The sequence below is a fragment of the Prunus mume genome, linkage group LG2 (assembly GCF_029339155.1).
Source record: "Prunus mume cultivar Tortuosa linkage group LG2, ASM2933915v1, whole genome shotgun sequence".
Lineage (NCBI taxonomy): Eukaryota > Viridiplantae > Streptophyta > Magnoliopsida > Rosales > Rosaceae > Prunus > Prunus mume.
In genome coordinates, this window is record NC_142699.1 from 15,671,449 (window position 1) to 15,793,344 (window position 121,896).

At 37.2% G+C, this 121,896-nt stretch overlaps 15 protein-coding genes, 1 non-coding gene and 2 pseudogenes across 23 annotated transcripts in view; 12 read left to right on the top strand and 6 right to left on the bottom strand.

Annotated features, from left to right (window-relative positions):
- LOC103321118 (polygalacturonase inhibitor (DUF639)) overlaps nucleotides 1–5,052 on the top strand; it is a 9,566-nt gene extending 4,514 nt beyond the window's left edge. For 2 of the 3 annotated variants that reach the window (XM_008222880.3, XM_089046480.1), the window contains exons 6-10: nucleotides 371–548; nucleotides 650–1,244; nucleotides 1,867–1,979; nucleotides 3,763–4,006; nucleotides 4,647–5,052. In XM_008222880.3, coding sequence (XP_008221102.2) covers nucleotides 371–548; nucleotides 650–1,244; nucleotides 1,867–1,979; nucleotides 3,763–4,006; nucleotides 4,647–4,877 — 1,361 coding nt within the window. In that variant the 3' untranslated portion in view covers nucleotides 4,878–5,052. The remainder of the gene's footprint in view (nucleotides 1–370; nucleotides 549–649; nucleotides 1,245–1,866; nucleotides 1,980–3,762; nucleotides 4,007–4,646) is intronic. The other variant, XR_016124286.1, reaches the window with a different exon arrangement.
- A 211-nt stretch (nucleotides 5,053–5,263) lies between these two features.
- Nucleotides 5,264–8,708, bottom strand: LOC103321117 (D111/G-patch domain-containing protein). Its single transcript, XM_008222878.3, is given in 8 exon segments — nucleotides 5,264–5,623; nucleotides 5,626–5,671; nucleotides 6,795–6,914; nucleotides 7,196–7,249; nucleotides 7,375–7,482; nucleotides 7,943–8,065; nucleotides 8,291–8,344; nucleotides 8,454–8,708. Coding segments are annotated over 8 exon segments (657 nt in total). The 5' UTR covers nucleotides 8,526–8,708; the 3' UTR covers nucleotides 5,264–5,543.
- Nucleotides 8,709–9,930: 1,222 nt separating this feature from the next.
- LOC103321116 (phytochrome-associated serine/threonine-protein phosphatase) lies at nucleotides 9,931–15,493 on the top strand. The gene is made up of 10 exons (XM_008222877.2): nucleotides 9,931–10,193; nucleotides 11,096–11,242; nucleotides 11,352–11,419; nucleotides 12,527–12,584; nucleotides 13,527–13,637; nucleotides 13,757–13,807; nucleotides 14,224–14,367; nucleotides 14,464–14,559; nucleotides 14,648–14,719; nucleotides 15,018–15,493. The coding sequence occupies exons 1-10, from the start codon at nucleotides 10,113–10,115 to the stop codon at nucleotides 15,099–15,101; spliced, it is 912 nt and encodes a 303-aa protein (XP_008221099.1). The 5' UTR covers nucleotides 9,931–10,112; the 3' UTR covers nucleotides 15,102–15,493.
- Nucleotides 15,494–18,392: 2,899 nt separating this feature from the next.
- On the top strand, nucleotides 18,393–25,463 carry LOC103321115 (uncharacterized). Its single transcript, XM_089044418.1, has 12 exons — nucleotides 18,393–18,724; nucleotides 18,978–19,264; nucleotides 19,363–19,557; nucleotides 20,150–20,496; nucleotides 20,979–21,270; nucleotides 22,258–22,416; nucleotides 23,448–23,813; nucleotides 23,914–23,939; nucleotides 24,129–24,149; nucleotides 24,578–24,624; nucleotides 24,714–24,837; nucleotides 25,086–25,463. The coding sequence occupies exons 1-12, from the start codon at nucleotides 18,544–18,546 to the stop codon at nucleotides 25,174–25,176; spliced, it is 2,136 nt and encodes a 711-aa protein (XP_088900544.1). The 5' UTR covers nucleotides 18,393–18,543; the 3' UTR covers nucleotides 25,177–25,463.
- Nucleotides 25,464–26,067: 604 nt separating this feature from the next.
- LOC103321113 (E3 ubiquitin-protein ligase) lies at nucleotides 26,068–28,124 on the top strand. The gene has a single exon (XM_008222875.3). The coding sequence runs from the start codon at nucleotides 26,351–26,353 to the stop codon at nucleotides 27,728–27,730; it is 1,380 nt and encodes a 459-aa protein (XP_008221097.2). The 5' UTR covers nucleotides 26,068–26,350; the 3' UTR covers nucleotides 27,731–28,124.
- Nucleotides 28,125–35,819: 7,695 nt separating this feature from the next.
- LOC148919719 (uncharacterized) lies at nucleotides 35,820–41,159 on the bottom strand (annotated as a pseudogene).
- Nucleotides 40,581–40,689, top strand: LOC148919720 (small nucleolar RNA R71). The gene has a single exon (XR_016124822.1). It is a non-coding gene; the product is annotated as a small nucleolar RNA R71 (small nucleolar RNA).
- Nucleotides 41,160–52,698: 11,539 nt separating the features above from the next.
- LOC103321112 (uncharacterized) lies at nucleotides 52,699–61,221 on the top strand. The gene is given in 12 exon segments (XM_008222874.3): nucleotides 52,699–53,275; nucleotides 53,550–53,839; nucleotides 53,938–54,132; nucleotides 54,713–54,799; nucleotides 54,801–55,060; nucleotides 55,541–55,832; nucleotides 56,652–56,810; nucleotides 57,840–58,205; nucleotides 59,379–59,444; nucleotides 59,687–59,735; nucleotides 60,366–60,489; nucleotides 60,738–61,221. Coding segments are annotated over 12 exon segments (2,337 nt in total). The 5' UTR covers nucleotides 52,699–52,917; the 3' UTR covers nucleotides 60,829–61,221.
- An 830-nt stretch (nucleotides 61,222–62,051) lies between these two features.
- On the top strand, nucleotides 62,052–64,174 carry LOC103321363 (uncharacterized; annotated as a pseudogene).
- A 2,562-nt stretch (nucleotides 64,175–66,736) lies between these two features.
- On the top strand, nucleotides 66,737–69,313 carry LOC103321111 (Leucine-rich repeat (LRR) family protein). The gene has a single exon (XM_008222873.2). It carries the CDS (start codon nucleotides 67,196–67,198, stop codon nucleotides 69,080–69,082), a length of 1,887 nt encoding a protein of 628 aa, XP_008221095.2. The 5' UTR covers nucleotides 66,737–67,195; the 3' UTR covers nucleotides 69,083–69,313.
- An 84-nt stretch (nucleotides 69,314–69,397) lies between these two features.
- On the bottom strand, nucleotides 69,398–71,128 carry LOC103321110 (high mobility group B protein 7-like). Its single transcript, XM_008222872.2, has 8 exons — nucleotides 70,963–71,128; nucleotides 70,673–70,755; nucleotides 70,527–70,581; nucleotides 70,328–70,426; nucleotides 70,130–70,187; nucleotides 69,986–70,030; nucleotides 69,756–69,872; nucleotides 69,398–69,661 (listed from the first exon to the last, which is right to left on the bottom strand). The coding sequence occupies exons 1-8, from the start codon at nucleotides 71,079–71,081 to the stop codon at nucleotides 69,611–69,613; spliced, it is 627 nt and encodes a 208-aa protein (XP_008221094.2). The 5' UTR covers nucleotides 71,082–71,128; the 3' UTR covers nucleotides 69,398–69,610.
- A 751-nt stretch (nucleotides 71,129–71,879) lies between these two features.
- Nucleotides 71,880–81,543, top strand: LOC103321108 (SNF2 domain-containing protein / helicase domain-containing protein / zinc finger protein-like protein). 4 transcript variants are annotated; one of them, XM_089046507.1, is made up of 12 exons: nucleotides 71,880–72,169; nucleotides 73,835–73,968; nucleotides 74,092–74,244; nucleotides 74,336–74,886; nucleotides 75,648–75,719; nucleotides 75,801–75,878; nucleotides 75,988–76,894; nucleotides 77,173–77,303; nucleotides 77,527–77,748; nucleotides 79,269–79,856; nucleotides 80,173–80,382; nucleotides 81,084–81,543. In XM_089046507.1, the coding sequence occupies exons 3-12, from the start codon at nucleotides 74,118–74,120 to the stop codon at nucleotides 81,186–81,188; spliced, it is 2,991 nt and encodes a 996-aa protein (XP_088902633.1). In that variant the 5' UTR covers nucleotides 71,880–72,169; nucleotides 73,835–73,968; nucleotides 74,092–74,117; the 3' UTR covers nucleotides 81,189–81,543. The 4 variants fall into 4 exon arrangements, with proteins under 4 accessions (XP_088902633.1, XP_008221091.2, XP_008221092.2 ...); XM_008222869.3 differs by having other exon boundaries at nucleotides 71,895–72,169; nucleotides 74,049–74,244; XM_008222870.3 differs by having other exon boundaries at nucleotides 72,028–72,169; nucleotides 73,839–73,968.
- Nucleotides 81,544–83,035: 1,492 nt separating this feature from the next.
- Nucleotides 83,036–85,072, bottom strand: LOC103321107 (Eukaryotic aspartyl protease family protein). The gene has a single exon (XM_008222868.3). It carries the CDS (start codon nucleotides 84,950–84,952, stop codon nucleotides 83,324–83,326), a length of 1,629 nt encoding a protein of 542 aa, XP_008221090.1. The 5' UTR covers nucleotides 84,953–85,072; the 3' UTR covers nucleotides 83,036–83,323.
- A 5,367-nt stretch (nucleotides 85,073–90,439) lies between these two features.
- PRMT6 (protein arginine methyltransferase 6) lies at nucleotides 90,440–96,806 on the bottom strand. Of its 2 annotated transcripts, XM_089045157.1 has the most exons (14): nucleotides 96,423–96,806; nucleotides 95,917–95,982; nucleotides 95,643–95,711; nucleotides 95,154–95,189; nucleotides 94,910–94,975; nucleotides 94,452–94,520; nucleotides 94,219–94,296; nucleotides 93,654–93,732; nucleotides 93,175–93,269; nucleotides 92,417–92,501; nucleotides 91,440–91,636; nucleotides 91,075–91,193; nucleotides 90,937–90,975; nucleotides 90,440–90,832 (listed from the first exon to the last, which is right to left on the bottom strand). In XM_089045157.1, the coding sequence occupies exons 1-14, from the start codon at nucleotides 96,690–96,692 to the stop codon at nucleotides 90,802–90,804; spliced, it is 1,299 nt and encodes a 432-aa protein (XP_088901283.1). In that variant the 5' UTR covers nucleotides 96,693–96,806; the 3' UTR covers nucleotides 90,440–90,801. The 2 variants fall into 2 exon arrangements, with proteins under 2 accessions (XP_088901283.1, XP_008221089.1); XM_008222867.3 differs by having other exon boundaries at nucleotides 90,793–90,975.
- Nucleotides 96,807–101,025: 4,219 nt separating this feature from the next.
- Nucleotides 101,026–106,080, top strand: TOM40 (translocase of the outer mitochondrial membrane 40). 2 transcript variants are annotated; one of them, XM_008222866.3, is made up of 12 exons: nucleotides 101,026–101,159; nucleotides 101,290–101,400; nucleotides 102,288–102,369; nucleotides 102,464–102,566; nucleotides 102,680–102,775; nucleotides 102,885–102,935; nucleotides 103,296–103,361; nucleotides 103,805–103,906; nucleotides 104,584–104,652; nucleotides 104,731–104,814; nucleotides 105,010–105,105; nucleotides 105,754–106,080. In XM_008222866.3, the coding sequence occupies exons 1-12, from the start codon at nucleotides 101,135–101,137 to the stop codon at nucleotides 105,808–105,810; spliced, it is 942 nt and encodes a 313-aa protein (XP_008221088.2). In that variant the 5' UTR covers nucleotides 101,026–101,134; the 3' UTR covers nucleotides 105,811–106,080. The 2 variants fall into 2 exon arrangements, with proteins under 2 accessions (XP_008221088.2, XP_016647788.2); XM_016792302.2 differs by lacking the exon at nucleotides 101,026–101,159 and having other exon boundaries at nucleotides 101,166–101,400.
- Nucleotides 106,081–106,223: 143 nt separating this feature from the next.
- On the top strand, nucleotides 106,224–107,049 carry LOC103321103 (uncharacterized). The gene is given in 3 exon segments (XM_089045473.1): nucleotides 106,224–106,544; nucleotides 106,579–106,623; nucleotides 106,625–107,049. Coding segments are annotated over 3 exon segments (609 nt in total). The 5' UTR covers nucleotides 106,224–106,304; the 3' UTR covers nucleotides 106,949–107,049.
- Nucleotides 107,050–107,141: 92 nt separating this feature from the next.
- LOC103321104 (Calcium-binding EF hand family protein) lies at nucleotides 107,142–110,811 on the bottom strand. Its single transcript, XM_008222865.2, is given in 7 exon segments — nucleotides 107,142–107,585; nucleotides 107,588–107,633; nucleotides 108,631–108,727; nucleotides 108,832–109,005; nucleotides 109,281–109,346; nucleotides 109,446–109,548; nucleotides 110,018–110,811. Coding segments are annotated over 7 exon segments (1,107 nt in total). The 5' UTR covers nucleotides 110,562–110,811; the 3' UTR covers nucleotides 107,142–107,508.
- Nucleotides 110,812–111,102: 291 nt separating this feature from the next.
- CTEXP (kinase family with ARM repeat domain-containing protein) lies at nucleotides 111,103–121,493 on the top strand. The gene is made up of 21 exons (XM_089045472.1): nucleotides 111,103–111,418; nucleotides 111,689–111,787; nucleotides 111,909–112,060; nucleotides 112,463–112,535; nucleotides 112,649–112,771; nucleotides 113,027–113,135; nucleotides 113,991–114,070; nucleotides 114,216–114,297; nucleotides 115,121–115,260; nucleotides 115,355–115,465; nucleotides 115,569–115,685; nucleotides 115,822–115,911; nucleotides 116,800–116,853; nucleotides 117,062–117,136; nucleotides 117,307–117,382; nucleotides 117,543–117,642; nucleotides 118,508–118,577; nucleotides 119,010–119,083; nucleotides 119,465–119,574; nucleotides 120,169–120,429; nucleotides 120,826–121,493. The coding sequence occupies exons 1-21, from the start codon at nucleotides 111,293–111,295 to the stop codon at nucleotides 121,104–121,106; spliced, it is 2,403 nt and encodes an 800-aa protein (XP_088901598.1). The 5' UTR covers nucleotides 111,103–111,292; the 3' UTR covers nucleotides 121,107–121,493.
- The last annotated feature ends 403 nt before the right edge of the window (nucleotides 121,494–121,896 follow it).

Here is a 121,896-nt window from a genome sequence, read left to right on the forward strand (position 1 = left end):
GTTAAGTTCACCCCCCTCCCTCCTTCCTCCCCCTCTTTTTTAATTCAGAAAGAACCAGTTTATTTGGTGATATTGTTTGTCTTTATAACATGATTTCACTAGGTGGTCTTCAAAATATCTCTTGTACTGGGTTGGCTGGTTAAAACTTAAAACCAGATCTGCATCATATAGATTATGATACCTTTCCCGCTTTTTAAATTTTTAATATTTTTAACAGATTCTTTATGTTCTTTTTCCTGAAAACATTTTCAAAGCAGGCCTGACTATTTCAGGTCATATTGTCAATTATAGCAGGCTCTAATAACTTCTTTTTTTTTTTCGCATTATATAAACTTGGAATGTGTTATTCATCCGATCTCTTTTTATCTAGGGCGGTTGACACTGACCAATTCTGCACTGTACTTTGAATCATTGGGAGTTGGTTTGTATGAAAAAGCTGTTAGGTACGATCTGGCAACAGATATGAAGCAGGTCATAAAACCTGAATTGACTGGACCATTGGGTGCTCGTCTTTTCGACAAAGCCATTATGTACAAATCAACATCTATGTATGCTATATAACCCATGTAGCCTGTATGGAACTTATTTACTTAATATGATCATGAGCTCACCCATTTTTTGATTTAACTCTTTTATAATTTATTTACAGGGCAGAGCCAGTTTATTTGGAATTTCCTGAGTTCAAAGGCAATTCTCGCCGGGACTATTGGTTGGATATTTGTCTTGAGGTCTTGCGTGCACACAGGTTTATTCGGAAAAACAATTTTAAAGAGACTAAGAAATCAGAAGTAATGGCAAGAGCTATTCTAGGCATTTGTCGATATCGTGCAGTTAGAGAAGCCTTCCACTTCTTTTCATCCCATTATAAAACCTTACTTGCTTTTAACCTTGCTGAAAGTCTTCCAGGGGGAGACTTGATTTTGAAAACTTTGTCAAGTCGGTTGGTTCTTTTGAATTCCAGTGCTGCCCAACATGATGTTTCTGGGAGTCCTTATGCAAAACGGCAGCCAAAACTTTCTCCAGTTTCACTTATAGCACTTACTCAACTTGGCTTTATATTAGAAAAAGAAGGAAACCTTGAGGGAGAAGCAATAATAGTAGGAGATGTTTGTGTTGGTGAGATTAATCCCTTGGAAATGGCAGTAAAACAGTCACTACTGGACACAGGGAGGGCTGAAGCTGCACAGGCAACTGTGGAACAGGTGAAGGTGGATGGAATTGATACAAATGTTGCTATAATGAAGGTAGGTTTTCAGTTTCACATGTTAAATTTGGTTTTCCAAGCCAATGTAACTCTTACCATTCTTTAAATTAGTAATAATAATATTAGGGAGAAACAAAAAGAGCATAGAAATCTATAAAAGTGCCTTTTAAGGATGAATCTGTTTATATTGCTTCTAGTTTGTGAGACAGATTATATTTATTTTTCTCTTAATAGATAGGGAAGGATGAAGGGATTTTTCCTTCTTCAGGCTCGGAGCTGCTAAATCTGATCTTGAACAGGTGATAAGTGTATTGTGCTCAACCAAAGAATAGAAAAGTCCATTGAACCAGTGCAGTACTTCGAGCAAGCTGTATTGATGCGAAAACAGCTTCTTATGGCTAAATTCTCTGATATCTTTTCGTTATACTTGGTTGTTTGTTTCTGCTTTAATAGAACCCCATATTATAATGCGGATAGAGACAAGATGGACTTGAACAGATTATGTGCAGTCACTAAGTTTTTGTTTCCCCTGGGAGTTTTTATTTCTTTAAAAGTGCATGGCTTCATGATTTTGTTATTTTTTGAAGATATAAGGTTTGTAGAACTTACACGTTTAGTTCTCTACATTTTTATGTATAAAAATGATTGGCTTTTACTTGTAGGAACTATTGTTTCCAGTTATTGAAGTAGCTACTCGTGTTCAACTTTTGGCATCATGGGAACACCCTTATAAATCAACGGCATTTCTGATGTTGACATGCTACTCTATACTAAGGTAACTTGTTGAGTGGAGTTTTCCATGCCTGGCCCCAAGAGTATTAATAATTTTCCACTGTCCTTCACTGGGAAAATACTCCTCTCCATTTGCAACAGAGAGCTGGCTGTTAAACCTGGACTGCCAGAGCTTTGGTCCCCACGTGGACTTTGCAGTCTGGGCTTAAGTTGCCCTCTCAGTTTAGTGCTGGAAATATAGAGGATTTGGGTTCCCCTATTAATTGCTTGAGAACAATTCTACTTTATAACTGCATGGTCCTCTCAATTTGGTGCTGCAAATGGAGAGGAGCTGAGATTACCCTATTGATGGTGTTTGGTGTTAATCTGCTACTCTATGTTGAGGTAACTTAGTCTGTGACTGGAGTTTTCATGCCTGGTGCCAAGAGTATTAGTAATTTCTTCACTTACCCTACTGGGCTGGCTGTCAATCTGGACTTGTAGAGCATGGGGCCCCTTATATTGAGTTTATGCTCCATGTGGACTTTATAGTTCACTGGCCCTGTCAATTTGGTGGTGCAAATTGAGAGCCTATTGAAGGCTTCTGATCAAATCTTTTCTATTAATGCTATAATTTATGAGTAGAGTGTGCCTAATGCCCCAATCTAATCAAGACAATTGTTATGTCTGACTTACATATTCAGTTTGAAATTTTTTGTTTTCTTTCAAATTTTATTATGATGTTCCAGTGCCAGGACCAGGAAAAATTTCTCACAGGTCTTTAGTCCTTTTTCTGAATGGCTGTAATTAGCTGAGTAACAATGAAGTTATCCTTGTAATTGGATTTACTGTAATTAGTATGGCAGAGATTGAAGGTCTGCCTTTTCGTGTAAGTATGATTTCAACAAATCTTCCCTCATTTTAGCAGACTAATTTAAGATATTTCACCAGTGGATTATGATTATAGACCATCAGCTGAAAGAAGTCTTTCAGAGGGTTTAAATTGGAAACAGAAAATGCCCGGGCCATTTGAAATTATAAGAACATGCAACTCAATATGATATGTGCCCTCTCTGGTATTAATTCCTGTTTTCTCTTAAACAAACTCTATTCCTCTGCCTGAGAATGAAGGTTTTGTGGCCAAAGTTTCTTTTTCATGCCGCAAAAGCAACATAATTATGACATTTGGCATCACCAGTCACAATGTCAAAGACAGCTGGTTTTAGGGCATTATCGATAAGCAAGCTAAAGTGTCCATGGTAATCATGAATAGTGTGACTTAAGTGTCTGGTCACCTATGTTCAGGACTATGATATTCTTGCCTCCTTTGAAGGTCAGAGAAGCCCTACTGTTGGATAACTGGGTACCCGGCCACTGGACCATGATCCTTGGTGCCATTCCAACAGTCAGCAATAACTTTTGCTGTCTTCCCCCATTGACGGGAAAGATGCCTTCCTGTCCCCAAAGAAATGATCAAATGATCTTCTCTTTGGTGGAAACTTACTGAAACATTACTTGGGTCCGAAGTAGGGGACACACATCATATGAGGGTCAAGTAGGTGTGACCCAAGCATTACACTTTCCCTTTGATTTTGACACTTGGGATGTCTCTTTTGTCAAGTGTTTTTTTTTTTGCATTCTAGTTAAGATGGGTTTCTTTGTTTTTTCTTTCTGGTATATATCATCATCCCATCATGATTGACCTGTCAACTTTGAGTACTTGTCTTGCTATGTCTTCCACATTTCTCAAGCCAAAATATTAGCATTATTTCCCTTTTTTTTCTTTTTTAAATATTAGCTTTAGCTTGGATGGACAGAAGTAATTTTATGTTGATTTTGGTGTACAGGGGTTGGATCAGATATATATTGCCATCAATTTTTGTATTCGTTGCAGTTCTTATGCTCTGGTGCAGGCATTTTAACAAAGGGAGACCATTAGAACCATTCAAAATAACACCTCCCCATAACCGAAATGCAGTAGAGCAGCTGCTGACATTGCAAGAAGCCATCACTCAAGTTGAAGCATTACTTCGAGCTGGGAATATTGTTCTCCTGAAGCTAAGAGCTCTCCTGTTTGCGGTTCTTCCACAGGTATGTTTCAAAGCGATGCCAATTTGCCATTAGGCAAAACTTGTAACAATAGGATACAAATAATTCTAAGTGCATTTAGTGGGAGAATTTGGAGCCAGTTTAACTTTTTTCCCCTGGCCATAAGAAGCAACATCACAGGTATTGGGGGTGCGATAAGTTTATAATAGTTTTCTAGTTTCCTCATTACAAGTGTCTTTACTAGGTAGTTCTCTTGAAACTTCAGTTCTGGGAGGCCCTTGAAAGGCCTTTCCCTCTGCAGGCAAGTCGTGAGGTAAAAAAGACAACTTGTCCTTAGTTTGACAGAACTGATAGTTGGATGTTTGTTTCGGACCTTAAAATAACTCCACATGGTTTTAGTGAAATTCATGAAAAAAGATATATTAAGAAAACTGCATCTTAAGTTCTCTGTGTTATTAAAATCTTGAAAATATCCAGTTAAACTTGTTAAAGTCCTGTATTCTTCTTTATTCTTCAGCTCTCATAATTTTGTAGTATAGATTGAATTGTCGGTATTTACAATAGGTTGCACCAACAGATTGAACTTGAAATAAGATCGGTCATTTGAATTTAAATTTCTATTAGGAGTTGCTTTATGCTCTCCCACCAATGTGTTACATATTCAAAATTGATCTTTCTGCAGGCAACGGACAGAATTGTTTTACTGCTGGTTTTCATGGCAGCAGTGTTTGCATTTGTGCCTCTGAGATATATAATCCTGGTAGTATTTGTAGAGGCTTTTACAAGGGAAATGCCATATAGAAAAGAAAGCAGTGACAGGTGGGTGAGGCGAATTAGAGAATGGTGGGTCAGGATACCAGCAGCTCCCGTTCAACTCATTAAATCTGATGATACCAAGAAAAAGAAATCATAAACACTGTGTACCATGCTATCAAATTGTAAATGGCCAAGTGAATCTATTTCCATTCCAGTTAAATTTGTGCTGGCTCCCTTTTGTATATATACGAGTTGTGGTTTTCCAGAACTTTTTTATTTTTGGGAAAATATTTTCATATATCCAGCAGGGAGATAAATTTACTTGTTTTTAATTCCTTTTCATTAATTAATTTATTAATATAATAGAATTGATGTAAACGTCAACGTATATGATATCAAACCATTGGAATTTCATTGCTTAAAAGCGATGTGTCCCCTATCTATCATAAAGTATTTAACCAACTATGACAAATAACTGTGCTGCTCGAAGTTCGATACTATTAAGAGAAGGGACAGAAAAAGAGTTGAGACATGAACTCCAGCTTAATCAACGTTGCTTGCATGGAATTGGAATATATTTGATTGTAACGAAATATATTTGATTGCTTTTATCAGCAATGGCTCAACCTTAAAGTTGTATTCATGCTGTTGAATACAACTCTATGAACTCCGAAATAATCTTGGATTGGAACTGTACTTCAGATTTTCAGGGTTAACACTCAAGAATCAAAAAGAAAAAGGTAAATCCCTGTACAAAACCTAAAATATGAAAAGCAGGGGGTGGGCAAAAGACAGTGTGAATAGTAATTATGCCATTCCTAAATCAAACGTTATCTGGCCAAAACTCCCTATGAAAGGCACGCTCAAATTCCCTCTCCTGCAATCTTTTCTCTAACTCCTGCTCTTCTTCAACTTCTTTGAGAGTCCCTTGCCTTTTTTTGAATGCAGCTCCTAAAAACCAACAGCACGGTTATATACAACTGATATATGCAGGTTAGTCATATCATAGGTATCAACAGTTAATATTTATTAAAATATTGGTAGAAATGTCAATATTGAGGACAATAATGGTAAAATTCAACAGCGGAAGTTAATATTAAAGCATAATCTTGTATGAAATTCGGCTACTTCTAAACCAATCAATAATACATCAATTAAACATGTAAACTTCTTAAAGTAGTATATCCATGATAAGTATGATACGCAGGATCAAATCAAAATGGTGCAGGTCACTGCCAGCATCCAAAAACTTCTTAGTACATTAAGCATGATCCCGTATAAGCAGTAAAATGGTTAAATTTATTTTCTTATACAACACAAACACATTATGAAAATTTATATTAACTTGTGTAAATGTTCATAGCTAGCCTTCTTACCACCAAATTCGTTAATTAGATTAAATTAACATGAACAATAACCACCACACACACACACACACACACACACACACCAATCTTAACAGTTCACACTAGCGCTAAAACCATCAGTAATATATCGCCATGATGTAGGTGATATCGTTCCATGGCACATTGAAAATGGTACTTGATTTCCCTTTTTACCACAAAAAGAAAGAAAAAAAGGAACGAACCTAATTTATTTATTTTTTTGTATTTAGAAAAAGCAAATAATTAGCAGTCCGATAGTGTAGCCAGTTAAATGGTCAACTTAATTTCTCTCTTCCTTCTATGTATGTATTGTCTAAATCATTGATCCAACAACATGGCATAAGCAAAAAACCAAAGACCTCACTTTTCTCTTTCACTAATTCTATAAAGAGCTCTTCTTATTGATCAAATTCCATTGCCTCAGACTTCTAATGTGCTCAGCAGAAGATGAGTTCATAAACAACATCCAACAATATTTATAGCCCCTTACATGGTCAAACATATATTTTCCAAAAGAAGCTCCATCATCTAAGTCCCATGCTCAGACTAATAACATGATTATCAATTTATTCATAGCTTCAATATCACTTCATATTTTTCTAATTATCTTCATTGATAGGAAAAGAGGAAAAACCAAACAAGAAAGAATTGGGTTTTTGAATTATTACTATACATGCAAATGAACTCACCTGGTCATTTTTTCGATTCAAGACAGTAGAATCAGGGGGATTTAGTGCCTTTTGTAATTTATCTGCTCCCAGGCCCCGTTTATTATTCTTCAAGTATGCTTGTACAGGCTCTATCCTTCCCTGTTACATAAACATCTCTCAACAGAATTGACATATTTAATTATTAACAAACAGTCATTTTCAGCCAACTTGAGAAAGAAATCCACACAAATAAAGAGATTATGTGTCAATTTTATAACTGCTCAGAACACTCTACATTCATGGTCAGGAATCCAGGAAAAAGTGAGTCAACAGAAAACAAAGCTCACACAAACAAAAGAAGATGAACTGATTCAAAGTTTATGATTATATTGTTTTTTGGCAAAGAAAAATAAGAGTGAGAAAGATAGTAATATAATAACCTGCTCAGAAATCCCAAGACCAGTTCCTTCTTTCCAACCATGTTTCTTCAAAAGCTGCATAAGACCAATCAAAGGACAATGAACACAGGACCAAAGCAAAAGGAAGAAATAACACCGAAAACATTTTTTTTTCAAATAAAAACAATGGGGTTTCTAAATATAAAACAATGGGGGAATACCTGAAAGCCTATATTGGACGGATTGATGACTATTGATGAACAACTTGAAGTCACCATGCCTTTTCCCATACCTTCTTCCTCCTGAACCAAATGCACAAAGCTATTGTTCTGAAGATAAAAGAAAACAAAAAAATATATATTATAATACTCTGTCAGCTTTCCAAAGGGCTTTATATGAGTTATGTTCCCTTCTTACCCCTTTCCTTAAAATCCTTATTTTTTATATTTCTTCTGCTTAGACATACAAACAACTTCTAACGATTAGAGGAATGAAATATTGTTACTGGGTCTGGGTTATGCTTTTCCTCAAAATTCTCTTCCACTTAGATCTACAAAGAAAGTATCACTTAGATCATTGATGCACATTTCAATATAGAATACACCTCGTTCAGTTTACTTCTCCTACAATGGATTCAAAAACCAGACTTTTAAATTCCTTTAGCTCATGCCCTTGTTTAGGATTTTCTTGTGCATAATTTGTTTATCAGCATAAAAATCAGGCTCTCATTTGCTAAAAAGGAAAAAGGATTAAGTTTAGGAACAAACAAGCCAAGGCAGTGAGGCTAACCTTTTCATAGTTTCCACTAGAATCTGAATTCTCAGAAACCGGAAAGAATTTATTTCTTGATGTATCTGCTCCTAAGCCTCGTTTGTTGTCCTTCAAGTAAGCTTTAACAGGCTCTAGCCTACCCTGTTCACAAGAATGATGATAAACTTAAGACATGCATTCCAAGCGGCTTGTGGAATCAAATCTGGTTTAAACACTCGGGCAGAGAAATCTGAAAACCGATCAATCAATCAGTATTAATTAATTGTTGATTGTTGAGAGGTGGTATTGGCAATAATAATACAGCAATATTTCTATATTCTACTTCCAAGAAACAATAATAAAGCAAGTAGCAAATACAGACGGTACCTGCTGGGAAGCACCAAGACCCGTTCCTTGTGTCCAGCCCTGCTTCTTCAAAAGCTGCATTCAAATTCTAACATATCACTTTCTTTATCAAATTAAACACAACAAAACAACTCGAATTCGAATTTCGCATAAACCCTACAGCTAGAAGCCTATAAGTGAGGACCTGAAACCCAGTATTGGAGGAGTCTATGCCTGAAGAAGATGAGCCTACCGTCACCGGTTCGTCCTCTCCCATGATGGCTTTTTCCCCAATTTTTCTTTCTTTTTTGTTAGTGATACGAGTACGGGTTCAGAATTCATAAATTGTTATTTATCTTCTTTGATCATAAACTGAATGAATCGATGCAAATAATAATAATCGAACATTTGAAGAAAAAAAATAAAAACAGAGAATAGTTTGCTTTTAAGGTGCTTTTGTTAACCCATTTTGATAATTTATAGGTTTCTTTCTAATTTTCTTTTAATGAAAAAAGAAAAACAATAATAAATAAAGAATAGTGATTATTTTTCTAAACAATTTTGGAAGGCTTCTTTTTTCATTTTTTTGTTTTTTTTTTCTTTTCCCTCGTTTGCCAAATTTAAATCGCTATACATTTATCGCATATATTTACATAATAAGAGGGGAAAATCAGGAATTGGGAAACTTAAGATTTTTTTTTTGGTCCCCAAAACACATGACCCGCCTCCCCCCCTCTTCTCTCTCTGTCTCTCTCTATCTCTTCTTTGAGCATGTATACATTTATTTATGGTGTTCATTGAGCGTGTCTACAATTTTCAACAAGAAAAAAGAAGAAGAATATGGTGGACTCGATTTGGGTGGGGCGAGGAATTTGTGTGTAGAGGTGTTCCATGGTGTAGAGAGAGAAAGAGGAAGGGGAAGAGGGAAGGGAGAATGGATTTCAAGATAGGCGGGATTGATTCGAGCTGTCTGTGGCGCACAGGGATGGGGGAAGGTATTTTTTTTCTTTCTATTTTAATTGTTTAAAAGATATACAATCTTTTATATAACCTTTGAAAACGGAAGACTAAAATACTCTTAAAGTGAGATGACAAATCATGGATTTTGAAAAATTAAAGTGACATTTCTCTTAAAAAAAAAAATTTAAGGTGACAAATGAAAACTAAAGTATAAGTCCAAGTGACATTTCTACAAAAATCCCTAAGTAAACATTCGTAATACATTCAAAACATATGGAATCCTGAAATTGAATTACAACCCCATAACATTCTAGACCCTATATAATTCACCCAATATTTATCTGAACTTATAATTTTCATCAATGAATCTTACGGACTCCTTGTAATATGCACTTTAATTTTATGACTTTAAATTTACAAATTGATATAAATAAATAATTTATTTATAAGTTTCTTTTAAGTAGGTGTTACATCAACATGTTATTTCTAAGTTTTATTATAACTGAGCTCAGTAATTGTTATGAAATGACCACATTAACGGTCACATAAAATGATCGTGGTCAAGAGCTCATTATTACCATGAAATGACCAAATCAACGGTCACATAAAATGATCGCGGTCAATTTTGTCTATCTAAAAACATTTCTGTTGTTTAAATAATTAGTATTGATAATCGGGGCGATAGCTAAAAAAAAAATAAAATTCCGGGTTATTGGCCTTTTGGCGAAGCCATTCGAAAATAAATAAATAAATTAAAACGAGGGCAGATCCCATCCGTCTGTTTGGTAATTGCGTAATTGGCATCACACTCACACGCTGCTTCTGTAATTTCGTAATTGTCGTCTCTCGCTTGGGTTTGTTGCTGAAAACCCTAAACAGAGAGAAGGAGAGAAGGGAGAGAGAGATGGATTTGGACCAGTGGATCTCAAAGGTGAAGGAAGGACAGCATCTATTGGAGGACGAGCTTCAACTCCTATGCGAATACGTCCGTATCTTTATTTGTTTCTTTCCTTTATATCTAGCGTTTGTGTTAAATTCAAATTGGTTTTTATGATCTTTCTCCCCACTACTAATCGCCTTGTATGATAACTTTGGTTCCTCGAACAAATCGAAAATCCGATTTCCATATTGTTTTCTTAAAATTCTGCGCTATAAGATCAGCAAATGAAACTTCCGAACTCAATTTTTGTCCACAAATGATTTTTGACTGCCCTTTGGTTGAGCTTGAGTAGCTAATAGACGGATATGCTTCAAGATTCAATACCCTTTTGTTTAAAGTAGAAAGAAATAACCTTGTTCCCTACTTACTGCCTACATATGTTTAGGTTGTCTTTGTTTATCACAGAGAGCATGCTACATTACATGACACAGTATTGAACGTTGTAAACTCTCTTAGGCTTGCTCACCATGGTTTAAACAATCTTTGTTTCATTACATGTCCGTGACCTAAGTGGCAAAAAGTTTTATGATGTTGTGATTTTATGCTCAATTGTTATCGTTATTTTTCAAAAATTAGCACATTGATTTAATGATATGGAATGTCTCATGCATAAGTATTAGTTATGGCTGCATCTGAGCACCCCAGGAATTTTAATTCGAGCCCATGACCTCCCTCACACAGCACGCGAGTCTTGGTGGGCCCTGCGTAAATGTTATGAGAGGGAGGTAACTTATGATGGTCTCATGCAATAATTTTTGCACGCACACATTAAAGGTAGTTATTGAAAATTGTTTGGATCAGTATTATTCTTCAGAGTGTCGTATGGAATTCCTCTGGTGCTCTGTTTGCAGGGAAATATGAACATTCCCATGAATAATTTCAGGTTTTCCTTGTCAAGAGGAGGTTTATTTTTTTATTGACCTTATTTATCATTGTAACTATTACAGGTAAAAGAGATTCTTATTGAGGAGTCCAATGTGCAACCTGTAAACAGTCCGGTCACCGTTTGTGGTGATATTCATGGCCAGTTCCACGACCTAATGAAACTTTTCCAGACTGGAGGCCATGTACCAGAGACGAATTACATATTCATGGTATGCTTTTATTTTTCATTATAAAGTTGTGATTACATCTCTACCCACCATCATTAAATACCATTCGCCTGTTTTCTTGGGTTGCTTAATATTCCTGAATTCTTGGCAGGGAGATTTTGTTGATCGAGGTTACAATAGCCTTGAAGTTTTCACTATCCTTTTGCTTCTTAAAGCGAGGTACATATACCATAGATTTTTTGTTGGAAGATTGTGCATAATTATATGGTCAATGGTTAACTGCAGTCATGCACATACTTTTCAAAACAGTACTTCAGTCACACCCACTTCTTTACTGTTTTGGTTCTTATGATTATACACCATGTTAGTATGCCCTTAACATGCATTGCAGCCCTCTGATATGCGGTGTATGGTTCAGTTGTCATTTGGGTCAGTACTAAATTATCCTTTTCAGTAAGGTAGAGTCCTTGCTCTTGGCATTTATGTTAGAAATTTAACTTGTGAAGGACTATTGTATATAACTATAGATAGATGCACACAAATATGTTGGTTCTTTTAGTTGGTAGAACAAGTACAATGTGGAGTTGATAGTTGAGTGCATTAGCTGAGGAGGGAAGCTCTGTATATCATATAGACTAAGTTGTAGACATACAAAAATTGTGCCCATGTTGTAGACATACAAAAATTGTTGTATTTCTACCCTTTCTCTCTTTCTTTCTCTTTCTCACCCTCTCTCGCTCTCTGGTTATCATCGTTGCTTAATGTGCTTATATCTGTTTTTTTCTTTCTTTTTTCCGATAACAACTTTCTTACTGGTTTAGTGGAGACAAAGTTTTGTAATGTGAATTTCCCGGTAAAAAAGAACGCTGATGAGAAATTTTGCACGATATAGGAGATATAAACTCTTACCTGGCATCTCCATGGGCTTTGATATCTTCAGAGTTTAAGGATTGTTATTATTATTATTGTTATTTTAAAATTGGAAGCAGTTGTTTATTGCTGGCTTCTGTTTCTTTTCTGGCTCATGTTTTTTTGGGTGCTGCTTTAGAGCTCTCTAGATCTTTGATTTAGTGGACATTTTGTCCATTGTTTTGTACTATTTATTTCTCTTTAATGTTAGTTTGTTTCTAAAAGTTATGTTTTTAGGGCATCTTTTCTATTGTTTTCTACTATTTCTGTCTATAAAGTTATTTTGTGTACTACGAAAGAAAGCTTTAATTAATATCTGCATCCGGCTATGGTGAAGTGAATGTGTGATTGCTGTTGTTCTTTTCTTCTCATCCTTCAAGAAGCTAATATTCCTTTTTTCTTGATGGTGGCCTATAGGTATCCAGCTCATATTACCCTTTTGCGTGGTAATCATGAAAGCAGGCAACTTACCCAGGTAGATATTGTATAGTGTTTTGGAACAGACAATTATTAACGACTGCCTTGAATTGTATGTTAAATACTCAAATTCAAGCTGAGAGTTTCCATGCTATTTTCCTTTGCTCAAAGCCAGAAAGTACATCTCGTTCATGTGAGCATTATTTGGCTAAAGCTGTTGGTGGCTGAAATGAAGTCATAATTTTTTGTATTCAGAAGTACTTTAGGGCACTGTAACGGAATTGTTAGTTTAGCATGTGATGGAGGCCTAATATAATGGAGTCAATTGCAAGAGTTGTTGCGTGCAAAAAATTGAGTTGATAAATGAATTACATCTGAATATATAACTCCCTGAGCTTATTTCAAGAAAGCCTTTTGAAAATATATATTGAATTGGATAGCGGTAAGATATTGTGGTGTTTATGGGAAGGGAGCAATGATAGGAACTTTAAGGATTAGGAGGATATGACCCAGCAGTAAAAAGTCCATTGTCCTTAGAACTTTTATATAGTGGCCTTAAATTTGGCTTTCTATTGAAGAGTTTTGGTTTCTACTTTTTACCTGCTAGTTCTTTCTACTGCTCCTCATTGCATAATGCATACCCCCTTTCCACGGTGAACTGGGAACACTTGTTTTTTCTTAGTAAAATTCTTTTTTTTTTGGGGTCAATATTTGTAAAAAATGTATTTAAAAAAAACAAGTATAAAGAAAAGGAATTAATACTTTTTGTGAAACCTTTCATATTCAGACATTCGGTTGGACATTATTTTCATCACTCTATTCTGGAAGGCAGGAGCACTTCCCTCTTGGTTTTGGCACCCCATGGTCTGAGTAGTGATGCTCACAACATTGATGATCATTAACCATAGTATCTCTTCTCAGACCAGAGGCTTTAATAAGGCTGGGGTTGTTGGCATTGATGGTGTGATGGGTCTTAATCAATAGTTTTCATTCCTGTTAGGTATATGGCTTTTATGATGAATGCCAGAGGAAGTATGGAAATGCTAATGCATGGCGGTACTGTACAGATGTTTTCGACTATCTGACGCTTTCAGCAATTATAGATGGAACTGTAAACCTCCTCTCTCCCTCTCTCTATGTATATATGTCTGTGTGTTTGTGTTAGTATGTATCTCTTATCTGTGGTGTACTTTTTGATAGTAAATATGTTTATTTTGTTTGTCATCCCAGGTGCTATGTGTCCATGGTGGACTTTCTCCTGACATCCGAACAATTGATCAAGTAACCCCTTCTTGATATGCATTTTAACTTGTTGGTATATGTATGTATTTATGTTTTTCATGCATGTAGCTACAGCTGCAATTTTGCATTAGCCACTTTGCTTGGAGGCTTCTTGCATGGATATGATTAACAGTTTCTTAGATTCTGTAATTTTGCGTGTTAATCAATTGAAAGAAGCACTTATCCCGTGAATGTTAGTTTAGCTTTTCAAAGAAGCACTTATGCAATGACCATGTTCTCAAACGAGTTTAGCTTTTATTTTTTTAACTCAGTTCCCTCTATTTGAAGCACCTATACCCATGATATGATAATGCTACCATTTGTATGAATTATCTTATTTTTTTGGGTTACAATTTGCCATTATAATTTGCCATTTCCAGCATAATCATCACTGCACATGCTTTTTCCTGTAACAGATAAGGGTTATTGAGAGAAACTGTGAAATTCCACACGAGGGGCCATTTTGTGATCTGATGTGGAGTGATCCTGAAGATATTGAAACATGGGCAGTAAGTCCACGTGGAGCAGGTTGGCTTTTTGGATCCAGAGTCACTTCTGAGGTAACTCGATCTGATTTCAAATTAAGTAGGATACATACCTGCTTGTTTTCTCTCTGTCTCTCTCTTACAAAAGCTTAAGAATTTTCTTTTCTCCAGTTCAACCACATAAATAATCTTGATCTGGTTTGTCGGGCACACCAACTTGTTCAAGAAGGTCTTAAGTACATGTTTCAAGATAAAGGCCTTGTAACTGTGAGATTCTGAACTTTTTATATTATATTTTTTTTTGGGCAAACATTGTAAAAGTTGGATTGAGTAGTTGGGTTCTTGAATTTTGCAGGTCTGGTCGGCACCAAATTACTGTTATCGGTGTGGGAATGTAGCTTCTATTTTGAGTTTTAACGACAATATGGTAAACATTACGAGCTCACCTATGCCTTGTGTTTTTTTCTAAATGGTGCTTCCACATTTTTGGTAATGGTGGTGGCAACGGCATTGGTGTTGCTGCTGTTTTCTTTGTTCTTTTTGCTGCGTTTTATTGAGATTATTATCTTGAATGCTGTCTTCACATGGAAATGATGCTTTTAGTAATTTTGATGTCAAACGATTAGCCAGAATTTAAGGCTTAACCAAGGATCCCTCAGCTGGTAATTTTTATGAGTGTAAAACCATGCCGTTGATGAGGCTTCATCTTCTTTCATTTGAAACAGGAGAGAGAGGTGAAGTTCTTCACTGAAACAGAGGAGAACAACCAGATGAGAGGACCCAGGACAGGAGTACCTTATTTCTTATGATCAGTTGGAGTGATTTGGCTGCGTCATTTGTATAATCATTTAAGTCTTGGTATAGGTGTTGAGAGTACTGTAACAGAGAAGAGCCTTGAATAGGTCGCGGTCTGGTGGATCTCCTTTAATACTTGGCTGGAGATCCTGCCTTGAGATTGAGGTTTTCCATCTGGTCTGGCTGCTAGACAATTTGACATTCATGGGTTGTGTGTATTACTTACTAGGTTGCTAATTGTTTTTCAATTCTTAATCCATGCCCGTTACATTTTGTTATGTTTCTTCGTGTCTGCTCCCTTTTGGAATACATGTATACTGCATCATGCAGCAATGCCCAAATTACAACTAGCATTTTGTTATTTAATATTTATGCATGTGTCTTATGGCACGCATTTCATTCAGAACCCAGTTTTATTCGTGACCTGAATTTCTGAGGTTGTAAGGCCCCGTTCGTTTATGTTTCGAGAGCCCATTTTCATTTTGGGAGCACAAAAACAAACAAAAAATCTGTTCGGTGGGCAAAAACAGAAAACACAGAGAACGTTTTATGAAGAAAATAACAATTTCACGTCTACTCGTAGAAAACAGAAAAAAACTGTTTTCATTCTCACAGGAAACAACACTGAAAACATGCTGCTTCTCTCCCCATCAGACCAAAACCACCATCAAATGCTGCCAACAGAGAATCACACGCAGAGCTTGAACCATCAATATCACCCTATCAAAATCACCACCGCCCCATTGAACCAAATTGTCACCGCCACTCAATCGAACCCAACAAAATATCTACGCAATTGAATTGAACCAGCATCGTTGAACAACTAATTGCCGAATCAATTTTCAGTCCAAGAAAAGGAAAGGGAGCTAGGAAGCTATTGGAAGGTGAGGTTGCAGAGAGAGAGACAGAGAGAGGGTGCAGCAGTATGAAGAGAAAGTGGAAAAGAGGGGGGTTGGTTTGATTCTTCAATTTTGGAGAGGGGGAGAATGAGAGAGGTATCTGGAGGGGGAGGGAGGGAGGGAGAGAGAGAGGGGGAATGGTAGAATTGGGGTGGGTTTGCAGAGAGTGAAAGCGAAGGTTGGGTTGAGGTTTCAATTTTTTATATAAAGATAATTCTAGTTTTATACTATAGAATTTTATTCTATTTTTTTAAAATGATATTCTTTAAGATGCTTAAAAAATATTTGTTTAAAATAATATACGTACTATATTTTTTTTTTTGAAACTCACATATTGATTACATAATGTTGTATTAAAAAAAACATTATGCATTTTAATTAAAGTTACATACATTTTCACTGTTTTTGTCATTTTCACATATTACTACTTTTTCATTTTTTTTCTTGTTTTCATTCTATGAAAACATTCTCTGAAAATGCTCTCTGAAAACATTACCAGACGGGCTCTAAGTAATTGTCATTTTTAATTTTTTGGAGCAGCAAATTATAGCTCGTTGAAAAACAAATGAGTAATTTAATTACAAGTTTGTATTAAGTTACAAAATTTCAAGGACAAATGAGCGATATGAATAACTAATAGAATGTCAAAATTGTTTAGCCATCTTTTTTTCGAAAATTGGTCAGGGGATATTTGATTAGCCATCTAACTATACATAAATGTACTACGTGTTCGATGAAAACCCGAGCATAATGTTATAAATTTTACTTAAAATAAAGGCTTATTTACTGTAGTACCTTTTGAAACTTGAAATCTCACTTTACCTCACAAAAGTTAAAGTGGGCCACTTAACCCCACTGACCATGATTTTGTATTCCATTTTACTCCCAACCATTATCTCCATTAATAACTCTGTCAGTTTGATGACGTGACAGTGGTGTTTTAGTCTTTTTATCACAAGCAATGATGTGTCATATGAATAGCCCACTTTTTTTTGTTTAAATTGAATTAAATATAAAATAATGTAATTAACTATTTTATTAAAAAAATTAATAAATAAAAATCTTTCTTCACTATGCTTTAAAAATAAATTAAAATAAATTAAAATAATCGTACCCAAATAAAAATTTGTAATAAATTAACAAAAGAAAATGAAAACAAAAGAATAATAAAGGATTAAGAAAAAAACAAAACAACATATTTAAAAAAATAAATAAAAACATTAAGCAAACAGCGCAGCTCCACCCTTTGTCCAGTAACCACCATCTTCCTTATTGCACCACCCACACCTGCACACCCCCACACCCCAGCCACAACCCACCAAACCATCACCAAGCCAACCACACTCAGGCCCCCAAAAAATCATCTAAGCCCCGAGCCACAACCTACCAACCCATCCACCAAACAATCACCCAAGCCATCCACACTCCCCCGACCCCCAATCATCTGAAACCAACACCGTATACCCAGCTGCCCCCTGAACTTCCTCGACCTCAATAGCCACCCCACCCCAACGGAGAGAGAAACTCTGCCATTAAAAAAGTTTTTAATTTTTTAGTTAGTCAATTCCTCCTAATTCCTCTGTAGGGGAATGACACCAATTGCAATGGATGCCAAATTCAGGCTCATAATCTTTGGGGATTGGGTGTGTATGGCCGGTGGGGGGTGTGGGTGGGTTTGGGGAGGATATGGATTTTTAGCCAGAGTTGGATCTGGGTAGTTTTTATCTTTTTATTTTTAATATATAACTTCTTTAATTATTAATTTTCTCTTTTTTTTTAAAAAAATTAAACAAGTAATTACATTTGATAAAAAGACTAAAATAGCCATGGCAGAACATCAAAACTAACAAAGTTATTAATGGAGATAATGGTGGGAGCAAAGTGAAATACGAAATCACGGTCAAAGAGATTAAGTGGGTTATCTTAACTTTAGGAGAGTGAAATAAAATTTGACCGAAGTTTTAGGAGCACTACAATAAATAAGCCTTAAAATAAATACATGTCAAAATGGATGTTATCGAAGGGTGCAAAACGACAATACCATTTTTCGCTTTTCTAGTTGAGTTGAGAGTTGGCCCTTCCCTCCCTCCGAACATTCAAATGTTGAGGTCTCATTCACTACAAAATAAATTCTGAACTCATCCTCATATCATGCAAACACAAGATAAGGCAAATCAAAAGGGCTTGCATTGCACCCACCCAATCCCAATGTATCATTCATAATTTGTACAGTACAGATGCCATTTTTGAGAATTGATGAGAGTTTGTGAAATCCTGGGTTGCATTGCAATAAATGGATTATAAAAATAAGCAATTAAATTAGTTCACTGACAAAAGGTTTAATTACTAGCCTATTATTAATTATTATATATAGCAAAGATGAGAATGGTGATGAGAATCCCGAGCCATAAGGGCCAGCAGGGGTGTGAGCTTTCTTAACCTGGTTCAGCAGCTTGTGTACCTTCCAGCAGTTTTATTGTCGTCAATTGGTGCCTCTGCATCCATCACTGTCCTAGCGTCATCGTCATCATCAGAAGCAGCAGCAGCATCAGTGAGGATGAGCCAGAGTGAGCCTCCCCTTCCCCCTCCGATGGCGAAGAAGGTGGAGCATAAGATGGAGATGTTCGGAGACGTGAGAGTGGACAACTACTATTGGCTTCGAGACGACTCTCGCTCCAACCCCGACGTCCTCTCTTACCTTCAACAAGAGAACGCTTACACCCAATTCCTCATGTCCGGTAGGTATCTACCTATCTATTCTTTCCATCCTATCCCTTCGTTTCCCGTCTCATTTGTCTTTGTTACTTGTATTCAACTATTAATTGTCTGTATTTCGACTTTGATTTGATCTTCATTCAACAGCCTTTAACCAACACACACATGTTCTTATAAATAAAATGCAATTATTTTGTTTTTTGATTTTGTTTGCTTGTTTCTAACTTCAGTAGCAAAGCAATGTAATTTTATTTTTAATTTATTTATTTACATTAGGAACTAAGAAATTTGAAGATGAACTGTACGCTGAGATGAGGGGGAGGATCAAGGAGGATGATATATCTGCACCTGAACGACAAGGCCCCTACTATTACTATCAAAGGACTTTGAAGGGTAAGGAATATGTTCAGCATTGTCGCCGCTTAATACCCAACTTTGAGGCTGAGGCCCCACTAAATGTATACGATACAATGCCCACCGGACCTGATGCTCCCGAGCATGTAATCTTGGATGAGAATATTAAGGCTCAAAATCATGACTATTATAGCATTGGTGCTTTTAAGGTAACCACAACAATGGTGTATATGATTATAACAGATATTGCAGTGGTTTCTTGTTTGATTATACAAAGTTCTCCACTTTGTTGTAATTGCTTCTTCAGGTTAGTCCAAATAATAAATTGGTGGCATATACAGAAGACACCAAAGGAAATGAAATTTATACAATTCATGTCATTGATGCTGAGACAGGTGCTCCTGTGGGACTGCCTCTAGTTAATGCAACATCCTATCTTGCATGGGCTGGTGATGAGGCTTTAGTTTATATTACAATGGATGAAACTCTCCGGCCTGACAAGGTTTGATTCTACTGCTTCAAGCCCTCTGCTTCTCATGTCATGGCATGTTTCACACACCCACTTCGCCTGCATGTTCAATTCTTTGTGCCATTAATTTTTGAGTTGTCATTATTCAAGGACTGGAGAGCATTATATGATATTTAGCTATTGTATTGGTGTTGAAGATCTTCATGTTTAGGTAAATATTAGAATTTAGCAACTTACCAGTTGTTCTGTTACCATGCTTCCCCCCATTTGTTTACATCCTATGTATGAGGCTCTCCTGTGTTTATTTTCGTTGACTATTAGATATTGTGCTCAATGACCACAGTCCCATGCTTTTACGTGAGAATACAAATGATTACATAATTTTTCATGAGAACTGGTGACAATGCCTCGTTAGGATGCATCCTCCTATATTTCTGTACAAGTCCCTTCTGTTTTCTTGCTGGTTTGTCTTGTTGCAGTGAGCCAGGAGGTCATGCTTTACCCCTGTCTGGCTCACTCACACAGAAGAGAACTTTTACATGCTTCTGTTCGATCGTTTACTTTTATGAGTGAAGTGCTGCTTAATCCTTTTTGTTTAGCTTATAGCGTGTTTTCTTTTTAATAGGCATGGTTACATAAGTTGGAAACAGAACAGTCATGTGACTCGTGCCTCTATCATGAAAAGGATGATATGTTTTCTCTTGACCTTCAAGCTTCTGAGAGCAAAAAATTCTTATTTGTTGGATCTAAAAGTAAAATTACAAGATTCAGCTTTTACCTTGACATTGCAAAGCTTGAAGATGGGCTTGTGGTTCTGACACCTCGTGTAAATGGCATTAATACATTTGTTAGTCATCGAGGAAATCATTTTTTTATAATGAGGAGAAGTGACAAATATTTTAATTCTGAAGTAATTGCTTGTCCACTGGAAAATACATCTGAAACTACTGTTCTTCTTCCACACAGGGAAAGGTAATCATCAAATTTGGTAGTCGCATCCTCATTCATGACCTTAAAATGTTCATGAATTGACTTGTCATTTAAAAAAATTTTAAGAACTATGGAATATTATGTCTTATGTCCTAGTTGTGGCATTATCAGCTTAAGTGTAAATTGAATGTGATATGCATGATTGAAAACATTTTATATCTAAATGTGATTTGCAATACATTTTCTAGAAATGAAACTGAACTTTTTTCTGGAGCCTTTCTCTAGCTATGTTCCTTTGATGTGCTCTTTTAACTGTAAATAAGAGAGATATAACAATGGACGGAGTTAGATGTGTTATTCAGTCCTCCATGCCATATTGTCCAATTGCTGCTTATGCATTTGCATATTCATTCTAGAATTTTTCTCAGGGCGTGAAATATCTTTGGCAATTTTTTGACCTTCACTATTTTTAGCAAGCACATTTTCTTTCTTATTTTAAGCATACTAATTAGAATTTTCTTCAGTGTAAAAATTCAGGATATACAACTTTTTAGTGATCACCTTGTTGTATATGAGCGTGAAGAGGGTCTACCAAAAGTCACTATCCATCACCTTCCAGATGTTGGACAACCGCTTAAAAGCCTTCACAGTGGTCAAGCTGTTAATTTTTTGGATCCCACATACTCTGTGGGTCGATCAGAATCAGAATTTTCTTCCAGAATTTTAAGATTTTCTTATAGCTCAATGAAAACGCCTCCATCTGTATATGATTATGATATGAAGACGGGCATTTCTGTTTTGAAGAAGATCGAAACAGTAAGTCGTTTTTATTGGCATTTCAAAGCTTGCTATTGTGTGTTATTTAACTCTCCTTATAGGAATGTTATTGGTTCAACTTGCAACAGTTGAATTTATACTTTATTTTATTTTGGAAATTAAGATTTCGTTTATTACCTTTAATATATATACCTGGCCTCAGGGTTCCTTTGTGTGTGTATGTGTGTGTAAATGTGTTTTTGCGTGTGCATGAGTGTATGTGTGTGTGTGTTGTGTGAAAATGTTACCTTCTTTAATGGTCATATCTGTTTACTAATGTGAAGTTTATTGTAGGTCTAGGGAGAATGCTGGTTTTGCATGACATGATCATAATATTCACTCATATTATCTCGTTCTTATATTTTTGTTCTCTTTCATTTTCGAATACTCCATATACTATACCAACCAAGAAATTGTAGTTTGTATAAGGAAGCTAAAAGAAAGAACATAAGTTGGTTCAGTACGGTCATTGTTCAAAATTGTATGAACTTTACACAACATAGTTTTTTTTTTTTTTTCTGAAAAAAGATGGGTATGCAATTGGGTTTCTTATTAGTATGATGATGTGAGATTTTGTGGGGGAAATAGCAATGAAGTTCCAACCGCAGGAAGTTTATTTACTGTGTAGAAGGACTATTTTGGTTTTCAAAGTTAAATATTTAAAGTGGAGCTTTTACACATTTTCATTTCCATTTCATATACAGTAGTCACTTCTGTATTGATTACATTATTGGAAAATGCTTTACCCTTGACTTTTTCCCCAATTTTGTCTGCTTTGTTTTCTGTCCCCCCAATTGTCTTGCATGGAATGAGATCCATGATATCACAGAACCTCGTGCATGAGAGAGTTGGCAAAAAAGTTGGGTTGTATGGCATCTTCCTTAGTTATTTGACGCCTGGTCAAGTGTTGCCTTTTTCTTACTGTCAAATTAGACACAAATTTCAATATTGTAATTCAGAAGCATTGTTGTCAATTTTGTTTCTCAGGTTTTGGGAGGTTTTGAAGCATCAAATTATGTTACTGAAAGGAAATGGGCTAGTGCTTCAGATGGTACTCAGATTCCAATATCAATTGTTTACAGGAAGGATCTCATAAAACTTGATGGATCAGATCCATTGCTACTCTATGGCTATGGCTCCTATGAGGTAACAAAAGGATTCATAGATTAAACTAGGCACGAGTGATATATTTATATTTTTTTGTTTTTACTGCAATCATTATATTCCAAATGTGATTACATTGAGAAGCATGTCTTACAGAAAATTTGCGAGATGTTTCAAAATACCCCTTGAGAACTTCTAATTGGTCAATTTTTCAAAGTACAGCCCTGAAATCTGAAGCCCTTAAAGATATGTAACCAGAGCCATTGTTGTGATTGCAGTCATTCCCTGCGTTATTAGTACTAGAGATTGGCAGAAAGATATGTTTCTGAATTTTATATGTAACTGCTCTAATCTTCCTTTTCGACAACATTAAAGCCATACACCTCGAAAGAATCAGGAGTCAAGAGATGAGTCCTGATTCCCATGGCTTTTTGTCTGCCTTTTTTAATATATGAACATCAGATGTCTTCTTAAGAAGCTTACAAGTTTTCTTGTTATAGCCTTATAGCATCCGTTTGGATTAGTAATTAGCATGTAAAATTTTGTCTCTGGCCTAGGATGCCTAATTCTGATCACAGCTCAGTAATTCTTGTGCAAATACGTTGAAGTTTGTCAGTGGTCCTTTTGGCGTCTTTCTTCTACAGGTTTGTGAAAATCTTTAGAATCCTAATTTCTTGGTGAGAAAAAGCGTTAAAGTCCTACTTAAAGCCAACATCTTGGGAGAAGGTGCTTTTTAAGGTTTTTGTTTCTGCGTTTCTGATGGATTTCTTGTCTACCCTGTTTTATAACTTATTTTTTCAGTAAGATTATTGTTTCCTACAAAAACAAAATGAAGATCCTAAATAAAGCCACATATTATGCTTTTCAGAACCTTGAACTTCTTAATGTCGGATTACTCTTCTGGCTTTGCTCTAATCACTCTGGTGTAACAACTTGCTGACTTTTGTCAAGATAGACTTTAGTCTAGCTCATGTAAAATGCTGCAGGAGGCAATATCAAGCCATTGGGATTTTTTTCTTCTTCACTTGTATTCATTTCTCTCTCAATGACTCAGAGCCTTATCTTGTCAACAGGCCTGCATGGATCCCAGTTTTAAAGCTTCCAGGCTGTCTTTGCTGGATCATGGTTTTATTTATGCTACAGCTCACATTCGTGGGGGTGGTGAAATGGGGAGGCAGTGGTATGAGAATGGAAAGTTACTAAAGAAGAAAAATACTTTTACCGATTTTATTGCTTGTGCTGAGTATTTGATAGAAAAGAAGTACTGTTCAAAAGCAAGATTATGCATTGATGGAGGGAGTGCAGGTGGATTGCTTATTGGTGCTGTTCTTAATATGAGGCCTGATTTGTTCAAGGCTGCTGTTGCTGTAGTGCCCTTTGTTGATGTTCTGACGACAATGCTTGATCCAACTATCCCTCTCACAACTTCAGAGTGGGAGGTATTTTTCTTTTCCTCACGAGATTCTTATGTTGAAGCATTAACAAGATGAAAGAAATGAAGAAGAAATTCCCTAGTAAAATTGTTTGTGATGAATGCAGAAATACTCTTGCTATGTGTATGATTGGTGAATTTTCTTGGATGCCGTAGCTTGCATGTGATTCTAAGGGCATCAACTAATTATATCCATTTGATCTTTATGATCCAAGTCCATTTCTTGTATACTGATATGGTCTAAATGGTAGTTGCACAAGTAATCACAAGTACTTTTGCTTTACTGCAATTTGCAATTTCATTCATATATCTTGAAATGCAGGTTAAGGCTCATTGCCAAATGGTAGGCACAGAATTGCAGGGATTGCTGCTCCACAATATAGTTCGTTATTATCTTGACATAGGAAATTGTCAGATAATTGCATTGTGTATATAATTAAAATCTATCGGAAGTCTTGCGGTCTGGAAAAAAGGAACCCTGTTTAAAAAGATTAAGTCATATTGTACCATGTTGAAAAAGTAGGGTGAGAATGTAATACTTTGATCTTAACTTTAACCGTAGAAGGTTTTAAATAGAGTCTAAGCCTAATCACAGAAAGAAAGTAAATCAAATGAAATCACTTACACGAGGAAGTTACTTTACACTGCTAAACAAATACTCGCGTAGAATCCTAGTTAGAAATACTTTTATTCTCCAACAGCAACTGAGCACTGTTCAACACATTTGTATGTTTAAGTCAAATCATTATGTTTAGAGGACTTCATGGGTAGGGCTTATTGGATGTTGGTGGCTGATCCCATGGATGAGACTCAGCTGTGTAATGGAAAGAGGAGAATTACAATTTCATATCTGATAATGCTTTTTTTCTCCTGGCATTCCATTTGAGACACTGGTTTATTGCAACAGATCCACGGGTGATGTATTCAGAACCTGCTAAATTTGTTGCAAAACTAAGGGATATGAAGACTGATAAAAACATCATTATGTTTAAATGTGAATTTGGTGCTGGCCATTCTTCAAAGTCGGGGAGGTAAATTTCTTTTGGCTGTTATTTCTGAAACAGAGTGGATTATTCATTTTAAATAAAATTTTATTATCCGTTCATTTTAGACGTAAATGCAAGTCACAATTTTACAAAGGTGAGAAGAACAATTGCTTATAATTAAAAACAGCTAGAACTCTATGGCCCTAAAGATCGTTGAAGTCTGAAGTATTTCCATGCATTCTCTGTAAGGAACTAATTTGTGTTTCTTCCTCATTCTTGTTTGTTTGGTGCAGATTTGAGAAGCTTCAAGAAGATGCCTTCATATATACCTTCATTATGAAGGCTCTGGATGTGGTTCCTGCCCAAGGATCTGGGCTGAATTAATTAGACTGCTCCTAGGAGGATGTGGTGCAAATAATATAGGATTCACGTCACAAAAACACTTTTCTTTTTTCTTTTTTGGGTCCGGTATGGTGACGTTGGAATCTAATTGGATTTCGAATCAGATCGGGTCAAAAAAAATTTATACTCGGGCTGAGTGGAATTTCAAGTGCTCCGCTCCATCTCCTCCGACCTATTTACAGGCCTACATTGGAGAATCTTTGCATTTCTCTGTTGAATGTGACTTTTTTTTATGGGTAAAAGTTGAATGTGACATTATTAGACGGAAATAACGACCAACTATAGGGAAATGTTTCTGCGTGTGCCAATCCAACTACACAAGCAAAGCAACCATTTTCAAAAACTAGCAAGGTTGGATCAGGTCAGTTAATCATACATACTTATAGGAGGAGAGAGAGCCATAAGAAATTAAACGTTCAACTGAACAGAAGAAGGTGAAATGAGCTTTATATTCTAAGTGCAAACATTTCATTTCCAGTTCAACCCTCCCTCGGTGTATGTTTCGGTTGCATGGAATAATCTTCTCTTTCTGACCCAAAAAAATGAAAAAAATAATCCTCTTACCTACCAGTCCCCTTAATCCTCAACAAACCCGAGTTGTGAGGGTGAGTTATCCTTGCAACCTCTCTAAAGTTTAAATTTATATATAATTGGCTTTTTTTATATTTTATATTTATTTTGAGTGAGGATTGAATGAGGGTTGAAGGTGTTTGGAATATCACTTCTTGCTATTTCGGTCAATGACGCAATGGCACGTGAGATAATTATTTCACGCGTCGTCATATTATTAGCAGATAACAGCAAAACAGTGATATCCCGATTACAAGTAAGTGTTTGTAATTTATGTCACCAACACCATATGTGAAGTAGCACGAATAGCAAAACAACATTATCCCCTTTCCCAAACTACATAGTCATCTACAAAAGCTAAGGCGTAAATCCCGACAAGCAAAGTAACAAAACAGAACAGAACTACCATAAAACAAAACAAAACCTTATCTCTTATCTCTTCCCAACAACAGAGCTTTCACAAGAACCGAATCTTTTTACGTCTCTCTCTCTTGCTGTATTGTAGCTTTTCCCTTGGCTTGATTGCTGATTAGAAAGAATTTAGATTATCCAATCAAATTTATAGAATTGAGGAGCAGCAGCAATAATGCCATCTTCATCGCTTCGATCTTCTTCGGAGTCGGAGAGCAGCAGCCGGGAGTACCTGCAAAGGCTCTTAGACTCGGCCCGCCCCTTCCTCCGTGGCGAGCTGGAGGCGATCGACGAGAATTTGCCTTCACTTGTGGGTGTGCTGCGCTCAGTTGGAGCAGGTGAGTGCTGGCACAAGCATGGCACCTTTCTTGAACACCTGGTTGACATATACCGCATTCTCAAGATATGGAAAGCCCAAGATTCTGTCTGCCTTTGCGGCCTCTTTCACTCTGCTTATTCCAATTCCTATGTCAACCTCGCCATATTTGATCCCTCAACAGGCCGTGAAGTGGTCCGCAGCCATGTTGGGGATGCTGCAGAACGCTTGATTCACTTGTTCTGTATCGTCCCAAGACAGTCTCTAATTCACGATGACCTTTTGTTCCACTACACAGACTCGGAGCTCGTTGAACATCTCAAACAATCTGAGGTATCGCTTGCTGCCCCTGCCACTAATTCTAATTCTAATAATCAGGATCAGATTCAGGAGGATCACTCAGCAGCGCCTTGGAGTTGGAGGAAGAAAGTGCAAACTCTTGTTCCTGCTAATGGGATTACAGTGAAGCACATAAAGACCGGGGAAGATGTCTTGGTCTCAAGGAGGGTAGTTGCAGTGTTTCTTATGATGACAATAGCAGATTTCAGTGACCAACTTTTTGGTTTCCAGGACGAGCTGTTTGATAACATAGATGGCCGCCTTGAGTTTAAGGGCAACAACTACGCAGCTCTGTGGCCTGGCGATGGCAAGCCAGGGCTTTGGATGAATTCCATGTCAAGAATGGCTGCAATATACACTCTGATCGTGAGAGAGGAAGCGATTTTTGTTCAAGAGAGGAAAATTACTAGTGCTACTGCAACTGGAGACAAGTTGGACAAATCTAGAGATGAAGATATTGAGCTGGTGGTGCCACCAGTTTTCGACAAGTGCACAAGGGTTCTGGATGACAAGGAGCAATTAGCTGCAAGGGATTTGTACTGGGAAGCTGTTTGTGGTATGTCGTCGTCGTCTAAGAGAGAGATTGTTGATGATGGTAGAGGAGCTGATGATGAGGAAGCGACGGTGGTTCTGTTGAGGTCGTGTGTTGAGAGAAACCCTTTTATTGGGGAGCCACACGTGGTGTTGGCTCAGGTTTATTTGACAAAAGCAAAGTTTGAGGAGGCAGAGAGAGAGGCAGAGAGAGGGCTGACTCTGATGTTGGAATGGGGGAGTGCTTGGGACAAGAGGATGTCTTGGGAAGGATGGATTGCTTGGGCAAGAGTGCTGCTCATGAAGGCAAGAGACAGATCATGGCCACAAACTTCCTGGGGCATCCTCAACTTGGGCCTTGTCAAGTAGACACTCACTCACTCTATACACACATCCACCCATCCATCCGTCCGTCCGTCCGTCATCATCTCATATATAAATAAACAATTAAATAAAAGCTCTCATGAGTCATGAATCAGTCCTCGTACGGTACCTTGAATCAACAAAGGGCATGCACCTCCTCGAGCTCCAGCTCCAGCTCCAGGTATGCTGTGTATCAGTTGTGTGTGTGTGTAGGAATGAATGTTTTCCAGGACAGGACATATGTGGATGTTTTCTGGACATATGTGGATGTTTACAAATAATGTTTAGTGTCATATATATGAAGGAAAGAGTGATGTTTTTGTGTTGTTCATCAAGCAACATAAAAGTGATGTTTTTCTTCTCTCTTGCCAATACATAAGCATCAGTGTTTGCAACATAATTTAACCTTGCAAGACAAAATTACCATATACATATATGGCCAGCCAAGCGGTAATTGGAGGAATGAGAATTCGAACACAATACCTCAAGTGTAAGGGTAATTACTCTTAATCATTTCAATTACGAGGCCCTGCTAATAAAGTTTCCTTTTTTAACATGTCCTGTTCAACCATATAAACTTCGAACGTGAAACAAGAATCATGTGGTAGGACCCTCTAGGTTTTTTAGGTTTACAAGATTAGGTACCATGTCTGCCTAAAATATCTTCTTCAACTTAAAAAGACTCCGAAATCTAGTTTTCCAATTCCGCATAGATTCAACATCCTAGTCAACATTGTCGATCCATATACATGCATTGGGGGCCAATTTCCCTTTAAGCGCAATCAACGCAACCTAATCTGATTCAGGTTTGATAACTCATTTACGAGGAAACCCAAATTATTGAATTTATGTTCTTTGACAAATAAAACATATCATTTGATTTGAGACACAGATTTGGTCCATAGATGAATTTGGTGTCCACGATATTACTTACACATATAATTTGATTTGTAATAATGCGTCAATTAAATTTCGTTCTCTCTCAAAAAAAAAAAAAAAAAAAACTCTTCGAAACACGTCTTTATTAATTAGAAATAAATACGAAAATTTTATTTTAGAATTCCTCATTTTCAATCACCATCAAACTATAAATGTTTGTTAGGCTTATTGCTTTTTTTACTTTTCTTTTCTTTTCTTCCTATAGGACAGGACAATGGAAGAGCTATCACCTGCCCGTTCCAGCCATGCCCTCCAGTAGAGAAGACATAAAATTTGAATTCTATTTGGGAAAAGTTAGGAGAGAAACACAAGTTAAAAGACCAAATAAGTCAAAACTGAAGGACGATAGTTTGACAAACATCCCCTTAATAAGTCAAAGCTTCTCCACTGCCGGCATGTGCATGTCAATTGGAAATTTGGCATAGCGGACAAGCGTTACTAGAAAACCCTAGATCCTTCTTTTACTCAATCACTTACTGTATGCAAAATGCAAATGATCACTACAGCGGAGAACATGGTACATAGGCTAGCCTATGTGAATTAGGGTAGTCGATTAGTGCAGTGTGTTCATTCTCTTGTGTTGGGATTTGAATATCTTATCTCTGATTAATTAAAGTAGTTTAGAACATGACACAATAAAAAAATCAAAACAAAAATAGAACAAACTTAATTAATTAAAATTAAAGATGTATGGTGGGAATAACAATAACATTCAATTTAAGACAGATTAAAGCACTTTTGCTAGTTAGAATCTATTTAAGACAGATTAAAGCACTTTTACTAGTTATAATCATTGAAGCTATCTGTTGAGGCCCAAAAAAGTTTATGGTTGGGCCCAAAAAAGTTTTCGATCCAATACAATACTGTATTAGGAAAAATCACATATTGGAGTACACGAAGGCTCATCATATACAAGTCATAGTCTACGTGTCATAGTAAATAAATAATTTGTCATGCTAAGGACTGAAATAATATTATAAAATACAAGTCCATGCTAAACTAAGCACTGTGTCCCTCTTCAAGGACGATAAAATTAAAGCACGCCAAGCGACATGCCACGCCAAGCAAGGAATTATTATTCCGCACCCAATCACGCCACAAGCTTAAGTGGGCCCCAAGCCACTCAAATACCCGGGGCTTGCTTGAGTGGGTTGTGGTATGGATGGTAATAAATTGTCATGAGGCAGTTGAGAGACGAGAAATGGAAGTCCATGGTTGCTTAGGAGCTTGGACTCAAGCCCATTTCATAGGCCCAAACATGTGGGTGAGCACAGAAGAGAAAAGAATAGCCTATCACTCCAAACAAAAAATAGCCAAACACTTGATAAAGTTAGCCAATTTATTTGATAGATCAACATTTTGTCATACAATTAGGACAAAGAGACAGCAAAACCCTAACAACTTGATAGAAAACAAAGCCACGAGTGAAAATTCAAAGGTCATGTGTGCAGAGCTGCTGGGAGGCTCCAGCACGTGGGAAGGAACAAGTTTCAAGCAAGAAACACCCAACGAACCAAAAGATATGGGCATGCAAGGAGCCACAATTTGAACCAGCATGTATACCAATTTCTTTCCTTCATCATATCTGACTATGAAGGAGGAAAGGAAAGAGAGGAAAGGGAATATCTGAAAATAGGAATTCTTCACTAGGACAGCTGCGGGAAAGGGACCTTTAGCTCCCCAAATCCCTAATTTTGTGCAAAGGAGCAGAATAGATTTCACCAAAATAGGATGATTGAAGGGATGAGGGGAGAAAGGAAGTGAAAGACTTGAAAAAATGGGATAGAAGCCATTAGGATTTCTTGGGAAAGAATGACTCCCAACGGCTATAAATATGGCCTCTTCTATCCAACAAACATCATCCACAACCAGAGAGCAAGCTTCCTCTCTTACTTTCAAAACCAGCAATTTTCATGCTTAGCTCATCTTCTTTTTCCTTAGTTTTCCTTTTTGGCAGGCTGTTCTAACACTTGACAGAACCTTTGTCAAGCTATCGGAAAAGAACTCAAGCTACTCTTTTTTCTCTTTCCCTCATTCTTAACCAAATCTTTCTGTAAAACCCTTTTCTCTCCTACCATAATGCTCCATCTTTCCCCTATGAACACTTAATTTTCTCTTTAGTGCTAAACTCATGGCAACTTTGCTCCCATGCCATAAGCCTCTCATGCCAAGCTAAGATTTTACCTGTAAGCACTAAGAATTTATCTGTAAGCAGCCATTATTTTTGTTGGTAAAGGTAACCAAGGTGATTCCTAAGACTTTACTATCCTTTTGAAACATTTTGGGGTCTGATCTTTGAACTCAGACACATGAAATATTTTCTTCAGTTTGCTCCTTACGGCAGCCCAGTCCATTTGTAGCTGCAAGAAAAAGTCCCTATATAAATTGAAGACTCTGATAGGGATTAGGCCATTATCTTCCCAAGACAGGCCAGACCATGGTGATTCAGAATCAAGGCAAAATGACACATCTAAAGAAGAAGAACATGCAAGTGAGGGAGCTTTTACCCTCTCAGACCTTGTTGCAGCCATCCATGCCATGGGGGAAACCCAGAGGAGATGGCAGACACGATCAAAGAGCTGAAAAGTTCAGTTGCTAAGTCAAGCAAAGAGAACGAGAGACTTCCACAAGAGGAGTCTCATCACATCGGAAAGGGTCCGAACAAAAGGGACCATCTTTTGTCACCTAAGAAGATGTCATTGCTATGCTGGAAAAAGAACTAAGTCGAAGCTAAGAGGATTGAAAGTACCTTCCTCAGCCGCTGTATCCATCAAGCTTACTCTAGCAGTCATATCCTAAAGGCTACGAAGCACCAAGCTTTGTCCTTTTCAACGGAAGGAAAGAGAGCCCGAAGGAGCACGTCAACCGTTTCATTGATACCTTGGAACCACATGCTGGTGATTATAATCTCCGGCTTTGAGAATTTTCAAAAAACCTTATCGACCGTGCTTATACATGGTATACAACTTTGGCACCAAGCTCTGTCCGCTCTCAGGAGGATTTGGCAAGTAGGTTCTATAAAAAATATTTCCAGCATGAGGAAAGAGTTACTACCACTCAGCTCATCAACACTCGCCAAAAACATGAAGAGGATCCCGTGGACTTTGTGCGCAGATTCCGAGACCTAGCGTTGGATTGCTATGATGAGAAAGATGAAGAAGCGCTTGTTGAAATTTGCATCAGCAACATTGTGGCAGATTACAGAGTTTATTTGAAGAATATTGGCATTAGCCAATTTTCTCTGTTGTTGGAAGTAGTGAGGAAAACAAGCTTGTCAGTCAAACTAACCGGGCATGAAGCTTGAAGAGTGATGAGGAAAAGCGCCACTTGGGGGCTTCATTTAGGTCAACAAGATTATCGAGAGATAGCTGCCGTAACCTCTCATAAGAGTCGTAAATCTCTCTCTGATTAATTGGGTTATGAGCCGCATGAAAGTAAAGCAGCAGATGTAGCTCTGTTAAATATTTCTACAGAGCATGGCAGCCTAGTGCAACACATGCCAAATACATGCCAACCTAAGCCACAAGCTTTCATGCTATTGCAAGTCATGCATACTCTTTGGATTTTTCATACTTGGGGGCTTGATTTGATTGGAGTATGCATCAATGCAAAGTAGCTCAAAGCCTTACTACTGTTGAGTTGCTTTTGCACTTATCCTTTTGTTTTTAGCTTTTGCACATATTCTTTCCTTGCTTTTATCTTCTTCTGTTTTGCAAACCATGTTCTTTGAAAAAAAAAATAGACAAGCAAGTTTCTCTTTACAAAACTAAGCCTCTCAGCAGTAACTATACCAAGCAAAGCCACTTAGATGAGACCCTAAGCTGTTGACAAGCATCATGCACAAGCAATATCATGTGTCAATCTTGAAAAGAAAATAGGGAGATCATGCTATCAAGGAAAATCTTTCCAGTCCCTGCAATATTTGAAGAGAGTGTATGTGTTGGGGTGCTGTGAAAAGAAAAAAAACATAGATCACATAAAGAGGGCTTTGTGGAGAAAAAAAATGCATAGGCACTAGGGCAAACACTTTTGTGATCCTGTAAAAATTGGCAGCATGTACCTTGCATCTACTACAAACCAGCCCGTTAAAATCTCCAATAATTCATGCATTTCAACCAAGCAAAGTGTACATAACAAGTTGGAAATTGTTATCTGAATGCATTCCAAACCCCAACAATTCATCCATTCCATTATTTCCAACCAAGCAAAGTGTACAAAACAAGCCGAAACTTAATATTTCAAGCATTCTAAATCAAAAGTTCTGGCAGAAAGTATGCAACAATGCTGTGTTTCAAGGTTCCAACAACATTGTTGCGTCTACCCAAGTGCAAGTAGTCACATGTAGTAATAATCTTGGAAGTCCAAGTATCGTATCCTCAAGGAGCAGGTAGGCAAATATCTGCACACAAAGAAATAATTAAACGTACCACAATAAAAGTGACAAGCAAAATGGAAAAGTAATTTGATTTGATTGTTGTGGAAAATTGAGTTTAAAAATGAAATATCAATAATGGAAATGCTGAGGCATCAAGGTTCAATTCTTTAAACAAAATATGTTTCATGCTCTTTAATCCAAATTATAACTCGATTAAAATCATCATTGAGAAACTTTAACAGGAAGATAAAGAAATTAAAACCAATTTAATTTTTCAATGTAATCTTTTATTAATGATTGTTCAGAAAATGGAGTTGCTTAATATCTACTCTTTTAATTTAAAAGCATGCCAAGTCAGTTCTTAACAATGAGAAAAATATAATTGAACTCATGAAAAGATAATAGCACTTAACATCAATCAAAATAAAAGGATATGAAAATATTGAACAACCAAAAATAAAAGAATTTAGCAATTCATACCGTATATTGGATTAAAGAACAATTCACAAACTTACTCAAAGAACATTCCATTTAGCCTTAGCTAGAGTTCTAGCAACTCATTACAAAAGAAAACATAAACTAAATGGATAAAGAAATCTGTTGTAAGGGTGCCCTTGCCAAATAAGTTGATGGGTGATTTATAGTAGTCAATGAGGTGAGTGGGACGTTAATACATTCATGGTGGGTGATGAAGGGTTTAATTGAGGGATTAATTGGATTAAACATGTGTTGATGGTGAAGAGTTAGTGGAAAAGAAATAATGGTGAGGTAAGTGGGCGTTAAATGGCTATGAATGACATAAAATAGGCTCTTTAGCTTCAACGGTTTTGTCTTCTCTTCTCCCTCTTTACTTCTCTTTATAATCACAATAATCCCACAATCAATTCTTCAATTAAATCTGCCAGCAATTCTCTTCACACCTAGCTTGAACTTGGACAAATGTATGTCTTCATCTTTTGGCTTTCCAACTTCCTACATAAGATAAATTCACCTAATAAGTTCACCAAATTAATATAGAAAATTCATAAATCCAGTTGGTGAGAATAAAATGTAACAACAAGTGAAATTATATTCATTAAGCCAAAATTATATCATAAAGTCTCCAAAATAATAGTAAAAAGATGTAATTTGAGACTCTCATCACAACCCCCAACCAGCTTATTGCTAGTCCCTAGCTATTCAAGCGACTAAAAGAAACTCAAATTTAAGTAAAAATGACAAAAAAAACAAATAAAACAAATAAAACAGCTAAACCACTTTCGCGGGATACGATTGCATTTAGCGTATGCAACAAGCCTTTAAACCCTTAGGTTACCCCTAAAGGACGAGTTGTAGTCTCGTGAGGGTTTCCAGGGATGATACCCACAAACATCAAGTATGAGGCTAGCACAATTATTCAGAAACATGAAATAAAATAAAATTTGGAAAATAATTTCAACATCTGTCACCAACAAAAAGGACAAAGCACAAAGTCCAAATTTTCAATTCATGAACAACGTTAAAAGAGAGAACACTTATTTAACATTTCAAGTTAATCCCACCTCGAAGTCCCAAATCATTTATAATTAGCTAGCAAAATTTTCACATGTTTCCTTTGGTGTAAAGTGAACCAACACAATTGAGTGGCATTAGCTAAATTCCAATCACACCAACCTTTTGATCTCAAGAGTTGTTGAACTCCCTTGCGAGAAACAAACCAAGGTTTTTATTTTTATTTTTATTTATTTTTAATATACTATTTTTTTCTTTATGTGGGCTGTGCAATGCTTAGCTCCATTAAGCTTTCTAATTAACCCATATAGCGAGTGTTAGGCTAGCGACTCTCAAACCAAAAAGGCTTTAAGGCACTAGGTGTAGAGACACCCCTAAGAGCTTACTAACTCGAGTTAAAAAGGCTACGAAACTAAACTAGCCACACAAAATTATTCACACCCAGAACTTCACCGTTTGACGCAAACACTCACTGCTGATTAGGCAAGAGGCCCGGTTACTAAGTAGAAGCTTGAGTAGAACACTATTATTTCATGAACCTTTTTTTTTTTTTTTATAATAAACCAAGATGAGTCAAAAGCAAGGTCGTCCAAGTTTACCAAAGACAAAAGATTAAGCACAATTGGTTTTTAACTTTATACCCCACAAAAGGTGTTAGTGTGCTTGTGTAAATTGTCAAAGTATAACTCATGAATCATCCACTAACTAGAAATAAATGAAAAAGACACATAAGTGGGATAATTATCATATAATTCATATGTTCTCAATCTTAAAATCATTCATGAATATCAAATAAATCTAAGTGCAATGTAATCTTGTCACAGACAGACTGTGAAAAACAAACAACACAGTGCACTAACCTCATAAACAATTTTTTTTCTTCACACTTTTCAGTTTTTTTTAATATTTTTCTTTTTTACAATTTAAATAAATGACGAAAATAAACAAAAATAAACAAAAACAAAATACAAAAACAAAACCAAACCAAAAAATAAAAACAAAAACAAAAATGAAAGGAAAACTAACATGTTGCAACAAGAAAATAATACAATAAACACATCTTCTCCACCCCCAACCAAAGATTGACATTGTCCTCAATGTTTAAACATATAAGCATAATAAAAAGAAGAGGGTAGCGTTACCTGAGAATTGACATCCAAAGTGAAAGCCTGCAACGTGTTAGTGTAAAACGAAACAAAAACAGAAATGTCGAATTTTTTTTTTTCAAGTGAACAAAAATTTCTAAACTAATTATATACAACAGATGGAATAAGGGAAGTCCAATCAATCCTAGTAAACAGGTTTGTTCAAAGAAACTGTCTCATCTTCTGGAACACATCTCCCCAAGTAAGGTTTAAGTCGTTGGCCATTAACCTTAAAAATATTTCCATTCTTGGGATCCTCAACTTCAACAGTCCCATATGGGAAAACTTTTTTAACAATGAAAGGCCCTGTCCATTTAGTTCTTAATTTTCCAGGAAACAAATGAAGTCTAGAATTATACAAAAGAACAAGTTGAGAAGGCTCAAAATTTTTCCTCAAAATATTTTTATCATGAAAAACTTTAGTACGTTCTTTGTAAATTCGTGAGTTCTCATATGCATCATTCCTGACTTCCTCAAGTTCATTCAATTGGAGTTTTCTCAAGGTACCTGCATCTCCAAGACTAAAGTTAAACAATTTGATAGCCCAATATGCTTTATGTTCTAATTCAACAGGTAAATGACAAGGTTTACCATAAACTAGCCTATATGGAGACATACCAAGAGGTGATTTGTATGCAGTACGATATGCCCACAAGGCATCAGTTAGTCTCAATGACCAATCCTTCCGGGTTGGATTCAACGTCTTTTCCAAAATTTGCTTGATTTCCCTGTTTGCAAAGTTCTGCTTGGCCATTTGTCTATGGATGGTATGGAGTGGAAATCTTATGGGTTATCCCATATTTTTTCATCAAAGCTTCAAATGGTCGGTTGCAAAAATGTGATCCTCCATCACTGATGACCGCTCTAGGAATACCAAACCTGGACAATACATTTTCTTTCAAAAATTTCAAAACAGTTTTATGATCATTCTTCCGACATGGTATGGCCTCAACCCATTTTGAAACATAATCCACATCAACAAGGATATATAAGTAACCAAAAGATGGAGGAAAAGGACCCATAAAATCAATGCCCCAATAGTCAAAAATTTCAATAATTAAAATTGGGTTAAGAGACATCATATTACGTCGAGTAATTTTTCCCAACTTTTGACAACTTGGACAAGTTTTGCAAAATTCATACACATCTTTAAAAAGTCTAGGCCAATAAAAACCACATTGAAGAATTTTGGCCGAAGTCTTTTTGGAAGAAAAGTGACCTCCACAAGCCTCAGAATGACAAAAAGATATGACACTAAATATTTCATCATCAGGAACACATCTACGGATTACCTGGTCGGGACAATATTTGAAGAGATACGGGTCATCCCAAAAGAATTTTCTCACCTCAACCATAAATTCTTTTTATCTTGTGAGGTCCAATGAGGTGGAAAAAGACCTGTAGCAAGAAAATTCACAATGTTAGCAAACCATGGTAATGTAGAAACATTAAACAATTGTTCATCAGGAAATGAATCTTTTATAGGCAAATATTCATAAGGCTCCTCAAAAGATATCCTAGAAAGATGGTCTGCAACAACATTCTCCACTCCTTTCTTGTCCTTGATTGTAAGATCAAATTCTTGGAGAAGCAAAATCCATCTAATCAATCGTGATTTGGCTTCCTTCTTTGTCAATAAATACTTCAAGGCCGAATAATCTGTAAAAACAACAATTTGTGAGCCCAAAATATATGACCTAAACTTTTCCAATGCAAAAACTACAGCAAGCAATTCTTTTTCAGTTGTAGTGTAATTTTTCTGTGCACTATTCAAAGTTCTTCTTGTCTTTTCTTTGGCCTAGCACTGCACCAATAGCACCATCACTAGCATCACACATTATTTCAAACGGCATGGACCAATCTGGGGGCTGCATTACAGGAGTTGATGTTAGCATTTTAATCAATTTCTCAAATGCTTCTTGACATGCATAATTCAATCAAATTAGCATCTTTCTCCAAGAGATTATTCAATGGCCTTGCAATTGCACTAAAATTTTGTATGAATCTCCGATAAAAACCTGCATGTCCTAAAAAAGATCTAATATCTTTAACAGTTTTAGGAATAGGCAGATTAGCAATTAAATCAATTTTTGACTTATCTACTTCAATTCCTTTGTGAGAAACAATGTGTCCAAGTACTATGCCAGATGTGACCATGAATTGGCATTTCTCCCAGTTAAGCACCAAATTTTTCTCCTTACACCTGATAAGAACATTCTCCAAGTTAGATAAACAATCAGAAAATGAATCACCAAACACAGTAATATCATCCATGAAAACTTCTAAATATTTTTCTACCATGTCACTAAATATGCTTATCATGCAACGTTGGAATGTAGCTGGTGCATTGCAAAGACCAAAAGGCATTTTTCTAAAAGCGAAAGTTCCAAATGGGCAAGTAAAAGTTGTTTTTTCTTGATCTTCTAATGAAATCTCAATTTGATAATATCCTGAATAACCATCTAAAAAACAATAATACATATGCCCTGCAACTCTTTCCAAAATTTGGTCAAGAAATGGTAAAGGAAAATGATCCTTTTTTGTGACTGAGTTCAATTTACGATAATCAATACACATTCTCCATCCAGTAGTGACCCTAGTTGGTACCATTTCTCCATTATCATTTTCAACTACTGTGACTCCTGATTTTTTGGGAACAACCTGTGTAGGACTTACCCATTTGCTATCAGAAATTGGATATATGATACCTGCATCCCAAAGTTTAAGTACTTCTTTTTGCACAACTTCTTTCATTGTTGGGTTAAGTCTACGTTGAGCCTGCCTAATTGGTTTAGCATCTTCTTCAAGAAAAATTTTATGTGTGCAAACCAAAGGACTAATACCTTTAATATCAGATAAAGTCCATCCAATAGCAGTCCTATGATCTTTCAAAACGTTAAGTAACATACCTTCATGCAAAAGCTCTAGTTTAGACGATATTACCACAGGATAGGTCTCATCTTCTCCCAGAAAAGCATATTTAAGTCCAGTAGGAAGAGGCTTCAATTCACACTTTTGGGCTTCTTCTCTTGATGATTTTGTCTCATCACTCATAGTTGGCAGCTCATCATATTTTGGTATCCAACCATTATGTTCTTGTACCTGCGTAGAATCCAACAAAGAACAAAGATATTGTACTTCAAAATCTTGTGCAAAATTACAATCCCCATTTACTAAACAAATTTGCAATGGATCAGAAGGAAAAGAAGAATTAAAGCAATTTTTAACAATCGTCTCGATCATATAAACTTCTTTGTCATCTTCATTGTTTGCTGGCTGCTTGCATATGTTGAATATGTTGAGCTCCAATGTCATGTTCCCAAATGATAGTTGCATAAGTCCATTCCTGCAATTTATATGAGCATTAGATGTAGCAAGAAATGGTCTTCTAAGAATAACAGGAATTTGAGAATTAGAATACACAACTGGTTCAGTATCCAAAACTATAAAATCAACTGGAAAATAAAATTTGTCTACCTGAACCAGCACATCTTCCACCATACCTCTTGGGATTTTGACTGAACGGTCAGCCAATTGCAATGTTATTGAGGTGGGTTTTAATTCACCAAGACCCAATTGCTTATAAACCGAGTAAGGCAACAAATTAACACTAGCACCCAAATCCAATAAAGCTTGTTCAATGATAAAATTTCCAATAATACAAGAAATTGTGGGACAACCTGGATCTTTGTACTTGGGTGGAGTATTAGTTTGAAGAATTGCACTTACATTTTCAGTTAAAAATGCGGTCTTATCAACATTGTGCTTTCTTTTGATAGTGCATAAATCCTTTAAAAATTTTGAATATGAAGGAATTTGTTTTATAGTATCCAAAAGAGGTATATTGATTTTCACTTGTTTAAAAACCTCCAAAATTTTAGGATTTTGATTTTTCTTTCCAACCTTAAGTGCTTGTGGGAATGGAGCAGGAAAAGGGCACTTACCAATTTCAGAATCATTATTTTCTTTTTCATTATTTTTGGATTTTTCTGAATTCTTTTTATTTTCAATTGTTACTAAATCATATTTCCCAATTATTTTTCCACTACGAAGAGTAGTGATAGCCTTCACATATTCATGCTTATTTTCATTCAAAGAAGAAGAAGAAGAAGGGGTATTTACCTCTAACTGTGCATGTGGATTAGGTTGGACTTGAGAAGGAAATTTACCCTTTTCTTGAATTGACAGTGAAGAAGTGAGTTTGGAAAGAGTGCTCTTAATCTCACCAATGTCTTGTGCATTCTTTTGATTTGTGGCAGTTTGGCTTTGTATGAATTGCTTCATAACATCTTCCAAATTTGATGACGATGATTGTCCTTCCACCTGTGGAGAATAATAAAAAGAATTAGATTTTTGTTGAGGCACATTATTATTAGTATTATTTCTCCAACTGAAATTTGGGTGGTTTCTCCATCCTGGATTATAAGTTTCAGAAAAAGTGGATGGTTTTTTAAATTGATTCACAAAGTTTGCTTGATCATGCAACATTTCTCTGAAAGCTGGAAGTGTTGGACACTCTTTTGTTACATGTCCCATGACCCCGCAAACTTCACAAATCTCAAAAATTTCTTGACTTGCAATTGAATTAACTTTTTGAGGCAATTTTGATTTTAGAGTTTCAACTTCCCTAGCCATTGTTGCCAATTGAGCTTTGAGACTATCTTCCTCCTTAAGGTGATAAATACCGCCGCTAGAAGGATTAATGGAAGATTTTGCCTTTTGGGAATTAGGCTCAAATGTGTTGGGAGTGCTCCAAATCTGAGATTTCTCTGCAATTTCATCAAGAAAATCAAAAGCATCTTCAGGATCTTTATACATAAAATTTCCATTGCACATCATCTCAATAAATTGTCGATCTTTAGGTGTTAAACCATCATAAAAATGACTTACCACCCTCCATCTTTCAAAACCATGGTGAGGACATAACATTAACAAATCTTTAAATCTTTCCCAAGCTTGAGGTAAAGACTCAGTATCTTTTTGAGAAAATGTGGTCATCTGTCTTTTCAAAGAATTTGTCTTTTGAATTGGGAAAAATTTCTTGAAAAATTCAGTTTGCATTTCAAGCCATGTTCCAATTGTTCTTGGCCTTAGAGAATAAAGCCAAGTTTTCGCTTTATCTTTCAAGTGAAAATGGAAAAAGTTTTAGCAAAACTGTATCAAGCCTACACCCTTGTGTTGGAAAAGTTTCACAAACTTCCTCAAACTCACGCACATGTGAATATGGATTTTCAAATTCCATTCCATGAAAAGTTGGTAAAAGTTGTATCATGCCCGGTTTAAAATCAAAAGTTTGACCATTCAACGGAAAAATGATGCAAGATGGCACACTTGTACGAGCAGGATGCAAATAATCATGTAATGTCCTAACAAGTGGATTCTCATCATTATGAACACTATGATTCTCATCATTATGAACACTATGATTATCTTCATCATTTTGGGGGCCTTCCAATGCATTATTATTATTATTATTCTCAGCCATTTGTGATGAAATTTGGTCAAATTGAGGTTTCTTTGCAAATCTACCAAACCGATCACGATATCTCATAAACAAAATAAAGAAGTAACAAATAAATAAATAAAATCTAAACTAATTTTTTTAATTTTTTTAATATTAAAAAAAACTAAGACAAAAACAAACAAAAAACAACAAAAATAAAAACAGAAATGAAAAATTGAGTTTGATAAGCCTTACCGAATTAGCTTTGGAAACTACAACCGCAAACCTTAACAATGAATTTCCTTGTGCTACTTTTCGCTTCACCGCTCCCGGCAACGGCGCCAAAAACTTGTTGCATCTACCCAAGTGCAAGTAGTCACACGTAGTAATAATCTTGGAAGTCCAAGTATCGTATCCTCAAGGAGCAGGTAGGCAAATATCTGCACACAAAGAAATAATTAAACGTACCACAATAAAAGTGACAAGCAAAATGGAAAAGTAATTTGATTTGATTGTTGTGGAAAATTGAGTTTAAAAATGAAATATCAATAATGGAAATGTTGAGGCATCAAGGTTCAATTCTTTAAACAAAATATGTTTCATGCTCTTTAATCCAAATTATAACTCGATTAAAATCATCATTGAGAAACTTTAACCGGAAGATAAAGAAATTAAAACCAATTTAATTTTTCAATGTAATCTTTTATTAATGATTGTTCAGAAAATGGAGTTGCTTAATATCTACTCTTTTAATTTAAAAGCATGCCAAGTCAGTTCTTAACAATGAGAAAAATATAATTGAACTCATGAAAAGATAATAGCACTTAACATCAATCAAAATAAAAGGATATGAAAATATTGAACAACCAAAAATAAAAGAATTTAGCAATTCATACCGTATATTGGATTAAATAACAATTCACAAACTTACTCAAAGAACATTCCTTTAGCCTTAGCTAGAGTTCTAGCAACTCATTACAAAAGAAAACATAAACTAAATGGATAAAGAAATCTGTCGTAAGGGTGCCCTTGCCAAATAAGTTGATGGGTGATTTATAGTAGTCAATGAGGTGAGTGGGAAGTTAATACATTCATGGTGGGTGATGAAGGATTTAATTGAGGGATTAATTGGATTAAACATGTGTTGATGGTGAAGAGTTAGTGGAAAAGAAATAACGGTGAGGTAAGTGGGCGTTAAATGGCTATGAATGACATAAAATAGGCTCTTTAGCTTCAACGGTTTTGTCTTCTCTTCTCCCTCTTTACTTCTCTTTATAATCACAATAATCCCACAATCAATTCTTCAATTAAATCTGCAGCATTCTCTTCACACCTAGCTTGAACTTGGACAAATGTATGTCTTCATCTTTTGGCTTTCCAACTTCCTACAGAAAATAAATTCACCTAATAAGTTCGCCAAATTAATATAGAAAATTCATAAATCCAGTTGGTGAGAATAAAATATAACAACAAGTGAAATTATATTCATTAAGCCAAAATTATATCATAAAGTCTCCAAAATAATAGTAAAAAGATGTAATTTGAGACTCTCATCAAACATGAGCTTTATGCTTTTCAAAAAAAAGAAAAAAGAAGAAGGGGAATTGGGTACTTAAACTTGATGACGGTGCATGACTAAAACAGAATAGAAGAAGTGCGGAGAGATGATCATTTCGATGTTTCCACCACGCGCTAAGCGCCATTCTCAGTCGCTCATTTGTCAAGGAGAAGGTCTCGTAGCTTACGACACTGGCTTTCCAATTTGTGTTCCTTAAGACTCAACGCATTTACAGCAACTCTTGCTTAAGGGGATCGGGCATGCATCTTTATGCTACAAGCAGCTCGTGCTCTGAAAACAATGTGTCATATAACTTCTTCTAAGTATTAAGTGGGAAGTCTACGCGAGGTCCTAATAAGACGCTTGCTCAAACCCTTTCAGCACACTACCCCATTCGTGATGCTGCAGGGGTATTGAAAAAATCAAGAAGCCGCCGGAAACATGTCTTTTTTCTATACATCACCTAGAAATGAGAGTAGCCTCAAAAGCTTACTCAGTGCCTATGATCAAGTCTTGGCAAGTGTTTCTAAGCTATGAAGGTAGTCGTCCCTCCTTCAACCCATTGTGCAAGGGGAAATAAGCCATCACTCATCACAAAGATCATTGTGACTTAGTGCTTGAATCTCTCCAAGAATTGTCAACAAAGAATATGCTGCAAAAGGGCAAAGTACAAAGTAAGTTCTTTGTGTTAAAGCTAAACAATCTCCACACTAGCATGGAAACAATATAAAATTCACATGCTAAGCAAAGCAAGCTATTTCATGCCAAGCGAAATGCATAAACAAAAAAACAAAAATTCGAAGCATCATGCAATCTATTACTCGAGCTCATGACAAGCAAAGTTCTCATTTCATGCTCAATCAATCATTCTAGCAGACTTTTTTTTTCTTCACAAAGCAAGTGTTACAAACTGAACACTACTTACCTCCTAGTAACCTTTTCCACACACAAAAAAATCCCGATGAGTTACATGGCATTCTCACAAACCCATCATACACATGTTTATATCTATCCCTATAAAGCCAAAAAATAAATAGTTATCCATGTCCAAGCTCTAAGCTCATAAAAAAAAAAAAACCAATAGTGCTTTACTCGAGCTTTCAACAGCCTCTAATCCTATGTATTAATCATGCGGTTACAAGCATACACTCGTGATGCATATAGTTCAACAACAATCAAAAAAGGCGGTCAAGAATGTAGCACACACGAAATATACGCCAAGCATGACAAGTTAGGCTCACGCCAGAGGAAACGCTTAAGCAAATATCCAAGCAGCATGCAATTTATCCTTGGCAAGCAAAATTCTCAAGCAATTCCCATGACAAGCAAATTCTCCCTTAAAATGCAAAAGGATTCAAGCATTGCAGAGCATGCATTCTGTCAATTTCTATTTCCACAACATGAGGGAAAAGTCTAGATTTAATCAAGCATGTGTCAAGCAAGCCTAGGCCAAGATATCAGTCTATATCTATTCCTACATATTTAAAAAAGAATGACATGAGATTACAGCAAACGAGCAGAGCTATTTACCAAAAGATCAAGACAGAGGTCTAGATGAAGCTGACGTGCTCGAACTTCCAACAAGATGGAATGCGAAAGGCTTCAAAGACCTTCCCGCCTGTGCAAAGATGTACACACCTACATAGAAAAAGCGCATCGTGCAAAGTTCAACCTTTTCACCAGCTCAAAATGGGCCAACACTTGATAAAAAGGGGGAAGAAAAATGGAGAAAAGAAAAGGATGCAATCCATACCAACAATTTCTTCTCACAAAGTTCGCACTGTTCTAGCAGCTTGAAAAAAAGAAAGAAATCAAAAAGGAGATAACCCCAAAAGCTGACGCAAACCCTTCCTTGCTAACGATTACTCCAATAAAAGATGGATGAGACAAAAGAAGTGGGTGCTTGGCTGCCAAAACAAAGAGCAAAACACGTGGGCATGAAGAACCCAACAAACCCATCAATATATTCAAGAAATTCCAAAATAAAAGGGCATACCTTATTGATCCCTCAAAGGATAGCCTCATATGCACCAAGAAAAAAGGAATTGGGGATTTTTGAAGAAAATTCTGCACAGAGACAATCTCTTCCAGCAACGGCAAGCAGATTTCTTCAGATAGGGAATGACGGAGTCGGGTTCGGCTCAATCCTTCTAGCGGCTTAAAACCGATGGTTGTTGCCTGATCTCACTCTTTCTTTCTCTCACTCTGAGTTCGTTGGAAGAAGGAAAGAGAAAGAAAAGGAAAGTTGTAAAAAAGGGTTTACTCTGGCGTGCGTAAAGGAGAAGGAAAAGAATGAAGAAATAATAAATAGTAAGAAGGAGGAAGTTGGTATTTGGGAAATCGCAAATAACTGCTGGAGCTTCTGAGTTTGATTTTGGGTCGGGATTAATTATTTGGGCCATTCTAGTACTTATCCATGACCCTAATAATTAAGGGGGCTAATGTTGAGACCCAAAAAAGTCCATGGTTAGGCCCAAATAAGTTTTCGGTCCAATACGATACTGTATTAAGAAAAGTCACATATCGTAGTATACGAAAGCTCGTTATATACAAGTCATAGTCCATGTGCCATGCTAAATAAATAATTTGCCATGCCAAGGACTGAAATAATATTATATAATACAAGCCCATGCTAAACTAAGCACCGTGTCCCTCTTCAAGGACGATAAAATTGAAGCACGCCAAGCGACATGCCACGCCAAGCAAGGAAATATTATTCCGCACCCAATCACGCCACAAGCTTAAGTGAGTCCTAAACCACTCAAATACCCAGGGCTTTCTTGAGTGGGCTGTGGTATGGATGATAATAAATTGTCATGAGGACCATTGATAGGTCGAGAAATGGAAGTCTCGGGTTGCTTGGGAGCCTTGGGACTCAAGCCCATTTCATAGGCTCAAACATGTCGGTGAGCACAAGAGAGAAAATAATAGCTCATCACTCCAAACAAAAAATAACCCAACACTTGATAAAGTTAGCCCATTTATTTGATAGATCAACATTTTGTCTTAGAAGGCCCATACAATTAGGACAAAGAGACAGCAAAACCCCAACAGCTGGATAGAAAACTAAGCTACGGGTGAAAATTGAAAGGTCATGTGTGCAGAGCTGCTGGGAGGCTCCAACACGTGGGAAGGAACAAGTTTCAAGTAAGAAACACGCAGCGAACCAAAAGATATTGGCGCGCAAGGAGCCACTCTTTGAACCAGCATGTATACAAATTTCTTTCCTTCATTAGATCTGACTATGAAGGAGGAAATGAAATAGAGGAAACGGAATATCTGAAAATAGGAATTCTTCACTAGGGCAGCTGCGGGAAAGGGACCTTGAGCTCCCAAAATCCCTAATTTTGTGCAAAGGAGCAGAGTAGATTTGATCAAAATAAAATGATTGAAGGGATGATGGGAGAAAGGAAGGGAAAGACTTGGCAAAATAGGATAGAAGCTTTTAGGATTTCTTGGGAAAGAATGACTTCAGCGGCTATAAATAGGGCATCTTCTACCCAACAAACATCATCCACAACCAGAGAGTAAGCTTCATCTCTTACTTCCAAAACCAGCAATTTTCATGCTTAGCTCATCTTCTTCGTCCTTAGTTTTCCTTCTTGGCAAGTTGTTCTAACACTTGACAGAGGTTTCTGTCAAGCTGTTGGAAAAGCACTTAAGCCACTCTTTTCTCTCTTTCCCTTATTCTCAACCAAACCTTTCTGCAAAACCCTTTTCTCTTCTACCCTAATACCCCATCTTTCCCCTAGGAACACTTAATTTTCTCTTTAGTGCTAAACTCATTACAACTTTGCTCACATGTCACAAGCCTCTCATGTCAAGTTAAGATTCTACCTATAAGCACTAAGAATTTATTTGTAAACAGCCATTATTTTTGTTGGTGAAGGTAACCAAGGTGTTTCCTAAGGTACTATCATTTCGAAACATTTTGGGATCTGGTCTTTGAACTTAGACACAGGGAATATTTTCTTCAGTTTGCTCCTTACGGTAGCCCAGCTCCATTTGTAGCTGCGAGAAGAAAAAAGGCCTCTACACTATCTTCCAAATTAGGAAAAGTCAATAATCACGAGCAATCAATGGAACTTCTTGGGAGCAAATAGATATGGTGGTACTGATTAGACGGGGGTGGTTGCAGCATATCTTAGGTAGATCAAGGGAAGTGATTTTCACACTTCCCTTTTATATCCATCTAGCCATTCTTTTATCATCACTTGTCTTTGTCATACTCTTAAAACTCAGATTATTCTGTAATAAACGTTGCAATTGATTTGCTTAGGAGAAACTTGTCCAACTAGTTGACAAATGGTGAAAATTACTTTCATATATACCTTTTTTAAAAGGGGTGTTTTTTGGGGTTAATTTCAATTCAGTACCCTGAACTCTTACCTTTCAGGCACGTTTGTCCATACACTCTCAATTTTAACAATTTCATACCCAAAACTTTTCAATTTTTTGCCATCTGGTTCCGGCATTAACTTGGATATCAAAATTTCCGTTAATTGATTGCGTGGCAGGCGTGGGTCTCACATATCCGTTTATTTCAATGTCAGTTGAAGAGTATTTTCAAATAATTGGTGTCTTCTCGCCCATGAAGAACACATTGCACACATTAATACCAGACCCTTTTTTTCTTTTTCTTTTTAATAACAAAATACCCTTCAACTAAATTGAAATAAGTAAATGGATGAGACCCAGGTTTGTCACACAAGCAATTAATGGAAATTTTGATGATGAAGTTAACGTCGGAACCAGATTGCACAAAATTAAAAAGTTTATGGTATGTAATCGTTAAAATTCAGAATGCAGAGGCAAACGTGCCTTAAATATAAGAGTTCAGATTACTAAATTAAAATTAAACTCTTTTTTTTTTGGGTACAATTTGAAGTAAATTAGAAGCAACCAACCAACCCAAAGTCACATGAAAGTAATTCCCTCACAACTTAGAAGTCAGGCGCTTTTTAACTCCAAGCCAAACCAGCAGAAATTATAGCCTTCTTCTTTGGCGCAAGAAATGATTGTTGGCACGCACCAGCAGCATGAAACTTGTGGAGGGCGACGAGCTCTGCAAAAGAAAGGGTTGATTGATTTCATTTCTTTAAAGTTCAAAAAACAAAAAAACTAAGCAGCAGATTTTGAATCTAGTGCGCTCCAACGTTCAAAGTGCAACTAGGATCCTCGTGATCATCAAACGCTCACCTATGCCTTGTTTTTTTATTAATGATTAATGGAAAATTATCAGATGCAGCAAACTTGTATGATATGTCTAATTAGGATACATGCATATTTAACATTGATTGTTTCTAGTACCTGAAACTAGTTCTGAGAGAGTTTTAAACATCCATGAGCACTCTCTCCATTTTAAGATTCTAAACAGTTTCTGGAGTCTTGGTTCTGGATCATTAGAAGAAATGAATTAAATCTCTACCTAATTCGGTTAGTTTGTAAACTTATAGTCAAACTTATTAATGAGATATGTTCACATCCTTCCTATAAAGATAGGTCCGCATATATGCCATACTTACATGGATTGCTTATAGGTTTGTATTGGTTTTGTTATATTGCACATTTTTATTTATATTTGCATCTGCGTGTATATATTTATTGGAAATACAAGTTTAAGCATTAGCATAGTTCTAAATGATGCTTCCACATTTTTGGTAATGGTGGTGGCAACGGCATTGGTGTTGCTGCTGTTTTCGAGGACAAATGAACAATATGAATAACCGATAGAACGTCGAAATTGTTCAGGCATCTTTTTTTCAAAGATATTGATTAGCCATCTAACTATACATAAATGTACTACAAATGTGTTCGATGAAAACCCTGGCATAATGTTAAATAAATGTCAAATCGAATAAAAACCCTACATGTGCATTTAGAGCATTTCCAGCAAGTAGCCTAAGGGGAGGGTTGAAGGTGGGGAATCCAAAATGGGATTTCCAACAACAAAGATCTGCCAGGGCAAGGTGGGGCCCATTACAGGCTGGCCCGAGCGCCAGGGCAAATGATGTCGACGTCACGACGACGCCGATGTTGGAGTTTAAATTTTTAACATTGGCGCGTGCATTGCAAGCGCCAACGTTAAAAATTGATGCGCCTACGGTGCCCTCAACGGCTCTCTTCCACGCGGCTTCTTCTAGGCTATCCGATCCACTTTTTCCAAAATCCAACGGCAGCCATTTTTTCCGAATAAAAATCGAAATTGCCGCCCCAACCGCTCTCTTCCATGTGGCTCCTTCTAGGCTCTCCGATCCCCTTTTTAGCAATCCAATGGCAGCAAATTTTTTGCCCAATAAAAAAATGAAAAAAAATTGAAATTTGTTTTAAAAAATACCCAAAAAATACTGAAATTTTTTCTATAAATACCAACCGATACTCTTCACTTTTAACACCAACTCCTCATACATTTTCTTCTCCTTCTATTATTCTTTCTACTCAATATTTTTCACTTTCAAGTTGTTTTTTTCTCTATCATATTATGAGTTCTTCTAGTGAAACTGGAGGAGGGGCATGGAGCATGATGGAAGATGTTAGCTTGTGTGAGGCTTGGCTCCACGTTAGTCATTGTCCCATAACGGGCAATAAGATCAAATTCTGTCATATGTGGAAAAAAATTCATCAGGAATTTTGTGAAAGGGTAATTGGTTCGACAAGTACGGATCAGACATTATCTAGTAGGTGAAAATTCTTAATAAAGAGCTGGGAAAATGGAGAGATGCCTTAGGCAAAAGTGATGGACAACCATAGAAGCGGGGAAAACCTTAGCAATGAGGTAAATTATTTGTAATTTTTGTTTTATTAATTTCTATGTCATATTAAATTTTATTTAAATGTTTCTTGCAATTTATATATTTTGTGAATATTTCTTGTATTTCCAATATTAATATGAATGTTTCTTGCAATATTTATATTTTGTTTTGCATTTCTAATAAATTGTTAAAGTTTCTTGTGTTTCCATTATTTTTTTTTAATACTTGTTGCATTGCCAATATTTTTTAAAGTTTCTTGTATTTCCATTATTATTTTTTATACTTGTTGCATTGCCAATATTTTTTAAAGTTTCTTGCATTTCCATTTTTTTTTTTGTATAGATTATGCAAGCACAAATGTTTTTTGATGCTACTGGGCAAGGCAAAAAAAGTTTCAACCATACCCTATGTTGGGAAGTGATGAAGAATTGTAAGAAATTCCAAATTATTCCATCAGGTCCGACGGTAGTGTTGAACGAGATGCCACTCCATGAGACACCGGCATCGGATTCACCTATGGATCCCCGATGAGTCAAGACTCATCTATCGAAAATGGAGCATAGGCCTATTGGGAGGAAGGCGGCGAAGGCGAAGAGAGGGAGTAATTCTACCAAGAAACACATCTAAATATTTGGAGGAGCTTTCAAAGATGCAAGCCATGAGAATTGAAATGGACATGAAACAACAAGAGCACGATAGGGCAATGGAAGTAGAATATGCAAAAGAAAGGGAGTATGTACGCTAAGAAAAGATTGGAAAAAAATGATCAAAAAACCATGGCTATGGATACAACTCATATGAAACAAAACAATTTTGGAAGTTAGAACGAAGGGATGTTACGAAGACTTTTTCGTGAGGACCTAGCAACACAGATTGGTTAAATGATCAAAACCATTAAGTTAGTTTGCTTGCCTTTCATTTCATTGTATTTTTTGTTTAGTTTAAAAAATTAGTGGTAATTCATGTATTTTATTTTATGTGTTGTATTGATTTTCTTTTAGTGAATGAAAAAAATATTCAACAAAATTCCTTTTTATTCAAAACATTCCATACATAAAAAGCAAACCACAACCAAAACATAAAAAATAAAACGAACCACAACCAAAGCATAAAAAATAAACAAACCACAACTAAAGCATAAAAAAACAACAAAGCATAACTTAAAATACAACATAAACATAATACATTAAAAAAACATATTCACTTCACTTCATTGTCCTTCATTGCCTTTCACCGCCCACAAATGCTCCATCAAGTAAACTTGACGGTGTTCATAAATATACGACGATTGCATCTCCGTGTAGCGCTCAATCATACAATGCATGAAACTACCATATCTAACCAACGGATCATGCTGCACTGGTTCTCCATTTGGCCCCATAGGTTTTTCATAAATTCGTGTTAATGTCGTGTTCATGGGATCTGGTTCATACACTTCATTAGCATCGTAATCATACTCATCTTCCACAATCATGTTGTGGAGGATGATACAAGTCATCATTATACTCCTAAGCACCTCCTCATCGAATAGACGCGCAGCGCCCCTAATAATTGCCCACCGGGCTTGAAGGATACCAAAGCACCTCTCCACATCTTTTCTGTACCCCTCTTGATAGGCAGCAAAAAAAATTTCCTTATGGGATCGGGGATGTGGAATTGATTTCACAAATGTTGTCCACCTCGGGTAGATACCATCAGCTAGATAATACCCGGTAGACGGAATTATTAATTTGATATGTGATAGTTGGGCCTTCACCTCTCGAACATCATTGAACACCGGGATTGACCGGGACGTTCAAATCGTTTTGAGAGCCGCAACTCAAAAAGGTGTGCCAAACCCATGTATCAAAACCAGACCGCCGAGGATGATGCTTTTACGCCCTTTCGATTGCCATAATCCCTTGCCAGCTTGAAATTTTTCCATTGCCAATGCATGCAGTCAATGCTACCAATCATCCCAGAAATCCACGAGACTCACTTTTTGTAGAAGCCGTTGTAGGTCCTCAGGCGTAGGTCTCGCAGTAGTCCAGTGTCTGAGTTTCCATTGCATCACAAAATCACACCAAGCTCTCCAAAATAGTGGACTTCCCCATCCTGGCAATCTCATTCACTTGATCAGCAGATGACCCATACGCTAACATTATATCACAATGTGAACTTTTGCTCGGGAAGAAGCCCCAAATTTCCAGCATAATTTTTCTTTTGAACAAAGTAGTCATCATAATTGCAAATATCATGCATGACTTTATTGAATAAATGGGGTTGCATTCTATATCTTGCTAAAAAATGAACATCAGAGTACAGAGATTGTGGGATAAAATAATCTTCCAAAAGATTCTTACCCGAGAATATCTATGTCTATCCACATTCGGTGCCCGCCTTCTCGTGAACCACAACGGCTCTAGTTTTCTTCCTCCAACAAAGCAACGGCCACACCAAGTTGCTCATCTAGTTCTCTCTGCGCCCTTTTGCTTGCAGCTCTTCTACGCATTCTTGCTCGCATTTCTCGCTCTTGCCTCTCCAAAACCTCTTCCATGTCTGACATTGAGAATGGAGAATGAAATCTAAAATATGATAAATGAAATCTAAAATATGAGAAATGAAGATGTAGAGAAGATATGGTGTATGAGGTATGAGTGAGCCTCTGGTTTTATAAAAAATTTAGGCAGATAGAGATGACATGTAATTTTATAGGATGAAAATCTTATCTTAAATTTGAAATTCACATGAAATTTGAAATTTGAAATTTATCTGGAATTTGAATTTTGAAATGTATCTGAAATTTGATATTTTGAATGTATCTGAAATTTGAATTTTAAAATGTATCTGAAATTTGAAACCGAAAATCTTATTCGATATGAATAGTATTGAACGTAGGAACCAAAAATCTTATTCGAAAATATTATCCAAATTAATTGTTTAAGTAAACAAAGTTGTGAAAAAAACAAATAAAGAATAGTATTTGCCAGTGGCCTAAACTACTAAACACACTTTCTTTAGGCAGCCACTATTCACATGAATAGTAATCCTAGACTTATCTTGCTAACTGGACATGCTTTTAGAGAAACACTGCGAATAGATTTTACTTTAGATAAATACATGTTAAAATGGAATCTATTTGATAAATACATGTTAAAATGGATGTTATCGGACAGGGCAAAACGACAATACCAAGTTGAGTTGAGAGTTGGCCCCTCCCTCCCAAAATCCAAATGTTGAAGTCTCTTTCACCACAAATAAATTCTGAACTCATCCTCATATCATGTAAACACAAGATAAGGCAAATCAAAAGGGCTTGCATTGCACCCACCCAATCCCAATGTATCATTCATAATTTGTACAGTACAGATGCCATTTTTGAGAATTGATGAGAGTTTGTGAAATCTTGGGTTGCATTGCAATAAATGGATTATAAAAATAAGCAATTAAGTTAGTTTACTAAAAAAAAATTTAATTACTAGCCTATTATTAATTATTATATATAGCAAAGATGAGAATGGTGATGAGAATCCCGAGCCACAGGGCCAGCAGGGGTGTGAGCTTTCTTAACCTGGTTCAGCAGCTTGTGTACCTTCCAGCAGTTTTATTGTCGTCAATTGGTGCCTCTGCATCCATCACCGTCCTAGCGTCGTCGTCATCATCAGAAGCAGCAGCCGCATCAGTGAGGATGAGCCAGAGTGAGCCTCCCCTTCCCCCTCCGATGGCGAAGAAGGTGGAGCATAAGATGGAGATGTTCGGAGACGTGAGAGTGGACAACTACTATTGGCTTCGAGACGACTCTCGCTCCAACCCCGACGTCCTCTCTTACCTTCAACAAGAGAACGCTTACACCCAATTCCTCATGTCCGGTAGGTATCCACCTATCTGTTCTTTCCATCTTATCCCTTCGTTTCCCGTCTCATTTGTCTTTGTTACTTGTATTCAACTATTAATTGTCTGTATTTCGACTTTGATTTGATCTTCACTCAACAGCCTTTAATCTATTACTTGCAAAACTTAACCAACACACACATGTTCTTATAAATAAAATGCAATTATTTTGATTTTTGATTTTGTTTGCTTGTTTCTAACTTTAGTAGCAAAGCAATGTAATTTTATTTTTAATTGATTTATTTACATTAGGAACTAAGAAATTTGAAGATGAACTGTACGCTGAGATTAGGGGGAGGATCAAGGAGGATGATATATCTGCACCTGAACGAAAAGGCCCCTACTATTACTATCAAAGGACTTTGAAGGGTAAGGAATATGTTCAGCATTGTCGCCGCTTAATACCCAACTTTGAGGCTGAGGCCCCACTCTCTGTATACGATACAATGCCCACCGGACCTGATGCTCCTCCCGAGCATGTAATCTTGGATGAGAATATTAAGGCTCAACATCATGACTATTATAGCATTGGTGCTTTTAAGGTAACCACAACAATGGTGTATATGATTATAACAGATATTGCAGTGGTTTCTTGTTTGATTATACAAAGTTCTCCACTTTGTTGTAATTGCTTCTTCAGGTTAGTCCAAATAATAAATTGGTGGCATATACAGAAGACACCAAAGGAAATGAAATTTATACAATTCATGTCATTGATGCTGAGACAGGTGCTCCTGTGGGACTGCCTCTAGTTGATGCAACATCCTATCTTGCATGGGCTGGTGATGAAGCTTTAGTTTATATTACAATGGATGCAACTCTCCGGCCTGACAAGGTTTGATTCTACTGCTTCAAGCCCTCTGCTTCTCATGTCACGGCATGTTTCACACACCCACTTCGCCTGCATGTTCAATTCTTTGTGCCATTAATTTTTGAGTTGTCATTATTCAAGGACTAGAGAGCATTATAAGATATTTAGCTATCTTATTGGTGTTGAAGATCTTCATGTTCAGGTAAATTTTAGAATTTAGCAACTTACCAGTGGTTCTGTTACCGCGCTTCCCCCCATTTGTTTACATCCTATGTATGAGGCTCTCCTGTGTTTATTTTAGATAGTGTGCTCAATGACCACAGTCCCATGCTTTTACGTGAGAATACAAATGATTACATAATTTTTCATGAGAACTGGTGACAATGCCTCGTTAGGATGCATTCCTATATTTCTGTACAAGTCCTTTCTGTTTTCTTGCTGGTTTGTCTTGTTGCAGTGAGCCAGGAGGTCATGCCTTACCCCTGTCTGGCTCACTCACACAGAAGATAACTTTTACATGCATTCTGTTCGATCGTTTACTTTTATGAGTGAAGTGCTGCTTAATCCTTTTTGTTTAGCTTATAGCGTGTTTTCTTTTTAATAGGCATGGTTACATAAGTTGGGAACAGAACAGTCAAGTGACTCGTGCCTCTATCATGAAAAGGATGATATGTTTTCTCTTGACCTTCAAAGCTTCTGAGAGCAAAAAATTCTTATTTGTTGGATCTGAAAGTAAAATTACAAGATTCAACTTTTACCTTGATATTGCAAAGCTTGAAGATGGGCTTGTGGTTCTGACACCTCGTGTAAATGGCATTGATACATTTGTTAGTCATCGAGGAAATCATTTTTTTATAATGAGGAGAAGTGACAAATGTTTTAATTCTGAAGTAATTGCTTGTCCACTGGAAAATACATCTGAAACTACTGTTCTTCTTCCACACAGGGAAAGGTAATCATCAAATTTGGTAGTCGCATCCTCATTCATGACCTTAAAATGTTCATGAATTGACTTGTCATTTTAAAAATTTTAAGAACTATGAAAATTATGTCTTATGTCCTAGTTGTGGCATTATCAGCTTAAGTGTAAATTGAATGTGATATGCATGATTGAAAACATTTCATATCTAAATGTGATTTGCAGTATATTTTCTAGAAATGAAACTGAACTTTTTTCTGGAGCCTTTCTCTAGCTATTTTCCTTTGATGTGCTCTTTTAACTGTAAATAAGAGATATATAACAATGGATGGAGTTAGATGTGTTGTTCCGTCCTCCATGCCATATTGTCCAATTGCTGCTTATGCATTTGCATATTCATTCTAGAATTTTTCTCAGGGCGTGAAAAATCTTTGGCAATTTTTTGACCTTCACTATTTTTAGCAGGCACATTTTCTTTCTTATTTTAAGCATACTAATAAGAATTTTCTTCAGTGTAAAAATTCAGGATATACAACTTTTTAGTGATCACCTTGTTGTATATGAGCGTGAAGAGGGTCTACCAAAAGTCACTATCTATCATCTTCCAGATGTTGGACAACCGCTTAAAAGCCTTCACAGTGGTCAAGCTGTTAATTTTTTGGATCCCACATACTCTGTGGGTCGATCAGAATCAGAATTTTCTTCCAGAATTTTAAGATTTTCTTATAGCTCGATGAAAACGCCTCCATCTGTATATGATTATGATATGAAGACGGGCATTTCTGTTTTGAAGAAGATCGAAACAGTAAGTCGTTTTTATTGGCATTTCAAAGCTTGTTATTGGAAATTAAGATTTCGTTTATTACCTTTAATATATATACCTGGCCGCAGGGTTCCTTTGTGTGTGTATGTGTGTGTAAATGTGTTTTTGCGTGTGCATGAGTGTATGTGTGTGTGTGTTGTGTGAAAATGTTACCTTCTTTAGTGGTCGTATCTGTTTACTAATGCGAAGTTTATTGTAGGTCTAGGGAGAATGCTGGTTTTGCATGACATGATCATAATATTCACTCATATTATCTCGTTCTTATATTTTTGTTCTCTTTCATTTTCGAATACTCCATATACTGTTATGAATATATACCAACCAAGAAATTGTAGTTTGTATAAGGAAGCTAAAAGAAAGAACATAAGTTGGTTCAGTACGGTCATTGTTCAAAATTGTATAAACTTTACCCAACATAGTTTTTTTCTGAAAAAAGCAGGGGATGCAATTGGGTTTCTTATTAGTACGATGATGTGAGATTTTGTGGGGGAAATAGCAATGAAGTTCCAACCGCAGGAAGTTTGTTTACTGTGTAGAAGGACTATTTTGGTTTTCAAAGTTAAATATTTAAAGTGGAACTTTTACACATTTTCATTCCCATTTCATATACAGTAGTCATGGAATCAGATCCATGATATCACCTAACCTCGTACATGAGAGAGTTGGCAAAAAAGTTAGGTTGTATGGCATCTTCCTGAGTTATTTGATGCCTGGTCAAGTGTTGCCTTTTTCTTACTGTCAAATTAGACACAAATTTCAATATTGTAATTCAGAAGTATTGTTGTCAATTTTGTTTCTCAGGTTTTGGGAGGTTTTGAAGCATCAAATTATGTTACTGAAAGGAAATGGGCTAGTGCTCCAGATGGTACTCAGATACCAATATCAATTGTTTACAGGAAGGATCTCATAAAACTTGATGGATCGGATCCATTGCTACTCTATGGCTATGGCTCCTATGAGGTAACAAAAGATTCATAGATTAAACTAGGCACGAGTGATACATTTATATTTTTTTGTTTTTACTGCAATCATTATATTCCAAATGTGATTACATTGAGAAGCATGTCTTGTAGAAAATTTGCGAGATGTTTCAAAATACCCTTGAGAACTTCTAATTGGTCAATTAATCAAAGTACAGCCCTGAAATCTGAAGCCCTTAAAGATATGTAACAAGAGCCATCTTTGTGATTGCAGTCATTCCCTGCGTTATAGTACTAGAGATTAGCACCAAGATAAGTTTCTGAATTTTATATGTAACTGCTCTAGTCTTCCTTTTCAGCAACATTAAAGCCATACACCTCGGGAGAATCAGGAGTCGAGAGATGAGTCCTGATTCCCATTTCTTTTTGTCTGCCTTTTTTTAATGCATGAACATCAGATGTCTTCTTAAGAAGCTTACAAGTTTTCTTGTTATAGCCTTATAGCATCCGTTTGGATTAGTAATTAGCATGTAAAATTTTGTCCCTGGCCTATGATGCCTAATTCTGATCACAGTTCAGTAATTCCTGTGCATATACGTTGAAGTTTGTCAGTGGTCCTTTTGGCGTCTTTCTTCTACAGGTTTGTGAAAATCTTTAGAATCGTAACTTCTCGGTGAGAAAGAGTGTTAAGATCCTACTTAAAGCCAACATCTTGGGAGAAGGTGCTTTTTAAGGTTTTTGTTTCTGTGTTTCTGATGGATTTCTTGTCTACCCTGTTTTATAACTTATTTTTGCAGTAAGATTATTGTTTCCTACAAAAACAAAATAAAGATCCTAAGTAAAGCCACATATTATGCTTTTCAGAACCTTGAACTTCTTAATGTCGGGTTACTCTTCTGGCTTTGCTCCAATCACTCTGGTGTAACAACTTGCGGACTTTTGTCAAGATAGACTTTAGTCTAGCACATGTAAAATGCTGCAGGAGGCAATATCAAGCCATTGGGATTTTTTTTTTCTTCACTTGTATTCATTTCTCTCTCAATGACTCAGAGCCTTATCTTGTCAACAGGTCTGCATAGATCCCAGTTTTAAAGCTTCAAGGCTGTCTTTGCTGGATCATGGTTTTATTTATGCTATAGCTCACATTCGTGGGGGTGGTGAAATGGGGAGGCAGTGGTATGAGAATGGAAAGTTACTAAAGAAGAAAAATACTTTTACCGATTTTATTGCTTGTGCTGAGTATTTGATGGAAAAGAAGTACTGTTCAAAAGCAAGATTATGCATTGATGGAAGGAGTGCAGGTGGATTGCTTGTTGGTGCTGTTCTTAATATGAGGCCTGATTTGTTCAAGGCTGCTGTTGCTGGAGTGCCCTTTGTTGATGTTCTGACGACAATGCTTGATCCAACTATCCCTCTCACGACTTCAGAGTGGGAGGTATTTTTCTTTTCCTCATGAGATTCTTACATTGAAGCATTAACAAGGTGAAAGAAATGAAGAAGAAATTCCCTAGTAAAATTGTTTGTTATGAATGCAGAAATACTCTTGCTATGTCTATAATTGGTGAATTTTCTTGGATGCCATAGCTTGCATGTGATGAACATCTAGTTTTATGGACCATCACTTGGGCATTGTTAACTTAATCTCCTTAGGGATTTAATGATTAACTGGGGTGGATAATAATATAATGATCACATCATTTTAAACATCACATAAATGCAACACTAGTTAATTGATACTGTCATCAAACGCAACTTGTATCCTTGTATGGGTCAACCCGTACTTGACATCACGATTTTTCCTTGTTCTTTTCTTTTTTTTGCGCTACAAAATTTTTGGAGTTCTTCGCTTGAACTTTGTTTAAATCTGAGAAGCACGGAAACGGATACGGATACGGCGATACGATACGACATGACACGGGAATACGATAAATTTCCAAAAACTAGGATGGTCATGGATACGGTTATTAAAAATATATATTAACATATATTAATAAATATATATAACCTAAAATATATTTTAAATAAATTATATTTATAAATTATAAATATATTTTGGCAAACGGCGTCGTCACTTGAGATCAGTCTGACATCTTCTTCTTCTCTCCCTCTCTGTCTCTCTGTCGCTCTGTCTCTCTCCCTCTCTCTCCCCTTCCAGTCTGACATCTTCTTCTTCTTCTCTCTCCTCCCTCCCTCCCTCCCTCCCTCCCTCCCTCCCTCTTCACACGCAGCACCCAGGGGCTCCTCAACGGCAAACTTCGCCCGGAGGTTCGTATCTAAAAAGTCAGATACTCGTGTCTGGAATGTCGGATACTCGAATCCATTAGTCAACTAACGTATCCGTTGACTGCGATACGTATCCAATGTATCAGACCGTATCCGAAGCGTATCGTATCCAAACGAGTATCCGATACGGGATACGCCACTAAATTGGCGTATCCATGCTTCTTAGGTTTAAATATTCTTTGGTTTTCCAGATCTACCTAATTATATCCATTTGCCCCATCTTTATGATCTAAGGTGACTCTTGGTGACTGCAGTAAGCTTGCTACTATTTCTTTTCAAAATGTATGTTTAGATACTATTCACTGATATAATTTTGTTTCTGCAGGAATGGGGTGATCCACGTAAAGAGGAGTTCTACTTTTACATGAAGTCGTATTCCCCTGTTGATAATGTGAGAAAAAAACCTGTTCTGTACTGCTTTAATCAGTATCGTTATAACAAGTAAGCTAGAATAACCATAATTTGGTATCGTCAAGGTGATCATTTACAGACAACAGACAAATAGCCAAAATTAAAGACCTTTCTCTATTCTTCTGTCCCTGATAAAATTGCCAAGCACTAAGTCATGAATTGTAATACATTCCTAAAATATTTTTTACCTTAATGATCTAAGTTTGGCATTATTTAATGCAGGTTAAGGCGCAAAATTATCCAAACATTCTTGTTACTGCTGGTCTAAATGGTAGGCACAAGATCATAACACTTTTGCTTCTGCAATTTCAATTTCTTCATTATCTTGAAATAGTTAGCATTGCCATGAAAGATTGCAGGGTGCGCCCACAATATAGTTCGTTATTATCTTGAAATAGGAAATTCTCAGATAATTTCTTTATGTATATAATTAAAATCTATCGGAAGGCTTGCGGTCTGGAAAAAAGGAACCCTGTTTAAAAATATTAAGTCGTATTGTACCATGTTGAAAAAGTAGGGTGAGAATGTAATACTTTGATCTTAACTTTAACCGTAGAAGGTTTTAAATAAAGTCTAAGCCTAATCACAGAAAGAAAGTAAATCAAATCAAATCACTTACACGAGGAAGTTACTTTACACTGCTAAACAAATACTCACGTAGAATCCTAGTTGGAAATACTTTTATTCTCCAACAGAAACTGAGCACTGTTAAACACATTTGAATGTTTAAGTCAAATCATTATGTTTAGAGGACTTCATGGGTAGGGCTTATTGGATGTTGGTGGCTGATCCCATGGATGAGACTCAGCTGTGTAATGGAAAGAGGGAAATTTTAATTTCATATCTGATAATGCTTTTTTTCTCCTGGCATTCCATTTGAGACACTGGTTTATTGCAACAGATCCACGTGTGATGTATTCAGAACCTGCTAAATTTGTGGCAAAACTAAGGGATATGAAGACTGATAAAAACATCATTATGTTTAAATGTGAATTTGGTGCTGGCCATACTTCAAAGTCGGGAAGGTAAAATTCTTTTGGCTATAATTTCTGAAACAGAGTGGATTATTCATTTTAAATAAAATTTTATTATCCGTTCATTTTGGACGTAAATGCAAGTCACAATTTCACAAAGGTGAGAGGAACAATTGCTTATAATTAAAAACAGCGAGAACTCTATGGCCTTAAAGATCGTTGAAGTCTGAAGTATTTCCATGCATTCTCAGTAAGGAACTAATTTGTGTTTCTTCCCCTTTCTTGTTTGTTTGGTGCAGATTTGAGAAGCTTCAAGAAGATGCCTTCATATATACCTTCATTATGAAGGCTCTGGATATGGTTCCTGCCCAAGGATCTGGGTTGAATTAATTAGACTTGTTGACGCAGAAAAATGGTTCTGTAATTTTCCCGCGCAACTTAGTGATGAGATGTGATGGATCATGGGTGAAGGTGAGGACCTTCACCAAGTGTGTGAGGATTTGAGCAAGCGATAAGCATACAGAAGACAAGATATACGTGGTTCACCCTTCATGAATGGGCTATATCCACAAAGAAGTATATTCTCATTATTGTAATATTGTGTATTTACATTTGTACATGGGGTTGGACCCAAATTTAAATGTAAGAAAGGGGAAGGTCATGACTAAAGATCAAGCCCAGCCCAAAAGATCCTTTTCTAAAGGGAGAGTGGTCTCCTTTTATAAGTGAGGGGGAGCCTTCACTTCTTGTAATATTCCAATGTGAGACTCTTTGCTTCGCCTAGAGTTGCTTCTAGTTGCTTGGTCAAATATGGTATAAACAAGACTGCTCCAGGTAGGAGGATGTGGTGCAAATAATATAGGATTCACTTTTTTCTTTTTTTTTGGTCTAGTATGGTGATGTTGGAATCTAATCGGATTTCGAATCGGATTGGGTAAAAAAAAATTTTAACTCGGGTTGAGTGGAATTTCAAGTGCTCCGCTCCATCTCTGACCCGTTTACAGGCCTGCATTGGAGACTCTTGCATTTTTCTGTTGAATGTGACTTATTTTATGGGTAAAAGTTGAATGCTACATTATTAGAAGGAAATAACGACCAACTATAGGGAAGTGATTCTGCGTGTGCCAATCCAACTACACAAGCAAAACAACCATTTTCAAAAACTAGCAAGGTTGGATCAGTTCAGTTAGTCATACATACTTATTGGAGGAGAAAGCCATAAGAAATTAAACGTTCAACTGAACAGAAGGTGAAATGGGCTTTATATTCAGAGTTCAAACATTTCATTTCCAGTTCAACCCTTCCCTCGGTGTATGTATCGGTTGCTTAGAATACTCTTTCCTTCTGACCCAAAAAAAAGTAAAAAAATAATCCTCTTACCTGCCAGTCCTTTTAATCCTCTACAATCCAGAGTTGTGAGGGTGAGTTATCCTTGCACCTCTCTAAAGTTTAAATTTATTTATAATTGGCTTATTTTTATTTATTATTTATTTTGGGTGAGGATTGAACGAGGGTTGAAGGTGTTTGGGATATCACTTTTTGTTATCCTGGCCAATGATGCAATGGCACGTGAGATAATTGTTCTACGTGTCGTCGTATTAATGGCTGGTGATATCACCGTTACAATGGCTGGTGATATCACCGTTACAAGTAAGTTTTTAGGGTTTGTGTCACCAACACCATCCGCGAAGTAGCAGGGATAGCAAAACAGTGAACCTTGTTACAAGTATGTTTTCCTGGTTTGTGTCACCATCTATGAAGTAGGAACCTTTTCCAGACTGCATTGAGTCATCAACAAAAGCTAAGGCGTAAATCCCGACAAGCAAAGTAACAAACAAAACAGAACAGATACAAAACAAAAACAAAACCTGATCTCTCATCTCTTCCCAACAACAGAGCTTTCACAAGAACGGAGTCTTTTTACGTCTCTCTCTCTCTCTCTCTCTCTCGTTGTATTGTAGCTTTTCCCTTGGCTTGATTGCTGATTAGAAAGAATTTAGATTATCCAATCAAATTTATAGAATTGAGCAGCAGCAGCAATAATGCCATCTTCATCGCTTCGATCTTCTTCGGAGTCGGAGCAGCAGCCAGGAGTACCTGCAAAGGCTCTTCGACTCGGCCCGCCCCTTCCTCCGTGGCGAGCTGGAGGCGATCGACGAGAATTTGCCTTCACTTGTGGGTGTGCTGCACTCAGTTCGAGCAGGTGAGTGCTGGCACAAGCATGGCACCTTTCTTGAACACCTGGTTGGTTGACATATACCGCATTCTTAAGATACGGAAAGCCCAAGATTCTGTCTGCCTTTGCGGCCTCTTTCACTCTGCTTATTCCAGTTCCTATGTCAACCTCGCCATATTTGATCCCTCAATAGGCCGTGAAGTGGTCCGCAGCCATGTTGGGGATGCTGCAGAACGCTTGTCCTGTGTCGTCCCAAGACAGTCTCTAATTCACGATGACCTTTTGTTCCACTACACAGACTCGGAGCTCGTTGAACATCTCAAACAATCTGAGGTATCGCTTGCTGCCCCTGCCACTAATTCCAATTCTAATAATCAGGATCAGATTCAGGAGGATCACTCAGCAGCGCCTTGGAGTTGGAGGAAGAAACTGCAAACTCTTGTTCCTGCTAATGGGATTACAGTGAAGCACACCGGGGAAGATGTCTTGGTCTCAAGGAGGGTAGTTGCAGTGTTTCTTATGATGACAATGGCAGATTTCAGTGACCAACTTTTTGGTTTCCAGGACGAGCTGTTTGATAACATAGATGGCCGCCTTGAGTTTAAGGACAACTGTGCAGCTCTGTGGCCTGGCGATGGCAAGCCAGGGCTTTGGATGAATTCCATATCAAGAATGGCTGCAATATACACTCTGATCGTGAGAGAGGAAGCGATTTTTGTTCAAGAGAGGAAAATTACTAGTGCTACTGCAACTGGAGACAGGTTGGACAAATCTAGAGATGAAGATATTGAGCTGGTGGTGCCGCCAGTTTTCGACAAGTGCACAAGGGCTGCAAGGGATTTGTACTGGAAGCTGTTTGTGGTATGTCGTCGTCTTCTAAGAGAGAGATTGTTGATGATGGTAGAGGAGCTGATGATGAGGAAGCGACGGTGGTTCTGTTGAGGTCGTGTGTTGAGAGAAACCCTTTTACTGGGAAGCCACATGTGGTGTTGGCTCAGGTTTATGTGACAAAAGCAAAGTTTGAGGAGGCAGAGAGAGAGAGGCAGAGAGAGGGCTGACTCTGATGTTGGAATGGGGGAGTGCTTGGGACAAGAGGATGTCTTGGGAAGGATGGATTGCTTGGGCAAGAGTGCTGCTCATGAAGGCAAGGGACAGATCATGGCCACAAACTTCCTGGGGCATCCTCAACTTGGGCCTTGTCAAGTAGACACTCACTTTATACACACATCCACCCATCCATCCGTCCGTCCGTCCGTCATCTTCATATATAAATAAACAAATAAATAAAAGCTCTCATGAGTCATGAATCATTCCTCGTACGGTACCTTGAATCAACAAAGGGCATGCACATCCTCGAGCTCCAGCTCCAGCTCCAGGTATGCTGTGTATCAGTTGTGTATGTGTGTGTGTAGGAATGAATGTTTTCCAGGACAGGACATATGTGGATGTTTTCTGGACATATGTGGGTGTTTACAAATAATGTTTAGTGTCATATATATGAAGGAAAGAGTGATGTTTTTGTGTTGTTCATCAAGCAACATAAGAGTGACGTTTTTCTTCTCTCTTGCCAATACATAAGCATCAGTGTTTGCAACATAATTTAACCTTGCAAGAGAAAATTACCATATACATATATGGCCAGCCAAGCGGTAATTGGAGGAATGAGAATTCGAACACCATACCTCAAGTGTAAGAGTAATTGCTCTTAATCATTTCAGTTACGAGGCCCCGCTAATAAAGTTTCCTTTTTTAACATGTCATGTTGAACCATATAAACTTCGAACGTGAAACAAGAATCATGTGGTAGGACCCTCTAGGTTTTTTAGGTTTACAAGATTAGGTACCATGTCTGCCTAAAATATCTTCTTCAACTTAAAAGACTCCGAAATCTAGTTTTCCAATTCCGCATAGATTCAACATCCTAGTCAACATTGTCGATCCATATACATGCAATGGGGGCCAATTCCCCTTTAAGCGCAATCAACGCAACCTAATCTGATTCAGGTTTGATCACTCATTTACGAGGAAACCCAAATCATTGAATTTATGTTCTTTGACAAATAAAACATATCATTTGATTTGAGACACAGATTTGGTCCATGGATGAATTTGGTGTCCACGATATTTCTTACACATATAATTTGATTTGTAATAATACGTCAATCAAATTTCGTTTTCTCTCAAAAAAAAAAATTCGTTTTCTCTCCAAAAAAAAAAAATCTTCGAAACACGTCTTTATTAATTAGAAATAAATACGAAAATTTTATTTTAGAATTCCTCATTTTCAATCACCATCAAACTATAAATGTTTGTTAGGCTTATTGCTTTTTTTACTTTTATTTTCTTTTCTTCCTATAGGACAGGACAATGGAAGAGCTATCACCTGCCCGTTCCAGCCATGCCCTCCAGTAGAGAAGACATAAAATTTGAATTCTATTTGTGAAAAGTTAGGAGAAAAACGCAAATTAAAAGACCAAATAAGTCAAAACCGAAGGACGATAGTTTGACAAACATCCCCTTAATAAGTCAAAGCTTCTCCACTGCAGGCATGTGCATGTCAATTGGAAATTTGGCATAGCGGACAAGCGTTACTAGAAAACCCTGGATCCTTCTTTTTACTCTAATCACTTACTGTATGCAAAATGCAAATGATCACTATAGCGAAGAACATGGTACATAGGCTAGCTTATGTGAACTAGGGCAGTTGATTAATCCAATGTGTTCATTTTCTTGTGTCGGGATTTGAATCTCTTATCTCTGAGTAATTAAAATAGTTTAGAACATGGCACAGTAGAAAAATAAAAATAAAAACAGAACAAACTTAATTAATTAAAATTAAAGATGTATGGTGGGAATAACATTAGCATTCAATTTAAGACAGATTAAAGCACTTTTGCTAGTTAGAATCTATTTAAGACAGATTAAAGCACTTTTTACTGGTTATAATCACTAAAGCTATCTTCCAAATTAGGAAAAGTCAATAATCATGAGCAATCAATGGAACTTCCTGGGAGCAAATAGATATGGTGGTACTGATCAGGCGGGGGTGGTTGCAGCATATCTTAGGTAGATCAAGGGAAGTGATTTTCACACTTCCCTTTTCTATCCATCTAACCATTCTTTTATCATCACTTGTCTTTGTCATACTATTAAAACTCAGATTATACCGTTATAAATGTTGCAATTGATTTGCTTAGGAGAAAATTGTCCAGCTAGTTGACAAACGGTGAAAATTACTTTCATATATACCTTTTTAAAAAGGGGTGTTTTTTGTGGTTAATTTCGATTTAGTACCCTGAACTCTTACCTTTAAAGCACATTTGTCCATACACTCTCAATTTTAACAATTACATACCCAAAACTTTTCAATTTTTTGCCATCTGGTTCCGGCGTTAACTTGGATATCAAAATTTCCGTTAATTGATTGTGTGGCAGACATGAGTCTCACCTATCCATTTATTTCGATGTCAGTTGAAGAGTATTTTCGAATAATTCGTGTCTTTTTGCCTACGAAGAACACATTGCACACATTAATACCAAACCCTTTTCTTTTTCTTTTTTTAAACAAAATACCCTTCAATTGAATTGAAATAAGTAAATAGATGGGACCCAAGTTTGTCACACAAGCAATTAACGGAAATTTTGACGATGAAGTACAAAATTAAAAAGCTTATGGTATGTAATCGTTAAAATTGAGAGTGCAATGACAAACGTGTCTTAAAGATAAGAGTTCGGGGTACTAAATTGAAATTAACCTCTTTCTTTTTTGGCCTCAATACAATATGAAGTAAATTAGAAGCAACCAACCAACCCAAAGTCACATGAAAGTAATTCCCGCACAACTTAGAAGTCAGGCGCTTTTTAACTCCAAGCCAAACCAGCAGAAATTATAGCCTTCTTCTTTGGCGCAAGAAATGATTGTTGGCACGCACCAGCAGCATGAAACTTGTGGAGGGCGACGAGCGCTGCAAAAGAAAGGGTTGATTGATTTCGTTTCTTTTAAAGTTCAAAAAACAAAAAAACTACGCAGCAGATTTTGAATCTAGTGCGCTCCAACGTTCAAAGTGCAACTAGGATCCTCGTGATCATCAAACGGTCACAATTTTATTTTACATGTGAAAGTCTTTAAATTGATTTTCCCCCTCATCTTTCATCAAACATTCTATTTCCTTCCCTCATACAACTATTTTGCTCTTTTGGCTGTTACTTACCTGTATAAATAAAGAGGTACATAGTTCCCTTGAGACATATTCAATCCATCCATCCCACATTTTTATTATTACCATTATTATGTATTCTGAAACACACTTCCATATTCAGATTGTTTCCATTTCCACCATCTTTTTTCATCATTAAACCTTCCTGTCTACGGGAAGGCCTCAAGAAATAGAATAAGCCCGTGTCTGCTGCTGTCAAGCTTTTCCCACCTTTTCCATTCTAAATTATAATTTGGGGACCATCTAGCAAGCTAGATTTCAACCCCCCCCTGTCAATCAGATCCCCAATACACTAGAAATTTCCATATATTTTTTTCTTTTTCTTTTTCTTCTAAATAATCAGATCGTTCATCATAGGATCAAAATGAAAATGCCAGTCGTGGTCCTGAGATGGGTTTCCAACTCCAACCAAATTATGCTAGTATTATCACTAATATTGTATTGTATGTTGTCAATAGTGCTAGTGTCCTCGTCTGAAGCTCAAACAGAAACTGGAGGAGGAGGAGGAGGAGGAGGAGGAGGAGGAGGAGGAGGATCCCCTGTTTGTTCAGAAGCAGATAGAGCTTCCCTTGTGAGCTTCAAAGGCAGAATCATCAAGGACACAACAGGAATTCTTTCTTCATGGATAGGCAGAGACTGCTGTGGAGGAGGTTGGGAAGGTGTTGAGTGCAATCCAGCTGGGAGGGTTACTGTGTTGCAGTTGCAGAGACCAGCTACAGCTACTGGTGATGCTGCTGCAGATAGAGACTCTGGCCTTTACATGAAGGGCACTCTCTCCCCATCTCTGGGCAATTTGAATTTCTTGGAGGTAATGGTAATCAGTGGGTTTAAGCAAATCACAGGTCCAATTCCTGAGAGCTTTTCTAATCTCGCCCACCTCACCCAATTGGCCCTTGAAGACAATTCCCTCGGAGGGAACATTCCTCCAGGTTTAGGTCATTTGTCCTCCCTCCAAAGCCTCTCCGTCAGCGGCAACCGTTTCAGGGGACAGATTCCCCCAACCCTAGGCCATCTCACCAATCTCGTCCAAATCAATTTAAAAAGCAATTTCCTCACTGGTCCAATCCCTCCCACTTTTCAAAATTGTCATGCTTTGCAGTATCTTGATCTCAGCTTCAATATGTTGTCCGGCCTCATTCCAGATTTCATTGGTGGCCGCTACTTACCAAACCTCACTTTGATTGACCTCTCCAATAACCAGTTTTCTGGTCAGATGCCGATTTCCCTCTTCAGCTTGCCCAAGCTTTTGGACCTCTCTCTGAACCATAACCAGCTGACCGGCATAATCCCAGTCCAGGTGGAGGGTCTCAAATCCCTTACCAGTCTTTCATTGAGCTCCAATCGCCTTACCGGCCACATTCCCATTTCCATTTCAAGGTTGCACAACCTCTGGTACCTAAATTTATCTGCCAATGGGCTTTCAGACCCTCTTCCCTCTACCCTTGCCACGGGCATTCCTTCTCTCTTGTCAATAGACTTGTCTTACAACAAGCTCAGTTTGGGGAAAGTTCCAGATTGGATCAGGAGCAGACAGCTTCGAGATGTTCATCTTGCCGGCTGCCAGTTAAGCGGAACCCTCCCAAGCTTTGCAAAGCCTGATTCTTTCAACTCCATTGACCTCTCTCATAATCATTTTACTGGTGGAATTTCAAACTTGTTGACCAACATGTCAAGCCTGCAGAACCTCAACCTCTCCAACAACCAACTCAAGGCTGATCTTTCAGAAATCAAGTTGCCCGACACCCTTTCTTCCCTAGATGTACACGCAAATCAGCTCACCGGATCTCTCTCAGGGTCGACAGGAATCTTAAATGACAGGGCAAGCAGCTTTTTGGAGTTCGTAGATGTATCCAACAACCAAATTTCTGGTGGCATCCCAGAGTTTAGGGAAGGCTTGAGGCTGAAAGTGCTCGACGTAGGAAGCAACAAGATCGCTGGTCCCATCCCCAACTCAGTTTCAAACCTGGCTCAACTGGAGAGGTTTGATATATCAAGAAACCAGATAACAGGCACCATCCCCACAAGTTTGGGGTTGCTGGTGAAGCTTCAATGGCTTGACGTGTCCATCAATGGGCTCACTGGAAAGATTCCAAACAGCCTACTGGGGATTGAACGTCTCAAGCACGCAAGCTTCAGGGCAAACAGGTTGTGTGGGGAGATCCCACAAGGGAGACCATTTAACATTTTTCCTGCAGCTGCCTATCTGCACAATTTGTGCCTTTGTGGCAAGCCTATGCCACCTTGCAGGTAGAGCCAGTAAGAAGCTGACTCGGGTGCAGGAGCAGGAGCAGGAGCAGCCCATACCATATCACCAGTTTCATTGAGACATGATCATAAATTAATATAGGAAATAGGATGTCTACTGCAATTGTAACTTGCAACTTGCAAGAGCCAAGCCCAGCCAAGAGATAGTCACTTATTATCTGTTTCTTTTTACATGATTATCCTATTCATTTTAAATTTAAGAAACCTTGTTTCCATATCCATAAGGTGTTTTACTTAAGCTTAACATCCAGACAGAGCATATAGAAGAAATCATTTGCTTCAAATGCTTACAAAAATGCACTTTGTAACTTAAAATGCAACTGTTCATCATCATTCCAAGTTCCAAGTTTCAACCCCACAAGACAATGAGTAAGCGAGGCACTAAACATTTCCTATTTTGACACAGAACAACCAAAACTGCCATTATACCTATTCGAACAAAACCAGACTGAGAATTTACAAGAATCCAGAAACATGTGTTAGACACCATTTCCCTAAATGGAGGACACATTCATTAAACTTCCTTCTCTGAAGCTTCTTTCTCTGAACCTCCTTCAATTTCATCCTGAATAACCACCGAAACAAAAAGAAAATATATCAAAATTTAACCCAAGAGCATAACACTCAAAATTGAAGAATGAGCAATAGCGAGTCTTTACATCCCCAACTTCTGCATCTGCATCAGCATCGGCATCGGCATCATCAGTCTCCATCTCCAATGCTTTTTTATACTCTGCTTTAAGCTCAGCTGCCTTATCCACATAAGGCTTCTTCTCCTAAACACATTTGACATCCGACACAAGAAAATATAGAGTCAATTCACCATTTGCTGTCGACAAGCAACGAAACAAAATCTTAAAAAGACAAAACGAATACAAAAAAACAAAACCTCGTCAGTCATAGACTTCCACTTCTCACCACCCTCCTTTGCAACCTGAAATCCATTTTTTAAGTTACAGCGTTAATGCCCGAAATCATCAAAACATAGCATAGCATACATGAATGGAGTTACATAAGACTGAAAACAACATACCGTCTTAACAAGCTTCGAATCAGGATTGGCTTCCTTGAAAGATTTCCTGAAATCGTCCCTGCAGTATACAAAATCCTACCCCAATTAACACTAAGCAACGTCACACAAGCAACTGGCAGTGCTGTACACTGTATCATATTGGTAATTGCATTATTGCATACACACACATAGAGAAACAGAGGATGAGATGAGATTTACATGAAGAGGAAGAAGGCAGTGAGAGGGCGCTTGGGTGCATTTGGATCTTTGTCCTTCTTGGCTTTCTTTGACTTGGGCTCTGATGTAGTGGACCTCTTCCTGCAAAAATTACAATTTAACCAAATCAAGAGATAAGTAAATCACACAAGAGCAAGAGCAACGCAAATGAAGAGAAAGAGCCAGAGCAATTTGGGCATACCTCTCTGTGGGAGACTTCTTATTCGCTTCAGGCGGCCTTTCCACAACCTGAGAGCCTGAACGAACAAACACAAGTAAAGCAAACCAAATCAACCAAATGATATAATATTCTCCCCCCAAAAAAAATATATAAAAAGCAAAACCCACTCAGATGCAACTTGATTTTGGCATCAAGGCTACAGCTGTGCATGCTGATGAGTGCCACTGGGACATTCTTGTTGCACTCCTCGCTGCAAAATAACCCACAATCTAGTCAATATGTTGACTAATCGATCTGCCCTAAAAAGTATAAATTCCTTTACAGCCAAGAAAACAAAACCAGGGCAGGCATAAATGCAATAGAAGTAATTAAATATGGAAAATAAAGAAGAGCAATAGAAATGGGGAATTAGAAAGGAAAAGAAAGATAAGCGGAGAGGAGAGATGGGAATGGGTACCATCGGGCAAAGGCGCTGCCGTCCTTGCCACGAACAAGAGAAGGTACACTTGACTCCTCCGTGGCCTCCACCCTCTTCCTCGCCTTGGTTGGGTTCGATTTCATTGACCCACCTCCCATTTCTTCTTCTTCTTCTACGAAAGTATGAACGCTGCCTGAATATCAAAGGGTGAAGTGAACCCAAAGCAAATATATATTTTGATTTGTTTCAGTTTGAAATTTGATGAAAACCGAAGAGGGAAAATTGGTTGCCGCCAAAACAATTATTAGAACCCCGCCATCTTCGATTGGCGCGGATCGATGACTTGTATATGTATCTACCGTCTGTTTCCCCATTGTATTGACTGACGGTGTAGATTTAACGACTTGTCCCTCTCTGGTTTTGATGAGATAGTTGGGTTGGGCCTATTCTTAGAGCACAAATTATATGCTGCTTGATGCTGACATTCATACATTGGGTTGGGTTGGGTTGGGCTGGGCTGGCCTGGGCTTTATGATGTTCATCGTTCTTTCATTTCATACGCAGCCCCATCAAGCCACGATGGCATGGCATGGCATGGCATCATGGATAGGAAATGGTCGGTTTTTCTTCTTCAAAAGTAGACAACGGAAAGAAAGAAAGGGCAAAAAGTAAAGTAACAATCCAATGTTGTTGGAACTGAACTGAACTGAACTCATATACGACACAAACTCACAACTCAGCCCATCATCTCTCAGATAGTGGGCTTCTTCAAGACTCAGCCCATCTTCTTTTTCTACTGTAACAAAGACAAACAAACAATGGTTCGGATCTGGATTTATGATGTTTTTTTTTAATATAAAGAAATTGAATTAAATAGGGCGTGAAAAAAATTGATTATGCGAATACAAAACAAATTATTTATTAACTTTAGTTAAATATGTTGAAGGTCCTCCTGATCAAAGTTTTTCAACACCAGAACCAAAAAGAAGCACGTTGAAGACTCTTTTTTTCTTCCGTATTTATTAACTTGGGCACTATTTTTTAATTTTAATTTTTTTTTTTGGGTGATACTCTCGTTCGTAATACAAGATCTCTTTCCATCCCAGTTCACCCAAAAAAAAAAAAAACAGCCTTTCATTGTTCTGAACGCTACCGTTGGCTCTCTGTCTCCGTCCATCTTCTCCACTGTAAACCCTATAAACAGTGGGGAGCACTGCAATGAGAATCAGCCATTACAACTTTACAGGTATGGTTTCCCTTTCTCATTCCTATTTCCTCTGTATTTGACCGGGTAAAGTTTTGAACTTTGGGTTCAGTTTCATGAACCAAGAACCAAGATGGCTTCGCTTATCATCTTTTCTTTTACCCACTGCATGCTTTGTTTTTTCAATTTATCATTTTTCTTAATGGGTTTATCATAAATATTGTTGGGCACTTGTTATCCCTACGGAAATCGTTGAATTCTTGAAAGGTTTGTAGGGTTTTTAATTAGGTATCTCTCTCCCTTTTCAAAGTTTTAGCCTTTTGGTTTTACTAACATCAGTGTTCACTAGTTAGCAGTCTACAACACTTTTTGAGTTCCTGCTAGGAAACTACAGAGATAATGCAAAAACATTAAGTTTGTCTATATTATCTTAGTCAGTCAATTGAATTACTCTAGTGGATATATGCCTAGTTCTTACCACATATAGATATCTAGATATAAAGTCAAGTAGTGACTAATGAGCAACTGATAATGCAACTTCCTCAAGGATCTCGCGTTTTCTATTAGCACACGATTTTGGTATACTTGTGTAGTAGGAGAGGCTTCCTTAGGCCTGCTTCTGTATCACTCTTATCCTGTTAACAGCAAAAGAGTGTGGTCCTATATAATGCTGCTAACCTCTGGCCCCGAGGGTTCATCAGCTTGCATTCTCTTTTTCGAAATCTACTTCTTTTTTATTTATTTAATCAAAATCAACCTAGTTTCATTTATAATTAGAATCAACCTGCTTATATTATAGTCTATCCAGAACTCAATTTCATTTCTTTTGAAATTCATGTTAAATGGCACTTATTTCCTTTTTGTTTTTTAAATGTTATATGTAAACTTTAATTAGTGCTGACCGTACTTGTATATGCTGTAGTCTTATCAGTTCAGCGAATAACATTTATGACCTTATCCTACTGACTTGTAGTCCAAATGATTGCCTGAATTTCATGCACAGCCATGTAGTGTTGTATTCCCGTTCTTATCTTTGTAAAATACATTGTTGATATGTGGTGGTTATACATACATACATACATATATTTGAGGGACACCCTTTAGAGTATCCTATTGAGGGATCCCTCAAATAATTTTATTTGAGGGACACCGTTTAGGGTATGCTACGAATTTTTTTTCAACGATCCAAACCATCTATTTTTTAGGTCTTCATTCATAGATCATCCTTGCAAAAAATTAGACAAGTCGGAAACTGTTTAGACATCCAATTGTGTCCTACAAAATCAATGGACACGGTGCTTCTAGAAAGTACTAAAATTTCAATAACTCAATTGAGTGGTCAAATGATATCGGATTCAATTGATTTTTTGCAGAGATGATCTTTGAATGATTATCTAAAAAATAGACGGTTTGGATTAGCGAAATACAATGCGGAGTGAGCCCTACAAGGGTGTCCTTATTTGAGGGATCCCTTAAGAAGCTCACTATATATATATATATATATATATATATGTATATATGTATATATGTGTGTATGTGTGTATGTGTGTGTGTGTGTGTCTTTTTAAGATTCCAGATAAACTAATCCACCTTCCTTTTTGCATCTGTTTCTATGAACTTCAAAATATTTAATTCCCATTCCAGTCCAAAATCAAATTTTTTACTGCGGCTTAATCTCCTCAACTTATTAATCTTCTGATTTTGAAGGAAGAGGGGATGCAGCTGCTTAGATGTTTGGTCATGCGGATTATCTTCAAGATTTTTTTTATTCATCTTGGAGATATTGCTCCTTTTTAAGTGGATTGGTTGGCAGTTTAATCTCAAAGAATTGCGCGGATGTGGTGAGTCATTTTAATAAATATGTTGCTCCTCTGGTTATGTTGCTGCACCATGAGATTTCAGCAATACTTTGTGATTTTAGATTGGCTTACCTTCAAGAAACTCTCTTTCTAAATTGGTTGAAGAAAGGGAAACTCAACTTTCAACCTTCATGGCTCAAAGGGATTTTATAGATATTAGTTCATCTGATAGTGAAACAGAGAGGGAAGAAGGGGAATCTGTCAACAGTAGAATTCTTCCACCTTGGGCATCTGTAACTGGCTCAAATCCGAGTACAGGTTAGACTGGGTTTTGTATTTTAAGAGCCTGCCCATGTTTAAAGTTAAGTTTATGAATTATTAATTACATGAGAATTAATGAAATTTTCAGATTATGCTGGGCAGTCTAGAAAGGTGCCTTCTCCTAGAAGAGCATATGCTTCTAATGGAAGCTCTCCTAATTTTAATCACCATGCACCGGTGAAACAGAAGTTTCATCCCAGTTCAAGCGATGACATAAGAACCTCAAGTCGACAGGCGGCTCGAGCACATTTTGGAAATGTGGAACAGCCTCAGAATTCACGAATCGCTAATATTTCTGTTAAGGACTATGAGAAAATCTCATCCCAACGGGATTTGAAGAGGACCCTTCCCCCATCTCTGCAGAATGCAAGAGATAACATGGCCCACAGTCAGTTTGGTGATACTTATGGAACCAATGGCAAGGGATTTATGAGAGACCATTCTACCAGGGGCAATGCCAATGAATTTGTTAGGCCTGAGAGCAGTGGGAGTAGGGTCCTGCCTCCCACTTTCATGCATGGAAAGTCATTTTCTACTTCACAGTTTGCTAGTTCAAGTGACCCCGCATACCATCCTGGCATAGGTGAAGAAAGGGTCACTGATAGTGATGAGAGACTGATATATCAAGCAGCACTAGAGGTATTTCTACAGCCATAACATTGTTCCAAATACCTGCACAGTGTAAATAGGATCTGGATCTTTTCTTGTTTTATATGAGTCCATTGCGTACTTGGGTTATTTTTGTAATTTTTGGTATGATATGTGTTTTGTTCTTGATTATTTTGTGAGATTTATTAAAATAAAAATGGTTAGGTATAGAATACCTGGGAAGAGCCTTGTATGTTTGGAAACCCAAGAACGGGACCAGCCATGTGTGGTATCGCATGTTTTAAAAATGAATGCTGTTTGGTAATCTTATGGTAATTAAAAATTCGTTTTCATTGTACGAATTTTGGGGTCAAAACCAGTTTGGAAGGGAACATAAATTTGGTACTTTCTCATGTTCCATCTTTCCTTCTTTCTCTTTTTATTTTCTAAGCCAGTTTGAAGTGAACCTACATAGAGTGAGTTTTGAAGATCTGGTTACTTCTCAGTCTATTCCTAATCCCATTTTACCCATTTCTTTTTACTGCTATGCCACCTCCTTAGAATTTGGTGAAATCCTTCTGCTACTACTAAATTGTGACTCTGAAGAATGAACTTGTTAAGCAAATAGTAAACTTATGACAAACAAGCTTTTGTGAAATGGCTGAACATAGTAGTGTTCACAATAGTTACTAATGCAGCTTTCGTGATATCTTAAATATAATCCGTGGAAAAAGATTGGTCCTAGATATTCTTATCCTAGTTTGACACCAATGAATCCTCTTTGAAGTGGTAAGGAAGTTTGGTTCTTGCAGGATCTCAATCAACCAAAAGTTGAAGCTACTCTACCTGATGGTCTTTTGTCGGTCCCTCTTTTACGACATCAGGTGTTTCTCTCTATCTATTTTATTTCGTTCTATCATTTTGATGAATATGTGTTTTTTAACTCAAATAAATTCGCGTCACAGAAAATTGCTTTGGCATGGATGCTTCAAAAGGAAACTAGAAGTCTGCATTGTCTAGGTGGAATCTTAGCAGATGATCAGGTAATTCATTAATAGTCTTCTGACCTGCAGCTCTAGCTTAATTTTAGATACTTGGCTAACAATTTTATATGTATGCTTTACATGGATTCATAACGCTTTTATCTTACAGGGCCTTGGTAAGACTATCTCAATGATTGCCCTTATACAAATGCAGAGGTTTTTGGATTCACAATCAAAATCTAAAGATTTAGGCAATCATAAAACTGAAGCTTTAAATTTGGATGATGATGAGGACAATGGCAGTGGTGGTTTAGATAAAGTCAACAAGACTGAGGAATCTGATGATATTCGATCAACTCCAGAAGTTAGTACATCTGCACGGTCATTCAAAAAGCAGAGGCCAGCAGCGGGTACATTGGTTGTGTGTCCAGCAAGTGTTCTTCGACAGTGGGCTAGGGAGCTGGATGATAAGGTCGCAGAGGAAGCAAAGCTGCGTGTCCTTATTTATCATGGAGGCAGCAGGACAAAGAATCCTGAAGAACTGGCTGGCTATGATGTGGTTCTCACAACATATTCTATTGTAACCAATGAAGTCCCGAAACAACCTTTAGTTGATGATGATGAATCTGATGAGAAAAATGGGGAAAAATATGGAATGTCTTCTGAATTTTCAATTAATAAGAAGAGAAAAAAGGCTCCTGTTGTTAGTAAGAAGGGAAAGAAGGGCAGAAAAGGAATTGATAGTTCCTCTTTTGATTGCGGTTCTGGTCCCCTTGCAAGAGTGGGTTGGTTTAGGGTGATACTGGATGAAGCTCAGACAATTAAGAATCACAGAACTCAAGTGGCCAGAGCCTGCTGTAGCCTTCGAGCCAAAAGAAGGTGGTGTTTGTCCGGTACACCTATACAAAATGCAATTGATGATTTATACAGCTACTTCAGATTTCTGAAGTATGATCCCTATGCTGTATATAAGTCATTTTACAGTACCATTAAGGTTCCAATATCGAGAAATTCAATCCACGGTTACAAGAAGCTTCAAGCAGTTCTGAGGGCTATAATGTTGCGTCGAACAAAAGGTGAAAATTTTGTTCTGGTTATTTGATTTTGATAGTCAGTAGTTGATTTTATGGTGTAGTTTTTCATCTAATAAATTTATTCTAGTTCTTTAGCTATTGGTTTGTTTTGTACAAATATGTCATTGATAGTTTTTTGTGACTACATATGTTGATCTATTAATAAAATGTCTGCTATGTTGTTCCAATACTGTGAACTAATGTGGGTATGCTTGTCTAGTTTGAAATTTTGGACTTTGAATTACTATTTGGTGCTTATCATACTTAGTTATTCTACGTAGGAACATTGATCGATGGGCAACCTATAATTGAATTACCGCCAAAAACAATACATTTGAGTAAAGTGGAGTTCTCATCTGAGGAGCGGGCCTTCTATACCAAGCTAGAAGCTGATTCACGTACTAAATTCAAGGTGCATTCCGTTTTGTTTTATTTATTCTACTCGAGGTAGTGCTGTCTGACTGTTTTGTACTGTATTCATCTTCTTTATATTTATTGCAAAATGGTACAGGTAGGAACTCCATGGTATTAATATAACCAACCTGCAGTTTTGAGGAAGATTCTTTTTGTGATCTCATGAAGATTCAATCCGGGTTTATACACTCTAGTATGCTGATTTCTTTTGTATCTTGCAGGCCTATGCTGCTGCTGGGACAGTTAATCAAAACTATGCAAATATCCTTTTGATGCTTTTGCGCCTCCGGCAGGCTTGTGACCACCCACTGCTTGTCAAGGGATATGACTCTGACTGTGTTGGGAAAGATTCTGTGAAAATGGCAAGGCAACTTCCTAGAGTTATGCTTTTGGATCTACTGCATCTCCTGGAAACTTCCTTGGCCCTTTGTCGTGTATGCAATGTGAGCTTTCTTTAAACCTACCCCCTCATTTTTCATTTGTAGCTTGTAAAAGCCTGTAAATCTATATATACATAAATTATGTTAAGGAAGATTACAAAACATCTGTTTTCGGATTTGATCAGCTACATCGTGCACAGCAGGGAGGCTGTGATGACTGCCTGTTAATTTTTGTGATGACTCCACATCTTTCTTCTGCTAGGATATAGTATTAGTATTATATACTTTACTTAGGGGCTCAGCCAATTATAGGAGATACACAGTACTTGCTTGTTATTCCTATGTGAAAATGGTCTCAGAGTTTCAGGTTAGTTTGAAATTGAATCAATGCGATTTGTTTTCTTACTTTTGTTATTTTCTGGTGTTATTTTTCATATGTGAATGTATATGCTATTGAGATGCAAATGTTGGGTTATAGGAAGTGTACTGTGAGTTGCATGGGACTTAAAGAAAGTTACTTTCTCCTTTTCTACTTTTTCCCCTTATAAATTCCTAGTCTCTTGACACTCACTAACATGTGTGCCAATTGACTTTTTCTATTGCATATTACTTATATAGCAATATAAATTGAATTAAATTAAAAATAAGTAGCAAATTTTAAACTAAAATTACGTTTGATGGGTTGATAGACTTAAACTTTTCCTTTCGCTAATTAACATTTTGTTTGTCGTGCGATAACTATTTAGTAAGTATATGGAATGGTGTCATTCTTAATCCTGACAACCATAACTTCATGCCAAATGACAAAATAAAAACTGATGCATTAGGGGACAATGGGAAAATGTTTACCCTTCCAACATCACATCTCACATCGATGGTTTTTCTGCCATGGATCTTTTATACCTGTAATCACCTACCTGCAACATCACACCTCACATCGATGGTTTTTCTGCCATTGATCCTTTTTCTCTCTCCCTATCCTGGCTTTACGAAGATAGAACACTTAACTTATTTAACTGATATTTTTTTGTTCGTGTTTTTTTTTAGGTCAGATTTTTGTTCTTAGATAAAACCCATTTGCCCAAGAATCAGTTAATGTATACAACAACCATCTTGCAAGCTTGTTAGTTGTTAGAACGTAGTCTTCTTTCTAGTTTTTATTTATTTTTTTAAATTCTAAATTTTAAGAAATTGCCTAGGACAGTTCTTAGTTTTGCTTTTTTACCATTTTACCTTTTAGAACTAAATTTCTCTTGTCTAATATTCTGTTTAACAAAGGGCATTTTATGTGTTTTTGAGAGTTTCACCAAAAGGTGCTTTTCCCTTTATATATAGATACATGGATGTAATGAATACTATATCAATAAATATTCCTCTGCATCATGATGCTTTATATTTGAAACCAATGTTCTTCCATTGTGTTTTTGTAACTTTGAAAAGAAAAAAAAAATTAACATGTTCAACTAATTTTTGGGGATTGCACTGATGATTCTCTTTGAAAATTGAGTGTCAGAATATTAAAAGAATATTGTGCAAACATTGTGTGCCTATTTAATTCTTCTTGTATTTAATACTTTTGGCAGGATCCACCTGAAGACCCTGTTGTTACTATGTGTGGCCATGTTTTCTGCTATCAGTGTGTATCAGAATATTTGACGGGTGATGACAATATGTGCCCTGCTATTGAATGTAAAGAACAAGTTGGTCCTGATAACGTCTTCTCCAAATCCACTCTCATAAGTTGCCTATCTAATGATCTTGATGGTAGTTCAGTGAATTCTCAGTCGGATGAGAAGTCAATTGTGGTACAGAATGAGTATAGTTCATCTAAAATCAGAGCTGTTATTAAGATTTTGCAGTCACATTGCCAGTTAAACGACTCAAATTCGGAACCGTACAACTCTACTGGACGCAATGGAGACCCTTATTTTGGAACCGAAATCGCAGATAGTAGCTATTCAGGTGTTGATGTTGTAAAGCACACAACAGTAGTTTCAAACTCCCCAAATGATGGACCAATAAAAGCAATTATTTTCTCCCAGTGGACTAGCATGTTGGATTTAGTTGAAACATCACTGAACCAATATTGTATACAGTACAGAAGGCTTGATGGTACAATGAGTCTGGCATCAAGAGACAGGGGTGTCAAAGATTTCAACACTGATCCTGAGGTTTTGGTCCTTACCTTGATAAATTGCTCAAAATAATCCATAACTGCTTCTGTTTTAGTTCATCATGTTTTCTTTCTTTTAAATGTGCAAGTTGGGCTTGACAAAAAAAAGGGCAAGGTGGGAAAACCTGAACCTCATAAGGATATTTTGGTTAGAATGCGTATCTGTGGATGTGAGATGTTGAAATAGCACTGAACTATACGTGCTTTAGTGTTGTACTTTTATATGAAAAATTGTTAACACTGCATGACTAACCCGTTTACTGCCTCAATCTGGTTATTAATTTTAACATCTTAATGGTTAAAATATATTGCAGATCACTGTTATGCTTATGTCCCTAAAGGCAGGAAACCTTGGTCTGAACATGGTTGCTGCATGCCATGTTATCCTTTTGGACCTGTGGTGGAATCCAACTACTGAAGATCAAGCTGTTGATCGGGCACATAGAATTGGACAGACTCGACCTGTTACTGTAACACGTCTCACTATTAAGGATACAGTGGAGGACAGGATATTAGCTCTACAGGTTTGATCTTTTACTTACTATTGCATATTGGATTTGTACTGCTGCTGCATTTTTTTCCCCTCTAATTCTGATTTCTATAGGATGGGTTCCTTAAAACCTTATCTGGTGCAAGAACATTTTACTAGTATTAAAAATAAATTCCTGGACTCAACATAATTACTTTTGGTTGCTCTCCATGTGTTTCGTTCTTTCTCTCACTTCTTTACAAGTCTTCTGAAACCTTCACTAGCCTTTTTTTTATCAATTCCTATAATCTGAAAATCAATTTGATCAATGGTCCAAAATCAGTCTGAGAAGAGAACATTTCCCTATACATATGTATGTATGTATACGTGTGTGTGTGTGTGTGTAAGAGATAGAGAGAGAGAGAGAGAGAGAGAGTAATAGGTAAGATCTCTTGTTAGATGGTCTAAGCTACTGTGTTGTCTTCGACCAAAAAATAAAGCTACTGTGTTGTCAAACTCTAAATCAAATTCATGTCTGTATGTCTGGCCTTGCTTGATAGCATCACTCTATTCATTATGCTAACAGTCAGGCTTTTGAAGTTTTATGATTTTAGATAGCAGCCAGAAAGATTAAATAGAAAAGGAAACTATTTTTCTGTTATGTTTATGTATCTTTTAGGCTCACTGATGAAATACTGTAGACATATATGTCAGACCATAGTTCTAATACTTTTTGTTTTACTCGGTGTTCTGCAGGAAGAGAAGAGAAAAATGGTTGCGTCTGCTTTTGGCGAAGATCATAGTGGGGGCTCTGCCGCACGTCTGACAGTTGAGGATCTCAGATACCTATTTATGGTTTAGAACACAAGGCTCAGGCTCAAGTATTTTTGCTGTATCAAGGGTTGTCTAGAAACAATTATAGAGAATTATGAATCGGGATCCTGATTAATGAAGGATACATGAAATATGTGGTAGCAGAGCCGGTTGATGTAGGCTCTGTCATGGGTGTAGACAGATGTGCATCCTAACCTGCGTCCGTTTTTTGACTTCCCAGGCCAAAGAAGGCATTTTTTGTTCCCCTCAAGTGCTGAGTAGCAGCACCCGTAGGGCGGCTGTAAATATTCTAATCTATTTTATTGTACAAAAGACTCTAGCATACCTTGCTTTGATTTAGTTTTGTTCATATAATAATGAATGTAAAATGTTGCTTATGTGATATTAATGCTTGCTGCCTGTTCACAAGAGAGAAGATCAAATGTTGTGAACAGAAGAGGAAGAGGAAGGAAAAATATAAGATACTGACCTCCTCATCATCATCATTGGTTGTTACTTGCCATTGGATGCGACATTTTCGATTTGTCTAGTTGAGTTTTAGGAAATGCGTTTGGTGGAGATGGAATGCAATGCGGAGTGGAGGAACGTGAAAAGTGTCGAAGAAAGAGCTGACAGTAGCTATTAGTGGTTTGGTTTCCCACTGGAAATAAATACTACTGCACTAGTTAAGCAATAACGGTTAGTAATCTTTTTTCATGTCTGGTTTGTTTTTAGGCATTGTCAGGGAATGAATATAAGCTGAAGGATTAGATTTGTGTGAATAGAAAGGGGGACTGACATGACATGCTTGCATGGGTGCATGGGTGCCTGGGTGCCTGGGTGCATGGGTGGGGTGCCGTGGAAAGGCAACTGGGTTGTGCTAATTCCGAAAGAAAAAATTCAAGCATATCCCAACCCAAGCCGAAGGATTGAGGAAAGCAGCAGGTCATGGACAAAATCCAGTCAGTCGGTCAAATCATATTATTACTTTTATTTTGATTCCCTTACTTTTTCCCACATTTCACCAACAAATACTGACTTTAGTGGTGGTGGGGCTATTAGTAATGTGGGGAAAGTGATCTCACAGGCATGTCCTGTATTCATTCTTCTGTATTGATACTGCATTGATGATTCTTGATAAACCTGATTAATTAAGTGATTAAAATCAGAATGAAATGGTATGTGTGTAGTACTAGTGCTAGTAGTATCAAATCAAGATCAACTTACTTTTTATGGTATGATTATTACAAAGTAACTTCATTTTTGGTTCCTAATATGATATCCCTGGCCCGGCCTGGCCTAATCTGAAAAGTAAAATAATCTGGTCACTTCACTTATAATGAATGTTGCAAAAAGAGGAAAAAAGTGAGTGAATCAATGAATGAATGAATGCCTTTGTAAAAGTCATTGCTTGAATGCACTCCAACTTGGGTCACACGCACCAAAGCCAAAGACCAAAGGCCAAAGGCCAAAGGTGGTGATTGATTGTTGGTGTCACATGTCCGAAACGGTGGTGGCTCCCTCAGCTCATGATCACGACTCTCCAACACTACAAACAGTCAGCAGCATGCTCATACTCTCACGTAGAAAAGTTATCACACATGACATATCATTATTGCTGACCGAGTTTAGCAAAACAATCCGTTTCACACAAATGTTTCTCGTTGAGTTTGGGCAATGAGAAAATAAATAAAAGGGCTGTCTTGGATCCTCATTCTTTAGTAGTTCACACACAAAAGAAAGGCAACCCAAGTGTAGTCTGGTAGACTTAGTAGTCGTGAATGCAATAATTTTGTGATTCTTTTGAGGACTGTCTTGATATTTATTTAATAATTCATAACTACCCCCGAATTGTCCGCCCTTTTCAGTTTTCTCTTCAAGTGAAAGGTTAAAAATTGAAAAGGTGAAAAGCAATACTTTTTTATTTTTAGAAATTTGGTCCTGGTCCATAAGAATATTACTATTACATTTGTCATACATTCACATTCACATTCACACACGGACAAAAGCCACCCCTCCATGATGTCAAATACATATATATTCTAGTAAGTTCTTCACCAACCTACTTCACGGTTTAACTAAATAAAAGAGAACGGCTATCTATCATCTATAATATAATCTACTCAACTGGAAATATTAATTACCAGAATATGTATTAATAGCTAGGTACCGTAATGTAATATTTAGCAGACATTGGGTCCGAATCCCACAAAACCATTGGCTCCATCGAATGAAATCTGGATGCCCTCTTGCTGAATGTTGCCTATTATGGAAAGCCCGGATGGGGAAGGAGCAAATGCAAAGCAAAAACTGCCCTTGTCATCCACCGGAATTAGAAAATTGCTGGCCGGAAGGGTCAGGATGGGTCCACCCGCACCCGAGAAATAAAACGAAACGGTTGGCACCCGAACCGACACGAAACCGTTGAGGTCGTAGCAAGTGTCAAAGATGGAGACTCCGGAGGAGAGGCGAGGGAGGTTGGCGGTCTGCTGAACAAAACTGTCCCGGAACGCCTCATAAGCCACCGTCGGGAACCTTGTGACGGCGGTGCCCGTGTCCATCACAACCCCTCCTTCGCTTTGCCCGAATATGTCTTCCGATATGGGCACCCGCATCCCTCCAACCCCAAGACCCGCAAGCCCCACAAAATAAAAACTCGGGGCCCGTGGGTTCCGGATCAGAGGGACCCATGCAGCACCCACGGGCATCGCCTCACGCCCGAACTCAATAGACCCTCCTCCTCCGCTGCCCAATTCGCTTGCTGCTGCTGCGTCGTCAGTGTCACTAGCAGTACCACTGCGGCGGCCCCGGCTGACTAAGCAGTAAGTGAAAGCACCGCCGGTCTGGCCGGCGAGCTGACCCACAAAAGACATGGGCCCACCCCCAAGCCCCAAAAGACCAGCGGCTCCCACAAACATGCCCCGATTCATATGGCCGCAGCCGATGGCCACGTTCTGGATGAGGGTGCTCCCCAACGTAAGAGTCTCGAGGGCAAGCGTGCCCTCCGTATAGGACCCGTCCCCGTAGGAGGCCTCGTAGCGGCATCGACCAGCATGGCAGCCAGGGTTCTGGAGGTGGCCGCAGACTGAGGAGCTGCAGGAGACCCCCATATAAGAAGCAGAATGGGCTGGGTCAAAGATCGGATCGGACTGGTGGTAACACTGGCTACAAGGTTGACACTGGACCCAAACGATATCACTTCCGGAGTCAATCACTATGTATTGGCTTCTTGGAGGACTCCCCACTCCGATCCGAACGAAGTATTCTCCACTCCCTTGCTCCATACCCGACACCACTTCCGACCCGAAACCCTTCTCCTCCTCCTTCTCCTCCTCATCAATGGTGCTGCTGTTGCTGCTGCTGCTTATACGATGACTTAGGCGCCGCATAAGGCTAGCAACCCTCTTTGCATCCCTTTTCATGCGTGCATGGAAAAGGTGGGTATGGGTATGGCCGCCGCCGTTCCGGTAAGATTGTAATGATATCGTGTCTCTGTGAACCACCTTCACCTTCCATTTTCCTCCTCCTCCTCCCCCACTATCGCTAGTACTGGCAGTGGTGGTGGGGCTGCTGCTGCTGCTGCTTGTGACGTTGCGTGCAGCTGCCGTAGGTGGCCCGATATTCATTTTGGTCCCCGCGATGGTTTCGTTTACGTTCAACTCCTGAAACTCTGGGTAAGTAATAGTACTGCGGATGGTGGAGGTAGCGGTGGCGGTGGTGGTGGCGCAGCCGCTAATTAGGAAGAAGAAGAGCAGCACTGCAGCCCTTTTAACTAGTACCGCTACTGCCTGCTTCACACGTACGGCTACCATGGTTTCTGTTAGCCAGCTAGCTTCAAATTGACAATGTAAATTAATTAAGCTGGCTATACCTTGCTTGCTTTGGGTTTGAAACAGTAATTGGGAGGTGGGAATATAGGTTGTATCTATGAGGCGGTTTGGGTTTTGGGATATGCATATAATATATTATACATATATATAGCACTAGAGAATTGAGATGGAGGAGGGCAGCAAAAAGGTCAAGGCCTGGCTAGCTAGCTAGCATTGGAATAATTGAGTGAGGGTGAGGCCCCATTGGCATTGCGGCATTGCCCCTCATCCATGGGTTAGAGGCCAAAAAACTTATATGATATTGGGATAATATTGTTTTGTTATTTTTGGCCAATCAGTCAAATGAAGAAGTTATCACGGAGTGACATAGCGTGATTGATCAGATATAGCAAAACAGTATTATTTCTGTTACACATAAGTGTTTCCGGTTGAGAGGATTGGGTTTTGTTTTTGTATTCTAGTTTTTGGATTAATTTGTGACAGTTGTAATTATGAGAGGAGTAAAGTGTACTATATATCTTGACTCCTGTGCTTGCTAGCTTTCTTCAACTTTAATTGTCTTTCTTTTGCCTTTTTGGGCTTCAGTCAGATATAATCAAATCAAAACAGATAATCAGTTAAGAATTGTGTATCTAGATAAAAGGGTACGTACGTAATTGCAATTTTGTGATTTCGGAACCTTTGCATAGCTTCAGACTCTCAAAGACACATTAATTAGATATTTGAGATATCTTGTAAAATGTTTACATTTCGTCACGAGACACACATTCATCATCAGTTGACAATTACTAACTTTGTGTATATGCTAAGCTAGCTATCTTAAATTTGTGTGTCTGCTTATTCCTTGGTAAAGACCAAAGCCAAGAATTCATTCCCTCTACTACTTTAGTTCAGGTCCTTGAGCTGAGTGGAGCTTTAAAAAGTGCGATAGGAAAGGATGAGTATTACTATTTCCTACAGAGGCTTATAACAAACAAAAAAATAAAATAAAATAATGAAGTAGTGCATGCTAGCCTTTTCAATTAGCTTTAAGTAGACGCTAATTAATATTAAGTAGACGAATGAGTGAGACCGACGACATTAATTAATTGTTAGCAAGACATAAAGAAAGATGAGTGATATGTATATATAAAACATTCTCTTTCCCTGCATGCATTATTATGTAGTAGCTAGACTAAGCTTGATTATGTATAGCCTAATAAGAAGGTTTACTCACGCTTTTCAATATTTAAAATAAAGGAGTGAGCACGTGCATGTTAAATATATGAGTTATATATATAAAAGAGAGAGATTCTATTGAGGGATCCCTCAAATAAGCTCATTTGAAAGACACCCTTATAGGGCCCACTCCGTATTGTATTTCATTAATCCAAATGTCTATGTTTTATATAATCATTCAAAGATCATCTTTATAAAAAAATTACTTGAATATGATATCGTTTGACCACTGTATTGCATTATTAAAATTTTAATACTTTCTTGAAGCATTGAGTTCATTGATTTTGTAGGATACAATTGGATGTCGAAACGGTTTTCGATTTGTCTAATTTGTAGAAAGGATTATCTATGAATGTAGACTTAAAAAAATTAGATTGTTTGGATTGTTGGAAAAAAAAAAATTTATAAGATACCCTAAAGAGTGAGTGTCCGTCAAATAAAATTATTTAAGAAATCCCTCAATAAAAGATAACTATATATATATATATATATATAACATGTCGAAATATTTATGTAAACTTTCTCAACGCAAATGTTCTTGTTCCTTGTATTAGGGCATGCAAAATGTAAATTGAATGAAATCAAGGGTAGAATATATATATATACATCCTTAAGCGAGCAATTTCAATATTCGATTATTAATTTTCAGTTGTAAAATTAAGGCAGCTCTTGACCAAATCCAATTCCCCATTGATTGACTCGTGTAGAGTTTCTCCTGTGGGGGTGAGTGACGAGGAGTTTGATTTTATTTTATTTTCTTTGTGTCGACCAGCCACTCACATTTTGTATACATATGCATAATGATTGCATAAGATGCATGAGTACATTGAGTAGTTGAGTACTCCGCCATGCATGATAAACTTTTCCATCGCACTATGAACAAAACAAGCATGCACAACAGTAACATCAATTCATGGCCATTCCATTATTCTAGTGGAAAGTATATGATTACTAAACACAGAGAGAGAGAGAGAGAGAGAGAGAGAGAGAGTTCTATCCTATCTTATATCCTATAAATTGTTGTCCCCTACAAACCACTAAGCAATACTCTCCACGAAGAACTTTGCATGCAATGGAATACGACTATTTAATAAAATTTCGACCTCAATTAATAATAAAAGCAAAAATAAACGCACTTGGGATGAAAAACTAACAAATTAAGTACCTTGATTTGATTTGATTTTAAAATTCCTGCAAAAGAAGATTGCAAGAGATTTTCCTCAGAAAAGTTGAGTTTCTTTCGGTGCACACAACACAAGTTCTTGCAAACATTTGAAGTTAATTTAGAATTGGCACGACCTTTGTCCATGAACGAGTGAGTGGATTGTTAGTTTAAAAGCAAATTCGTATATAAATCGACTATAATGGCGGCTGAGGTCACTCTCTTTTGGCACAATTCATTCACAACTACATGATTAATTCAGCCTCTGAGTCTGAGGCTGAGGTTGTGGGACCGCAAGAGATTAACTAGATACGGAGGGAGGGATAATGAATTAATACGACAACACCAACCAAACCGATAGCGTAGAAAATTAACAAACAAAGAATAAGTGGGATTACCACACAGAATATAATTAATTTATTAATTCCAATAATTGTAGCATTATAGCACCTAAAAGTTGACCTTACTTTTAATTAATTAAAATTAGTAGTCTTATCGTCCTTTAATTTAATCTATGCCGCCTCTGTCTCTTCCTCTAAGTGATTTCTCTTTTCTCTCACTCTCACTCGGTGTTACGCAGCTTATGATTATGAAACCCCATATGCATATGCATGCATGCATGCACTGGCTTCATATAATAGTTTTGGTATGCAATGCATATATTGATATATGTTATGTTGACAGTAATTGTTTCCATAAACACGTAATTGTTTAGGATGATACAAATGCTGAAATAAAAGAGAACGATGGATCGAAAGGAAGAAAAAATTTGACATCATATTAGTTTCTCATCATCAAGTGCTTGTGCATCATCACATAATAGAATACTAGTTTGTTGGGGCTGGGGCTGGGGCTGGGGCTGGCTGATCATCAAGGCCACTAGAATGAGATTTGAGTTGTTCAACGAGGACCAACAACTCAGAACGCATTGTCGATTCCAAATAATTATCAACGTGCTTCATGATGTTCGGAAACCGAGCGTCATGGCCTTCGTCTTCGTCATCCACGTGGGTAGTAGTAGCACTAGAGGCCGCCGCGCAGTACCATTGACATATGACTCTAGCAATGGCCATCACATATAAACCACAATCATAAAGATTTGTCTGCCGCGGTGTCGGTAATTCTCTAAAACAAGGCTCATTGTTATCATCAACATAGTAACTACTAGTACTAGTACTAGTACGTGGAGTATTCAAGTAACCATGATGATATTGAGGCACCCAATTGGGGCTGCTGCTTTCCTTTCATCATCATCATCATCATCATCATCGCGATCATGATCACCAACACCCTTGACCATCAAGTTGTAGAGAAACCAATGCGGCGCCCTGCACATCATCCCAACCCTTCTGATATTCCTTGCCCTTTTCATATTTTTCTTGTGATGATTACCTCTAAATCGAACTGTCGAAGAAGAAGATGATGATGATGTAGTAGTAGTAGTAGTAGTATCAGTAGCTTTAGAATTAGAAGAAGAGGTGGTAATATTAATTCCTCCTCCCACATGTTTAACTGCTCCATAAAGTCTTCTGGCATCGCAATGATTCAATCCCCTCAAGCTGTCATAATGCACAAATGTATTTGATTTTCTGTAAAACACCAGCAAGCTCCAATGTGTTCCCCCATCAATTTGGCTCACATTTTTATTATTATTGACCGTGAAAATAACAAGTTGCTTTTCGGCTACCTTATGAGACTCCTCAAACCCTTTCAAACTCTGAGAATCGAGGGAATTTGCTAGCCAATATGAGAGTGTAGGTGGAACCAGAAGGATGTCATCTTTGGATTTCGAGTGGATTTGGGTATCAACATCATCATCATCATGATGCACATCTGGTAATTGGGAATTAAAAAGATAGCTGAAGTAGAATTCAATAAGGCTGTCATTTAAGAAATGTGGGCCTCTAAGCAGATCCAAGTCACAACTTCTCAGCACAACCTTATCATAAGTCAAGCCCCCCTCCTTCTCCATCAATATATAATTAAACTTATCTGCAACACAAGTCTATAATCATAAGCTAGCTTAATGATGAATCCATGTATACCAAGATTTCAACCCTAATAATAATGAATCCATAATTTGTTGACTGGGAGGAAATTAATTAGGACAAATAATTTGGCTATCAAACCCAAAAGCTACCTAGCTAAAAGGTTTTATTGGAGAATTGATCACGGGCTTGAACATTCTGGCTACGTACCAGCAAGTCCCGACATCAAATAGTTATAGTATGCGCATAGAAATATATATGCCTATGGCCCCCGTTTGGTGGGCCGGATTGGACAGACCGCGTCATGGCATCCATGAATACACACTAAGATAAACACATAATAATGAAAGAGGCATACAAAACCAAAACAAGAATGATCGAGTATGCACCTTAAATCTTGAAATTAATAAAATACTGGTGAATCTAGATCGAGAGATCGAATAGCTTAGCTAGAAAAATAGCTGCTCCTGCTGCTGATGCTGTTTTAAGAGTAAAAAGGAGCCTTGCACAACTTTCTGGGTGTTATGGGAAAACCAGAAATATATATATATATATATATATATATATTAGGGTTTCCTACCCCCATAAAGGAGACGGGCAGGGCAAGGGCAGCCAATTCATAGGTTTCTTCTCTCTCTCTCTCTCCTCTCTCTCTCTCTCTCTCTCTGCTTTGTCGTTGCTAATTAACTCTAGCAAACTTGGTTAATTGTTTCCTTGCAGAAGTTGGTTTGCTTTCTTCTAGCCGCTTCCTAATTAACTATCTTACTTGATACCTTGCCTAACAAGTCTCACTAACCTAACACTAACAGGAAACCAAATCAAAAGAAAATTCCTACACTTTCCAATTCCACCTCATAATAAGCCACGTTTTTAGATTGTAAATTCTGATTCCAATAAAAACCAACTTGAATTTTTCTTTTTTATTTTGACATTTAATTATTTTTTACCGCGTCATGTAATTACATTAGAATTTCAAAAATATCAATTTTAAAAATCTCGAAAAAAATCATATAAATTTTTAATTTTAATCAATGTAAAATGTAATACAGAGAAGGGGATTCGGGGTAGAAAAAAACACGGGCCATGACATTGAACATCAACTTCCAAAATCTTAATCTGAATAGAATAGAACAAATGGTGCATAATTGTAAGTTGCTACAGATGATTCCACTCACAAAATTTTAGTTACCAGTGAGGTCGGGGTCAGTACACCATTGCACACTAGAAATCGCAAATAACTTGACAATGTCACAAGTACATGACCCCCTCCTGTCACAACTTATATCCGTCTCAAATCTCAAATCTCAAATCTCAATTCTAATTCAACCTCAACAATATACTAACTCCACATTAACATTCTTAAAGCACAAACAGGGTTAACATCACATCTTTCCTAAATCAATTCGCCTATCTCTCTCTAATAAGTAATCTTTCTTCAATTGTAAGGAAAAGTTATCGCAAGGTCACCCAGAAAGTTCTGCAGAGAAGCCAGGTCTGCAGAGAGTTTGGGGCAGCAAGAAGGGCACAGGTTAAGCAATGTAATGACTTGTCCATGCTTCCCTTGAAATAACCACACAGGAAGTTATTAGTAGAATCACCTCATTACGGACTCTTTTACAAAGGACCTTCCACCTGAGCTGCAAGAGCAGAGATTAATTATGAGGCTAACATTCAAGACATCTGTGATTTTACCGAGGTTAAAGAAAAGTATTAATGAATTGTAAGATGAGACTCACGCATATTCAAGGTGGATATTCATAAATCGACGGTTTTCTTTGCTTTGTGATAGTGTTACAGAACCTTCAATGAGTTGATCTTGCTCCACCTCTATTGGGTCATAAAAGTATAGCACAGTCTGCAATATTGCTTCATTAGACAGACTGAGAAAAGTTCACAGTAACATATGAAATATCTGAGCAAAGGGGGTTACTACAAAAAACTTATCAAATTATGATGAGACTGAATGATATTCTGTTTCCTAGCAAAAACTAAACACCATTTTGTACTGAGAATGTATAAGCATCATAAACCTTAACGAGTTCCGTAATCACCTAGCTGGGTAGCCCAAACAGTGGGTTAAATAAGTGTAAAGATACTGTACCTGTTGCCAATGCGTTGGGGGGTCCTCAGGTGCAGTGGACAGAACCAGCGCTTCATTGGGATTTGCTCGTTTCTTCCTCTGCTGACCTTCCACTGGATGATTGCTAATAAGTGAGGATGGTGCATGATTATTTGTACCAGCTAATGCAGGCCCACTGAATTCGACATCAAACCAAAACGCAAACCCATGTAGTGGAGCTGTAAATTAAGGAATAGTTACAACCACAACAGCATCTACTGAATAAACTGGGATAAATACTATAAGAACTCCCTCCCAAAAACCCACAAATGAAAAATCCCAAAACCCCACAAAGACGAGAATCTGGTTTTAAATCATAAGAATCCATTACTCCTTCCTGGGAATTTCTTGAAAAAACAAATTCTGGATAATAGATTAGACATCTTAGTTTAAAAATTTTAAAAAAATTTCAACCAACCAACAGAAAATACTCATCATGTATGAGACTCAGGGGAAAAAAAATGTATGAATTTTAGACTTGAATTTCTCTCTACATGGTAAAGTTCCTCCTGAAAGTGTTCAAAACAACACACAGCGAGTTTGATAGTTTGAGACTCATTTTTCATATCATACTTTTGCAAACTCTTCACTCTCCCTTCCTTAATCATCACATGTTAACTCATGCAACTGAGATGTGCAAGAAAATAACATGAACAGGGTTTGTCAATGCACTATCAGAAAATAGCACAAACAGTATTTGTCAATAGAAGTTTCCATTTCCAGGTCTCTCACTGTTCTTTAATTGTTTTCAAGAATTTAAGAAATTTTAAAAGGTCTGAAGAAATAGCTATTAAATTTTTTGGGTTGATAAATGATGAAACTGATAATCGAAAACAAATTGTTTTTTTCCAACATCATCAAAAATGTGTAGTGATAACAATAATGAGACCAAAGAACTGAAATATGTACACTTGCACGGACACACACCAACATATATGGGAAGAGAGAGAGAGAGAGACCTCGCATCATTGATTTGAATTTATAGTTTGTTGTAACAGATTCTAACTCATGAAGGGTAATTGTATGGCAGTCCACTTGCTTAACCTACAACCAATTAGTAACAGCATGATGCTTTAGATTGTATATTTTCTACATACACAAATAGAAATACTAATGAGTGGAGCTCTTCAGAGATATATCTACTGTACGGTATATTTATCTTCTAATTAGAGAAAACCCTGATTTTTTAAACCCTTCGTCCAAGAACAAGAAGAGAAGCAGTGAACTGATTCATTGACTTACCAGCATCATTTTCTTATAAGAGTTAATGGGAAGTATATAGCAAAATAGCAGTTGAAATCCTTATATTAAAGAGATCTTATGGTCTCAACTAGTATCAAGCAAAAGGAATCTAAGTCATGTAAGTGTTTCTTTGACTAAATAACTTAACATTCACTCAACGAATGAGTAATGTCCCCACTTCTGGAACTAATAATTTATCTTTTGATCTATTAGCAATTGGTTTCAGACTGCAAGCTTCTTGCACAAAAATAATTGCCACTGCATCTATGGAAGAGAACGCGAGTATTTATAAATTTTCAGAAAGAAGATACACAGTCTCCCATAAAAAGAAAGAAAGAAAACAAACAGGAAATTAGAAAAGGAAAACATCAACACTGGTAGCAAAGATTATGATTATCAAGATATTCATAAGCAGAAAAGGGGGGAAAAACCTATACACCACACGAATATGTGCAACTCAATTCAGAACACTCACCACATGTGGCCATGTCAAAACATTCTCACCCACGATTGTCTCAACACATGGCTCTTCAAACGCACACTGTTTTGCCAATGGTAACATGGCAGACACTGCAACAAGTCCAATAAAATAAAATAAAAATGTTAGAGATCAATGATTCCATAAATGTACTCACTGACTAGTAAGTAAAAGTTCCATGTATACAAGTAGAATGGTATCTAAATGAATTCTGCTACTAAGCTCACATCAGGATATATATATTTTAAAGCCATCAACATAAGGCTTAAGTGAGCTTGTTGATAGTCATTTCTTTTATCATCCAGAAAGGGGAAGCACCATTCGCGCTCCCCACAAACACTACTGCACTGGAGTGTGGGAGTAGTGCTCCCCTACTGAAAATTTTACTTTGACAATGTTCATAAATGCGATATGAATCCAATTATATGCCAATAACAGTTGAGAATATGATGATAATATATATGATGTGTACTCACTATCAATTCCATAAACATTGCGCCAGAAATCAATGCTTTCACTGTATCTATCAGAATGTGTGATGGGTGCCATGTACAACTGCAAGCATACAAAATAAAAATCAGCATGATAGAAACAAATTCATTTGTCAACAGCTGCTATATTATAAGAACTTGTTTTTTATTATTTATAAGAAACCAGAATTTACAAATTGGTGAACAAGAAATCCATCAAATATACAACAACCAGAATCTTAAAACTAAGACACCTCTCTACCACATTTTAATTCAAAAACTATATCTCTACGATACCACTGGTTTCCAATCCAAATAGATTAAATAAAAGGTAAACTCCCTAAACTCTGAAATCGTAGATGCCCACAAGGATGCCCAAGGCCAAATATGAATCCATAACTGATCCCAGCTACTTAAGTTGATAATACAGAAGTTAACAACACATAAAGCTGGCACAAAATAAACATGGCATGATTGTAAATTCAATGATATCAAGGCAGCAACGGTGTAACAGGTTTCACAACTACAGATGCAAATGTCACAATAATTGAAAAAAGGAAAAGAAAGATACCGTTGCACTTGAAGGAAGTATTAGACCTCCAGGTTTTAGCCAGCGATCTCTTGCCGTGATGACACTTCCCAGCATGCTCTAATAAGCAAGCATGCCAACAAAAGAAAAGGAAATATATCATAAGGTTGCAAACCACAAAATATACCCATGGGTATCTGTATGCTGAGGTACAATTTTAAATGAGTCATAGCAATACATCAATGTGCAATCATGAATAAAATGTTAACATCTACCTCATACAGAAGCATGTAGCCCATCCACTCTGAAATTATGACATCAACCTCTTCATCAATTTCAACATCCTGCAGAACGATCATTTTTAGCCATATTGGCATGTAAATTTGTAATTCAAATCAACATCAACAGAAATCTCTCTCTCTCTCTCTCTCTCTCTCTCTCACACACACACACACACACACACACAGATGACATTATATACTGCTATACATTGAAGGTTTATGGCTCTAACCAACAACTAGCATCTCTTAGTGCCTCAATTTTCTACACAAACACACAGGAAACACCCAAAGAACTAAACGCTTCTATCCCATCAGTGAGGTATGAATCTTGTGCTACCTATTTTTAAAAATACTCTTATCATATTTCAAATCCTGCTTGCGAGCAGAATTCTAATAATAAACAACTCTTTGAAAAGCAAAATCAATAAATTGTCCTGATCATAGAAGCTTACCTCAACTCGCCCATGTAGTACAATGATTGTTTCAGATAGATTGTTTGCTTTCACAACTTCATTTGCCTGGTTACATTGCATCAGAGCTTCAGATCTTAAGGATAATGAGACATTTTACATCAAGCATGCACACTTTAAATACCAGAGGTTTTCATTTCTGGGAGGAAAAAGGCCGGAATAAATAAATGAATAGAGATTCAAATCACATGCATAAAAAGTAACAAGCATTACTACAAGAACATACCTGCACTGCAATGTCACTTGCATCAACAGCATATACCTGGTTGGTTGTAACACAATACATAAGAGAATCTTATACATAAGGAATAATGCCACGATGAGACACAACACGGAAGTAACTAAACCAAACTTACAAATATTAACATTTTGGAAAAAGCCCAGTAAGGCATAAACATTTGGTCTTTGATTTGAAAAAAGGAGAAGAAACCCCAATTTTATTCATCAGATGTCACTGGAAAAGGAAAGGCAGAGATGGCAGCAACAATCATGAAATGAAAAGGCATTATGGGTTTGTAGCATTATGTTAAAACCCATGCATCATACCATTTCTGAACCATTTGATAACCGTAGTGATTGGACACTAAACTAAACCCGCAGTTAAATTAAACACACAACATCCTTCCAAACCCAGCAAGTTTCCCCATGTCAAAAAAGATAATCATTACAAGTAAGCACATCCAACTTATCAAATATTATCTAAAAAACAGCTTACACGTTTTGCACCAGCTTGAGCACAAAATATAGAAAGAATGCCTGTACCACAGCCAACATCCACTACAACCTGCAAGCATTATTCAATTGAGAATAAAAATGAAGAAGTTATTATATAAACAAGGTCAATACACGTCAGAATATGAGGCCCCATTATAGTATATTCTAATGTATAAGGTACATCTTATAAATCCTTCAAAACAGATATAAACAGAAGGAAATACCAAAGTAAAAAAAAACATATCACTTCTCAACTACTATTACAGCTACATTACTTTGCCTGCTATAGAACTCTGGTGCTGCATGATTGCCGTCCTATAAGTTTCAGTCCGTACACGATCCTGTATGAGGAAATTTTGCCACATAAGTCAATAAATTATATGACGATCGAATTACAGAAGAATAACCATAACAATGTTTGTCCAAGAAAAAAAAAACCATAGCAATGTGTTTCCAATGACACGGCAGCAAATGTTCCCTTGAAATTTTGAAAAGACAAAGACACAGAACCTTAAACAACACATAATGATGTTATGGCCCAAATACTTTTACAAGGTTTCTTATTCGCATTCCCACTTGAGATACATTCTCATACAAGAAGAAAACAATCGTGATGAGCAGTAACAACAATAGAATATCCCATAAAGCTAAATTTCATTTCCCCAGCTGCCATGAACCCCACCGGAAACTCAGAGCATAGAAGCGGTAAAAAAAATTGAAATCCGAGACTAACACTAGGAAATTTCGTAATCGATTCTGAAAAAAAAAATTCAAAATGCACCTTAATCATTTCTTCGTGGATACCAACGTGGGCGTAGGAGTGGAAATAGGCCATGTCGAAGTCGGTACAAGGCGCTCCTTGTTGTTGTTGTTGCTGCTGCTTATTATGCTCAGAAACCCTAAGCCCGCCAAAATTACCACCACTACCAAAGCTCTCTCTGAGCTCACGTGACCTGGCACGTGTTCCCCGGCGGACTTTATCCCTCTGGCTCATTCCGTGCTGCTGTTGCTGTGGGTGGTAGCCGTTACTGTAAGCCGGGCTCGAGTTCATTGTTTTGGTGCCCGCTCGCTCGCTCGCGCTCACTGGCAGACCCAATTTTAAGGGAGAAGAAATAAAGCGCCGTTTGACGTTCGCATTTTTCACCAAATTTAAGTTTTTCTTTTCTTTTCGTCAAGTTTTTTTAAATTATTTTATTTTATTTAATAACTCGGACCGAGTTTTAGTTTGTCAACTATACGGTAAATAAAAGCCCTTGAATTTTTCAAATTCCTTAAACATCTAATGAATATATGTGTAAACTCCCACCTCAATTGCTTGTATTTTTTTTTAAAAAAAAAAAAAAACATGCTTGAATTTTTCAATTAAAAAAAAAAGCTATTGAATTTAATACATTTTTATTGTACCTCTAATATTCTAATAAAAACACTAACTTTTTAGTGCTTCTAATAAAAATGTTGTTACTCTTCTAATCAATGTCTTCAATATATTTATAAAAAAAACAAATCAGAAAAAATGATTTTGTTACTTACACACCTATTTTCTATCTATCTCTCTCTCTTTTTTATTTTTTATTTAATAACTTCCCTCAGGAAAAACATCCAACACATACATACATTCGAGGAAATATTTCATAGGTTTTTTATTTTGCTACCAAAAAGATATTATAGGTTGGGGCCAAAAATCTAACTAGTTATTCTCTAGTGGTAAGTTTCTCTATTTTGCATAAATGCATTATAAGTTTGAAATTTTCATATTTCTATACTAAAGGAAGTTTATGAAACGAAAATTTAACTTACCAATTGTTGATGTCCAACAAAATCCAAGGCTGAGTCCAAATATATTTTCGGCCCGGTACAACACCAAGCGAAATCCTTATTTAAGCAAACATGCCATGCTACAAATTTAAGTGGGCCCAAGCCACGCGAATGTCTGGGCTTGTTGAGCGGGTTGTGGTATGGATGATTATAAGTATTCATTGATGGCGAAGAAGTGAAAGTTTTGGGTGATTAGGGCACCAAAATTCAAGCTCATTTCTTAAGCCCAAACATATGGATAAGTCTGAGAGAGAATTAGTGGCCCAATAGCTTAGGAAAATATTCAATGGCTTGCAAACACTTGGAAAAATTCCACATCAAGCCAAAATGTCCAGCACCTTGATCAAAAGGTTGTTTCCAACAACTCGAGCAAACTCACAGTTAGAAAATATAAGTATATAAAACAGTTAAATATTCAATACTTACATGTTTAGAGTTAAATATTTCTAATTAAGTCATATCTAATTTGTTTTAGAGGACATTTTAACTTAAATTCTAAGTTGTTTATTACAAATTCTATATATTATATATAATATAATAGAAGAGTGGTAAAAATATAAAATATCCAGCATATCTGTCAAAACCATCAAAACCAAACAAACTCATATGTTGATCATCTTTTGACTAGCACCCATACCTATTATTTCCTCTTCAAGCTTTGGTGAGAAAACAAGAAGCAAAAGTGGGTGACTCCTCACCCACATGGAAAAGTCCAACTGCCTGAGAACCTTGGAACTCCAAAAAGCTTCATGCCTACATGCTCAAGCTAGGGAAGTTTCACCAAATAAGATGGAATTGAAGAAAGTGAAGGAAAAGGGAAAAGGGTGTCTTGATAAAATTAGAGTTTTCAGTGCCTATAAAAAGAGCCACTTTCTACCCAGCAAAGACAACTCACCTTGGTTGCAGCAAGCCTCCCAACAACCATGAGAATTCATCGAAGGCAAGCATTCCCTCTGGAACCCTTCAATTTCATGCTTTGTTCTTCCATCTTCCTCTTTACTCTCTCTCAAAACCCACATTCAAAGAGAGCAAGCATCATCTCTCATCTCTGAAACCTTTCGATTTCAAGCATTGTTCTTATATTGCTTCCTATTTTCTCTTCTGTCAAATCGCTCAGGAGCTCGACGAAGCTTTCGTCAAGCTGCTAGAAATGCTAAAACCACTCATGCTTCCATCTTCTTTGTCTCTTTCCATAAACACACATCCAGATAGCAATCATCATCTCTTATCCCTGAAATCCCTGCAATTTCGAGCCATATTCCTCCATCTACTCCAATCTTCTCTTCTTGAAATCGCAACTCTTTCTTTCTCTCATGTTAAATTCATGAATGCTCAGCTCCCATGCCACAAGTTTCTCATGTCAAACAAAGAATTTATCTATAAGCGAATGTTGGTTTCATTGGTGAAGAAGACCAAGGTGTTTCCTAAGGCTCAGCTATCATTTCGAAACACTTCTTGGGGCCTATTCCTTGAACTTAGAATCAATGAGCAATTTCATACATGTTTCTCTTTTAAGCATCCCAAACCCATTCGTCAGGTTGTTGGAATAAAAAGACCCATACACCAATAATGTTACAATAGTATGGCTTGTGGTATATTTTGTACATGTGTGTATGAGCTTTTTCATTCTAGCATCTACTAATGGGCCTAGGCTACTGTAAAGAGCTAAATTTATGAAATTGCCATTGGGTCTGAGTTTAAGAATCAGACCCCAAAAGTGCTTCGAATGGTAACTGAGCTTTAGGAAACACATTGGTCTTATTCACCAATGAAATCAACAGTTGTTTACAAATAAATTCTTGGCTTGGCTTGAGAAGCTTGTGACATGGAAGTAAGTATCCATGAGAGAGAGAAAGACCAGGTTTTCTACGAGAAACAAAGGTTAAAGCAAAGGATTTCGTGAGAATTTGCTGAGGAGAGAGAGAAAGACAAAGATTATGGTGGAAGAATAGGTGCTTTAAGTAATTTTTCGGCAGCTTGAACGAGAAGGAGATGGGAAGATATGGAGGAATATGGCTTGAAATTGAAGGGTTCCAAGGATAAGAGGTGAAACTTGCTCTTTCTGGATGTGGGTAATGGGTAGAGGATACCCCCTTTTATAGCCGCTGGAAGCTTCTTCTTCCCAATAAACCCTAATGGGTTCTCTCTAATTTTGCCAAGTTTTCCCTTTCATTTATCTTCCCTCCCTTTGATTCATCTTATTTTGTAAAATCCCCCTCTATCCAAACACACAGAGATAAGATTTTTGGGAGCTCAAAAGTCTTCCCGCAATCGTTCCAATAGTAACCTCTCCATCTCTGGTTATCACTTCTCTTTCTTTCCTTTCCTGTTTCGTTGCAAGAGTTGGTAAGGGAATGAAATAGATAGTAGTGTTGGTCTGAATGATGCTTTTTCTCCTAGTAACCTACGCGCGCTAATACCGTTTGGTCTTTTGAATGGTTTGTCTTGAGGTTTGCCTTTGGTCACGTGTTGGATCCTTCCACCAGCCTTCATATGCGAGTCATTGGCTTTTGTCATGGTTTTGTCTCCAGCCATGTGCTGGAGAATTTCATATATTTTTCTTGGTCATTTAAGCCCTTCCTAAGGTAATGAGGTTTGTCTACTAGGGAATCAATTTCACAAAGTGATGAACTATTTTTTATTAAGGTGATGGTCAATTTTCTAAAGTAGTGGGCTCCCTTTTTCTCTCATTTATGCTTACCCACATATTTGGGCTCAAGAAATGGGCTTGAGTTTTGGGGCTCCCAAGCAGCCCAAAACTTCCATTTCTCGGCTCATCAATGGGCCTCATGAATATTCGTTACCATCCATATCACAACCCACTCAACAAGTCCCGAGCATTTGTGTGGTTTGGGTCTACTTAAGCTTGTAGCGTGGCTAAGTGTAAAATAAAGGGTTTTTCGCTTGGCATGACATGTCGATTGGCGTGCTCGTGCTCGAATTTCATCGTATTGTAAAGGACTATGGTTGAGTCAAAACGGCACTTAGTGGGATAATTAACATGAGTTCATAGAGCCGGTGCATTTTATAGACTTGCTACAACTCTTAGCGTGACATGTTACATATTTGCTTGGCATGACACGTAGATTGTGACTCGTGCAAGCTTGTATGATGAACTTTTGCATGCCTAAATTGGATTTCTTCTCGATAAGGTATCACATTGGGCCGGTAATATATTTGGGCCTAGCCTTAGATTTTTTAGGCCCTAATGTGTTATAATATAAACGGACAAAATAGTTTATTTTTCCTTTTTCAGGAAATAATATAAAAAAATATCTACTTATATTATAATATATGTAAAAGATATATCACGTAAACATAGTACCATAATATTCTACGAGTTTGACTTATAACATTCTCTCTTGTATAAATCAATAAACTATTTTTTTTCTCCATGTTTATTGATAAAGAAAGAAATAGGATTGTTGATGGTTTGCCTAGTTTGGGTTGGGCCTCACGGTGTTCGTTTGGCTTAGCCTTTTATTTTATTTTTTTGGTTTGGCTTAGCCTTTTATTTATTTATTATTTATTAAGCTTAGCCTTTTATTTTTGCGCCTTGTGTTTCTTCCCCTTTTTTTTCCCTTCCCCTTTTTGGCTGCACGCACCCACTGGGCAGCTGAGGTGGATGTGGATCCCACCGTGACGGTGGTGAGGATTTCACTGCCGTATCCACCAAGAATGAAGGAGGCCTTTTCTTTAAACGGTTAAACCCAAAACCCTCAACTCACAATTCTCTAATTCACTCTCTCTCTCTCTCTCTCTCTCTCTCTCTCTCTCTCTCATATCTTCGAATCAGAAGGAACTCAAAGCAATGGCGGGTCTTGTACCTCCAGGTACTACCACGCGAAGCGAGGCTGCGGAGACGAAGCCTATGAACGATAAACTGGACTACACAAACCTGCCTTGCCCCATACCCTATGAAGAAATCAACCGTGAAGCTCTCAGTTCAGTATCAAATTTTTTCGTTTTTTGTTTCATCACTTTTTGGATAATGACTCATGGTTATAATTTGTTCTATCCCTTTGTGATTCCATGTACCAGTCTGCTGAATTTAATTTAAGCCTTCCAAGTTTGCTCTCTTTTGTTCCTGTTTGCTCATTGTTGATATGCCTTTTGTTGTGTAGTGTAGTGTGTAGGTATGGGATTGTTAAAAAAAGACAAACTTTTGACTAATGAAGGAATATGAATTAGTTGGTTTATTAGTGCAGGTTTTGAAAAGCCTAAAAACCTGACTTTTGAATCCCATGTAGGTGCTTATAACTCCTTTGTGTTTCTCAGGGTTTGTTATTTAAATTTTTTTTTGTTACCGTGGACAAAGATATTACCTTTATGATTGTATTCGTTTTGGGTAATTTATATGCTGAACCGTCTGTTGGAACATTTGGTCTTCTGCTGTTGAATTGCTCATAAATGTGTTACAGTGTAATTAAAAGTTCATTATTCTAGTGAAAGCAAAGGTGCTTTTTGATTCTTTTCTGATTCCTAATGTTGTACATTTAACCATCTCCTGATGCTTTTGGTTGAGGGTGCTCTCATCAGTGGTACTGCTACTGCCTGACTGTATTTGTGAGATTAGTGTACAGTGTTGGGTGGGTTTAGAGTTTAGGGTATTTCCATCATTTTGGGGATTTGACATTTTTCAGGTTCTTATTACTTTACTTTTTTGTCAACCAAACAGTGGCATAGATGTTCCAGGTTCATTCCAATGAACCAAGCACTACCTTAGTTTATTTCTAAAAGATAGTGGTTGCAATGCATTCATTGATTAAGGAAATTGCATATTTGCAAGGGGCTTGGCAGTATTTTGCTGACTTCCATCTTTGATTGGCAGTGTCTTTACGGCCAGAATGTTTTGAGGGGATGCGCTTTGATTTCACTAAAGGACTCAATCAGAAGTTCTCCCTTAGCCACAGGTTTTTGTCTTCTCCTCTTTGAGCCTTTATGCATTCCATATCAATTATTTATATTATTTTGTATATTTTACTTACTCTTTTCACCTCCCATCAGTGTACTCATGGGACCTATGACAGTTCCTTCTCAGTCTCCTGAAACCATAAAAATCCCTACTGCTCACTATGAGTTTGGTGCAAATTTTATAGACCACCCAAAGGTAGGTAGCCATCGCTATTTTTACTTATCCAGAAACCTCTTCTCATGGAAATGGCGGAAGAAGCATTGATTGTTATATTTCTTTTCTTTGTGGTGGTTGGGGTAAATTTTTAGTTGATGCTTTTCGGGAGGGTATTAACAGACGGAAGACTTAATGCTAGAGTGAAGTGTGACTTGACTGACAATCTCACTTTGAAGGCTAATGCTCAGGTAAAATTATTTTTCATTTGTTTTTTCAATTAAACTCTTCCTTTTTTTTTTCTTGTGTAAAAAAAGTGGAAGTATTTATGTAACTTTATTTTAAATTTTTTTTTCCCAGCTTACAAATGAGCCGCACATGTCTCATGGCATGGCCAGTTTTGATTACAAGGTCAGGTCACTCTTCTCATCATATTTTTAATCTTTTAATATATGAAGTTATTTATTTACTTCGCATTTTATATGTCTTGTAGAACTTCATTACTATTGAAAATCATCTTTGGCTACCTCTATTTTAGATGAAATAAATTTGTCCATCAGAAAAAAAGTTTACAGAGGGGTGCAGGAGTATATTCTTTATCTATCTTCCATTAGCCTCACTATGAATGGTTACAAGATAAACACCAATTATCACCATGTCTGTTGTTCCTAGAGTTGGGAGTTTATTTTTGATGCAGTGGTAACCAATACTAGATTGCCTTCAGCTTTCTTATAATTCTACAAGTTTTGACATTTTCCTTTCTTGGTACAGGGCTCAGACTACAGATCCCAGATTCAAGTGGGAAATGGGGCCTTATTGCAAGCAAGTTACATCCAGGTAAGGATATTCTCCTTTTCTTTTTACCCTCCAGATAACGTGGACACTGGTACCAAACAATTTAATTTTGTGTTCATGGTTTTTTTTTGAGATAATCATATTGGTATCAAACATATCTTAAAATAGTCTTAGAGGTCCAGATATTATTGAGATACTGACAATATATTGTATGATACTGACCTTATCGTAATTGTAGTCTGTTTATTGATCTCGAAGGTTAAACTCAACAACATGATTGACTGAAAATAGGCTCTGTTTTGGTAGCCGCCTTTATATATATATATTGATTTTTCAATATTCTTGTGGTAATTGATTATAGTCAACACAAAAATGCTGTACTTTACAAGGATGGAGATGTTTTGTAAAACTAGGCCACTGCAGATTTATGAAATGTTCTTAGGATTATTCTGATAAATCTGTCTACGTTCTCTATATTCTTGCAGTCGGTGACTCCACATTTCTCTTTGGGTGGTGAAGTATTCTGGGCTGGTCAGCATCGAAAGTCAGGCATCAGTTATGCGGCGCGGTTCAACACTGAGAAAATGGTATTCCAGCTTGGTTTTCATATCTCCTCACATGTTTGAAGCCAGATGATTTATGATCCTTATCATTATGCATCATCATTTGTGCATTATCATTATATTTGTTTGATAAATAACAGAGCTTTTACAGAGAAAAGGAAAAAAAAAAAAGGTACGAGAAAATAATGAACTTCTTGTTAGCCTTAGAAAAGAGCTAAAAACTAACTGCACAGACTGAGAACAATTAGAATATTACTCCCCCATACATCCTCTGCCAACAGGAACTCCAATCTTTATGCAAACCACAGACTAATGCCTATATCTTAGTAGACATACCAGATACCAGACTTCCAAATCATCTTAATCGGTTCAAAAGTCAAGTCATTATTGTTGAGTACATGCAAACCATTGCTTACTCTTTCCCAGTGATGCTGCACAAGATTGTGCATTAAGTTTCTGTAAATAAAGGAGGGAAGATAAGGGGTGTTGAGTTTGGTATTTTCTGCTAACCTCGTCAATGGTCACTGTCAAAATTTCCTTTTAAGATTTTTCATTCATTCCAGTGTACAAATATATTTTTCTTCATCCCATTATAATCATAGAGATTGCTTTTTCTTTTTTCCGTTCTTTTTGGTTTTAATTGTGGCATGCATAAATCTGAGTGAAGGCATTTTTTGTGATGCTCAATGTTCTGCCTGCAGGTTGCTACAGGACAGGTTGCTAGCACTGGAATGGTTGCTTTGAGCTACGTTCAGAAACTATCCGAAAAGGTACATCAAGTTATGTTATTAAGAACTTTAGGTTATATCTTATCTATATATAGTTATTATACTGTCGTATTTGTGCAGGTTTCACTAGCATCAGACCTCATGTACAACCACATGTCAAGAGACGTCACAGCAAGTGTTGGCTATGATTATGTCCTCAGACAGGTAGACTATGCTATTATAGTTGTTAAGAAATGGAAAGACACATATATATCTTCGTATTTAATGACAGGAAACACTATAAGTGGGTGACTTTGGTCTTTAACACATTCTCCCATGCCAATTCACGTTAACCTATTTGCATTATTTGGAATTTAAGAAATTATATACATACCTAACCTATTTCTTCCGTTTTTTCAGAGTCGTCTTAGAGGGAAGATTGATTCCAATGGCTGCACGGCTGCTTTTCTTGAAGAGAGATTAAGTATGGGTCTTAAGTTTATTCTTTCTGCAGAGGTGAGAAATCTGTTAGTTTAAATTGATTTATAGACTATTTTAAGACGATATAAGAATAGCAAGGAAATAGATATTTTGAAGCTAAGAACTGATTATTATGCCTGTATTTGTGTACATGCCAAACTGAGTCTCCTTGTGTTGTGTGCTCATCTGTTCCCACCATTCATTTCATTCAAATTCATGGGCAGTGGAACTGTTGAAGTTTGTTTGTGTACTGGAAAGTTGAAACACGGAAGACGTGAATTTGTCTTCAGCCTCCTGCATCTTTGAATTGAGTAATTAGGCTTTGTGGGGCGTGGTCCCAGTTAACCAAATGCCATCCATCAGCTATGATTAGATATTTGTTGCGGTGGTTTCCTTACTGTTATTACACTATTGAGCATATGAAGCTGAATGTTCTATGCTAGGAAATTGGCTTAACTCGCATGCATATAGATGCTGGAGCCTTTGTCTTCGATGTGGTGATAATGTTTGAAACTTAAACGTCTGCCATACTTATGGGTCCTGCCACTCATGCGTCTAGTACCGTTTAGGGTTTAGGTTTGTTGAAAACTTGCACAGGTGGATGTGGTGGAGATGCATCTATTCTTGATATTTTCAAGTCATATTTCGTAACATTAACAGCATCTCCAAAATTTCTATTTGCAGATGGATCACAAGAAGAAAGACTACAAATTCGGGTTTGGGTTGGCGGCAGGAGAATAGATGCAAAAGCTGAAGGGCTGTTACTGTGAAATTTTATAAAAGCTCATAATTACTACAAGAAGAAAGACTACAAATTCGGGGTAGGATTTGTATTTTACTCATCTGGCAGTTGAAGATGTTTTGGCTCAAGTTGGCAGGACTAATTCAAAATATCTGTAATTATACAAGCCATGTTATGGTTATAACTAGAACTTGGTGAATTGTTGTAGTATGTATGGTACTGCTGTGACTTTTATGAAATAGATTGAGAATTTTGTTCTTCTCTCAAAATATATTTTCCCCCTAAAAAACATTTAAAGGTCTTTGTTATGTAAGGGTGTCTTTTATTTGGTGATCCACAAAACACAATTTGAGCGTCTATTTAATAATATTTTTTTAGCGTCTATTTAATTTGTTGAGAAGTTATTTTGGGTTGAGTTTTTCAAGTGGCTTTGAAAAAAAAATTATTATTAAAGGAAGATTAATCTAACGCAGGGGGTATCAAGCTTCTATAAATGCCTCGGAGTTGGATTGGAGCATATGATATGAATCGGAGAGAGAAAAGAGAAGAGAGGGAGAGAGAAATGAAGAGGAATACGAAGAAAGAAACAGAGAGGGATGAAGTTGAAGAGTTGCTGCAAGCAGCACAGGACGATATGCTTCTGAAGCTATCTCTCAACTCTCACTTGTCCCGCGGCGTTTCTCTCGACGACGCCGATATCGGCCGTCGCTTCGAGGCCCTCAAAATGAAAACTGTTATTACTGGAGCAGCACCAGGACCAGGACCAGGAGCCAGGACCTGCTGCTGCTGCCTCTTCTGTCTCCAAATCCAATCCAATCCAATTCCATTCAAGTGGATGAGGAACTAAAGGAAGTCCTCGGTGACGATCTCTCCACCAGATTCGCCGCCCTCAAGGCTTCAATTCCTATGCCCTCCTCCGATGCTGCCGTCCGGTCGTCGGCATCATCCTACAACGACATCGACAACGACAACGACGATGAAGATGAAGTTGAAAAGTTGATACGCTGGGCTAAGGACGCCGCTCGCCTCGACCCTTCTCCACCCTCCGACGATGACGACGACCAAGACAAATCGGAATCTGATGATGACGACCACCACCACCACGAGCCAAAGGGGAATGTACCCGATCGTAAATAGGAAAATACTTTGTGTGTGTTTCTTTTTTCTTTTTTTATTATATTTAATTTGATAAATTAGATTTATGAATAAATTATGACACATTGAATCGTGTTTGTAAATTGTAATTGGATTTTTTGGCCCCGGTTAACCCGACTAACATAACGTACAAAATCTAACCAAAACAACGACAATGCTCCAACATGCCAAGACATAAAAATTGAGCTCAACTTCTGATAAATAACAATCATGATACCCTTTTGTTCACTAATCTATTACATGTAATGACAATTGTAAAGCAGCCTACGAAATAAATCATTCTCCAAAATGGGCCTCATTCTGAATAACTAAGCCATGGATGAGGAGTGTAGTTTCATATTTTTGGAAAGGCACCAAACCCCGTTGAGGTCGTAGTGGAAGAAGTCTGAGGTCCAATCAATCTCTTTCATACTCGAATCCTATATTAACAAACAAAAAACCCAGAACAAAGATTTTGAATCCTACCCAAGTTGTGGCATGGCAGCAAGTATCCTGCATCTATATGTTACTAAAAGAATAAGGCAGCAGAGCTGGTAATGAGATTAACGGAACTCATCATGGAACTCATAGTCCTCTTCTTCATCGTCGTTGAAAATAGCGCTGTAAAATACATAGGGTTCTCAATCATTTCTGTCAGCGTTAGACGCCCATCTTTATCAGTATCTGCCTGCAATTTACAAAATTAATACACATACGACCTTTAGAATTAGCTAAACCCCAGCCAAAACTTATCAAGTCATAAAAACAAGCGCAGATTATGCTATGGTACCATCAGTTTTCTACCCTTCCAAGCTTCCTTATGCAACCCCTAAATATAAAAGAACAACTTCTATCTTTTCTTTCTCTTTTTTTTTTCCCTGGTGGGATGGGGTGGCACAACATCTTTACTGTGAAACTTCATCCGATGTCTCATCTATAACTCTTCAATAAATTTCAGTGACACAAGAAGGATAAGATTTTGGCAGTTCTTGAGCCTAGTGCATGAAAGTTTTACAAAGTGAGGCATTGCAAGCCAAACTCTGTGCTTGCAATACTCTTTTTCAAAAACTTATCTAAGCTTTCTGCCAGCTCAACAACTCCAATTTTTTCACAACAGCTGCATGGTTAATAAGCTGATAAACCACCATCTTATATGTACTAGCCTGATGGCAAGAAGAGAAGAACTGCCCATAACTTCACAATCCAACTACCAACATATAAATTTCAAGCTGTGCCTAGTCTATAAACTGCAAGCAACTTCAGAGCTCTAATGATCTTCAATTTGCCTTTTCCATCATAAGATTACACTAATCTTTGAATATCACATAGCTTACAAGATAAATCAACAAAATTCTGACACTTGAAGATGCTCCAGAAAAGAAATACTGACTAGCTAAAGAAGGTCATTCATTTTTTAATACTTCAGTTATGTATAATTTCACAAGCCCTTCTTGTTTTGAGATGATTAATTCATCTTAGTAAGCAAGGAGAGGAAGCCCTTGCTGAACACTGAGAGGTGACTCAAACTTAATTTCATGTTATTTCCACATAAAAAGTGCTACTAGATCAACTCATAGGAGCCATATGTGCAGATATATATATATATATATATGACACAGAAAGCACAAACTAATTGATCCATCAAAACTAAGAAAGAAAATAGTTTTCATTTGCAAAATGATTACCTGTGATGTGATGTAATCTGCTTGTTGTTTTGCATAGTAATGTTCTGATGGATGTATCTTTCCAATAATAGGAAGTAACTCTGCATCTGACAAATATCTGCGGATAATGAAAGGTAGGGAACAAGTAAAATGATTAGCAAAAAGGAAACCCTTAAGTAGCTCAGAATAATTACACATAAATAAAAGCAGCTTAAGAAGTACCCGTCACCATCTTTGTCAAGCTGAGCAAACAAATTTCTAGCAGGGGCCTCCATCGAATCATCAAACTGATGTGAGGAATTGTGATTTTCTTCTTCATAGTTTCTCACCAAATCAAAGAGGCCATGAAAGAATTCTTTGAAGTTGATCTTTTCATCTTTGTCTGTGTCCCTTTCCCTAAGGAAAGCAAAGGAGAGAACATACAATCAGAAAAGCTAAGCTAAGTGACCATTTTAGAATGACATCAAGCACAACGACAAATAAGATTATGTAGATGTCTTTCGTCCACAGAGAAACACAAAAATTTGAAAGTTGAAGCAAAAGAAAATTCAATCTAGTTGCTTGAAAATTCTCCTGCAGCTGATGCTGTGCCATAAACTATATCTTACAAACAGATGTGGATCATAAGGATAGGACAAACTAGAATTTAAGAGAAGAGAAATTAATATCACCTTACTTCCTCCTTGCACAACCACTGAAGTAGCTTTGGGTTTTTGCTGTCAGCTGGGTGTAGAAAGCTAGAAAAGCATAAATCATGGACATCAAGTTGAAGAAGGTATTTCAAAAGATTTTGATGTAAAACAGTAAAAGGAACTTGATAGAAGGCAGAAGCTCACTCATTGAACTCAGTTATATTAAGAAGACCATCTCCATCTGCATCTGATGCATTGAAATGCTCCTCTTTCCACCAACCCATATCATAGCCAAACGAATTGTTATCTGGTACATGGAACAGAAATCAGAAACAAGGAGAAAATGACATGAAAATGAGGACCTAAACAACACAAGATACTTTTATCAGATACAATACTAAGTTTCTTCTCACGCATTTTCATTGGACCATTGGTACTATCTAGGAGCAGTCGAACATACTGAAAGAATGACCGTCGTTTTACAATAATTTAAGAGGTTGCTTGCGGAAACCGAAATTCAGAAATGCCACATAGCATAATAGCAATAGATTGAATTTCAGCAGTAAAGCCAATCTAATAGCAGCAAATAGATAGATTTGGAGGAGCAAGATATGAGCAATAACCAAAATGTTTGCAATTTAATTAACAAAGACAAGAAAGAAGACAACATCCTCTATCTTCCATCTCCATGGAGTGAGAGAGAGCAAAACATATCAAAAGCGAAAAGAAAAAAGACATGAGTAAGTAGTAGTGAGTGAGTGGAGTGGTAAGGTGACCTGCATTCTGCACCCAACTTGGGGGCTGATACTCGGCAAAGGAAACAAAACCGTCACGGTTCTTGTCATGAAGCTCCATATCCCTTTGAGTGCGATGCAGTACTTCCTTCTGAGCCTGCTTCAAATTCCACTGAGTCAACTCGTCCTCAGTGATGAAGCCATCAGCGGGGTCGACATCAACCTTAGGAAACAACAAGAGCAACCTGTTGGTGACGTTGAACCTCTCTTCGTCGTTCAAGTAGTCCTCCGCGTTCATGAAGTCTTCCCACTCGGGCTGAGACTCGGCGGCGGGGGCGGAGTCGTTGAGATCGAAGTGCTGCTGCTCCCACTTGCGGTCCTCGAGGCGGCGCTCGATATCGGCGACGAGAGGGTCGAAGGGGATGGGGTTGTGGTGGTGCAGCGGAGGAGCGAAGGTGAAGTTGGACCGCAGCTTCAGCCGCCGGTGACGTTGGCTGCCGCCTTTTTTGGGGGAGTGGGAGATAAGCAACAGGATTAGGACTGCTATTGTTATGTATATGATTACTGATACTGACGCCCTCGCCATTGCTCTGATTTTCTCAATGCAAGGCAACTCTCAACTGAACTGAACCCAGAAAACAGAGAGACCTTGTTGTTGACTATTATTTGGACGAGAGGACTTGGGAGAAGAGGAGGAGGAGAGAGAAACCGAATGAGGTTTGATGAAGGTGTCTTGGAGAGTCGGGAAGTTGTGGATCTGCTGCTTGTTTTTCACTTTCCTATTATTTTGATAAGATCTACCGCATCCCAGTTTATTAGAGCGACCACCCCAACCTTGTTCTAATTAATAATATTAATATAATTATTGATGGATGTTAGAACAACTCATTAATTAATTAATTAATCTTTTTCTTTCTTATATTAGCGGCATGATTAAGCAAATTAGCAAAATAAATCGACCCGCTCACTTACTATGCAAGCTCAATGAAGCCCAGGCCCAAAAGAGATTAGTAACAAAATAAGATTGAAATGGTGGACTCAAACTCAACCCATGATCCAATTCCAATTTCCAACCCAGCAGATGTTCCCGATTGGGATCTGGGATCATCAAATTTTATTAATTTTTTGGCTTTCTGTTTATATATTTTTATTAAAAAAGAAAAGAGTTTAAGACAAGACCAGAAGAGGAGGAGGGCCTGGAGGAGGAAGTGACGGAGACTTGGAATGAGAGAGGAGGGCAAGAGTGCTAGGATCTGACTGAAAGTGGGAGCCTAGACGACGCCGTTGCGTTTGCAGCGAAAGAACAAGGAAGGGAATATGTTGAAATTCTTGAAGGGAGTGGTGGGTGGATCGGGGACTGGACCCAAAGATCTGCCCTACAATATCGGCGAACCTTACCCCTCTGCTTGGGGCTCTTGGACTCACTTCCGGGGCACCTCCAAGGTCGGTCGTCGTCACCTTCTCTCTCTCTCTCTCTCTCTCTCTCTCTATATATATATATGTGTGTGTGTGTGTGTTATGTATCTATATAGCTTTGTATGTATGTATGTATGCATGTTTCTTCGTCAAGTTTCATCATGCCAATGGTGGATGTGAATGAGTCTTGAGTGGATCTGAAGCCTGAAGAAGGCTGGTGATGTTTTGTTTGGGATGAAAGAATATGAATGAAAGGGTTTGTTTTGGCTTTCTTTTGAATAAATAAACACTTTTCAGGATGATGGGTCTCTGGTATCCGTGTTTTCTATATCTGGAAGTAATGCTCAGGATGGCCATTTGGCCGCTGCTCGCAATGGTGTCAAGCGTCTCCGTACTGTGAGTCTTCTTCTGTTGTTTCTGTTGTCGTCAATTTATCATTTCATTTTGCTATTTTGTTTCATAATCACATATGCAAATGCAAATTGGTTCATTTCTGATTTTGTTTTTCTCCTTTCAGGTCAGACACCCAAATATCTTATCCTTTCTTCATAGTACTGAGGCTGAAACTTTGGATGCTTCTACCACCAAGCAAACTATCTATATTGTTACCGAGCCTGTTATGCCACTCTCTGAAAAGATCAAGGAACTCAGTTTACAAGGTATCCAAAGGTATTTCAAACATAAACTACCTGCTCCCCTTCCTCTTTTTGTTGTTGTTTTTTTTTAATAACACCATCAACAGTATACACACACACACACACTTTCCTTCTTCAGAAAAAGTCGTCATATCTTCTACGATTTCTTTTCTGCCTTGCCCACACAACATGTCATCTTATGAGTTGCTTACACGTCACCATCTTATTCTAAATTTTGTATGTTAAATTTTATTTCTCTTCCTTACTAGAGCTTGTCTTTTCTTTTTCAATTATTCTGCTACGTAATTTGTTTCAATATGCATATCTTTTGCTTTTCTTTACACAATTGCACATACAAATCTTATAAATAGACACTGCGGTTCTCAATAAATCTCTAAAATTTACTTAATCTATACATTTTGTTCCTTGATGTTAGGGATGAGTATTTTGCGTGGGGACTGCACCAGATTGCTAAAGCTGTCAGCTTTTTAAATAATGATTGTAAACTTGTAAGTTTTCATAATCGGAAATACCTGCATTTTGCATGGGGACAGTGCCATAATCTCTCTCTTTCTCTCATATATAATTGTTATACTGTTTGACTAGCTTTTGGCTACTGCAGGTTCATGCCAACGTTTGCTTGGCCAGTGTTGTTGTAACTCAAACTTTGGACTGGAAGCTGCATGCTTTTGATGTGCTATCTGAGTTTGATGGCAGCAATGAGGCTTCTGCTGGACAAATGCTGGTAAGCATGTCTTTCAGATTTATTTCCTGAACAGTTGTACAATAAGTTTCTATTTTACCTAGCTTCTCTCAAGTGGAAGAGCTTGCTTTTCTACTCTTAAGTTTAGTTATTTTTCTTTTCTTGTTTGAATAGTAATGGATGGAATGCTGCTTGTTTCCACTAAGATATATTCTTGTGGATATTTGTGCTTAAAAAATTGCTTAAGAATAGTCAGAAGTTGGGATGTGTTTCTCACCAGTTCTTATTTGCCTTCAGCAATTCGCCTGGCTTGTTGGACCACAATACAAACCCATGGAGTTGTTGAAGTCCGATTGGGCGGCAATCAGAAAGTCTCCACCATGGGCCATTGATTCTTGGGGCTTGGGTAAGTCTGTTGTGGTCTGTTCCTCACAACATGATTATTGGTCTTTTGTGTTAAGTTGATCAATAAACGAACTGTTGATGCAGAACTTAATTAATTCTTTTCTGGAGATGTAGAAATGACTTTTAATTCCTGTTACATGGTACTGGATCTGGCTATTTTATCAATTTTAGCGAGAAGGGTCATTCTTGTCTAATATTGGTACTTGAGTTGCATTGTCCCATTGTTTTCAGGATGTGGTATAGGTTTTTTGTGAAGCAAGGTTGAGTCAGGTGATTCCATGTTCTTGTGCATCTTTTATGAAGGAATTTTGTGCTTGTGGTGGAGAGAAAAAAAAAGGCTGGTGCCTTGTGGATTTGTATTGTGTTGGAAAATGACAATCTTTTGGGTTTTTTAGTAGGAGAGAAATGGTAGGATTTTTAGGGCAAAAGGTGGAAGGAAGTGGATTTTTTTTTTTTTGGGGGCAGGGTTATGCTTCTGCTGTTGCTGGGGATTTTGGTATTCAATGAATTTAGACACATTCCATTTGTTTTATCTTAACGTGGATTGGAGGGATGATGTATTGTAAGTCAGTTGTTAGAGTTTGAAGGCTTTTTGTTGCCTGATGTAATACCGATTTTGTACTGCTAAGGTTGTTATATTGGCTTTGATTGTATTTTCAGTGAATGCTGATCCACTGTTGCTGTATTGCTGACTAGTTTATATTAATGAAGTTATTATGTTTCTCGTTAAAAAAAATTATACTGTCATTCATATGAATTTTATTGCTTATTAGCTGTTGAGTTTCATATTTTGTTGCTGACCTGTGGGTTAAATACACTTCCCTTAAGAATCTAAGTTCTTTGTTTAAACTGATAGGTTGTCTTATCTATGAACTCTTCTCTGGTCTGAAGTTAAGCAAAACAGAGGAGCTGCGCAACACTGCTTCTATTCCAAAGGTTAGTAGCCTTCTACTGTACCTTATTCTTTTTAATTTCTCTTGAAAACTACAGTGTTAACTGCATATTTTACATCTGTCTGAAATGTGTTAATCCTTTTGAAGATTCAGTTTCACTTGCATCTCTCTATTTTCTTGTCTCACAGTCTCTGCTTCCAGATTATCAGCGGCTCTTGAGCTCCACGCCTTCTCGTAGGCTGAATACGTCAAAGCTTATAGAAAATAGTGGTGATCTTTCCTTCTTAACTTGAGTTAATTGCTTCTTATGTCTTTGAGAAATTATAGTCTTGAGAATATCAGTCTGCTTCATGGTTTGAGGATTGATTGGTATTTCATATAATATTATATAGCATCTATTAGTTTCCTGTCTTGATTATCATCTGTGGCTCTGTGCATGTGTAATACATTATCTGACTTTTGGATTGTTTTAAGGTTTCTTTTTTATATATAATTATATGCAATTGTCCATACATATATGATTTTTTTATTTATAAGTATTTGACATATAAATCATAATTATCTGGGTACTAGAAACAACTTTATCAGTGCATGTTCATGAATCTATAATTTCAAATATATGTTTCTATGACAAATTGTTTGTAACTATGCAAACGTTTCTTGACCAAAGTGCATGGTAACCTTACAGTAATGAATCTTAGTATAAGCTTTCAGATTTTCGCTTTTAAAATTATTTGGTCAAATATAAGCTTTCAGATGAGTATAGGGTGTGGTGGACTCTAGTTATAAGGCATGGTGGACATGAGTGTTAAGTCTCAGAGGGCCCGAAACTCCCAATTTTAATGGGTGTCCTACAAATGAATGTAGGAAATATGAGAGAACGCTAGCCCATTCTCCCAAAGGAGGATTGAAGTTGTATGCATCATGCATGTGTACCATTGACTTCCCAGAATATTATATTTGCCCCTTCTATTTTCTATACCTCGGTGGTTTTACTATATCATGTGTCGTAGTATTCTTTTTCACAAACATTTTCTTTGGTAGTTTAATTTTTTTCTTATTTGACTAAGTACTGCATCAATTGGATTTGCAGAGTATTTCCAAAATAAGCTGGTGGATACGATACATTTCATGGAAATTCTAAATCTGAAAGATAGTGTTGAGAAGGATACCTTCTTCCGCAAGCTTCCAAATTTAGCGGAGCAGCTACCTCGCCAAATTGTGCTGAAAAAGGTGTGAGTTTCGGAGTGTTGTGTTTTTTCGACTTTGAAATATATAATCGACCTTTTTAGTATCAGATTATAATCCTTCCTCCTGGTTTCTACAGTTACTTCCTTTATTAGCTTCTGCTCTTGAATTTGGTTCAGCAGCTGCACCTGCTTTGACTGCATTGTTGAAAATGGGTGCCTGGCTTTCAACCGAAGAATTCAGTGTGAAGGTCATACTGTTTAGTACTTCTTCATATGTCCTTTGCTAGTTGTGATTTTATTTTTAGGTTTGTAATAATCTGATGTGGGTATTTTTCTTGTGTATATATTTAGGTGCTGCCAACAATTGTGAAACTATTTGCGTCCAATGACCGAGCTATTCGAGTTGGTCTCTTGCAACATGTCGATCAGTTTGGAGAATCATTAACAGCACAAGTTGTTGATGAGCAAGTATGAAATCAACAATTAATCATTTTTTTAATGATCAAACAAATTCTAGCTGGATTCTATTGTCAACCCTGTTAGTCTTGCATCTGTTCATTTCTAGTTTGTAGATTCTAAATTTGCCTGTGATGCTTGAAATTAGGTTTACCCCCACGTTGCTACTGGGTTCTCTGACACATCTGCTTTTCTCCGGGAACTGACTCTTAAGTCAATGCTCGTTCTAGCTCCCAAGGTTAGTGCACCCAGTTTTATGGTTGTGTGGTTCCTGCTTTGGGTAATTTATATTATAAGTTACTTGCTGTTCCTGTGAGTTACTTAGGGCAATCAGTGTTTGTGAGTTACTTGCTGTTCCCTGTGAAAGATTTTCTTGTTATTTTAATTTACTTAATATTATTTTAAAGAAAATATGTCAACCTTTGCTCCCACATAAAATATAGCTTGCATAATTCTTTGTTTCTCTCCCTCGAGGGTTGTTGGAATTGGAATTTGGAAAATTTGGTGTTAATATTTTCCGAATATTTATAAGCAGGTTTTGTTGCAAAATTTTTTTGGCAGATGTTCAAGTTCAGACACGGGACACCAACCATGGCCCTTTAACATGGAAGTCTGGTGGTTGTGCATCTCTAATGTTTAGTTAGAAGGGGCTAATAGTATTTGGTTTGCTTAGGGATTGAAAGGGAGGAAGCGAGAATAGATAGAACGAATAACATACTAAATGAAATCTAGAGGTGGGATCACCAAACTTATTTGCCAGCTTTATATTTTAGTATTGATTTTTTAAGGGGAAATTGTATTTGGTCTGTTTTGGCTTCGAATGATGGAGGAAGATAGAACAAAAAACATACTTCATGAGATCTAGAGTTGGAGTTGTGGAACAATTTTCAGCAATGTTTTTATTTAAACAGCGTAAGCCCAAGCTGAATGGGCTTTTGATGAATCATTGTAATGAATGTTTTTCGGTGACAATTTTATGTACTTATCCATTTAATGTGTCCATCTTGATCTTCTTCTTGGTGGATAATAATAGTCTTTGTTTTAGTTTAAGATGTGATTCTATCCCTGTGAAGTGTCGTATTATGTGATTGTTCTCATCTAATGGGTTTGTCTATCTACTTTGTAGCTTTCTCAACGTACCATTTCAGGGTCTTTGTTGAAGTATCTTTCAAAGTTACAGGTATGGTATTAACTTCTGAATTGACGCCCCTGATTTAACTATTAAAATGAATGTTCATAGTGTTGATTTTCACATTGTGTTTCTTCATGTTGTTAATTGTTTCTGTAGATTTTCTTTTGTGAGTTTATGTGTTTGGAACATAGAATATAGCAACGATTTGTCTCTAATTTTGCATTCCTTTACCATTTAACTTATCTCTGTCTTGCAGGTTGATGAAGAACCAGCAATTAGAACAAACACCACTATATTGCTGGGGAACATTGCAACCCACCTGAATGATGGGGTTAGTATCATCCATTTGCCACACCTACTGTTTCATATGCATGCTTTCTATTTTTTTTGTTCTTCCCTTAAGTGGTAGATGGGTTCTATGGGTGATTTGGTAATGATTTGTGAACATATATTGATAAAATATTTCTGTCTTAAGCTGATGGTGCTCATCTTTAAATGCAGACAAGGAAAAGAGTTTTGATTAATGCATTTACTGTCCGTGCATTACGTGATACTTTCTCACCTGCCCGAGGAGCAGGTATTAGAATTTTCTCTTTATCCATCTATTTTTTTAGCCAGGTTCTATTTTAATAATGTTTTGGGGTTTTGACATGTGTGCTTTAAATTTGTCCTTACCTTCATTTTCCTACATTGGTCAACTCTTCAATTTTATGACATGTAAAAAATTATTCTGTCAGGTATTATGGCTTTATGCGCCACCAGTTCTTATTATGACAGCACTGAGATTGCAACTCGGATTCTCCCAAATATTGTTGTTCTTACCATTGATCCCGACAAGTGAGTATGCTGCAGATGATTTCTACATCTCTCTGTATTTTATAAAAGATGCTTAGCATTTATGTGATTTTCTACGGTGACATGTTCTGTGGCATGCTAACGGTCACCTGTTCTACCGTATTTTAATCTGCCTTTGATCTGGTCAATTCCTACAATTTAAATAGGGCTGTGTCATTGTTCCTAGCAGGAAGTAACATCATGTTTCTGAAAGAAACTGCTTCCCCGTGGTTTTAAAGTCACACTTATGTACTCTGAGATTCTCCTACCTCTTCTTGTCCCTGGACTTCTAAAAGGGATAGGGTTATTGGTCTAGACGTTTTCTGTTATTTAAAAATAATAATGTCCAGTTATAACCAAATAATTTAGATTCTCTTTGTGGTCATTAGAAGGTCATCCTCTTATTGATGCTCATAGACATAAAAATCTTTGGACATTTCTTCAGTATGTTTTTCTGAATAACTGTATATACCTTGAAGTATTTTATTTTTTAGATTTTAACATATGAAAGAATTTTACTTTCTTTTCAAATTATTATTTTCTGTAAGTTTTTTAGTGCCTTGTGGATTCAGTGAAAGAGAGGAAACATGAATATTCGGAATGCTAAGGGAGATATTGTGTTAACAAATTTAATGGTTTTTCTTTCCCTTCTTCTTCCCTATTATTAGGATGTTTATAAGCCAATTACAGACTCTCAAGTCATTGCTTGGGTGACCTGTGTGTTGCGTGATCTAAGCAGACTTTGTAGAGAAGTTGTTTATAACTTCACTCTTATAACACTTAGATCTGTAAAAGATTACATTTTGTTGTATCTGTCCTACTTGGAATCCTTGTAACGGGGATTATACCTTTTTTGCCTTTGAAACAGTGATGTTCGCTCAAAGGCATTTCAAGCTGTTGATCAATTTCTACAGATAGTGAAACAATCCTATGAAAAGGTGTGTGTTTTAGAATTCTTAATTCGTTTGATTCTATTTTTCATATCTTTATGTAGGTGATGGTTGTGTATGTGTATCATTTTTTTGTTGGGGGTTGTTGTTTGTCGGACACCTTGTGTATATGAAGTTTTCATTTAGTCATGAATCAGTTTCTGTTCACATTCTATGATGCAACACTTGATGTGTGAAGTTGGCCGTTACTGTCCATCGTAGTTTCATCATATGGCACGCCATCGTCTTATGCAGTTTCCATTGTGATTGTTTATATCAGTGAACATTTGTTGCAAATGCAAATATTATGTATAGATAGCGAAATCTTTAGGGAATAAGGCAAGAGGAAATTTCAGAAAACTGATGTTTTCTGCATTTATCTTTGCAACAATGTGTCATATTGATAATTTTTTTTCTTTTTCTTTTTGTTGTCCTCTGTAGACAAATTCTGGAGATACTGCTGGGGCTGCTGGTCTCGGGATCTCATCAATACCAGGAAATGCTAGTTTACTGGGGTAAGTTGACTTCTTTCTAAGAGCTTTAGTCTTGATGTATATTTTGCTGGGTTCTGTATTATTTATGTTATAAAGCTGTATATGATACTTTGTTGTTTCGGTAGTTATATAGACAGAATTTGAGAACAGTAACTTGTTTCAGATAAAGGGACTTATATATATCTTGAGAGATGCCATGGAATTTCCATAAATACCAATCTGTTACCTACCTCTCATATGTGCCTGTTTTGTAAATATACCGTGATGAAATTATATCCATACTTGGTGTTGTCTTATCATCTCATTTGCCAAGTACTATATTAAATTGCATCTGCTCATGTGAAATTTTTCCTAGTGTTCTCTTGAAGTCAATAGCCAATGAAATGTTTAATTATCATGCAGATGGGCAATGAGCTCCTTGACTCTCAAGGGTAAACCTTCTGAACAAGCTCCACTTGCTCCTGTGAATATAAGTACATCTCTTACCGAAACGACTTCCAATGCAAGCTCAGGTACACATCTTGATAACTTGGATTCTTTAAATGTGTTTAGCTTGTTGGATATCTGTAGGCTATGGTTTTTTTTTTTTTATCCTTTCCTTTTTTGGTAAATGCCACCCCCTTGAAAAATTCAAAATTTTCACATACATATGCCAAATTATTGCATCAATTTTTACTCAAGTCAAGCTTATCATATGGTTTGGAATTTAATGTTTTATAGTGTATATATTATATAAAAGCGTCCATGCTCCACTAATTAGTCTGGCTAGCAATAAGTGTGATCAAAGATCTGAATTTTAACCAGATCCGGCCAAACTAAGAAGATTCAACAACCATGCAAAATAGAGCCATCGTTCCATATTGGAATCTCTTTCTTAGTGTCAGTTTAGGCATACTTGGATTAAGTTTTGAATGCGGGAGATCTAATATGCCAAGTTCGAAATTTGGTTTTTTAAATAATCAACTGCAAAAAATCGAAGTGGGGTTGTGTTCTCCACATCAATTTGGTTCCTTCCTCCAGTATATAAGAGATGTGGAACTATTTATTTCTTGGTTCTGCTTCTGTTGTTTGATTGCATTTCTCTCGTCATTCTCTTGTAATCCTAGTGGTGGATACTCCAAGCACAGCACCTGCCCATGCAAGTACCACACCAGATTTTGCGGATCAACATGTACCAGAGTCCCCTACATCGACAGATGGCTGGGGAGAACTTGAAAATGGAATTGACGGAGAGCATGAAAGTGACAAGGATGGTTGGGATGATATTGAACCTCTGGAAGATCCAAAACCATCTCCCGTTCTTGCAAGTATACAAGCAGCTCAAAAGCGGCCAGTCTCGCAACCTGTTTCACAGCCTAAACAACAAGGTAATCACTTTGTTTTAGCTTCTGTTATGCATTCGCATAAAGACTGAATGAATACAAAATATTGCAGAAACATATAGAAGTTTACTGGTTATAACTAAAAATGCAGTGTAATGTTTCTAAGGTGTGTTTCTGAACTCCAAATGTTATTAAACCAATGAGAATTGTCTTGAGGTGGATAAATCTAATATTGTTAAGGAGTATTTGCTTAATTTCCCATATTCCTTTATAATGGCCTACAAAGTGTCTGATAACCATAATATGTATTGGTAGAACCTTAACATTGCCTTTTTTTCCCAGTTCATCTTAGTTTGTAATGTGTCCTCCTTTGTTAATCTGGCATTTCATTATATATTTTTGGTGTGTGTTAATTGGAATATTTTGTGTGTTATTTTTTAGCAACAAGTTTGAGACCGAAAAACACAGCCAAGGCTATCAAAGATGAAGATGATGATTTGTGGGGCTCCATTGCCGCCCCAGCACCCAAAACAATGTCAAAACCTTTGAATTTAAAAACAAGTGGAGCAGTTGATGATGATGATCCATGGGCTGCCATTGCTGCTCCCCAACCTACCACCAAGGCAAAGCCCCTAGCAGCTGTGAAAGGTCGAGGAACCAAACCTGCTGCTCCAAAACTGGGTGCACAGAGAATAAACCGGACGTCTTCTTCTGGGGTGTAAATTATGCAAATGAACAAGAGAAAATTATGGGTTAAGATAAAAGAAATTTGTGTAAATTTCCCCCCCTTTTGGTGGCTGGTGTTCATGTTATAATAGGACATTTGGTGCCAACAGGAATTGCATTTGCACTTTCTCCAACTTGTTATTGATTTGTAATGATATTCTTTTGTTTGTTTCAGTTAGCACAGAAGCAGCCATCTGTCATGTAATTTCTTTCAAGTTCTTTCTTATGGTGTAAGATTAGGTGATATAGATGCAGCAGTAAACTGGCTATCAATTTTTGGGCCTGTAAATTTGGGATTTAATTTGTCACATTCTTGTAGTAGTCAAAGCCTTGGAATTTTTGTGTCTGACTCTGAACCCAGGGTTTGATTTTCCTCCTTTTAACTTTTCTTTTTCTTTTTGCACATTCCTCGTTTTAACTTTGCTTATGTAAGTTTTGTGCCCGACTTCTGAACCCAAAATTGAGCGTTTATTTACTTATGGGCTCAAATGTGAACCCAATACTCTCAGCCCAAAATAGGCTATGACTAGTAATCTACCTATGGGCTCAAATTTTGTTAACTAGTGGAAGGTACTCATGGTTTAGCTGGGCCGATTGACATGCAACGTCGCCTTTTTGCTATTTTGAAATGACATCCTAAAATTACATGTCTATGTGTTAAATATAATAGAGCAGAGAATGGTATAAACATTCAAAATGCCAAAAAATGCCTTTGTTAATGCAAACATTAAAATTGAAATTATTAATTTAATAAGGATAATATGGTAAACTTACATTTTTTCATAT

Excerpts from the sequence above, each read along its gene's own strand:
- LOC103321115 (XM_089044418.1), top strand. The coding sequence starts at position 18,544 with ATGAGCCAGAGTGAGCCTCCCCTTCCCCCTCCGATGGCGAAGAAGGTG. Across the intron at positions 19,558-20,149 it reads AAACTCTCCGGCCTGACAAG|GCATGGTTACATAAGTTGGA; the intron begins GTTTGATTCTAC and ends TCTTTTTAATAG. Across the intron at positions 24,838-25,085 it reads CATTCTTCAAAGTCGGGGAG|ATTTGAGAAGCTTCAAGAAG; the intron begins GTAAATTTCTTT and ends TGTTTGGTGCAG.
- TOM40 (XM_008222866.3), top strand. The coding sequence starts at position 101,135 with ATGAAGGAGGCCTTTTCTTTAAACG. Across the intron at positions 101,160-101,289 it reads GGAGGCCTTTTCTTTAAACG|GTACTACCACGCGAAGCGAG; the intron begins GTTAAACCCAAA and ends TTGTACCTCCAG. Across the intron at positions 104,653-104,730 it reads TTCAGAAACTATCCGAAAAG|GTTTCACTAGCATCAGACCT; the intron begins GTACATCAAGTT and ends GTATTTGTGCAG.
- LOC103321108 (XM_008222869.3), top strand. The coding sequence starts at position 73,858 with ATGTTTGGTCATGCGGATTATCTTCAAGATTTTTTTTATTCATCTTGG. Across the intron at positions 75,879-75,987 it reads GAATCTTAGCAGATGATCAG|GGCCTTGGTAAGACTATCTC; the intron begins GTAATTCATTAA and ends TTTATCTTACAG. Across the intron at positions 80,383-81,083 it reads ACAGGATATTAGCTCTACAG|GAAGAGAAGAGAAAAATGGT; the intron begins GTTTGATCTTTT and ends GGTGTTCTGCAG.
- LOC103321116 (XM_008222877.2), top strand. The coding sequence starts at position 10,113 with ATGGATTTGGACCAGTGGATCTCAAAGGTGAAGGAAGGACAGCATCTA. Across the intron at positions 14,368-14,463 it reads GATCCAGAGTCACTTCTGAG|TTCAACCACATAAATAATCT; the intron begins GTAACTCGATCT and ends TCTTTTCTCCAG. Across the intron at positions 14,560-14,647 it reads AAGATAAAGGCCTTGTAACT|GTCTGGTCGGCACCAAATTA; the intron begins GTGAGATTCTGA and ends TGAATTTTGCAG.
- LOC103321113 (XM_008222875.3), top strand. The coding sequence starts at position 26,351 with ATGCCATCTTCATCGCTTCGATCTTCTTCGGAGTCGGAGAGCAGCAGC.
- LOC103321110 (XM_008222872.2), bottom strand. The coding sequence starts at position 71,081 with ATGGGAGGTGGGTCAATGAAATCGAACCCAACCAAGGCGAGGAAGAGG. Across the intron at positions 69,873-69,985 it reads GGAAGTCTATGACTGACGAG|GAGAAGAAGCCTTATGTGGA; the intron begins GTTTTGTTTTTT and ends AAATGTGTTTAG. Across the intron at positions 69,662-69,755 it reads CAGATGCAGAAGTTGGGGAT|GATGAAATTGAAGGAGGTTC; the intron begins GTAAAGACTCGC and ends GTGGTTATTCAG.
- LOC103321111 (XM_008222873.2), top strand. The coding sequence starts at position 67,196 with ATGAAAATGCCAGTCGTGGTCCTGAGATGGGTTTCCAACTCCAACCAA.
- PRMT6 (XM_089045157.1), bottom strand. The coding sequence starts at position 96,692 with ATGAACTCGAGCCCGGCTTACAGTAACGGCTACCACCCACAGCAACAG. Across the intron at positions 95,712-95,916 it reads AGAGTTCTATAGCAGGCAAA|GTTGTAGTGGATGTTGGCTG; the intron begins GTAATGTAGCTG and ends TAATGCTTGCAG. Across the intron at positions 90,976-91,074 it reads AATATCCACCTTGAATATGC|CTCAGGTGGAAGGTCCTTTG; the intron begins GTGAGTCTCATC and ends CTGCTCTTGCAG.
- LOC103321107 (XM_008222868.3), bottom strand. The coding sequence starts at position 84,952 with ATGGTAGCCGTACGTGTGAAGCAGGCAGTAGCGGTACTAGTTAAAAGG.
- CTEXP (XM_089045472.1), top strand. The coding sequence starts at position 111,293 with ATGTTGAAATTCTTGAAGGGAGTGGTGGGTGGATCGGGGACTGGACCC. Across the intron at positions 111,419-111,688 it reads ACTTCCGGGGCACCTCCAAG|GATGATGGGTCTCTGGTATC; the intron begins GTCGGTCGTCGT and ends AACACTTTTCAG. Across the intron at positions 118,578-119,009 it reads TGAAACAATCCTATGAAAAG|ACAAATTCTGGAGATACTGC; the intron begins GTGTGTGTTTTA and ends TGTCCTCTGTAG.